The sequence below is a fragment of the Falco biarmicus genome, chromosome 7 (assembly GCF_023638135.1).
Source record: "Falco biarmicus isolate bFalBia1 chromosome 7, bFalBia1.pri, whole genome shotgun sequence".
NCBI classification, from domain to species: domain Eukaryota; kingdom Metazoa; phylum Chordata; class Aves; order Falconiformes; family Falconidae; genus Falco; species Falco biarmicus.
In genome coordinates, this window is record NC_079294.1 from 37,324,411 (window position 1) to 37,437,061 (window position 112,651).

A 112,651-nucleotide genomic window follows, 5' to 3' on the forward strand; every position below is an offset into this window, starting at 1 on the left:
CCCAATATTATATAAGTAAATGCAAGATGCCTGTCTAGGAAATCCGGCTACATAGACAAGCAATATCGTGCTGGTGTACCAGCAGGAGGTCAAAGTTCTTCAGGTAAATAAGGGCACCCAAAGGATGACACCTAAGCTCCATGGTTTTAATTTAAGATGCAATTACAAGTTGCTTCTTGCTCCCCTGTCTGCTGGCAGAATTGCCCCAGCCCCACTGAAGTTAACATACAGTAGCTGTAGACGAGGCCCAGCAACAGATTCTACTATGTGAATCTACTTTGGATCCCGCATAAATCATTCTGTACAGACATTTATCCAAGAAAGGATGCCTGCAGATTTGCAGCTAACACCATCTGAGCATCAGAATTCCTTGGGCTTTCCCACATTTCTTGGTGCAGGAGTCTCCTACAGTCAGGGTCTCCTGTGTTAAGACTTTGGTCTCAAAGAACAGTAGCAGTGCTGCTGAGCCAAATGCAAAGACCCCCTGACCATTTAAAGAGAGATTTCAGTGGGTCTGAGACGTGTCACTGAGCCCCTTCCCACTGCAGATTCACAGCACACCAGGGGCCTGACACCCCTGCACCCTGCAGAGATCACATAACTGAGGACGTGAGACGCAAACCAGCCTCAGGGTACTCCCTGCATCCAGAGCAGCATCCTCTGCTTTCAGCCAGCCATGAACATTGCCTGCCCAGCCATGCCCAGAGCTACGTGTGTGTGCGTGTAACCCCCTGACCACACCGGCCTCACCGGTGCCCTTCAGGAGCTTTGTCCCTTTGTCTCCTGCAAGAAAGGGTCATTGGACACAGCGTCAAGCTCGCCTCCAGCTGCACCGTGCTGCCCTAAAACTGGCTGTAACTGCAGATGGCAAGCCTTGCCTCCTCTCCCCTTCACACTGCCATTGGAGGTGATGAATCACAGAGAAAGCTGCTGCGCTTCAGGGCCAAATCTCGCACCATTTCATGTTTCAAATGATTTTCAGACCGATTTGGCACCCACATTTCTGTCCCATAATGATGGTTGTTTCTGGCCACGGGCTGTCAAGCAGCAAAGGGACCCAATCCCGGGGCAATCCCAGAGGGGGACCCTCCGCCCAGCTCGGCCACAGGCTGGCCTGAGATGAATCAGTGTTTTCCAGAGACCGGACATCATGGGTTTGCCCACTGGGGTGGTCCTTCTGCTTCTGCTTCCTGTTTTGGCAGACATTGTTGGGTGGGAGGGTTTTTTCCCTGTTACCATGGTCTTTTTGGGGAGAGAGTCCCAGGGAGGAAATCATCAGCGCCAGTGGGCAGGATGTCTGCCAAAAGGCACATACTGGGCAAAACATCTGCTCTCCAGTGCCATGCCCACTCAGCTGGGTGCCTCCTTCAAGCACAAATGTTGGCCCCAGACCATGTCTACTGCTGGGGGATGCCCGCACATGGGACCTGCATAGCCCCCTGAAAGTTGTGCAGCCACACAGGTGCTGAGCGTGGGCATGAGCAGCACCATGGAAGCTCACAATTCACACTCAGCTTTAAGTCTTTGGACTTTTTTTTTTTTTTTTTTTTGCGTTTTGCATTTTGCATTAGACCACAGCTATCAGATATAAACCAGAAATCATCCCAGGCACTGGGACCTGCTGCCTGCCCCACTCCCTGCTCCACAGCAGCTTCCCAGGAAAGGAGAGAAGAGCTAGGCTCTGCAGGACCACAATATTTTGACCTTTTTTGTCTCCAGGGCAGCTGCTTCAGCCCAGATCTCACCCAGGTGGGTGCAGAAGATGCTCCACATTGAGGCTATCTAAGCAAGGGACAGCACAGCCCTGGCAGCCTGTACAGACCCTCTGCAATGCCCCTCACCCAGCCACTGCTGTCACCCAGGCATCCTCTGGCTATCCTCCAGCCATCCCTGGCCATGACACATGCTTCTGCAGTGTGACGGGCCCACCACACCCTTGCAGCCAGGGATGCAGGTGCCTAGGAAATCAGGGGCAGAAAGCAGGAAGACAAATGTCCATTCTACGAGTGGAAGATGAAGGTTCCGAGGTTCTGGGGTGAGGAAGGAAGCCCACTCAGTGCACTGTGCTGAAGGTGCTTGATGACACCAGTGCCTCCCGGGAGCGCAGCGAGCCCTGCTCCGGGGAAGGCACATCACCGTGGGCTCGGGGCAGGACCCCAGCGAGCAGGCTGGGCTTTGCGGCACCCACTGCAGAGCCGCAGAGCTTTGGGGGGCACCTGCTCCATCCCTACCGGCGGGGCTCCAAGCACCCAGCACCATCCGTCCAGACCCTCGGGACCCTGCGGACACGCCGCGGGGGGCTCAGCCGCTCCGCAGCGCCCAGCCTGGGGCAGCCCTTCCCGTCGGCGGGGATTTCTCGTTTCCCTTTGGCTCGAACCCCTTTTCGGAGGGGAGGCGCGCCCGGAGTTTCCCAGCCGCCGCCGGGCTCCCTGCGCGCCGGGTCCCGCCTCCGCGCCCTCCCCTTATAGCCGGGCTGCCCGGGGCCGGCCGCCAGCCCGCCCGCCCGCCCGGAGCCGCCCGCCGCCCGCTGCCCGGGGCCGCCCGCCAGGAGCCGCCGCACAGTAAGTTCTTCGCGCCGCCCGTCCGGGCCGCCGGGCTCGGGGCTCTCCCCTTCCCCGCAGCGCTCTCCGGCCCGCTGCCTGCCTCCCGCCTCGCGTGTCGCAGGGGGAGCGAGCGCGAAGGCTCGCCGTTGGGTCTGAGAGAGGGGGGGGGAAATCGGTGAAAGGTGCTAAAGGATGGATTCCCGGATAAAGTGACAGGTTTCAACCCCACCTGGTAATTAGCAGGGTAGAGAATAAATCGGGCTGCTGCGAGAAGGCAGCAGTTCCAGGCGTCATGGGGCTGCGGGACACAAGAATATGTGTCTGGCAATTGCACTGTGGCAGCTGGGTTTGATTTCTGTGTCTGCCCCAGGTTTCAGGGCATGAACACAGGCTGCCAGCGGTGACTCCTCTTACCCGCCAACCCCTTCCCCAAAATCTGGGTGTCGACCTTTGGCACCAAAGCATCCTAAACCTAGATCAGGCACCAGGATCCAGATTCAGCATGGCACTTCCCACCACTCCCTCCTCTTTGTTCAGAATGAAGTGCTTTTCTCCCAAATCGCAGGAAATTAGTGGGGTTGTGATTCACTCAGCCCAGCTGCACTGGAAAAACACCATTTTGGTGCCTGGATCCTGTATGGTCCCCGGCAGCTGCTGTGCCCTGCACCCTGCCAGAGTCACTGTACCGAGCTGGCACACTTCTGTATTGCCACGCTCACTTGTTTTGTGACTTTTTCTTTTTTTTTGTCTTTTTCTAGTCAGGGAAGTCCCACTGCCCCTTTTCCCAGAGCGCTGAAGATGTGTTGAAATTCCCCCACATCCACTGCGTCAGCTCCTCAGGGCCACCATGAAGGTTCATCCTCAGGGTTAGGGTCATTAGCGTGTTCAAGGTAGGATTTCTTCTCGAGACTGCTGCAAAGTAAGGAAGAGACTTTCTGTGACTGGAGCGTATGGCTGATCTAGAAGCCATGGTTCCTCACCATCACACCCAAGTTCAAAGCAGAAAATGAAGAAATGGTCATTCTCCAAAGCATTCAACCACCTGCCCCTACCAAGGGACTTTGAGGCTTGCCAGTTCCGATAGAGCTGATCAAATGGCAGGAGAAAACTTGGGAAAACCGAGATTCAGGTTTGCTTCAGTCACCTTCTCTGTAAAAAGAGGCCCAGAAAGCCAGAGTCTGAAAGTGCCTGTAGAGGTGAGTGTTCCAGGAGCTCTAGGTCTGGCTCCCAGGGAATATGTGTTTCTTCTCAGTCACTGTTAGCTCTAGCAGTGAACTTTGCGAACTCCAGTCCTGAATGCAGGATTTGTCTTTGGGAATAATAATATGAAAGCAAAATCCTAGATCGCAGTTAACTGGTTTCTCTTTCAGCGGTAGCAGTTTAAAATTATACTGCTCAGATTTGAAGAGAGAAGAAAAAGGAGCATATTACACTACATTTTCTCTGCTTTGCCCCAATAACAATATATATGTCTAATTTTCTTTTCTCTTTTGCTGTTTGAAAAATTCTCACTAACAACAGGAGATGCTGGTTTACAGGACCGTTTTCAGTTGTGCTTCAGTAATTTAGGGAAATGAAATTCTTGTTTAAAAATGATTGAGGCACCGTGTAGCTCTCTTTACGTCATTCCCCAGACAGGTGATAACATGGTTTAATGCTGGTTTAAAGCACCTCACACCAGGTGAGATGCCCGAGGATCCTCTGCCTGATCTGCCATTCTCCAAGGTCCCTTGGGTCCCCCACCGTCCCCAGCCCCATGGGGGTGCCTGACAGTGCTAAGGCACGTGGGTTGAACCCCCTGGGGAAGCTCTGCTGCTGCCTTGACTTTTTTACTGGGGTCAGGTTTTGTTTCCCCTCAGGTTTTGAAGCCATTAGGAGCAGAGCTTGGCCACCATCAGGATAGCGCTGAGCCACATGGGCTGGTGGGCGTCCATAGGGGTCCATGAACAGGAGCATGGATTTGAGCAGCACAGTAAAACTTCAAGGTGGGGCTGTTGGTGGCCCAGCTCATCTATGGACTGTGATTTCCCAGGCACAGCCAAGTGGGAGCCCCCAGCTTCATGGTGTCTCCATTCAGTAACCAATCCATCTAAAAAAAATTGGTAGGAAAAACCCCACCTGCTAGGTGGGCTTCCCAGCTTGCAAAGATTGGGGCTGGCATCTCTGTAGACTCGCTGTTTTGATTTATTAGCAGCTTATTTAGGTGTCACCGCATAGCCTGAGGTACACTAAACTCAGACTGTCTACAGTGCTTTACTGCTTCAAAAGATGGTTTGACTCATGTGGGCAGAGGTGACCCCACTTCCAGAGGGAGCGAGTGATGGGAGAAAAGGCTGATGCAAACTAGAGAACAAACTTTGCTAAATAACTTTGGATTTCTGAGAGGCTGTGGGAGAGTGGGGGATTTCCACTAAAACAAGACATAAATCTTCATGACATAGGATGTCAGCAGGCTGGAGAGGATTAAAGATCCAAACAAATGCTTGTTAATACTGGCAGCAGCTCAGGACAAAGAAGTCAAGAAAAAGATCAGCAAAAGCTTTCAGAATAGGGGTAATCGGTAAATCTCTTCCCCTGAGTGCTCTCTGGCACACGATGAGCCGCCGCTCACAGATGAGCTGATTCCTAAGCGTGCAGTGTGAAAGCTGTTTCCTTTGGGGAGGAAAAGGAGAGGATAGGAAGCCACCATGCCCAGAATCTGGATTGTGTCCTGTGTCATGGCTCTGCTCCAGGTGCTTCCCTCACCCTTGCTGCCCACTCCAGAGAAGCTCCAGCCTGGAGGTACAGGCTGTAATCAGCACCATGCTGAGAGCTTGCTGGGTCCTTCTCCGGCCACGCTGGCAGGCAACAGCCCTGCTGTTGTAATTGTGCAGGGCCTCTGTATGGGGTAGCAGAGGATGCTATGCGAGCCGTGCTGCTTTTCTGGTTGGAAGCCCTAAGCCGAATATACTATGTCAAAAGTAATTGGAGCTAAAGACTCCCCTGGCACAAACTACAGTGCCACATAATGATAATCATGATGACGGTAACAGTGAATCAACAGTAAATTAGTAATAATGGTGAGCTGGGATCTGTGTGGAGTCTTGACCTTAAATCATTAATTTTTTACAAGACTTGCATCTGAGCTCTGTGCCTGGGAAATTTTTCAGCATTTCCCAAAATGTTAACTGCTAAAATAATTACGAGCCCGCTGGAGTTCTAACAAGCTTTCATTTGTGAGCAGAACACAGGCATAGAGGAGCAGCCCGTGTGAGCCAGAGCCGAGCTCCTGCATGTCCCGCCTGTCGCAGCAGGCAGGAGCAGATGCTGGTGGGGGCAAAAGGACCAGTGCTGGCACAGCATCACCTGCCCGTGGCCTCCAGCTGTAACTGGTGCCACCTCCTTTTAACTGAGCATTTCCTGTAGAAAGTGTTTTCTGTTCTATAAGAAAGTATCTTATAGATATTTCTTAAGTTCTTGGCCATCTAATGATAAAGGAAAGAGATGGAAGGGGAGGTTTTGGTACCACTTGCCATAAGAGACTGAGGCTACATTTCAAGGTGGAACTGGAAGCTGGGGTTTACTGGTATTTCCTGCCGCAGATACATAGGCAAACCAGCAGTGGCAAACTGATTAACACCAGGTGAGCATCCAAGCTGGCCAAATGTGAGTGAGCATGGTAACTCTTGCATTGACAGCCTTACTCAGATGCTTAACTCCTTTGGTGTTTATTAGTTCCAGATGAAAAAGCACACCCAGACATGCCAATATTGCAAACAGTTCTCATGCTGCTGATGTGCAGCCCCGGGTGGGTGAAAACACTGGACTTGATTTTGTCTTCTAATTCAGTTGTGGGATGTTTTTAGGCAGGTCAGGGCATAGGGACACGCTGCAGACAACAGCTCTGTATGCTCTGCAGAGGGGCTGCAGGGGCTTGCCCAGGCTGCAGCTGGGCAGCTGTGAAAAACTGCCAGCTGTGAAAAACTAAATTTTTTTAATCAGCTTAATTGTCCCCTTTATGGACTCTTTTATGTGTAGTGTCATTTCAGTGGTTTTCAAAGATATATTACATTCATCTTAGTATTGAAGAAGAAGCAAAACAATTGTTGAAATCCATCTTTCTGATCATCATTCATAAAAACAAAAGAATCTGAAAGCCACCTTTAGCTGTAGGAAAAGAAGTACTTTATTTAGAAAGCAAAAAAAAAAAGGAATAATAAATGCTTTGTTTAGAATAAATGGAGAGAGAGAAAGGACTCGTCTGAGTCTGTGCTTGAACAAACAGGAAGGAAGGGATTTGGCAGAATTAATCTAAACACAGCCTTGTATTAGGAAATGCAGGCTAAGAAAACAACCTCACAAAAATTAGGAAAGTCCCAAATACTTATAGAGCACCCCTGTTACAATGATACTGTTTTGTAATGAAAATGCAACAAAAAAGAGCTCTTTTTCCACCGTTTTTAGGATTCTAGTGGAACATCCTGACTAGAGGAGCCAGAGTGGGAAGTTTTCCTCCCTCCCTCCCCCCCTCCCTCCCCCACCCCCTCCTCAGTGAGTGTGCTAGAGGAAGAAGTAGGTGCATGGCTTGAGCCATGACTCTGCTGCTGGGCAGCTCTGGGGTTCAGGCCCCCTTTGCTCGCCCACACAACCAGCCCTGCAGCCCTGGGGCACGAGGGCTCGGCTGAGCAGGACCCCTAGCAGCCCCACACCTCTGGCAGCCCCCACTGTCCCACTCGGCCATAGCATCACCTGAGGTTCACATTTTGCCCCAGGTCACAGATCACCAGTTCAGCATAGAGGCAGCAAGGTCGTGCACACACACACACCCCCCCTTTCTGTCCTTCCCGAATAAGTTTTTGTCTTCATTGTGCTTTAAAAGCAAAAGCGTTACCAAACCTGAACATGGCCTGGCAGCCAAAGCCCGGAGAAGGGAAGCTTTCAGCCATGCCAGGTGCTAACTGCTCGCTCTACCACCCGGCTGCTACCACTAACTTGATGCTTCAAAGCTCTCCAAGCTGCCAGGAGCCAGCAGGAAGAATCATAATTAAAACCAAAAGCCTCAGTCTTCGAACCAGTTTGCCCAGAAATAATTACCACAGTTTGTATCAGCATGATACATATCAACGGTATAAACTTAACAAGGGTATTTGAAAATCACCACATTGTGTCCTGTAACTGAAGCCAAATTCTTCCTTTATTTACAGCCTGATTCCTCTGCCCTTATGCAGTACAAGTAAGCCAAAACTTGCCAGAGAGTTCTTCATACACAAGTGTACTGGTCTCCCAAAAAGTCACTTAAAAAAAATGTGTTGTTAGAGCAAGGATTGGAAACCATGAGTCGCTTTATTTACAATCGTTATATAATTACAATCATTATATAAATGAATGTAATTATGCAAATAAATCTATAGTGATCTATTAGTTTATACATGTACATAAACTATTCTAAATATAAATTCTAAAAAGATGTTGTTACGATAACAAATTTATATCGTTAATTATTTGTAGTGCAGGAGTGCTGGTGGTAGAGCAGGACTCTGATGGCATAACGTCTGTTTAAACAAGGCTGAACCAGGCTGATCCCGGTGCCTTGTCCCCTTTCCCCCTGCGCCAGGCCAGCACTGCTCCAGCCGTGCAGCAGCCCTGGTCATTGGAACCAGTTTCATTCAGCAGCTCTGAGAAAAGTCCAGCCTGGTTAGTTAGTTCCTGCTGTTGGAACCTTCCCCCTACCCACCCCATTTCACTAGCCTTTCTTCCTCCAGGAGCCACGTCCTGTGCTACCGCCCCACGTTTCGACATAAACAGATGGGACAATAATTGCTCCCAGGTATTTGAAAAAACCCAACAAGTCACTCTGCAGTTGCAACAAGCTGCGCTGAAGTTGTCCTATCATGGGATGCCATAGCCACCCCTGGGACCATCTTGAAAATGAGATTACATAGACTGTGAGTGTGTTTGAAGGGTCTGGATGCATCCCTGAGCTTTGGTCTGCCGCTGCAGGGATGCGGGCAGCATGAAGAGCACTGAAGCCATGCTTCTGGCTGGGATTGTTGGGCTGAAGTGATAAGCCTTGTGGTGCTCCTATCAGGAGGTACTGCTGTACTTCCCACACTCCCTTTCTTTCAGCCATGTTTTTCACATCCCTGATGTTTCTGAACTCTCAGACACCTTCTCTGGGAGCTCTCCTCAGTAAAGCTAAGAATTTTATTACTGACTTAAATGGGGACTGTCATGGTTTAACATCAACCAGCAACCAAGCACCACGCAGCTGTTTGCTCAGTCCCCCCGACCTGGAGCAGTGGGCAGGAGAATCAGAAAGGAATGTAAAACTCAAGGGTTGAGATAAGAACGATTTAATAATTTAAACAGAATAAAAAGGTAAGAACAACAATAATAACAATGGAAAGGTAGGGGGAAATGATAAAATCCAAAGGAAAAGGGAGAAAGGAAAACAAGTGATGCACAGTACAACTGCTCACCACCCGCTGACCGATGTCCAGCCAGTCCCCGAGCAACAATCTCCCTGATTTAACCTGCAAGTTTATATACCAAGCATGACGCCCCATGGTATGGAATACCTCTTCAGGTCAGCTGTCCTGGCTGTGTCCCCCACAGTTTCTTGTGCCCCTGCATCCTTCTTACTGGCAGGGCCTGAGAAACCAAAAAATCCTTGACTTAGTACAAACATGACCCAACAACAACTAAAACAGTCAGTGCGTTATCAACATTGTTCTCACATCAGAGCCAAAACACGGCGCTGTACTAGCTACTAAGAAGAAAGGTAACTCCATCCCAGCTGAAACCAGGACAGGGACACAGTTAAACCAGCAGCACTTTTGCTCAGCGAAGACTGGCACATACCTAGCTTGGTAGGCTCATCTCATTTCTATGCTGTACTTGCAAATTCAGTGTGCGATAAGCTATGTGGATGCTTCCACAAACACCTGCAGCCAGATAAGCAGAGATGAGCAAAACCACACCCTGAAGAAGGTGGGAATTGATCCCAATGCCATATAAAAGTATGGGAGTTTTGTGGTTGCTTTGAATAGGCACAGGATGCTTGTCCCACCCACATCATTCATGTGCAGCCTCCATGCACACATTGATACTCCCACAGCATCCCTGTGGGAGAGCCCTGCTCTCCTGTATCTAGATAAGGTTGAGGTCTGAAATCAGGCCATCCAAATCACCCCTAAAATCAGTCATCAATTTTCTCTAAGTTATTTATTAGATCAGAGAGCTGTTTCCATCCTTCAGTTGCCTGGGGTGATGCTGCTCAGGAGCTCTCCCGCAGAGCTGTGCTCATACCAGACGTGTAGTGCTCCCCACGCTGCCCACACAGGAACAATTCCCTCCAGAATTTTTCTTTTTTACTGGAAATACACCTTGACATATTGTGCCATGATAATTTTTATGCAAACTGTTATAATCTGACCAGTTCTTTCTGAAATTTACAGGCTAGAAGGAAAATGATGAAAATGTTACCTTTTTTCCAAAGTGGTCCTATTGGAATACGCAATGGATCAGAGGGTTGCGTTGGTGCCAACAGGCAGCTTGAAAACCCTGCAACATCAGTAGCTGAGCAAATCCCTGCCCGTCCTGAACCTTCTGGAGACGAGATCTGGTCCAGGGACCAGGAGAAGATGAGTGAAAGGCCAGAGGCAGCCTGCAGACCCTCACGAGCATCTTCCATCACGAGCAATGGGAGCTGCACCTCTGCTGGAGACAGCCCTGAAAAAGGCAAGAAAGGAATAAAGGGAATCCTTACAAGTGCACTTAAGAAAATGAAAAAGACCAAGCCACCCAGTGGTAAGTGCTCCTCCATCCTCCTTGCACCACCTCATAGGCCGTAGCTACCTCTAGAGGGGCTGCAAGAGGTGAATTGTCCCCCTGAGAAACAAGGGCACTGACAGATTGGAGTGACTTGGCCAAGGGGCTGTGGGAAACATGGGCTGAGGGAGACATGGCTCAAGTCCTAGTCCTTTGGTACCAAGGGCATACTCCTTGAGGAACTGCCAGTTTGCAGGTTTTCTGTCCAAAGCAAAACTCCTTTTCTACTTCTTATTGGGACTTAGAGATCTGTGGGTGGATGAGAAACCAATGCATACCTCTCTGCTCTGCTCCTCCATGAAACCACCACCCTGTGAAATCTCCTCTTCCCCCAGGGACAGCAGTGAGCAGCACACATTAGTCTCTCCCGGGGCTGATATATGAACATACAGCTCCTCCATGGGCACCATCCCTGCAGGGTGCTTAGAGAGGTAGGAAAATACCTGCTCAGAGAAACCCAGAACTGGAGAGGAAAGTGCCCCTTGGCACTTCCAAGGCTCACCTGCCACCTCAGAGGACACATCTCTGTCCTGGTTCATAAACTTAGCAAGCTGTACCTTAAAATAAGTTCATTTTTCAGTCCTACCTCCTTTACTGGGGGGCTCCTACAAAGGCTCGCTGTTTTAGTAAAATTGTCTTATTTCCAGTTAAGTCTTTCCCCCAGCTACTTGGCATCTCTTTCTCCATGTGTCAAATGGTTTCCCTAAGTGGTGTTTCCTTCTTGGCCTTGAATTTGTTCAGCTAAATGAACCGAGTCTATTGAAAACAGGCCCTTCGTGCCTCTGTTTTTACTGCTGCATTGCCCTGTTCCCAATGTCTTTTTTTGAAATAAAGCAACCAGAATTGCAGAAAATAATCCAGGTGAGATACCACCAATGCCTGGTACAGTATGTTACCGTTTTCCTATCTCAGCTGGACCATTCCTCACTGGATACATCCTGGGGTCGTATCTGATATTTCCACCATCATCTCACAGTAATGACTTACTAATTCTCCAGGCATCTCTCTTCCTCCTCCATCTCAAGCTGATTCACATCCAGCTTGCAGCAGAAAATCCTATTTGTTGCTAAGTAACTTTTGTTCTATTGAATTTGTATCTTATACTTTGTGCTATTAAATTTCAGCCCATTTACTATTCACATTATCCTGTTGTTCCTGTATAATAGACCAAGCCCTCAGTTTCGATAATGTCTCTGAACTTTGTGTAATCAGCAGATGCAATAGGGCACTCCCAGCTTTTGTGCCGCAATCTCTAAGAATATAAAGTAAGATGAGTTTCATGAATAATGAGCTTTCTCCACCCATTTCCCTAGGGTTTTCCATACAAACCTTACATACCTAACAAAACTTATTTCGGGATGTAACTTCTCCAGTTTAACTAATAATTTCCCAGGTTGCACCATATCAAGTAACTGACTGTAGGAAAAGACAGTTCAATTGTATTTATCTTGCCTGCTAATTGTGCCCTCCAAAAAAATTTCGCAGGTCAGAATGTGCTGACCTGTTTCTGGAAAACACATGTGGTATTTCCTTTAGCACCTCTTATTTAGCTACATCTTTTCATCTACATTTTTCCTGAAGCCGTGCTTCTGACTTGAGATCATATTAATGGGAAGAGGGATACTCAATAAATACATAAATAAAACTCCAAAAATCTAGATTTTCCAAAAAATTATGGGTAGCTCATGAATAGCTGCCCATATGCAACAGTGGTGATGTGTATTCCAATGTCCATTGTCCCCATTAGAGGCAAGCTAGAAATAATCTGATCTTTAAATAAACAGAAAAGTTTTCTATATGGTGAAGGAGCTTAAGATCTTGCATTATAGAAATGTAATTTTTTTAAAAAAAAATAATATTCCAGAACCATAATTTTTTATGAAACAGAAATTTAAATCTTTGCTGTTAGGTAAAGAAAGATTGTTCTTTTTTACCAGTCAGACAAGTCTTGGATCTCCTTGAAGAGCAAAAGCTTTGTGATGCTGCTCAGCATCTCATTGTCCTGGAGAAGAGCCGGTCTAGCAAAAGTGAGGAAGGACTGAACACCAGCCAGCAAGACATTGAATCAGTCTATGAAATTCTGAAGCACAAAGTCTTCAGCATCTTGAAAGACTCCGTGCTGCTAGCGAAAACTAACCCAGAACTGCTGCAGCAGGCAGTAGAGGCGCTGAAAGAGCAGGAGAAAGAAGATCAGAACTACATGTCAGAGAATCCACCTGACGAAAACATGCAATTTAGACCTAGAAAATGGAAAGAGCTTTGGATGGCTACAGTAAAGGAGTCAGTAGAGGCTCGAATGAAAGACACAAGCCGTACTCCTAGAACTGAGAACCTCTCTACAGTTGGCCAGAACCTCCTGCACATGGGAAAGACCATGAAAGAAGATTTGACAGTAGTTGTAAAGTATATTAAACAGCTTTATCCTCCCGAGTTTAATGTGTTCAGCATATATGCAGAACTCTACCACAATTATTTTGCCTCCCAGGCGAAGGAAAATGCTGAGTCTCATCTGGAAGACAAGGATATTTACCTTCTCCTCTCATGGGTGCACAACATTTATCCGAAGTAAGTGAGGCTTTTACACGTTTTTATCCCTGGTGATCAGCACAGGTTTGCTGGCTGCAAAACCAGGCATTTGCTTGATTTATGAATCAGTGTCACTGTGGTGCAGTCTGGCACCTCGCTAGATTTTGGTGTCACTGGGGTGCAGTCTGGCACCTCGCTAGATTTTGGTGTCACTGGCATCTGGCTGCTGTACATTAGCTGGTCAGGACAGTTGGAAGGGACACGCTCAGGGCTGCCAGTCTGTAAACCAGGGGCTGACCCCACCATTCAGGTTTCTGAGCAACATACACACACGCAGATGTTTAGGGCTTCGCTTGTGTAGTAAATTGGGCAGGTTCATCGCCCTGATCTCTATTCCAGCTGCAAACCTGAAGTCATTCTTGGAAAATTTGGAAGTTTCAGCCCTCTGGACCAGAAGGCAGCCAATAAATAGAACAACTTGAGATGCAATTATTCTGGGCATGGAGGGTGTTGCTTAGGTGTTACCCACAGTCTATGCTCTCCTCCCGGTTAGGAGACCAAAGGGTGTACCCCTGTGAGAGGACATCATCAGTTAAGGGTCACTCTTCATCCTCACAAGCTCTGTATGTTGCAGAACTGAAAACATTCTTTGTTGTGGCTTATAGTAGTGGGTGGAGAACCGAGGGCTCTCATTTCTTAGATGAAACCCAGTAAATACACTAGCAATGTTTCCTCTGCTGTTATAAAGCCATTCAACCTTCACCTCCACTTTTTTCTTCTTACGTTTCACTGACAGAGTATAATGAGTCAACGTTGATCCTGGAAGTTTTCCAGAGCTGGCGTTGTGCTCTAGGTCAGGATATTCAGGCCTGAACCAGTGTGTGTTTGGAAATCAGTAGCTGCAAGGAGCAGGACTCAGCCAGAGCCACGCAGCTTGGCACCGGGACGGTGCTGGTCAGGGCAGCAGCTGCTTTGTGGGGGGTTCCCAGAGGCCACATCCCAGTGTCTGCTGAGAGACCACCTCTCTCCACAGCCAGCAGCAAAGGGAGCAGCAAGGAGGAGGGTTGTATCACCTGGCTCCAGCTCCCAGTGTCATATCAGAAACAGCCTATGTGCGGGAAGCATGGCGGTGTACCCATACAGAGCTGGGTGATGTGCAAACACTGGAGTCAGGTGATGCTCAGGATTATTCTCTGCAGTTCCAGAAGGAGAGATGGCTTCCAAATCAGCTCCCTCACAAGTGCTGGCCTGACACCCCCACAGCTGGCAGGTCCCTTCCCTCAAGGCTGCTCAGGAGCTCCCAGCTCAGCCAGCATGTGGTGGTGACACGACAGCGGGGTATGAAACAGCCTGCTCCATTCCCAGCTAGCCACAAAATGCCAGTTTTTAATCTGATCGCTTTTCTAAATTGATGGAGAGAGGTCATGCCCTGAGGCTAGATGCTCCTGCTTGCTGCAGGTCCTCCATCCCCACCAGCAGGCAGCGGCCAGTGCTCAGGAGCTCAACAGAACATGACTCTGTCCCCCAGGGTTGCTTGGGGTCCCACCCTCACAGTTCCCACCCCTGGCACAGATTCAGCTCTCCCAAGTCCTGCCTGGACGAAGGACAATGTACATTTCCATCTGTTTTTTCACTGATAGCCTCAAAAAGTTAGCGATTTGCATCAACAGCTGTCTTGAATTACGCTGCCTTTGGAAAATGTGATTGTTTGGCTTTTTCATTCCAGAGATATGAGAAAAGATCATGTTTTAGCTGAGGAGTTGGAAAAAGTTAAGCTTGGAAGCCTTTTGCCATCAAGTCTGAGCAAAGAACTTGAAAAGAAATACCTTGACAGTGAAGAGGTGAGAATTTGTTCAGTCCCTCCTCTTCCCTTTCTGCTCCCTCAGTGGAGCTCTGACTTGTCCTGCACGCACACGTCTCACCCTTGAGCCACACACCCTTCCAGAGAGAAGCAAAAACAAGAAAGCTTTTGTTTGTTATAGGGGAACAGGTCAGCTTTCTGCTAGACGGGACTTGCAGAGCAAACTTCTGCTTAGCCCTGAGAGCCATCAGAAAAGAACTGTTCTGTCCTTGCAAACCTTCCGGTAGCAAGGTGGGGAAAAATCTGACAACAAATTATTATGGGTAACTTTCTGGTTGTCTGTCAGATCCCCAGGGGGCTTTATGCTTCCTCTCGCAGCTGATGGATTCAGAATTCCTTGTGGTCTCTGCAGTGGTGCCAAACCTTGGGTGAGCACAAAGCATACAGGTCTGCTCTTTAAAAGCCTTGCTCTGATGGAGAATTGCCTGGTCTTTAGAAAATAACGGTTGTTTTGTTTTTTCAATGATTCTTGCCTTAATGGAAACAAGAAGCAAGTTTTACAGTACTCTCATAGCTTAGCACTTTTGGCATTTTAGGCTGGAATTCCAAGAAAATGAGTAGACAAGTTCCAGGTTTAGCTGTAGCCCATGATGGTTTGCATATGCGAGAAGTGGGTGCGAGGGCTGCAAAGCACATGAACAAGGCGCTTAGAGATCAGAACTATATGCCAGCCACCGCACAGACCATTTCCAAAGCCTTGCTGCACAATGTGCACGCACGAGAGATCAGAGCAGAGAAAACCTGAGAACGTTTTGTTTCACTCTCCAGCACTCGTAAGACGTCAGAAGGGCTCATGAAAAAGGATTGCAAAACCAAGGCCAGAGGGTAGCACGGAGCATGACACACAGGCAATGCGTGGCTGGGGGAATTTGGGCTCTGGCATGTGTAGCTGCTGGCAACCTTCCTACCCACCGCCCCCTCCCCTGCCCTCCAGGTCACCACTGGTGCGGCAGGGTGGTGGACAGGGATGTAGATCTTGGTCTTTGTTTCTAACCTGAAATACTCAATGGGTGGGTATCATAAGGGGGTTGTCCTTGCTGCTGTGAGCTGGTGGGTAAGGCGTCTCACAACAAAAAGCCTTTATTTCTCAGCCAGGGCTGAGGAAGAAGTCCGCTGAGCCAGGCAAATGGCGGGTGGGCGAGCAAAACCTGCATAAAGCGTGAGCTGCTACATCCACTTTGTGGTAAATGCTGTTGTTCTTCCTTCCCTAAAGGCTGCTGTCAAAAATTCACTGAGCAAATGTTTAGATAAAGAAATCCAAAGATGGAAAGAAGACCAAGAACCAGAGAAACTGAATGGGCACTTTCAGAGTGAACTACTAGCAATATTTGTTATCCAGGTAATACACATATATATTAAAAATAAGCACTTACATCCTGCATGTATTTAAGATTTGAGACCAATTACGGTCAATGCAGGAGAGCAAAAGGCCAAGTCACTTGTGTGGGGTGGTGGTAGAGGTGGGTGGTACAGGGGAGCCCAAACCCATGGTCTGGCTGTGCTGGAGACAAACTCCTCTGTTAGCAAAGCGAGCAGGAAAGCTGCCTTCATTTCTCTCTGTGCAGTCTCTTCTGCACCCCCAGCTGATGCCACGCCATTAGGCGCTGGATAACATAACAGCAGAGAGATGGGAGACAAGGTTTAGCCAAGCAAGGAAGCAGCACAGTGCTGTTGTCCTGTTTGCTCCCGGGGAAGCTGTCACAAGCAGCTGTGGGTGCTTGTGCCCTTTCCCCACACTCAACACTCTCCCTCCTCTGACTGCAGAGGATTAGGAGAGTTTATTTTTGAAAAATAAACCTTTCACACATTGAGGTTAAGCAAAAAAGCCAAGTGTCACTTTCCCTACTTCCTCAGCTATTTTATAACCTTCTCTAATGCTGCTTTCTTCTTCACCTCTCTCCCCATTTGAAAATGGAGTTTGAAGTTGGCTGGAACGCACCAAATAAGTGCAGCTGCTCTGCACAGTCCCTGGCTGTGTCGCAGCAGGGGATGCAGGAGAGCCAGGTGCACTTACCGGCATTACAGATCTCTAGCCTTTTTAATCCGTGAACCTGGTCTTTTTGGAGCAGGTGCATTTAAAATTGGTTTTGTTTGTTAGAGTGTCTACAGCAGCCAGAAGCGAGCCAAGGACATCAGTGTGGCAGTAGGCGAGGAGCTGTCGCATCGCCTGTCGAAGGAGCTGCCTGCCTTCCTGAGAAGGTGCGGTAAGGCAGCGTGGGGCAGCAGGGCTGGCAGAGACGCCTGGGGCACACGCTCATCTGCCTCTCCTCTTCCCATCTCCCCTCCAGCTACAAGGATGCTTTTGAAGACTTTAAGGAGAAAAGCAGGAAGCACAGATACTACAGGCCTATACTGATTGCAAATATTAACAACTGCTGGAATTTTAGGTAAGGGTCCAAAAGGAAAGGCTTTGCTCCTTCCTCTGCAGGCAATGGATAATGGTGTCATAGAGGGGAGGTGCTCCAGAGCGAGCAGAGGAGGGTCCATCTGCCTGCAGAAGGTTTGCAGGCCTCTGACTTTCTCTCTCTCTCTCTTTTGAGTATAGATTGTTCTGACCTCGCTGATTATTTCCTTGCAGAGACTACGCAGAGAAAAACATGGCAGAAAAGGACGACAATAAAGCCAGTATCCTCAGCACTCTCAGTGACATTGAAAACAGCGGCTTTGACGTGCTGCTTCAACAGCTGTTTGCCCAGCTGAAGGTACCATATCCGTGCTCCACACCCTCCTGCCCCATGGCTCAGCCTGTGCTGCTGCTGGGCATGTTCTTCTGCAGTTAGTTGCCCAAATCTCTTATTCAAACACAGCAAAAATCAGAAGGGCTCTGGGCCAGGTCACCTCTCAGCATCAGTCCTAACTCACATTGCTGCCAGAAAACTCAAGACTCACCTCTCCTTGAGCTGGTCCTCAAGCCTGAGTGCAAAACGAGCGCAGCTACATAGGCACAGCTGTGCAGATAAACACAAAACATGCTGATCACACCCAAGCTAACTGCTGCCGGAGGGAGAGTCTCAGCCTGCAAGGGTTTACGCTCCAAGCTGTAGGAAGCAATCACAAATGACACAAACTGCAATTGTGCATCTCTTGGCTGCTTCACAAAAGTGGCCTGAAAGGCACTTTTGGTTTCTTTCTTATTTTTTTCCCCCCTTTTTTTTTTCCAATATATAATACAAGCTTTTTAAGCAGGTGTGGTGAAGGAGAAGGCATAGGATTCAGGAATGTTCAGCCACAATCTTTCCTGATTTCTCTGTAGGGCCTTTTGGAAGACATAACAGAGCAGGGGTGCTTTTTTTATTTTCACATTGATTTATTATAGCCAAGAAAAATTGTCATTGAAAATGTTTCATAATAATTCTTTTTTTCCCCTGACGGTTCCGTAATTCTCTAATCAAACAAAACAGTGTGGACAAAACATTAAAAATGTGGAAATAAAAAAACCCATCTCTGATATGAGCCTTTCAAGCCCTCAGTCTTCTTCATCATGAGGAACCAAGCAGGGGACACAACCCCAGTACAGCCCCCTCTTCCCCTTCCCTGTAAGTCATTGTCACACATGCCTGCACACCACTGTGCAGGACTGCATGCCATGCTGTTGCTGTGTAGGATACTGCATGTATAGAAATGCTAAATATACATGTGCATAGAGTTTGTTTTGAGGGAACTAAGCAGATTTTCATTTTTTCAGCCAATTTATAAGAAGTTTACAGAAAATAAGTGGGACTCCAGCAATGAAATTATGAACGAGATCATTAAAACCACCAGCAAACATATTTCAGACTTCCAGACCCTAAAGGACCCTTTCTACCACGTAAGTTCAAGAGAAATATTAGAGAGTCTGGGATGCTGAGGCTGCACTTTCAGCAATGACCCTCCGCAGCTCGAGTTGCCTTGACCCACATTAAGCTGGTGAGCTGGCCTGTTATTGGAGAACCCTCCTGGGCAGGATTTCCATCAGCATGTAGGTTTATCTAGATTAGTCATATAAATCTTACTCGTCTCCAACAGCAGCAGACTCCTGTAGCTCTACTGCAGTGTTTGCAGATAAAACTACCCTTGCTGTAGAGAAAGTGCTTTAGGGACCACCCAAAATATGGCTTTATTAACGTATGGGTTTGGTTTAGCAACCTTGAAACACAAATGCAATTGCATGGTTCTGTGTCATAGCTCCTTTGACTGCCCTAAGGACTGGAGGAGATGGGTGTAACTGGGACAAATCCTAGATAACTGAGCCACAGCCACATCTTCAGTGGTGCTGCAGTATATATGATACCTCACCACATGAAAAAAAAAAGTAAATTTGATGTCCTGCCTTTGTCTTTTTAATAGCTGAAACAAAATTATGATGTTTTGTATATTAGAGGAACAGGAGGAGCAGCATTAATTCCTGTTTTTCTAAAGTAGTGTTACTTCTCTAACACATGGAGATCTTTTCTACGCTTTAAACTCTTCCCAGAAGGAAACAACATTTGGAAATTCCCACACTTCATTAGTTTGAGTACAAAGAAATTCTTGGCATCTAGGTTGTCGCATAACCAGTCATGGGGAGGTTGGCAGCCAGTGCCGCTCCTGACGTGTGATCAGCAGCAGGCATTTGGTGGGGCATGTCTTACAGCACCCAAGGCATTTTTGTCCTACATCCACACACATGGTTTGTTTTGTCCCCAAGCAAAAGACAGATGGATGATCCTCCCTCTCCTTCCCAACAGGCTATCGTTGAGAAAATCCATGCCCGTTTGGTTAAGGAGTACATCGTGAGGCTGCTGAAGAGGAAAGTCAGCCTGAAATCTCCAGCACAACAGCAAAACCTGGCCCAACACATCTCCAAGAACGCTGCCGACCTGGAAGCCTTCTGCACCAGCAAAGTACGTGAGTGCTCGCCATGAACACAACAGCATGGGGCATGGGCACACTGAAAAACAGGGAAATCAATTTTCTGGGGCTTCTTGCTAGCCTTTCCAACTCAGCTTAATTTCCAGGAAGGCAGGACCTTAGGTAGAAAGAGGTCTCCAAGTGCCTGTGGGCAGGAAGGCTCCCCTGCCACCAGTCTGCCCCTTCCCAGATGGAAAGCCATGATTTCATCCTCCTGGTTCTGTAGGTAGTGGTTTGTCAGAAGATTTAGCTAATCTCTGCTTTCAGTACAACTTGCATGGAGTCCTGGGTTTTAACTCTTCCCCTGCACCCTTGATACCCCTCACTTTGCTGCTTTTAGGTCAGGCAGGGGCTGGAACAGGCAGCGTAGGTTATCTGGTACATAAGGGTTTCCTCCATGAGAGGCATAGCTGAAACACCCCGCTCTGTGCTCTGAGATCACCTCCCACCTTCCATGCCTCTAAACTTGCCTGCAAAAAGGCTGAAAGCCAAGCCAAACCCCATCCTCTGCCACCCCATGCTCATTTGGCTGGAGAAGAAACAAGCATGAGCTTCTCACGGTGTGGGCAGGAGGCCAGGTAGCTGGCACCTTGGGATATCCAGTGGCCAGAAAACAGGTCCTGAGTGGGAAACTCCTGGAGATGCTGAAGGCAGGGCTGTGTGCAGGGCTGGGGGAGAGCAGCACGTGGCAGTGTGTTACCTGGCCCATCAGACCTCGCACACATGCTGGGCAACGTAGAAACCCAAGGAAGGGAAAACATGATGAGAGAGAAGAGAGAGTCTGTCAAGGTAGATGTGGAAACCTCGGTCTTATGGCAAACACTACATCACTTGTGTAAGAGGATTAAAAACCAGCACAAAGCTAATCCAGTTTCTCCAAGGCTGGCTGAGGCAGCTAGAAACATCACGGAAAACAATGAGGCACCTGAAATCGCTGCCGTGTTCTTCCCCCTTGCCGGGAAACAGCCTCAGGAGCTGACTCATCTGCACCCGCCGTGAAACACAGCTCCTGGGCTGAGTGGAGGTTTGCAACCCCACGGTGCCCTGCTGACCACTTTCTTTTCTGGCAGGGGTCTCAAGCCACGTGGCTGAATTCAGCGCTCCCCAAACTGGCTGAAATAATTCGACTTCAGGATTTAGGTGCCATTAAAATTGAAGTTGCAACACTTGCCACGACATACCCAGATATCCGGTAAGAGATGCTGAAACAGATTGCCTAATACTCACGTGGAATTTGAATTGAGCCAGGAAACAGTCAGATATGAGTGTAGGTGAGGTTCATATAGCCCAAGTCTATGGCTGGGGGCTGCCTGCCAGGCTGTGGCAATCCCAGTGCTATCTGACAACGAAAACTATTTTAAAAAGCCTGTTTATATATTGCAAATTCTGGCTTGATTTTCTCCTTTGCCTTGGAGATTACCTACCCTACCCCAAACCTCACGGAATGGTGCTGGGTCCCATGTAGGACTGCCAGATGCAGAGATGGCATCTGCCGGGGACCAGTGCCTGCTGCAGGGTGGGGATCGCATCCTAGTGCAAGACACCCAGCACGCGGAGGTCTGCAGGAGATAACACCTGTCCGTTTCTCTTCCACAGCAAAAGGCACCTGGAAGCGTTCCTGCACATCAAAGCCAATTTGTCACGCAGCGAACTCAAAAGCATCCTGGGCTACTTGGCAGACACCACGGTGTCCACGCTGCCCGGGGCCCTGCTCTTTTCCAACATAAATGTGTCCTAGGCCAAGGCACCCCTTGGCACTCCCTTGTGCTGAACTGTTGGCTAAGCCAAGGATGGAGACCGTCCCCTGGAGTGATGTACAGTGCACACTACGGCCTTTTCCTACAGAAAGTACTTTGTCCCAGTCTGGTGATCAGCATCTCTATGGGAATCACCGTCCTCTGTGCAGGGCTGGGAGGAGGGTGCACCACAGGAGGAGCAGTGCCCACAAGGACCAGGGCTGCTCCTTGCACCAGTCATGGACTACCCCAAGGCCTCCTTGGTGCCACTGCATTCTCTGCCTGAATACTGCCCTGGTGCTCTGACCTCTGTCTACCTCACAGGGTGCTGCGAAGGCCATGTCGCCGATTCCCCAACAAGCCCAGACTGAGCAGACAGCTCCTATAGAGCTTTTTATCTTCTAAGGAAATGGAAACAAAAACTGAAGCCAAAATTTAGAGGTGTTGGAAAAGTCCCGTGCAAGCATGCTTTCACCCCTTCTGCCTTCCTCTAAGCTGAGCCGGGGCAGCTGCGTTCGGCTGGTGGAAGAGGCACGAGGTGTCAGGTCAGGAGGACTGTTGCGCAGCCGTGGCAGGGCTCCTGCTGCAGCACCCCACACCTGGGGCGCAGAGCGGCCCCAGCCGCACACCCTGCCCCACGCAGCAGCATTGCCCAAGGACATCGGGGTTTCCAAGCCAGCCCGCAGCAGCAGCCCGGCCAGGGCAGCATGTGCTTCCTTCACCTCCATGAGGTGGGAGGTCCCAATGCCCCCAGCAGCCCCCAGCCCTCTCCAGGGACCCTACCCAGTGCATCCACGCTGGAGCAGCACCCTGCTAACAGAGGGTTAGGAGCAAGCTGCCTATTGCAATGGATTGCGTGGGCTAAGCCCCAGCACCTAGTAAAGCACTTTGGATATTACTTAGGCCCTCCTTATCGAGGAAAGGACTTTCCCAGACTCCGTTGACATCACAGGCTTTGAATGGGTGGTAGAACTAGTCCCAAATGCCGTTAAAACATATTGAGCACCCTGTATGCGTCACCATTTCCTTGCTCGCTCTTTGCCCTCTTGCTGTGAGGTAGATATGATGTGAAAACACAAATGGGTCTGTTGTGAAACTGTTTTGTTGGTACAGCCCAGTTTTTTGGGAAGAAAATCACTTGCCAAAACAACGTGTTTAGTTGAAGACCTTTCCCTTCTGTTTTTCTCTATTTCAACTTTTCTATCCGTCTGTAGCAAGTCGATCCAGAAGACACATAATGACTGTGCAAACCATATAACGTATTTATATGCATATGCAGTATACCACTGGTGTATTTTTGCATCTAATTTTATTTTTTCTCAGTTAGAGATATTCATTTACAATGTTTATTTTTAAACAGTATTCAAATATGTTAGAAAAGTGACTCATTTATTCTGTCTCTGGCTGTTGTTTACTGTGTTGCCACATGTAGTCCTATGTACTCCTTCCAAGGGCCAACTCTTCCACTATTCCCAGCCTGCTCTGGTCAATGCCATCCACTGGTTCCAGGGAGGGTCTTGCTGGACTACAGACAAGCTGGAAAAGCAGAGGCACCCTCTGTTTGCACTGCGTATGGGTCTCATAGCCCAGCTTTGCTTGCTCTGTGGAGCAAGGACTGCCATGTGCACCGTGCTTATGGTATCTGGTATAACAAGGTCCAGAACACCAGCCTCTTAAGCACTACCACAGTCTGAATGTTGAATAATAAAAACATAAGTATTTGGCATACATATATCTCATCCTTACTGCTCTGGCATCCCCCCTCCTCCACCTCTGTTGCCTCCTGCTGTTCGTACAAGCCTTTAGGAGACTCATCCCACCAGAATTTGTCCCCATCTGGCCCCCTCCTACCCTCCTGACAGTTGCTGTTAACCCTGTGGCATTGCTGCTGACCCTGTGAGATGGATACCGAGTGCCCTGGGCTACTCACTAGGTGGCCAGTGGTGCATACGAGGAGGAGTCCTCTACCAACAGGTTATGTGGCAGAATTTTACCCTGAGTGAAACACAGCCTGCTGCCTGGCCACGGGTAGCACAACTGCCCTCTCCTTCCATAAGCAGAGTCATGCTTGCACAGAACTCATATATACATACACATATACCTACTTCTGACAGCGCCAAGCACTCATGACAACAGTCATACTGTGGAAATGTGCAGCATTTTCTTTCCCAATTAGTGAAAGGTTATTTTATTGCTATAAATAACTGTATTTTGATTTAGAGATCTGTTAGGGGCCTACAGAAGTGTATCATACAAGTGATTGCACCAGTCTTTAAAAAAAAAAAAGATTCCAGCTAAGTAAGCGCTGGAAGGAAAATAATGTATCTATTTATACATCATAATTAGGATTGGTAGAAGAAAATGGTTTTCATACACATTTCATAAGCCATATGGAACTGCATTGTGCAATTCTCTTCATCCTGCTATAAAACCCCAGCTTTCAGCTCTAATGAGCCCAGGAAACTAATTTATTTATCTTCCTGTATGACTCAACATTTGCAATGACATTATTTATATGTGGCATATTACACATAGCCAGGTACTTTCAGGAGGTTGCACAAATGTCTTCTGATAAATGTTAGATGAATACTGATAAATAGCACTCCTATAACTACATGAAATTTTCTGAGATCACTGTAACTGGATTTTCTTTATCACGCAACCTCTGCTGATGTTGATGACTGCCCCTCCTTGGAGGCAGAGCAGATGGCCAACATGAAAAAAACTAAAATCACCTTTACAAAACAGTTAAGAAAGTTGGCTCCTGGGCACAGCTGCCATGACATTGCTAGCTCTCCCCATCAGTTGTCATCCGTGCCACCAGGACATCAGCCTGCAACAAGCACTGCACTGGACATGGACTGAGCTCACACATGCATGCACTCACGCTCCTGGCTCAGCTCCCTACCTATCCATCTCACCAGGCACTTCCATCATTTGGAAGAAAACTTGCAATTTGCAGTGCAAAAGATGCAGGGACACAAACCACAGAATACCAGAGGGTGGACCAAGGCATTACTGCCTCTTCTGCTCCTGCATGCAAAGTCCCCAGCAGCACCTGGGGAACCTCTGTCCTTGCTGCAGGGGAAGCCAAAACCAGAGAGCTCCTGGCCCCCTCCCAAGCGTGAGCATGATGTCAAAAAGCAGAAACCCTCTGTTAAAGCCTGCTGAGAATCTTTGGGGTCTGCAGACCTGGAAATGTAGTGTTAAAAATCCAGAACACCTGCAATTCCCCCCCTTTGAGGCTGGATCTTCTCACCAGGATCCCCCGAGAGATGACAGCACTGGACTAAAGGCCATAGGATTTACTGATGTGCTGATTTTAAGAGAAACACACTAGACCACAGTGTTTTGTTAATTAGGCCTTTCCAAATTCAGCCCCCATCTCCAGGTGAACAGTCCTGGTGTCACTGACACACAGTGACATGCACAGGGGATACAGTTCCTCACCTATTCATCCATGTAAAGTAGGAAGAGTATGTGCAATTACATATTCACAAAGAGCATGGCAGCAATTTGCTGACCTCCATTTGCAAATTTTTCTTTAATTTTGCTGGTATGAACTTTATTAGGAGAAAACCTGGAAACCCCGATCCAGGGGGAAGAGACTGCAAAGCCTGGCAATGCGTGGAGCACCCCAAAGGAAAGGTGCACCAGCAGTGAGTGGGGATGGCAGAGCTTCCTTCCTCAGGGGAATTAGGGCATACAGGCTGTGGGTCCTGCATCTTTCAGCATGGTTTCACATGCTGCACCATCACCTGCCTCCACTTCACACAACTTGAGTCAAAAGCTGGCGCTGGGGACCAAATGGGCAGGAGTCAGCATCACTGAGAGGTGGGGAGGAAGGATATTTCGGGAATGGGCTAGAGGCTGGTAAACTTGGGTGTGACACTAGCAAAATCACACTTCTGGCGCTGTAGATTGAAACCCATAAGAGTAATTGCTGCCTTCCTGCATGACTTAAAAAGAGGATGTGGCCACACCACCCACACTGATATCCTTGAAATGCAGAATAGTTCTTCTGTAGCCACAATAATAGAGCTCACAGCTAATGTGGGGGGATTTCAAAAGTCCCTCATCCGTCCAGCAACCACAAATTTCCCCCTTAGCAAAGGTGCAACTCCACGCTGCTGGGGGACAACCAGAGGAAATGCAATGGGGCAGATGCACACATCAGGCTGTTCAGGTCCGCATTACTGGAGGCATATTAATTGTGGGGGGGTTAAGCAATACAATGTTTTCAAGGTTATTGTGAAGTGAATGTTTGCACCTGCTGGACACCATTTCTCCTTGCTACCCAGGGCTTTCTCTAGAAATCAGGTTAAAAAAAAATCCTTTGAACTGACCAGCTCGGAACCTTCCCTACAAACCTGTCTTTCATCTCTTCCATGTCTTGTCCCATGAGAGGTTTTCAGTTGCTTCTTTCACCTCTCCACCCGTGTTAGATATTCACCCCAGCTCCCCTCCCAACACTACCCAGTAGTGCCCTTGGACTGTGTTCTCCTGATGCTCCCACCCTTCATTCAGCAGATAGGACACACCAGGGCATGGCACGTACCAGCACCCAGAAAAACCATACTTTGAGGATGAGGAATTCATTGCTGTTTATCCAAGTAGGTTTCATCCAAATAGGGCAGAGTACTTGAGCTGTAATAACTCTCCCAATAGACTAATAAAAGAGGAAAACTTGCCATTTAGCAGAAAAGCTGAGCTCTCAAAAGTACTCATTAATGTTGGAACAGCTGTGATGGGGAAAGATTTGCTCTGAGAGGGAGGAGACTATAACAAACTCTCGGGTAGAACAATATTGGTCCTGGAGTCTTCAAGAGCTTTTGAGCCCTATCCTAAAGGCTGGAGCCCTATCCCAAAGGCTGGAAGCCAACCCCCAAGTCCCACTGGCAAAAGCAGTGCAGCCCGAGAGCTGAACCAAGTGTACAGCTTAGAGAAAATATCAGGATAAAGTCAACAGTGCTATGTCCTAGTTAACAGAGGGCTGGTTCTGCTCTTTCGGTTTCTTTACAGTCCCCTCTACCCAAGCTACAAGAAGTGGTGACAGACATCTGAGCTGTGGGGCAGGGAATGCCATCGTCATGCTCCTGCAGAGCAGACCCCTTGTCTTTGGCAAGGTCCCAACCCCAGCTTCACACATTGTGACACAGCTCCTTTGCCACCTGCATGGGCTTACATAGACCCAAAAAGGTTCATTGCAGCTACCCAGTCCCTCTGTTTAACGTGTGGGGAGTGACAGAGGTATTTCCAATGGCCCAAAAGAGGTATTTGATCCAGCAGGATCCTGGCAGCCATGACAAGCTTTTGTGCAGACACTCCTGGACCACACCGGCCTTCATGTCCCTTGTTCAGCAAGCAGGTGTGAAGGGAATGTCACCTGCAGAGGCCACACTTCATTCAGAGCTGTCACTGCTGTCCTGCCTGGGCATGGGTGATTTGCAGAAAGCAGCTCTGAGCAGGCTCGTGTCCCTTCCCCAGGATGCCCCAGGGATATCCATTTCTACCTCCCAGGGATAACAGGGCTTGGAGTAACTCAAGAGAGCAGATAGGACCCACAGACCAGTCCTGTGTTCTCACGGGGCAAAGAGACTGTAAGAGTTACTGAAAAAGGGGGGCAAACTGAACCAGGGTAACTCTTCAACATGCTGGAGGTGTGTGTGTGTGTGGGGGGGGGGGGGGGGGGGGAAGGGGCTAGGCCTGCTCCTGGAGGAACCTTGGCAGCTTGCAGAGATCTCACAGATGGCACTGTTAATCCCAGAGCTGGCAAACACAGCGTGAGCAGTAATTCAGATAACCTTTGCTGTGTACCAGTAAGGGAAACATAGGAGGTGCCCTAGAGAAACAAGGCTGCAGAAGTAAAGACTGGGAAGGTAGGAGAGCAGCCTTCAAGTACCTGCCATGCCTCTGGCTGTGCTCAGAAGTCTTTTGTTGGTCATTTAGCTGTCCAGCTCAGCATCCCCTTCTGATCCATTGTAATATCACAAAGACTAAAGTATTACTGTGGAATGCATGAACTGCTCAAGCTCCCCTTTTTGTTTGATTTGATTTCCCTACAAACTTCTCTCAAGGAGCTCAGATTGCTTTTACTTGGGGAACATTTTGTCAGATCAGCACGTACAGCATGAAATCAATAGCAGCTTTTGAAGAAAGATCAGATTCATCTGTCATTCAGAACAGCCTATTAAGCCAACTTTTCTTGGGTAGAAACCACAGTTAAGAAAAGGAAAAGGTTCCACCTTCCTTCCACCTACCTCAAAACTTCACCCTCCATGTCCTCTGTGGGTGAGAGGAAAAAGCCCCTCTCTCCATATAATGTTATTTCTCTACAAAAACCTATTTCTGTAAAAGATACTACTATTTCTATCCAGGTATCACATTCTCCTTTCCAGTCTAAGTTCCTACTATCTCATATGAACAACTCTATACCACAAGCTTCAGTTTATTATTCAAAATTATACTAATTGCCCATTTTCATACATTTCAATATAGCTTGACTTGAAAAACAAATTTATGCTTTTGGTAGTGCATGAGCAATGCTTCCATGCTAATGTGCAAATTATCATTAGGAGAATCAACAAACAGCAGATTTCTGCAATCTGTTTACCTCTCCCTATACGCAGAAAAAAATCTTCATGGGGTATTTTCAAGATGGAAATAGAGGCAATTAAGTCTATAAGTTTTTGAGAGCTGATAACTGGTGTTGTAACGGATATTTAGATCCTTTCTTACTCTCACTCCTGCATCACTCGTATACACAGCACCCCCACAGATGCTACTACCATAATGACTGCTTTTCCTACAGACACTGTATCAAGCCTTTTGCCCAGTTTCAGCCCTTCAAAGAACACCATTTTCTAGAAATTCAACATTTTTCTCCACAGAAAGTGCCCAAACCAGGTTATTTTGTTTGGCAAACTCCAACTGTGAAGTCTGGGACCTGAGAGCTGGTTGTGCTGATGTGCAAAACCCCCTTCCTCTTCCCACACTCTGCCACAGTGTGGGTTTAAACAAGCCCTAGCATAGGTTTTGGTCATTATTCCTTCTGGTAACTTTCTCTTCAAGGAAAAGATCAGAAAATTCAGGACATGGAAGTTCACAATGTTGTAGAAGCTTTGACATATTATGAAAGAAATACAAATAACGTGCAGATGATGCCTCTATCTTCTCCAGGTTTGTGAGCCATCAAGAACCTCAGTGTCTCAGTCATGCAATTCCTACCTAATGTACAAAATAATAACCAGAAAACATGTTACAATCTTACCTCTACTCCCCATGTTCAGGACCGACAAGTCATGAATCCTGAAGCTTGTGGTAGACAGAGACAAATATATGCAGGGTATGCCTAAAAGGACAAGGGTGGGCATCAGCTCCCAGAAGCTGATGCAACTAGTCTCAGGAACCAGTAATGAGTTACCTCATCGTTCTGTTGAAGTGTTTCACCTGCATGTCATCAGAGCAGCTTGTGAAGTCTGGTGAAGGAGATGTTCCTCTCTAGGTCTGAGAAGTCACCCAGGAGCCAGGGGCAGTATCACCTCTCCCAGCAGCAAAGCTTTGTTGGACAGCTGCTGATGGAGGGAAATCCCTGCCTGCATGTGTAAGGATGGGAAACAACCACTGCTGTAATCTCATGGTTGTCTATCTTCTGGATAAGGAGGGAACAGAAGTTCCTAGGAGGAAGGTGATACCTGCCTGTGTATCCTGGGATGATGTCAGAAGAGAGTCATGCTGTGGAAGAGGAGGGTAACCCAGCACCTGGAAGGAGGACCCAGAGCTGGTCTCTGAGAAAAGCTCTTTAAAAACCAGCTCTGGAAGAGGCACGAGCCAGAGATTAGGAGCAGGCAGAGGCAGGGAGCCTTGCTGGGGTAGCATAAGTGCAAGTGGCAACACCTGCATCTTTCACATCTTAATTTGCAGCTCTCATGCGCATGTGCAATGGTGTTCTCAGGTGGAAGAGCTAATTATGAATGCCTGGCTGTGCTTGTGCTCTTATTTTAACCTGGCTTGTGTGACTGCAGTGTGAGGTGATTGGGTAGTAATAGGTTATCCTGACACACTATGGTACTTCTCCTTTAAAGAGGAGAAAATAAAAATCATAATTAGGGGCTGAAGCACCATAATGCAGTGGCCCAGCTCCCTCAGATAGTTCTAGCCATGGGCACAACATGTGAAGGTAGCAAAGGCATCTCCTTGGGGCCCTCTGGTACATGGCATGGGCTGGGGACAAGCGCCTGGACATGGGTAGAGCTATGGGAGAGATGTCACAGCGGTGACTGAAAGCTGGAGAGACAGTCTTCAAGGCAAGACGATGACCAGTTTAGGACACGTGGTTCTATATTTGGCAGTGATGCAATTAGCTAGCAGCAAATACTCGTTTTCCATTATCTGTAGGCAGGGCAACAGTCACCAAAGGTAACATGAGCACTGTCAGTGACAGATGATACATTTTGGAGGTTCAGACCATCTGACTCGCCTATGTTTCCGTGTGGTCAACAGTTCTTAATGCAGTTTCACTTCTCTTGGCGGGGAGGGGGGAAGTGGAGAACAGTTATTTCCCTCTGGCTATATAGTACCAAGCATGCCAAGAAATGGTGTGGTATTTCCACAACCTGAGGCAGAGGTTTCCTTTTCTAACCAGGATTTCTTTGTCGATCTGCAAAGCTTCAGTGCTGTCAGCCACAGCTGTGCTGTGCACAGGAGTCAGTCAGAGACCAAAATGCTTCCGAGGGTGAAGTTTCAGGCAGCAGCGTGTGCCAAGCCAAACTTTAGCTAAAAAGCAGAAGGAACCTGGAGAAGGGGGTACCCTACCCTGTGATCTGCTGCCCCTCAGCTGCAGGAGCCGTGGCCCTGCAGATACACCTTCACCAGTCTGTGAGCCAACAGTCCCACAAACAGCATCTTCTAAACTCAACCCTGCTTTCAGCCACAGCATCCAGAACACAGAGGCCCTTCCTGAGCTGCTTGGCCAGAGCTCTTTCCTAGCCTCAATTTTAGCTGCCATCTGCCCAGATCAAGGAATTTTCTTTATGAGAGTGTGTTGCTCAGCACGTGTCTGCTCTCCCATTGTTGTCTGTCCTTCATCCAGCTGAATTCAAGTAATGCCATTAATAAAGGTATCAAACATCACTCATCATCTCTTATAGCCAGACCAAAATGTCTAAGTGCTGCACATCATGCAGATCAGTTGAGGGGGGGAGCAGGAAGGAGGGGGAGATGACGCACTGCACAACCCTGGAGCCATGGGACAGACTTGCCCCTGACTCACACCAAACCAGAAATATGCTGAGCTGTGCCTGCTGGCACCCTGAGGGTGCCACTCCCTGTGGCCATCGATCCTGCTCCAGCAGCTCTGCTGGCCACCAGGCATATGTAGCACCAGCTGGTGGAGTGGTGATCAGTCACCTCCATCTCCATTTAGCTCTGATGGGTGCTGTTATCTCACTTACCTCTGACAACAACACACCTAAGCCGGGAGGGAAAGGAAACCTAGGGATGAGAAGTGTTTGTGCAGCGTGGGGAGCTGGCCACGGGGGAGCTCAGAGTGCGTCCTTCTGGGATCAGGGGTGAAGATGCACGGGTTTGCTGCAAGAAGCAGCAGTGTGCACTGAGCTGCTTCCAGAAGCCAGGTGTCAGGGACACACCGTGTCAGACACAGAGGGGACCTGGTAGGTCTGGAAAGCAGATTGGTCTTTCTCACTTATCATTATTCATCAGTAGCATGTGAAGTTTTCAAGTCCCTGATGCAGCTGCTCAGCTCTGGAGGAAGAAATTGCTGCAGCCTTAGCCTAGGTAGTAATTGCACCTTTGGCTAAAAACTGCTCCTCCCAAGAGCTACCTAGAGAGATCATCGTGGATAAATGGAGCAGAGAGGTGTGTGGGGAGCCCATGGTGTCTGAGAATCCATCAGACCAGCAGCTGGGCAAGTGTGGTCCTCAGCCTCTCTCCAGCTTCCACCATGGGACCGTGGGTGTTGTGTTTACCCTGCACAGAAAAAAGGCAGATGGTGATTTCATCAGCCCAGGAATGCACATGCCCTGTGAGTCCTCAGTCTTATGTTTCCTCTGCCCTCTACTCTCTCACTTTTCTATTCTGTACAACACACGCTTTAGCCTGTAGCTCTTTGGGGAAGATGCTATCGTGTGTGAGGCTGGCTTGGTGCCTAACCAAACCCACTTTTCAAATATAAGTGGAGCTGTCAAATGTCTCCAGCAGAGCAGTATGCACAGATTTCACCGTGCCCCAGTCCAGCTGACACAGCCACAATGTGTGTCCACCAGGTCAGCCCACATCAAGGAAAAATGAGGACATCAGGCATTATTTTTGTTGGCTTTCCTCCAAGCAGTTGAATTGTGTTTGCTTCACTTGGGTTTGTTTGCTTTAATTTATCCCTTATTACAGGAAAGCATTGGCAAGCAAACTTGGAGCAATCTCCAGTCTCATTAACAATGGCTGGGAGAAATCAATCCCAAACAGCCTGCATAGTTCAGTCAAAAACCTGCAAGCTGAGTTAATATAATACAGTCCGTATTGCTACACCTATACTTAGCTTCAACCACACAAGTGATTCTGAGTCATTTTTTTCTGCATAGATCTGAGCATACAGGTAAGCTGGACAGGACTGGCCTTAACAGCTTTTGCTACAGCATGCTGACTGCATGCTCTGTATGACCAGTGCAAAGCACTTGCCTGCTACCACTGAAACATACTTCACAATGTAAATGGAATCAAGCCAAGCCAAAAAATTCTTCAAGAAGTGGACTACACTTTTTTTCAGACCAGATGCATAGCAATAGCCCTGCAGAAACCACATTATGCTCCGACTGGTTCAAACCACACTGCTGTTTCACTGGGGGAAGAGGTATTTGACCTAGTTCCTCCTTGGAACATCCGTCTATTTAGATGGCCCCTTGTGCCTAGGATCACAGCTCAGTGCCGAGTATTTATTCTCTCTGTGCACCAGGGGCAAGAGCTGCGCTGCATTTTACAGACCAGGAGATGAAACATAGATGAGACCAGCCCTTGGACACATGTCATGTGCTTGTAGCAAGACACAGACTTGAGCCCAGGCCCAAAGGTCCCTACGCACTCTTTGGCCACCAGACCAGCTTAGATTTTCCGTCAAGCTAAGGCAGGGTGTTTGGAAATGGAGAAGAGCCTCCTGCCATCCTCCCTTCTGACATCTGTTATACAGTACTTACAGCACTGCAACGCAAAAGGTGCCAGTGAGCAGATGCAAGCTGTGGCTCAGGAAGTCCCTGTGTTGCACACTGCTGGGTGCTAGACAGGGCAGAGAGCATCGCTGCAAGCATGCCCAGGCCTCAAATTCCTTCCCTGGCCATCACTAATGTCTTTTTTCTCTTTGCAGTGGTGGTTTGCTTTTTTCTTTAACTGTCGCAAAACTTCTGTGGCAAGGGTAGCAGCGTACATGAGGACTGGACACCTTATGAATAAACCAGTTTAATCACACACTACATGGATGGTTTCATTTGTATTGGACCATAGTCATTCCAGGACTTCAACCAGATGATGCTGTTACCATATATTGCCACTGTCCCTGTTCATCTCCTGTCCTCCCTCTATCGTCACCTGTGACCAGATGCACGATGGAATCTGTGTACATAATGGAGAGTCAACCTGAAAGAGCCATTCCTGCTCCAGCACAGCCAACCACACCCCACCACCCCTGCAGAAGGACCTAGATATATTTCCATCCTGCACTTGCTGCCCTACATCCCCCTGCTGCATGCCTGAGGCCTCCCAGAGAGCCAGTCTTCACCCTTAAAAACAGTCATATCCAGGGAATAACTGAAATGACAAACACAGGAATCAGAGACTGTGTAAAGGTCTTTCAATATCTTGTTATTGCAACGAGCCCGTAGGTCTGCCACAGCAGCTGAACCTCCCCTGTACTTCCCTGCGCCGCTGTCACTGACTGCTCGGTGGATAACCCTGAAGTTCCCTGTTTGTCACCTCGACTCAATCCACTTTTTCCACTTCTTCTTTTTCTAAAAGTCTCCAACCTCGAGCAAAGCCAGTGAACTATTATCACAGGATTTAACAGCACGCTTCCCATTTTCCCTGACCATTTTTGTTCACGTTGTGCAAAGCTGTCCGCAGCGTTCCTGGCACCGTGCTGCCGCACGCAAGCTGAACCTGCAATGCAATCAACACGGGTTTATTGGCCACACGGGCTGGGAAACACGCTCCGGTTGCCTGTGCTGGGAAAGGACCAGGATGTGGAAGGCCATTAGGTCTTGAAACACTGTGTTTTTCCTCAAAAGGTTAGCTCCAGCCATTAATGTATTTTGGGATAGTGTTTTCTTCCTGGAGCACTTTGGTGTATTCCAGCAAGGGGCTGGTTTGGCTGAGGGTTAGGGTCACAGCCTTACAGGTTTTACTTCATTTGTAAATTATCTTTTGCAGACTGAAACATGCAAGTTTTTAACTACCCCACGGAAAGGAAGGGACAGAGAAAAATCACTGTGTCCTTGGCCAAGGACAGCACATCAGCCAAGCCAGGCTAGGCAATATACGGAGGGAATAACCCAAACTGCATCCATGCCCCAGGGCAGCTGCCCACCTCCACACGTGCCTGGGACCCTGGGACCCACCTGAAGAAATTTACGGCTTTGGGGCAGTCTTGTTTCTGGGGCTCCTGAAAATCTGACAATTTAAATCACTTTCCTGGGTCCAAAGTTGTCTGCACCTTGTTCTAGAGTGTGTCTCTTGAACCCATGGGTTTTGCACTGCTGTAAGCCAGCAGCAGTCAGAGGCTAGTCCCATGTAGGGCACACTGGGAGAGGGTGACTGTCACATGAATGACATCGCCAAACATGTGCACTCCCTCCCACTCACAATTGGGTCATTTCTCCATTGCAATGAAAATGACTGGTTTTACCATTAAGCAACCCCAGAGAAACAGCTGAGTGTTCTTCTTAGTTGCCATCTATGTGCCTTTTCCACAGACACCCTTCCTGTCTGCTACGTGTCCCTTACATATAGATTTCCCAATTAAAAAAAAAAAATTAAAATCTCCCAACAGAATGGACAGCTGGGGCCCCCTCTCTGTGCTTCCAGCTTCAGCTTCAAATCCTGTTTGAACAACCTCCAGGGCAATCAGAAGGAAGGAGGAAGGCCATCATCATGGGTGCAGCAGACTCTTCCCATGAGCTGTCCTCCAGACCGCAGTTAGAACATCCCTGGTGTAAGGCAACATCCTCACCATCATGGCCCCATCTGCCTCTCTGCAGTTCTTATGAAACAAAACTTAAAAACTTGGGGACGACAAGGAGAGGTCCCTGTGCCCTGAGGTACAACACTCAAACGTAATGTGGGGATGGAGGAAGGACAGGTGTGTGATATGCTTGGACAGACCCTTGTAAACCCTAGGAAACCTGGCAGATCTGTCTCTTTTTGCAGCCAATTCAAGTGGGAAGGGTGCAAAACTGTTGGGTGAGCCTTGGAGAAGCACAAAGCAGCTGTACCCCCTTTGCACTGCGGCCCCATGCCCAGGAAGGGCTCCTCACCAGGGCAGGGATGGGCAGGCTCCCTCCAGCATGGGGCCTGCGTGGCAGCAGACACGGACCCTGTGGCAAGGGCAGCCCTTGGATGTTTCTAAGTAACCTGGAAGGCACCCACAGAGCCTGGCCCCCTCCTGTCAGGTGGCACCAGCAGCTGGCAGGCACCTTCCTCACCTCTCTCACAGTGATGCACTGGGGAAGAGCCAGCCCTCCTCGGCCAGGAGAAATGGCACCTCACAAACCCACTGGTGTTCTTGGAGGGGGTGAGCAAGGGAGCAGAAAGGAGATGCAGATTCTGTAGCCTAGTGAGGTTTCTAAAAGGCAAAGGCTCTGAGAGAAACTGGGAAGCAATAGGATTAATCAGAAGGTCTCACAGGGACAAGTAACAGAGCAAAGATGGGAAATAAGGAGCAATGTTTATATTGGAGGGGTGTCCTTCCATGCAGGGTTGTGCTGGGGTCTCTGCAGGAACCTGGGCAGGGGTGACAGTCAGGTGACAGCTTTTTCAGATGATATCAAATGACTCATGGCAGTAAAAGTGACCTTATGATGCTGAGCAAGCAAGTGTTCAAGTGGCAGAGGAGGTCTATGCAAAGGGATGCAAAATTCTTGTTTTACATACAAAACGGGGGAGTCAAATGAGACCCTGGGCAGATAGCTCTGTGGAAATGTTACTTAATGTGAGGAAGAAAGAAGAAATCTCAAATTAAATGTGAGGACTTAATAAGATGGGAAAAAGGGAACAGATCAGGAACAAGAAATCATGCCATAACAGACTCACGGCAGCCTCAGCTCGAGGACTGTGAGTTTGGGTCCCTCCATCTTAAAGAGGTGCTACCTAGATGAGCAGTAGGTCTAGAGCAGAGGCTTGGAACAGCTTCTCGGTGAGCAGGACAGGACTCTCCCAGCTGGAAATGGGACAACTGAGGATGGGGGTCTGCAGAATAATGGAGGAGTACAGAGGGTGGAAAGAAGAAAACGGTCTCTTCCTACACAAGAGGTATCAGAGGAAGGTAGTAGGTGCATGACCCAAAGCCAGAAAACTGAAGCTTTTTTCACACAAGGTGTAATTAGGCTGCAGCAGCTCCTGCTACAGGATGCTGTGGTTGTTAAGAGCTAAGCTGTATGCAGAAAGCAGCCAGCTCAAGGATGGAGAGGGGGCAAGAGAAACAAAACAACACTGAAGGTTCTTAAATACAGACACTGCTCTGGCTCAGGAATTGCATAAGCTGCAAATTATTGGTGTCTGGGAGAGTATGTGGGGGCGGATCATGCTTCTCCCATCCCTTCTGCCTTCCCTGGACATCTATTCTGGTCACTGTCTCAGGTAGGACACTGGGCACTTGACCCACGCAGCTATCCTGCTGCCAGACTACCCAGCTATTTGAGGCTTGTGGCTTGTGTCACTTGGCTCCATACAATCTGAATTTTGTGTTTATTTTAACAATTTTGATGTAGTGCCAGAAGTTCAGGAGAAGCAGTGAGTGCCTCTGTGAAAGGTCACCCTTAGACTCTGCCAAACCTCCGTTGTGCTCATTTTCAATCCCAAAAGCAGTATGGGAAGTCAGATTGCTAAATCAGTCTTCTTGTAGTTCTTCCCCCAAAATATCTTCTGTGCTCTTTCTTCTTGTCACCCAGCAGAAAAACAGAAGAAGGCTGATACTACATTAAAGAGAGGGAAAGTCTTCAGAAGAGAGGAACTGCACTTACAAATCTAAGTCAGCTTTAGCTCACCAAGAACTCCCAAATGTTTTCACTGTGGAATTCTGGTTTCATGGGAGCCTGGAGCTCTGCCTCACATCCTTGTGTGCAGCTAGGACATGTGTTTATACTCCAGTCATGTCAACAAGAACAAACTTCCCAAGCAAGCACCACTTCTTGGTTCCATGCCTTGATAAAGCAGGGCCTCGCAGGAAATTCCACCCATGCCACAGGCTCTTGGGAGGCCTGGCTTCCCAGGAAGCAATACAAAAATATAGGTACTCAATGCTGACAAGCTTCAGACTGGGAAGGACCATCCAGTGGCACAAGGAAATTCCTGTCCTTCCACTCTACCCTTTTCTGGTCACCAGCAGGGACTTCATCTGTCCCATCTGGTCCTATCCCAGTGTGGTGTGTGGTGAAGAAAACAGACTCCTGACACTGAGGAGATGCAAACCCCTCTAGTCCACTTACTTAATGAAGTTTTCCCTCTCTTTGTTTGCCCTTTCTTTTAGTACAGTAGGCCAATGTTTAAAAATTAGAGAATGGTAAGTGTTCTTCACTCCAGCTTTCTGCTCCATCATACTCCCTCTCACCCTATGATTGGGAATAAACTCCTCAGACAGAGTCCCCAGAGCCTTCTCCTCCCACTTCTTTTCAGGTGGGTGAGAATGATGATCCATCATACATAAGCACTCGGACAAGCTGTAAGTAAAGCTTGGCCTGGCCACAGGGCTCCCAGGGTGACAGCACCGCTGAAAGGGAGATCTGGGGGCCTCCACTCCACCTTCCCATTCAAAGCAGGTCCATTGCCAGTACTAACTCAGGTCATCCCATGGTTTTGCCTAGCAAAGTCTTGAAAAATCTCCAACTGGAGAATCCTCTACCTCTCTGAGCTGCACCACCTTCTAGGGCAGAAGTTTTTCCCTGACATTGAACCTGAACTTTCCAAACCACAGTCTGGCCCATTTCCCCTTGGTGCATCACCTGCTGCTACTGAGAAGACTTTGACTCTGTCACTACTGTAACCACCACTCACGTAGGTTGATGTCACATCTTCTTTTATCTTCCTCTTTGCCAGGTTAAGCAAGCCCAGCTTCTGCAACCGCTGTTCATTGGCCGTGTGGTCCAGACCCACCTGCTGGACCCTCTCACTGACAACACATCCATTACTGGGGCAACTCTCTTCTGCTTGTGTTTTTAGACATGAAGGACTTCAGTGGAGATCCTTCTGGCCAACAACTTGGCTTTCCAAAACTAGTGACTATCAGAGGACAGGCTTGTCCCCAAGCCCCCTGATGCTGGTTCCTACAGCCCTGGGGGAGATGCTGGAAGCATCAGCCCAGGCTAGAGGACAGCCTTTGCTCTCAATGTCTTTACAGTGTCAGCACCTCAGTGGTGCAGCAGTGCTGCCCTGCCTATGCCGGCAGAGCCCGGCAGCCCCAGGAGAACCTGCTCAGCAGAGGAACTCGTACACAGCCCTCCCTTATGGCCAAGGGAGAGGTACCCAGCTGCATCCTATCTGAGGTGAAAGGGGAGTGTCATCAGTGCTGAAACCATAGGAGTCCAGCATTGTGCAAAAGGTTTGAAGGCTACCATAAGCATCTCTGCGTTTATGAAAATGGAAATCAGATGGTGTCTAAATGAACCCAGAGTGTTGTTCCTTCGGAGCAGCTCTCTGTCATTTCTCCACAGATAGAGGGGCTGCCTCTTTGGGAAGAATACATATTTTCCAACCAAATGGCTCAAATCACACTCTGCCTTCATTGGTAGCTACAGCCTTGCTTTGACACAGTCCTCGAAGCATGCAGAAATATGAGCTTGCATCATGCCTGGCAGCCTCCACTGTTTCCAAGGCTTGGGGAGACATGTGACTTCCCACAAGTGCTCCCTTTCCCGTATCCTTCCAGCCATGCCAGCCCTTAAATATAACCCCAGCATTCTGCTGGGATAGCAGAGGGAAAACCCTAAACACAGGCCATAACCTCAGGACATTTGGCAGCTCCACCTCTGCTGAAGACCAGGACAGACACAAGCCAGACACCACGGATTTGATGCATGGCCTTGCAGCGAGACAGGACAAACTCCCTGCACCTTCCTGCAGCTGGGACATGCATGGCAAAATGCAGCACGGCACAGAGCAGCAGGGCTGCAGCTTTAACATGGAAACTGAGGCACAGTGTTGCTGTCTGACAGCTCTTCCCAGGGCCATGTGCCAAGGTCTCCCCTGGCATCCTAAAGCCTTTTCAGCCCAAAGCTCAGCTGCAGAAGTGGTTTATCTGGAGCGCACCCACTCAGGGCAGTACCCGTTCCCAAAACGGCCCTGCGCTGCCCCAGAGGCTGGCAGCACTGAAGGCTCCCATGTGTGTGAGGCAGCCTGGCTGTCCTCAGCCTCTGGGCTGTGCTCCTTCCCAGATCTCTTATACCCCCTAGTCTGCTATTTTGGAGAGATCCCCTTTTCCTTCCAGGTCTCCCAGCTCTGATGCATCCTTCCCACCTTCCCGACAGGCTCAACCTAGCCATACCTGTAGGTTGCCCTGCTTTGATGCCACGGATGCCTCTTGTGAGCCTGAGCCTCCACAGATGCCTTGGGAAATGCTCCTCACCCCTGCACTGAGTATGCAGGGCTCAGTGCTGCTTTCCTGACCCCCTTCTTCATGGGGTAGGAGAAGGAATCTGGCCCTGGGCAGAGGAAGGTAGGCACCAGGGACGGGGAGACCAGAGAGACACTGATTCTCAGGACAGGAGGAGCTGGGAAAATTAAGTCGGTGCAGGCAGGTTGCAGCAGGCACAGATGTGACAGGAGAGACCCTGCGGCAGGTCAGTCTAGGGAGAAAGTGGCATTTAGAGGAGCAGGCAGCTCCTCAGGAAATAATATTGAAGGCATGAAGAAATCTCCCGGTGCAGAAGGAGGATGTGCAGCATGATGGGAATTCAGCTGAATCATAAATTCCTTAATCCTCTGAACTTTGAGAAGGCATTACAGAAAGAAAACAAGTTATTGAAATTCCAGGAGATTCATATAAAACTGTGGCACAAGCATCTGGGGAGCAACTGGCAAACTGAAGCGCAGATGCTGGTACTGAAGGATGAGGATCACCAGGGGAACACAACTGTAAGTGCTCAGAGATGCATCTGCTCCAGCAGCAGCACAGGCTTAAGCATTAGCCTGTCACCCATCACAGCTGCCCCCTCCCCAGCCCCCAACAGCAGCACTAGCACCAGGGGTGGGGACATGTGGTGGGAGCTGCTCACACCAACAACGCTGCCAAAAAATAAATGAAATAAGATAATGTTAACAAACTGTGCATCCAACTGCAGCCTAAATAAATCAGAGGCTTCCAGAGGCAGATTTCATCCACCCAACTTGTCCCAGCACAGCATGTTTGGAAAATTGCTTGAAACTATCTCACAGCCATCCACCGCAATGGCCGAGAAAGAGGGGGCTCCCTGGGCAAGAGCAAGCAGTGCTGATCTTAAAAGAGGGAGAGGAATAAGCCCTGGGGCTATTTCCTGGAAAAATACTGGTAGAATTAAAAAGGTTTAAGTACGAGAATGATACCAAGACAATACACCAAGACTGTTTTAATCAAATTTGCTCTGCATAAATCCATTTCCTTTCCCTCCATGGAAGGAGTTTCTCCTCCCTGAGAGCAGAGCAGCTGCAGATGTTGGGACTACTGACTTCAGTAAGGTTTTTGACACCGTCTCAAGTACCATTCATGCAAATAGCAACCATGGTCCCTGCCAGTGCCAAGCACTGCAGGGACAAGGCAGCAGAACAGAAGGGGTGTTACTGCTGGCCATGGCTTGGTGCAGGTCTCGGGAGCATCGCACATCTCTCTGGGCCTACAGACCTCAGGCTGAGGGTCTGCTCTTGCAAAGCTGCTGGGAGGCAGTCACAGAACTGGATGGAGGTTCATGATCAGAGCAATTGAGTGTGAGTCCACAGGAGTCTGGACTGAGCCAGGTTCATTAATAATTTGGATGCTGAAACCCAGAAGATGCCCATGAGAGATTCAGGGACTGTATATGTGGTGACCAGGGATAAGGAACAGAATCTGAATTTATCTAGTAAAACAAAAAAATCAATAGAATGCAATTCAACCAGAACAAGAACAGCTTATGGCAATGATACAGAAGTAAACAACTGCACAAATACAGGGAGGAAATTGTCCATTCAGTAATAACTGCAAAAACCCAAACACTCTGCAGTAATGATGGGTCATGAACGGGTTGTGTCAACACACTGCTGTGAAAGAGGAAACCTCTAGCTGGGGCTTGCAAAAAGGAGTGACACCTGGACAACATGGAAACAAACTCCCCTGCTCCAGCTGTCATCATCGGATCTTGGCTACTGTACAGCATCCACTCTTGGCACTCTAGAGTCCAAAAGAAAAGAGAGAGAATGACTGACAGTCCAGAAAATTGATGTCCAAGTAAGCACTGAAGAAACCAACATAGTCTACTTTATGAAGGACGGCAGGGCTAGGCAAGATGTTGGTCCTCAAACCGGTAAAAAATGCTTCAGAAAGAAACACAGTAAGGGGAAAGCAAGGCAAGGCAAGGCCGTCTTCAGCTCCATGGTGTCTTTGATACCAAACCCTGGTTGCGTGATGGCAGCTCTTCCCTGATCATTCCTAGGAAACCACTCGCTCAAGGCTTGCTCATACGTTGTGAATGCACGAGGTTTGCCGGCAGCTCTGCGCTCCTCCACGGCCCTGGTGTTGGAGCAGGCAGCAAGGGAAAAGGTGCCAGAGCTCTGCCTCTGGAGCCTGTCTGTCCCACCAGCACACCTCGTTTCTCATGGCATTCCTCCCCTCGCAGCGCTGCTGCAGGACCCCCCAGGACCGAGGCACCGGCACCTGGACAGCCAGGGCAGCCGCAGCCCGGGGATGGGCAGGTCCCCTGTGCCAGGACAGCTGCCAGCAGGGCGAGAGCTGGCAGCAGGGCTTTCCTCAGGGCACGGGAGGAGCCGGCTGCAGCTGGGGAGCCGCTGGGCAGGGTGAGGGCTGGCCAGGGTGGGGACAGACCTGTCACAGAAAGCCGAGCCAGCTGGCAGGGTGCTAGCGGGACGAAAAGCGCAAGCAGGATGGGAGAAGGGGGCTCGTCTGTGGGCCCTTCGCCAGGGCACAGAGCCGGTCCCCCGGCCCCACCGCATCACCCTGGCGGGAGAGCGGGGTGAGCCTGCCGGCGAGGGGCTCTGCAGCCCCCCGGGGCCGGGACCCCCAGGGCCCGCACTGGGTGGCAGGGCAGGACACGGGTACGTGTCGGTGCCCCCAGGAGGCAGCAGATTTGCCGCTGGTTGTGCCACGAGGGTGGCAGCCGGCGGGACGGGGCCCTCGGGTGTCACACAGCGGCTGGCCGCGGGTGTCACACAGCGGCTGGCCGGGGGTGTCACACAGCGGCTGGCCGCGGGTGTCACGCAGCGGCTGGCCACGGGCCAGCGCCGGCCCGGCACTGGGCACGGGTTTGGCCGGAGGGATCCCCCGCGTCCCGCAGCGCCGCCGCGCCCCCGCCCCGCCGGGGTGCCGGGCAGCCCCCCCGCAGCCCCGCAGCCCCGCAGCCCCGCAGCCCCGCAGCCCCCCCGCAGCCCCGCAGCCCCGCAGCCCCGCAGCCCCGCAGCCCCCCCTGCCCCACGCGCGGGCCGTGCCCCGCAGCCGGTCTCGGGCGCTCCGGCGGGTTTTACCGCCACCTAGCGGCGGCCCGGCAACACGGGGCGGGGGGCGCGGCTGAGGCTGCAGGCGGGGGCGATCGGACCTCCTCGCTTGGGGGGGAAGAGACCGACGCCCACCTGCCCACAGCCTCCGAACGTTTACCTCTTCCCGCAGACAGCAAGTGATGGGACAAGAGGACACGGCCTCAAGTTCTGCCAGGGGAGGTTTAGTTTTGATACTGGGAAAATTTCTTCACCGAAAGGGTGGCCAAGCACTGGCACCGGCTGCCCAGGGAGGTGGTGGAATCACCATCCCTGGAGGTGTTTAAAAAATGTGCAGATGCGGTGCTTAGCGGATGGGCTCGGCAGTGCTGGGTTAACGGTTGGACTTAATCTCAAAGGTTTTATCCAGCCTGAGTGATTCTGAGGTGACCACACGCAGGGCTGTGTTTGGGGTCTGCCCTGAGAGCAGGCAGCAGAGGCAGCCCCCCTGCCAGGGGACCTGCTGGCACAGGGCTGAGGGGTAACACCAGACCTCACTAACAGCTGCAATGAGTTACATGGGAGGGGGTGCTGCAGCAGCCCCAGCCCAGGGCTGCACCCTGGCAGGCAGATGCCTCGCTCTTTGCAATTTGCTCCGTGCTGCTGCTTTACAGGAGAGCTGGCAAAGCCCATCACCAATGTGTCCTGGCAGCCAGCCCAGGGCCGCATCCCAGGCACCTGGGCAACCTGCAAAAGATTCTTCATCATGAAAGGTCATGAAACATGATTACAGCAAGGCCCCTGAGGCCATCACCATGTGGGTTATTGGCTGAGTCAGCCCCCACAGAGGCTCTGCATCACCAGTGCCCACGCTGGGGGCACACACTGTCAGGGATGTCCAGCCACTCCAGCAGCAACTGCCCGAGTCATCTCTCAAGACAGGCAGGTCGCAGCACAGAGAGGAGGGGTCGGTGCTTTCCCTTCTGCTGCCGTGCACGGGACCAAGGTGCAGTTGTGGCTGTGTCCTGCCCATTGCAGCCTGTCCTTCAGCCTCGTGCCCAGGCACCATCACCACTGCCTCTCCACAGCAGCCCCGGGGGCAGCCAGCAGCCCCCGAACTCCCCAGCTCCACTGACAGAATCACAGAACAGTCAGGGTTGGAAGGGACCTCCAGAGATCACCTAGTCCAATACCCTACTAAAATAGGTTCTCCTAAAGCAGGCTGAACAGAACCGCATCCAGGCAGGTTTTGAATGTCTCCAGAGAAGGAGACTCCACAACTTCTCTGGGCAGCTGGCAGAGCAGCCCCACACCAGCCCCTGGCTGCCCTGGCCGAACAGCCTTGCCTGGAGCTGAAGCAGGGAGACCCGCAGGTGTGAGGAGCAGCTCCAGCCTGAGGGGATGAGGTTGCCCTTGAGTGGCCCCAGCCCAGAGCTGCATGCACAGACAGGTGCTGCCACCCACACCAGGACACTCCTGGTATGTTGTCACCCATGCAGCAAGGGTGTGAGGCCACTGACATGTGGCAGGATTGCCAAATGCAGTCTTGTGCAGTGCCAAGGCTTCTTCCATGCTGGTCTTTACAGGGGTGCTTCACACCAGGCAGAGCACAGCCCTCAGCCTGCACACAAAAGTGCTCTCCCCCTTCTGCAGAGCTTTTAACAAAGAGCTGGTGTTTAGCAGCTACCCCAGCTCCTTTCTGGGCTGCAGCACCTCGGCATGGGCTCATCCTTCCCCTTGCCTGACCCAGCTCTCCCTCCCAGGTTTAGTTCATGCTGGATGAGACGCCAGCAGACACAGAATGATAGAATCTTAGAATAATTTGGTTGGAAAAGACCCTTAAGATCATTGAGTCCAACTGTAAACCTAACGATGCTAAGTCCACCACCAAACCATGTCCCTATGCACCATGTCATGAGTGAAATGGGCCATGGACCATGTGGCAGCACCAGCAGGAGCCACAGCTGGTGTCTGGGAATGGAGATTCAGGTCTTTCTCAGCACTGGGCAGTCTGGAGGGGAAAAAAATGAGATCATTCAGCATAGTACTTGTATTAAGCACAGAAGACCAGTGTAGAGAAGTCCGGAGGGTATAATCCAGTGAAGGAAAAATCCTGATACTCATCTGTGAACCAAATTTGCTTTGCATTTTTTTCCAAAACCCTGAAAGGATATATGATATAACAAACCACTCCAGACAGTCTGCTCTTGTAAAAGTCCTTGCAAATACTTTGTCCCAGCCCTGAAACACGGGGGGTTTCCCAGCAGCTGTTTTAAACCCAGCCCATTTATTTCAGCTGCTGGCAGACTGGCACCCCTTTGAGAGCAGCCCCTCTGAGCAGTGCACAGTGGCCCCTGCAGAGGCTGGGTGAGCCAGGGTGGGCAGGCACAGCAGCCCCACTGCCCCACGCGCTCTGCCAAGCTGCAGGTAGCAGCAAGCAAACTCCCAGTAAGGGAACATCCCAGTCTGGTGCGGGCAAGAGGGCGGCTTGGGAGGGTGGCTGGGAGGAGTCTGAAAACCACAACCCTGGGGATGGTGATAGGAAAGTTAGCAGGTGCGGAGCTGTCAGCTAGAGCTCAGAGAGAGGTAACTGCCCCTCTGTGCTTTTATAGGTGTGTTTGTATGTGTGTCTAAATCTGTGCAGATAAAGGTGCCGCTGTGGGGAGAGAAGGAGGGAGGCAAACCCATGCAGAACTATTTATTTCAGCTGTTCATTTGCTATCGCAGAAGTGGAGCTGACCTCCAACACGATGCAGGTGGTGGACAGGCATCCAGAGGTGAGGGCAGAAACCTGTCTTCTGGTGCCAATATGGCCTTAGGTCAGATTAAGCCAACCTTACCCTAAAGCCCTTCACTGCAGCAGGAACTCCAGCTGCTGTGGAGAGGGAAGAAAACAGTTCCTCGGGTCCTGGCTCTCAGCCTCTGCGTGCACTCGCGTGCTCCGGCTGTTTTTATAAAGTGCAGGACACAACCTGACAATTCTGCTCATCACTTTATTTCGCCATCTTCCCACAAAACTGCCTGTTACTTGGCTGGCAGAAATATCTACACGCTCTGTGCATCCTACTTTACACCAGAATCCCCAGCACCCCAGTAAGGGGCCACTTACAGCCCACACAAGTGATATGCCACGCAGGCGTATACCCCTGTAATACCCCATAATAATAATACAAACAAGAAAGATAAAAGAGCCAGGGCCTTTTCTGTGTCCCAGTGCCACTAGATGGCACCAGGTGTGTACCCTTCCCAGCCCGGGGTGCCGGCAGGGGGACACTGGGGGGACCGAGCCCAGCCCTCCGGCCAGAGCAAGAGGCTTCAGCACATGCTGGTGGTGCCTCCATCCCGCACGAAGCGGGGGGGTGCTGGGGTAAAGGCTGACATTTCAGCCTTAAAATGAAGCCTTCAGCCATGTGCTGCAGTGTTTCCCTGCAGGGAAATTACCTGCCGTGGCTTTTGTGGTGCCACCGACCCTGCACGTGCACCCATCCCACCCGTGGGTCGAGCATCGCTCCCAGCTGGGAGCTGGTAGAGCCTGAGCCTGGAGAGCCTCAAAAGCGGGTGCAAGTTATTCCAGTTAATACAGGGACCAGTGTACTAGTTTCCCAGCATTGACAGGCTCCTCTTGTGAGAGGAGAAGAAAGGGAATAAAACACAATTTACTGTATAATTTTGCAATCCACTAGTGGCTTGCCTTCTCTAAGGTCTCACAGTTTTAGGGATTGATTCTCCTCGTGCACATTTGCTATCCAACACAGCTCAGCATGTCCAAAACCCTCAGCAATACCTGTTTTTCCATCACTGAGCCCTCCGTTCACTGTCACACATCCTTGGCAAAGCCACCAAATCAACCGGGGAAGCACAGCTGGCACCTCAGCAAATGTCAGGTCTTTCCTCAGACCCTGCAGCATAATTAAGGAGCATCTGTTTTCCACTGTCTTCAGCACTGAGCACTGAAGGTGACTGAAGGTGACCCTGGGAGATGAGAGCTCAAATGACAGGGATGGCTGGCGAGGCTGTGCCACACACACCACCTCAAAAAGACCAGCCAAACCCCAGCCCCGAGCAGTGTGGGGGACATGGGTGACAAATCATCGCTCACCACACAAACCGTCGGCCTGGTGCAGAGCCAGAGAGATCATGGACAGAGAGCAGCTTCCAAAAAAGCCAGGGCATCAAACCACCAGGAGCAGCATGTCACTTCTCGCTGCCCATGTCCCCGGGGCTGGCACGTCTGGGTTGTGGGTGAGCATGGCAGTGGCATGACCCTGGCACCAAGGGGATCCCAGTGAGCAGAGGGAGTGGGAAAGGGTCTTTGTGCCGGGACCCTCTAGGTGCTGAGCTCCAAGCAGTCCTGGCCTGCACGTGGCAATGGTACCACTGGACATGAAGGCAAGTGGGAGATGCTCAGCACGGTTCTGTGGTGGCCCTCGCAGGCTGATGGAAATGGCAGTACTGCCCCTGCCCACATCCTGAGGCCACAAGATAATCCTGCAGAAGGATTCTGAGCGTGACCCTGCTTCCCAGCCCTCCACAGAGAGCAACACAAATCCCACACAAGCGCTTTAACCCCAGCCTAGCGTGAAGGCTCGAGACGAGGAGGCTGGGTCATTCAGGAAGGTCAGGGCACACAGCAGAGTGGGTTACAATTCCCCCAGATAAGGGAAATGCCTGATCCCCCTTCCCCACAGCCTCCCTCCCTTCCTTGATCACCCCAGATAGTCCCTGGAGTGACCCAGCATCCCCTCTCTGCTGCCTCCCTTCCTGGGGAGGCACCAGGAGCCTCCCCACACAACATCTGCTCTCCCCAGGAGACTCGTAGGTGGCTGAGGACAACCCGCTCACACCATCTGTCTCCACACCAGGTGGCCTCTCCCCATGACCCCCCCATGCCCACCTCAGCCAACATCCCTGAGCCCTCCGCTCTGGAAAACCTCAGGTGTGCTGCCAGCAACTAAACCTCATGGACAGATTCAAGTCTTTATTTGCCCTCTCCAAGACTGGATGCTACACGTAGGGTGCAGAAACTCACCGCTACGAAACCTCATTGGAAGCGGTGCTCCTCTGCACAAGCAGAGAGCAGAAGATGCTGCCCAGCCCCTGCCCACGCTGCAGAGACAGGCACAGCCGTGATGGCGCGTGGCTTGTCCTCAGCCATCTCATCCAAAGGGTCAGTAGCAGCAAGCCCAGCCTCCCCCATGGCTCCCAGCCACTGCCTGCAAGCAGGACATACCCTCAGCTTACTGCGAATGTCAAACGGCAGACGTACATAGGCATCGACATGTACATGGCAGGAGCCATCCGCATGCTGTGGGATTATTTTTAGCCTGACCGTGATCGAAATGTCAGAGGGGGGTTTATTTATTTTCTCTGGAAGGCTCATTGCTTGAAATACCCATCGGCAGAGGCTGACCTGACCCTGCTGTCACAGTCGGGTCCGTCATCCCTTCCCGCCCTTGAAAATAATGTGCAATTAGGCAGGAGGGGAGGGTGATGGGCCCAGTGTGCCCAGCAGGGCTGAAACCCTTCAGAGGGCAGGTGTCCATCCAGCCCCACAGCCTGACCCACACCTACCTGGCCAAGCTACAGCTCCCCCAGCTCCCACAACGTCCCCACATCCTGGGAAAGGTCTCACCAAAGCTGCAATGAACAGCTATAAAATGCAAGAGATGCAGGAGCTGGGCTTTTGAAGCAGACACGCAGTCAGGAAGGGCAGGCGGGCCACGGGCTGCTCTCACTGCCCTTTAATGATATGAGGGAGGGAGTGTAATGATGCTGAGCTCTGCTGGTGCCCCAAAAGCTCACAGAGGACTCTCCCTGGCCACGGAGCAGCCTGCTGCTTTCCTCTTCTCTGCCACTCGCCATGCTCTCAGCGCTATGTCCGGAACAAAGCTCATGACAATTATAAACCTGCCCCAACTCCTGTCAACCTCACAGGACCCTGCCTGCATGAAGGGCTCTGGGTAGACAAGTCCCCTGGGCCAGGACCCCCATGTCCCTGGGGGGATGGCACAGCACTGCAGAGTACAGCAGCACCCACCCGAGCCTGCGCTGCACAGATTTGCCCCTTTTTTGTTAGGGAAGCAGATCTGAGGGGGAATGGCTGCTCCGAAAAGCACTGGTATGTCTGAGGTGGCAGAGCTTTTTCGCTTGTTTACACAGCCAGAGAGGAGCTGTAATGGCCTATCTTAACACAATAGCAAAGGAGGGCCTTGAACTAAATCCAGCTGGAGGTCGTGACCAGTCCATAGATAACTGGGAAGAAAAGTCAGTGTTTTCCCTGCGGAACTACCTATTTACATCTGAAAACAGCACAGAACTTGCCCAGAAGCTGGGACAAACAGCTCCTTTCACTGCCTGCTTCCCATGAGGCTTTCCCCTCCGTCTCCAAGAGGAAATTTCCAGTAACTGAGGTACAAAAATGAATGCAAGATTCTGCTCCAGAGCCAGCTGTAAAACTCATATGGGAAGAGCCCCCCACCCCACAGCCAGCACCACAGCAGGCTGCCCCCAAAGCAGGTCACAGCCTTCGTGTGTGGGGAGCGAGGAAAAAAAGCAGCTCTGCCTGCACCCCTCCTGGAGCTGGTCAGGCTTCAGGGGGGTGGATCCAGGTGCCCAAAGCTGCACGCACCACCAGCACCGCAGGCTAGGCAGGATTCCCTAACGGAGGGTCCTGGGTCCCTGGGGGAGGTTGTGATGTCATGTCATCTGCTAGGACACTGTGTGGTACAGCAGTCACGCTTTGTGTAAGATTGCATGAAACAAGGGATGGAAACAGAGAGGAATTTGGTGAGGAGGAACCTTCCTCCTCCTCCTCCCCATACCACCATGTCACGTCCTGGGAATAATCACTGGGACTCAGCTGAGTGGCAATATCTAGGAAATTTTGAAGGAATGTCTTTCTGCCATATCCCTCACATTCATCTTCTGCTTGGACTATGCATAGAAGATTAGGATTTGGGCCATATGGTTTTCCTGCAAAAGTACAGGAATTGTGTCTTCCATAAGTGCCAGGCTTCTCCGCTGATCCAGCTGCAAGGGTCCCTGAAGCTTTCAGGGATCTGTGATTGCAGATGCTGCCATGTGGGAGCAAGGCCTCACGTTTCTCACAGCAGGCCTGAGGGGAAAGCAAGAAAAAAGCTGGGTAATTAAACAGCACTCATCAGAACATGTGCAACAGCCAAAGAGCAAAAACACCGTTCCTACACCCAGGCTCTTGCACAAAGCTGTATCAACATTTACCTGCTGAAAATCTCTGGTTCCTGGGCTACTCTGGCTAAAGCAATCCATGGGCTCACAGCTGTGGGCAGCATCCCTGCTGCTTCCTGCCTACTCCAGCCAAACCTGCTCAATCCTTTTCCCAGAGGTCATTTCATGCTAAAGCCAAACAACCAAAGATAACTCTTTTCCAAAGTCCTCACACTTCCACACACAGAAGGGACAAGTATGTGCAATGTTGTGTTTCTCGCTGGGAGAAAGCAGCCGATTCCCAGCGTACCTGCAGGTCACACCCCAAAGCATGGCAGCAAAATCCAGGGCTGGGATGGAAGGAGGAAGGTGACCTTCCTTTCAGCACATCCCATAATTTATTTCACCATTACTGCTAGCCCTGAGCTTGGGTGAGGCTACCAACCTGTGCTACACATGTGCTTCCACCGCCCTGCAGACTCAGCCAGGTCTTCTGGGGTTTGGGAGCCTATTTACCCAGGGGATTTCAGCAAACAGGAGATTAAGTGACTTATGGTGTTTTAAAAAACATGTTCCTGAATATCTCTCCTAAAGCAAAGGTGATCCCATGGGTAATTCCTTTAAAAGAGGGTATAAAAGTGTGTGGCTGATAGCCAGTTCATTATATCAGAATTAGTTTTCATTAGGAAGGGAAAACTTGTGTGCTTATTAATTGTTTCTCTAATTGCTTTCCCTCCCTGCTACCAGGGTAGCCCACTGTCTGCTTATGCCTTGAGGCCCCAGGTCAGAACCCTGCATAACTCATCCCGGATCTGCTAACGCAGGAGCTATAAATACACGGTGACACCGGAGAGCAAAGGAGGCGGCAGAGAGGGACTGTGCTTCCCAACCTGAGATACTCCGTCTATCAGCTTATCCAACAGCAGGTGACTGGTGACAATCTGTAAATATTAACTGAGGGGGACTGTTTCTGATAGCCGAGGGCTCTGGCTTGGCAAAGATAAAACAAAATTCTCTGGTTCCCAGCTGGAGCTGGACAAATATGGACGAAAAAGAAGTTGCAGATTATTTAAGGTGAAGCAAACAGCTGCATGTTCTCCACTGAGTACTTTTAAACCATGAGGACCTACTTAGTTTCAAGATCTGCTGCAGCTTACCCACCCCCACAAAAAAAAAAATAAATGCCTGATTGGTGACTGCAAAGGAATCCCTTGGGAAACTGAAAGGGGATTGCAAGTGCTCCGGATGAGCCCTGTCAATTCACAGCAGGGGATTTAAGACCTGACAGTGACAGTCATCCCCCTGACTTCTATCCCTCCTCCCTTCTGCCACCGGCTGCTGCTGCCAGCACGGAGGGGGCACGCTCACCTCTGGTGCTCCCAGCAGGGCACAGTCACCCGAACGGGACCAAGCCCGGGTTAATCAATACAGCTCTCATGGAGGGGGCAGCGGCGGGGCTCACACATCCCTCCCCTCGGCACCAGGGAAGCAGGAGGACCACTGAGGAGAAAATCCCGCAGCATGCCCTGCCAGGAGGCAGCAGCCCTTGCCTGGGAGACCCTGCCCGAGCACACATGGTAAGAGCTGGGAGGGAGGGGATGCTGCGGAGAGCCCTTGCTGCAGGGACACACGGATGGGAGAGAAGGGCGGGGAGGAAGAGCTCCATCTCCTCCTTTATCGCTGTTGTAACCTGAATCATGCACCTGAGCATTCGGCACCCTGCACTGCCTACAACATGATGCTTCATGACGTGGAAATTTGCAGGCAGAGAGAGTGAAGTAGAATCTGCATATGCAGCAACGAGGACCTCAGGAAGGTGACTACAGCCATAGTCGTTCCACCTCCCTGTAAGCAGGAATGCCTGTGCCTGTACACGTGTTACACACAAGCATGCTCAACAGACACACACCTACCTTTGCTAACAGCAGAGGCAGCCACAGAGTCCATATTTTCTAGGTTTTACTTCTATATCTGCAAAAAGCAAGTTTGCTTCTGTTTCTGATTCCCTGGAATTATCATGAAATGCCTTCAAGAGAGCAGCTCTGTCTTCTCGGCTCAGTGAGCCTCTGATGTCCAGCACTGCACTCAGATGTTCCTTCCTTTCCAAAAGAATAAGAGGGCAGGTCAGTGAAAGAGCCAATAAAAAAAAGCTGGCTTCCTAGCACTCAGTTTTGCTGGACCAGACCGAAGATTGGAAGCTGCTGAGCTGTTTTTTGACACTCTCTGGCCACCTAACAAGGAGGTGGCTGTATGACAAGGGCTGTGTGCGATATGACTGAGCTCATGGATCCTGAGCCCAGCGCACACAGCATCCCTGTGAAATTGTGGAAAACTTCACCTCAGGTTTTTCCTAGGAAAAAAATCTGTATCTGCCACAGTAAGTTTTGGGTAACTCCTTATCTGACCATTTGGAAGCTTTTTTGGTATCTTTTCTCCCCTCAGTGGAGCCATTTACTGTTCATCTGGAAAGCTACAGGATTTTTCTTCTACATAGCATTGCTTCACTGAGCAGGCCCACACCGTATTAGTCTGATTAACAAAAAGGGCAAATGTATCCAAGCCAAACAGTTTTAAACATAGGGGAATCTGCTGAAATCAGGAACAGTGCATCTACTCACACCAGGGTGACCTCCTCTGAGACCTGGATCAAAATAATATTCTTCTGAGTACTTCCTGTGCCCGCTTCCTATACTGTACATTTCTATATAAATATATAGTGGGTATTATATGTATATTACTATTTATGTATGTGTGTGTATATATATAGTAAAAGAATAAGAATTGTTACGCTGTATCAGATAAGCAGCTTTTTAGCTCAATAGAATCTTCAATAGTAGTAAGTGCTTAGGGAAATAATATAGAAACCAGGCAAAGTATATGTCTGTCTTGGCTTTTTGCTTCTGGCAGTCTGCAGTTTAGGACTTCCTTCGCTGGGGGTTATAGCATGACTGTCATGTTGAATAGGCACTGAAATAATTATCTACCACACATTGTCTGCTCCCCTTTTCAAGCTATTCACACTTTTGGCCTTCACAGCATCCTGTGACAGAGCACTCTACACTGTAATCGTGTTAACTTGGAAAAATACAGTCACTAGCACAAGACATCAGAACAAAAGATAGATGTAACAAACCACAGACTTTGGAACACATGCAGTTAGCTAAGATCTCACCTTCCTAATAGAAGTTGGGTTTCATTTCTGTTAACAGCTTCTTGTGAGAAATGGAAGTGTATATTCTTGCTGAAAACACTAGAATTTTGTGGAAATAGTTATACCCACAAAAGGATTGATGAAGTGTTAAATCCAAAAGCCAAGTGCTTGCAAGTTATGAAATGCCTGAGTTAAGGATGTTCTTGAAACCTACATTTGGCACACATGCCTGTAAATTGTCCACTCAGGTGGTATTTTTCCACAGCATTCCTGCTTTGTTGACAGCCATTTCATCCATCCTTTACCTTTACGGATGGACACCTCAACTCCACTGGTTACCATCTGGTGAAGTTATAAACCATATTAATCAACATCTGCAAATAGGCAGCACAGAGTGTATTCAAAGGGAAACATTGTACCTGACCCAGCACACTGCAAAAAGTACCACAGGACTGATGTTGCTGTAGGTCTCCTGGTGGCAAGTAATCATTTGAAAAACAACAGAAGTTAAATCAAGAAGACCCTACCTTAAATCAGGAAATTCTTTGAGAATGGGCAGAAGGGCTATTTTCATCCCCTCAACATCAGAAGTTTGAATAAGTTCTAAAATTGGCTTTATAGGATCCTTGAGGGGACCAGCTGCTGGACCCTGGGGAGAGAAGCAAAGTGTGTTCAGGGCAAGGGTAACGGCACACAGCATAAAGAGCTGGACTCATATCAGACTGGGGATCTCACTGCGTGGGTCAGGAGCTTTGCAGGACTGCCTGTGCATGTATAGAAGCCTGTTTTCCCCCCAAGGTAGGAGAAAATAAACGGGTGTAGCCACAGGCTGCTTCCAGGGTGGCTGGGTGACTACCTTCAGCAGCGTGCAGACTCCCCTCCTGCATTGCCTTTGGCAAAGTGGGAAAATGCACCTCATTTTTCCCCACATGTGCTGTGCTCTGAAGGCTGTCAGAAGCCTTTGGCAAGTGGTTTGCTTCCAAAGGTAAGCATAGCCCTGTAGCTGTGTGAAAACAAGCTCTGTTGGTCAGAATGATGATATTTCTGCTGCCCTGGAGCAAGCCCAGGGACAGAAAAGCGACCCTGAGGAGAGGGCGAAGGGACACAGATCCTGTAGCAGAAAAACAGAAAAAATGGGAAGCAGGGCTGGACACTGTAAAGGATATGACATGGCTGGTAGATGCTGCATATGGTCGGCTCCCTCAAAACTGGAGCACGCAGAAGAAGAAAACCACATCAAGAAACACACAGCATTTTTAGCAAAGCCGGAGGAAGCAGAATGCGGATGAACTGCCAGGAGACAGCTTCAGGTCTTGCTCACATTTTTCATTGGTGCAGTAATGCGATGAAACTGCTTCCCTGAATTATTGATGCCATCACGTCAACAGAGACTCGGTGACAAAGCAAACCTGGAGAACAGGCTGCCAAACCGGGGCAGGAGAAACCCAGGTTCCTCTGATCTCCACGGGGCATTAGAAAGAGCAGGCTGCATTCTCGGTGCAGCTCACCTCCGCATTGAACATAAATTAAAAATAATAGTAATATTTGAAGACAGCCTTCTCTCCCTTTCTCTGCACTGCAGTCACACAGCACGTCTAGCTCTGCACAGTGCACGAGCTGTACTCAGCTCCTAAGTCACCTATACGGTACAGCTGCACACTGGGCAAGCTCACTATTACAAAATGCTAATTAATTCAAAGGTGTCAGACTTAGTTAAGTGCTATATAGACAGGCAAGGTCAGAGGTAAACAGCCTGCAATCTAAAAGGCCAAAGAAGAGGTGGTTGTCAGCAGTGCCCAAGTGCCTTTTACATGTACTGCTTTTGGGGGAGAAGCAAGGTATTTCCTAACGTTTTTTGAGGATGGAGGGGAAGGAAGAGCCTGAGGAGAGGGCAGAGAGCAGGTGCAGCCTGTGCAGCAACTGCACGATAAATTCAGTCTGCAGCAGAGTACATATTTTGCATGCATAACCATGTACCTCATTTGACTGAGGATCAGGCTGTCCCCTGCAAATTGCTTATGCATTTCCTCCCTGGGGTTTTTGGTGCTCCCACACAAAGTAAGAAAGTGAACAGACTGGGGATGCAAGGGAAACAGTGCTAACTAGATGCAGACTTTTTTCACTGGAGCTGAACGTAGGGCTTTAGTAGATAATTAGATTTCCTGTATCTCCTTTACACTATAAAACTAGCTTGCACATTACAACCAAAGCTGCTGCTGAGCACAGCATTACTGGTAAACTTAAGAGTTAAGATTAGAGGATCCTCCTGCTATTCCCAATGGCTCAATTGCTCCAAGCATTGACTCATCTGTGACTGATCACTCCAGGAGAGGTGCGTCTTCAACTAAAAGCACCCGAAGCTTCCAGCTTTCCACCATGAAACTAATGCATTACTTGTAATGGGTCTGAGAGCTTTTTAGAGAAGCCTAAAGAAGGCCGTTTTGATTTTATTTTATTTTTTGGACAAAGTAAGAATTGCTGACAAATGACTTGCAGGGGGACTCCTGTGGGAGAACATATATTTCCAGTCCCTAGCACTTAAATTCACAAGTCATAAGAATGACTCAGAACTTGTGAAATTATTAAAACCAGTAAAGCTGAGGTGATATCTGAGTTCTGTTACCCAACTGACTTTGCAACCATTAATGTGCTGCTCAGTCCAACCTCTTACAAAGTGCTATGCCCGAGCACTCTCAGCCCGCGTTTGCAAAAGAGCTGTGCCAGGGGACATTGCACGGCAGTGATTCTCTGGCTGCAGCAGCTGCAGGAGGGGATGCTGCTGGCATTGCAGTCCTTCCCTTGGGTAATCAAGGGACCCATGTGACAGCCTGGTGGCATCTGCAGATGCCCTGTGCAGCAGTGCCAATTACATGGGATTATAAATTAAACAGAGAGGCTTTTTTAAGCTTCTGGTGTTGCTTCTGCAAACCAGACCTAGCATTTTTCCACAAGTTTTCTTCGAAGGTGTGGCTCTGCTTTTACACCTAATCTATCCCTTCTGCAATGTATCCTTACCTCCTAATGGGGTGAGGTGTCCACCCCTGCAGGAAGAGTCACTCCTCCCTGCAACCATCACCAACCACAACAGCATCAACATGTTTCCGCCTGTGAGGGAATGCTGCAGCACAGGGAAATGGCTCACGCAGCCGTCAGCCCAGCTCCAAGGGACTGGGAAGGGCCTGCGGGGAGGGAAGAGACCGGATGGAGGGGTAACACACATACCCCATGTTCAGGGAAAAGCAGCCATACAGGGCAATGCACTGCAGAGGTGAAGATGTGGAACAGCTGATCTGGTCCATCGCTCCAGAAGCTCAAGGGAAAGCACTGGAGAACACAGCTGTCCCTCACCTGCACCCTACGCCATGTACCAAAGGCTTGCCTAGGGGAGCTGACAGCTTCGGAGCTGTCTCACCAGCTCAGAGGCACACGCCTCATTCTTATTTCAGTGGCAGGAGTGCGAAACTTGCCTCCTCTGGTCACGCATTTCAAAACTAAAAACTAACAGCTTCTGGCAGATCAGAAGGCTGTCAGCACATCTGATTGTCATTTCTATGAAGCTGGATACCACCGTGGTAAGACCTCTTAAGCTTTTCTGTTGCTTTCAGAGCCTGTTCCTCTGCTGGTACTGTTCTCGATGATGGAGAGCAAAACTGTAACCATACCAAAGACTTACTAAACACTCTTCAAAGACAGTTTGCAGCATCCTGTGATCTTCTTCCATCTTGCTGGCAATCCTCCTTCTCTGCACAGAGGATGCTTTCCTGGAAGTGGTCAGGAGGGCCTGCACATATTCTGTAATAACGATGGTGTTGACAGCCTTGACGAGGGCCTGTTCCAGAGCAAAGGTGCCCAGATTAACTTCCCTGTACCAAGCAAGGACCAGACTATGCCTGTAGGACTCTGACCAGCATAGACAGTGGCTATAGAGTCCATGCAGATGGCTGTCCCATTTGTTTAAGTATCCCTTTAAAATGCCTGATCTAGCATATAAAGTACCTCCAAGCTGTATGTGGATGACATAAACATCAATGATAAGCGTGGAGACATCCAACCAAAAGCAATGGGACCAGTTAGCTGAGCCAGAGGTCACACACTCCAGAGCAGCAGTGACACTTGGCTTAGCTAACCAACACATCACTTGGGGACAGCTTGGACTACAAAGCCAGATCCATCCTCCCTGGAACACCCCCACTAGACATATCCCAGGGCCAGACCCTTGGGCACACAGTTGTGGTTGAGCACCAAGAAGTCACCTGGGCATCTCTCAGCCACCCATTACCTGCTGAGAAACCCTAGTGCTGAGACTGTGCTATGCCTGAGAGGCAGAGTGAGCATTTCTAGGGAGAGATGGGCCGCTGCACAGAAACCACATTTCATTAGCAATTGAAATCAGAGCAGTTTTCGGCTGCAGCCCAAAGGAACAGGAAATCCCAGCCCTGTCCAAAACAGACAAAGCAAGAGACAGACAGTTCTGGCACAGCACTCCACCACCGAGCTGCTGCTTGCCCCAGCACTAATGTGACATAATGTCCAGTGACAGGCTCTGAACAATATCAGAATCGCTCCTAATTTTTTCTGTCCCATTACTTTTTTCCACATTTCAGAATAAATTAAATTCAGCACTGACAAAAAGCCTGCTGACCTGGGAGCCCAGTGCTTCAGGGGACATGTGTGGCACAGGTAACAGCAGCAAATTCGATCTGCACGCAAAAGAGGGTACCCCAGGTACCAATCTCATTGCCAAAGAGGCAGACTCAAGGGTGTTGTGAGACCCTAGACAAATTGTTTAGGCTACTGTAAAGGTGAGAAAAAGGTACTCTGTGAGGTTGCTCTTGGACAACCCTCTGCCTGAGAGACTATATCCTTTGGGGATCTGGACCTTTCACCTTGCCATCCATGTGTCCACTCTCCACCACAGGGATAAATATTCCTTACAACTAAGGCTGAAGCACATTAGAGACTGAGAAGATTTCCAGTATAATGGTACTGGGGGAATGGTAGGATCAGAGATGGCCCAGTGCTCCCTTTCTGTATATAGGAGGTACACTCAGTTTCCACATTCCTCCACTTGTTGATTTCTCTGCTGAGATTACAGAAAGGTCCTAGCTGTCACAGTGAAGATGTCCAACTCTGTTGGAGAGAGGAACTGGACTGAGGCCAATAGATCTTTAAAAGCCCTTTTAACAACACACAATATCATAGTTTGGATTAATGTTCAAATACTGTGCCATCCAGAGGTTCAAGGATTAGTTTTAGTGATTTCTTGTTCTTACTTTCTTACTTATTTCTTACCTCATATTTGTCTATTTTTTCCTTTCCAAATGCCAAAAAGCTTTGCTTTAAGAATTCGAGGATGTGGTTAAAACCACTGTCACACTTTTTGAAGTGCTCCTTCAGTGTTCCCTGAGGAAAAGGGACAGACGGAGTCAAAGGGTGCATACGTAGAGACACCACACAGACAACAGACACATATTATTGTGCTTTTGCTCTTTCTGCTCTCAGACTCCTCCATGAGCTGCAGCATCCTGTGCCTTCATTTCAAAGACAAGCAAAGCACGAAAGAAAGAAAAAACTCAAACTCATGAAGGATGTATCAAGTTCTTAAGACCAAACCTGGAAGACCAACACCTATGAAAAACGGGTGGCAATAGCTCTAATCCAAGGACTATTTAAAACATGCTCCTGCAGATGGGGAGTGGAGGAAGAGCGAGCCGTTGTGCGCCCTTCTGCTCTGGCATCCTGCTCCCAATGTGGCCGTTTTGCCTCTTATTCAATGGGAAAGTATAAGGCAAGGGATAAGCTCTGTCTTTCATGATTTGAAGCCCATGTCGACACAGCCAGAGAAGGACTGAAAACCTGAGCCCTAGGTCTCCTGTTTCTCCCCAGGGTTGTCTGCACTCCCTTGTCAGAACCACCCCCAGCTCCCATCTCAATGTGTGGACCCATGGGACAGGCTGGCAATGAGCTCTGGAGACCAAAACGGCACAGTGTGGCCAGGGATTCTTCTGTCATTTTCCTCTTGCTGCCTTCAGCATGCTCAAGGGAGCCTGTGCAATGAGCCTGAAGATGCTCGGGGGAACTTCCCAAGGAAACATACAACACCACACGCTATTAGGAGCCTGCAACTGTGTGTTATCCAGACATGGAGCCCAGGATATGAAGGTGAATAGTCTAATATTAGAAAGTGTGGAAGGAGGAGAACTTATCCCAAGGGAGGTATACATTTCTGATCAGCCTTCTCTACACTGACTAACCACCACAGCCTTGGGCTCCGTGAATTATCACTGCCCCAGGAAGATACCCAGCTGCTGCAGATGAGTAGGTACCAGGTGAGGTTCAACCATTGGGGTCTGGATGCCCCTTTGTAGCACAACAGCAAATACTGCAAACAGTGGAACTGGGATCACAAAAACTGGAAGAGATGAAGCTGTCAATATACAGCTTCAGACAAGGCAGAGGAGGGTACTGGGCCTGAAGATGTTTTTTGGAAAACTATGGTTTTACCCTTTCCAAATCAGGACATGAGAGTGAAGTGAGTGCCTGCCCTACAGTCTGAAAATATTTAGTGTTAACATGGGTCTTCCATACCTTGACTTTAGAAGTGACTGTCTGCAGAAAATGCTCCGTAACCTCATCCTCCATCCTGTCTAGTAATCCATTTACCTTAACATCCTGACCAGTGCTGGCACTGCAAATGTATGTTAGCTTACACCAGACAGTCCTGATAAAAAAAAAAAAAAAAGAGGTGGGATATGGAAAGTATTGATCAGATCAAATCGGGTTATTCTCTCAGATCAAAACTTTTCCTACAGTAACCAATATGACTGCCTGGGTAATTGCATGGACACATGCTCAGGTTCAGGGCTAGTTCAGTGACCCGCATATGTGCACCCATCTTTTGGATGGCTCTCATTAAGATACTGCCACAAGGACACAAAAGCTCAATGTACATAAATGCCACTTGTACCTATCAGTAGTGACATCAGATAAGTAACAATTCTAGTATTTTCAAAAATGAGTAGGCACAAAGTGGCCTTGACAAATGCAGTAGGGGTGAGAATCCTGTGTGCCTCTGACACCCCACAAATACAAGACAAACAATTATCTTCCATCAGAACAGTCTTCAAGTCAGCAAATCCTGGTTAAAATGATCACCAGCTTGAAACCAGACATTTTACTTTCTGGAAAAACTCAGAGTATCCAGCATCAGCAACATACGAATAAAACAAACAAAAAACCAAGCTACCTAGGCTCAACACAAGGCTCTGATGTCAAGTAAGCACTAGGCATATGCTGGATTTGGGCATTTTGCTGACTCCAGAGATCCCCGGATAGTTTTATACAGGAAGAAGAGAGGCAACCTTGTTTTCTCCATCGCTGCAAGCACTTCTGAAATTAGCTTGTAGGTGCAAACATCCTCCCCCACCCTTCTGTGCTTTATTGCTTCCCTCCTTCCTAGCAACCCCAGGGAAAACCTGGCATGTTCGACTGGATTTCATTCAGCAGAGCACTTAAGCTTGGGCTTACCTTGAAGTGCGCTAGCACACACATCTCAGTGTGACATTTATGAGGCTTTGCTAATGAAGGAGAATCAGGCCAGGGAAAGGAACCACAGAAGTGTTTGCCGGGATAATGTCCCTACATGCAACACAGCATTGCTGCCTGCCTCCTGCTCAGCAGGATGGGCACCAGGCGGAGGGCGATGGTGGACCACAGGCACCTGCAGGGGCTAGGAGAAGGCAAGAAGCAGCAGTACAGCGCTGCCAACACAGGCACGGGCATAGCCCCCACCCGAGTCTCCTTCTTGCTGTGGCAGCCAGGGCAGCTCTGAAGGGGTCTTGCTGGCCGCAGCTGGCTCCCTCTATGCTTAAGGGTTGGCATGCATGGGGTTGGATCACCAGATACAACTGGAGGCAAGGCAGACCCCATAGCAGAGTTAGAAGAAGATCAGACAGCAGAAAAGTAATTTTGCTTCCCATGCCACAGGGTCTGGTTTCTAACCTGAAAATGCAGCAGTTCTGCAGGATTCGTAAACTGCTGCAGATCTCTGGGCAGCCATCAAGCTGGAGAAAGCTTCTTACTTCATTTTCATAGCTAAATTAAAACAGGAAGACATATCTTTAAGCTGGCATGCTCCATAATGCATCTTACAGCATTAGCCCAGCAGCAAATGGGAGAAATATTCTGTGATTATTTGTCTTTTCAGAGTGTACGGTTTCACTCCCCAAGGTGGGGTCTACAGCAGGACAAAGACGGTCTCTGTCCTGCCCAGATGGTGAGGAGGGAGGGCACAGGAACAGCACAGGGAGAGCCCTCGAGCTGCCTGGGAGCCGCTGCTCCCTCAATCGACAGGCAGGAGGTTCATTTTACCGTTGCTGTTGTTGCAACGCTTCTTTGAGGCAGCTCAGGCTTTGCTGTTAAAGTGCAGAATAAAGCCTCAGCTTGCAGGAATAACCCACAAAGTCTATTGACTGCTTCACCACAGTTTCTGTCTCACAAACGGCTCCTGGACAATTCCGTTTCATAGGAATTTTCTTTTTTCTTATAATGTGAAGGGTCAGGAATCTTAAATCAAACCTGCTTCTGAAATATTCACCTACAATCAGCAGTACAGGCATTTTCTGCTGCGGGGGATACACAGGGAGAGAGATGCCTAAGAACAAGTAGACAAAGGAAGCCACAAGAAGTGGTGAGAGGGCAGAAGATGAGAAGACATTGGTCCTCCTCTGCGGAACAGGACAGAGCAGAGCTCCTCACCCTCCCAGAGAGCTGGCAAAAAGCACTGGGCCTGGGAAGCACAGCCAGGGTAGGAAGGGCCAAGTCTGGGCACTGGCTATGTAGCTGCCCCTCCTTCTGATTGTTTTTAAGGTCTGACCCTCTCCAGAAAGTTCCCTAAGGCTTTAACCTGTCCGGGCAAGTCCAGGTGCACTTTGTTCTCTCAGCTTCGGTCCAACAGCAAATGCTGAGCACATAAACAGCAGTGACGCACTGTGTCTCCAGTAACAACTTGATGATGGGAAACAAACGGGCAATGGCAGATCCAGGGGAAAACAGCATCAGCAGTCACTTCATCAGGATTTCTTTCTTTTGAGCACTGAGTACATCGTCAAGGAGGAAAACAGCATGTTTCCTACCTCTCCAGGAACCTCAGGCACTCCTCCAGGCACACAGCTTCCACCCTCTCGCTCAGGCTCTCACTGACATGCCAGGCAGCCTCTGTCTTCTCTGTTAGTATCTGTAGATTACAAGGTGTGAAAGAGCAGGTCAAAGCCATTTGTTCCCTATGCAGTGAACAGGAATGCATCCCATCCCTCGCCCTGCTGCAAATCCCTCTGTCTTCCAGGCAACAACTTCCACTTTGGTTTTGAGAGCCCTTGGGGAAATAAAAGTACTTTTTAGGAGCTGATTTTAATGCCTGATCTTACACCTTTGCTACTGCTGCCTTCATCGTGGGCAACAGGCCGGAGTCAAGCCCTGTGCTCAGCAGAAAGCCTGTCCCTGCAGATGTTTTCTGCTACCGATGCCCAGCCTGGCAGCCCAGCTTGTACACAGACCTGCCGTCTGCGGGAGCACCTGCACTTCTGGCTCACCCTCGCAGATAAATTTGGGTGCAGCTGCTAAAAATAGATTAGGCAGCTCTGTGTGCCCTGCACCTCTGCCAGGGTCTCTACCAGGGGTGTCTGAAGAAGGCACGTGTCATCTTCCTGGCCACCACCGCTATCACCTGCCACAGCAATGTGTGTTAAACCCTACGGCGCCTGTCTCACCCCACTGACCCCAGTTGGATGCCCCAGGTGCCTGCAGGAGGTGGGCTGTGCCAGACAGCTAAACATCCACCCCATACTGGGCAGGCTTGAGCAGGTGGCAACTTAATGCTGCCTGTTAGTCGCTCGGTGGAAACAAAAGCTTGTAAGGGGAGGAGAGCCAGATGGATAAAGGGAGACAGATGGACTCATATGCTGTGCTCTCCCAGTGCTCTGGGAAGCATCAGCCAAAGACAAAGGGTGACTCGCATCATGAATGGGTTTTTCCACTGTTCACAACAGATGTAAAAGTTCGCCCAAAAGAACTGGATAAAATATGCCAACCTAAAGTGTCAGGAAATCATGGCTGATGAGTTTCCATGACACCATGATCATTTTCTATCCTATCATTAAGTGTCAGTCTGAAAAACCTGAGGAGCTGGTAATTTCATCATTTCATTAAATTTCATTCAAAGGCTTGCCTATTTATCCAGGATTCTCCATCACCTACTGCAGAGCATTCAAACCTGTCAGTTACATTCACAACAGAGCAAAACTACTCGTGCTGAAGCACGGCCAGATGTTGCAAATATGAGGACCACAGCATTCAAACCAGGCTTTGACCTGGTCCCCATTAGAAACCTTTGCTCTGTTGGCCAGAAGCAGGAGGAAAACACAAAAAAATAAGCCAGCTCAGTAGCTAAAATCCACCCTAGCACATGTACATCACTGCTTCATGGCTCCATCAGGCATAGGGACAAGACAAGGAGGTAGCAGTCCCCTCCACGAGCTCTGCACTTGGTGCCTGGGTCTGGGCTGGGCCAGAAAAGCCAGGTTTTGCCAGCTAAAGCTGTATCCTCACAAGGAAGGCCAGGGGCAGTTACTCTGCAATGCCTACCGCCAGCCTCCAACAGCCACCTGCCACCCCGAAGGACCAAGGGGCTTCTTCCCTCTCTCATGACCTGAATCAGGGCTGCCACTGGGGTGGTGGCAGTGGAGAAGAAAGCTGCAATCACAACCTGCCCCTGATCTCTAGCATCACTTGATGTCCACGCGTAAACTCCAGGATTTATTTTAAGCCTTCTGCGGGTCTTGATCCAAACACCCTCTGGCCACGGTACGTACTGCTTCTAAATCAGCAGAGCGTGCTCCTGCCATGCCCTTCAAGCACATGCCTTGGCTGTGCTCTGCAGTAGCCCCTTGCACTGCCTGACCCATCAGGGCAGCAACCGCAGCCATACCCAGCACATAAGCAGGGAGCAAGCTGCCTGCATCGGCACAGCCAGATGAGGGGACCTGCCGTGGCTTGGCAACTCTCGCTGCTCTTACAAAAGTGCTCCACAGAACTCACGCAAAGCAGACTGGTTAACATACACACCGAGCTTAGCCCAAGACATGCGAAATTGGGTTTTGCCAAATACCTGCATTCTTGTGTGCAAAAACACGACTGCCCCAAAGTATGAGAGCTTTACGGTTCCCCCTAGTTTACCTGAATGACTGCAGCATCTGCACAAGGGGGTTTCCCAATATCAAAGGCTTCTTTCAGGGCCTTCCCTACTTCCGTCTAAATATTAAAGAGAAGAAAAAATAACAGTTGAGATACAATGGCATTCATAACAAGTTAGGTTTCCTAGCCTCTCATGCATTTAGACTAGATGAATTTCTGCCTCTATTTTTTTGGCCATCGCATTTAACCCAAAGCCTGGCTATTTTCCAGCTGACCTAATAACATTGTTCTGTTTTGTTCTACATTGTTTGTTTGAGTTTAAATGATTTGCAGCTTTCTTTCATCCCAGTGTCAGCTCAGGTTAACTACAGTCTTCTTTAGTTAGCTTAGCCCAAATGAAGGTGTCCACGCAGCAAAACAACTTTTTATACACAACTCTGTGCTGCCAGCATCTGTAGCTGAGATTTTCCACCCTTCCTCACTCCAACCAGCACCCGCATAAACCAGCCAGCATTAATTAAAAGCATTCCCTCACTTGAGCCAGGGACTTGTGAGTGCACAGAGGAGTTGGGTTAGTGTTTAGAGCTACTGTCATGGTGAGATGAGCCCCATGAGGCTGCACGATGGGAAATTTCCCAAGACTTGGCTGGCTTATGTTACTTTGAATGGGCTGTAAAAACAAAACTAACACTGCAGAGAAAGGGCTCATTGCTTAAAACATGATCTGACCTTTATAAAAGCTTTAAACTCAAAAGCCTGGCTTGCTTATTTATTCTTTCATTTCTGCATTTTCCTCCAAGGAAACAGAAAGAATGTACAAGGCCTTCCATTTTTGTCTTTGTTCTTTTCTGGCTGATGAATTAGGAAATACGTGGTTGTCACTGGAGAATTTCACCAGAAGTATATTCAAAACAACTGCTCTACCATACTTATTGAAAAGTGTTAATCAGAGACAAACAAGCAGTTGTAAATAACCCACGAAAAACTCCTTTCCTCCTGAGTTTCATCACCTGACCGAGCAACTGTGTGAACACTATGTGCTGAGATAACACATCCCAGCCGAGCTGCACAAACACATCTAGCCTGCCCCAGCTGCACAGTAAAATGTGTTGGCTTAAACCAACACGAAAGTCCTGCTCCCCAGTGGGACAAAGCATGCATCTAGTTAGCAACTGCAAAGCAATAAGTTGTTGAGCCATGGTAGTTATTTGCTTTGGATCAGACAACGTGTTTGAATTAGCACAAGCTTACTTGTTTGTAGCTCTTGTGGTGACACCAGCACCTCAGGCACCAAAGCTCCAACACTGAGAGGACCAGAATTTCTGCTGTAACAAACAGGCCCAGTTTCCTCCTTGTTCCTCCCTGTCTGACCAAGACATGGCACCCCATCTTGTAAAGCTTCAGTTCCATGGATGGCCAGCCCACCTGTGCTGACTGCCCAACCAACTGCTTCCTCTTGGAAAACGCAGGGTGCTGAGTTATAACTTGGGTGCCTCATCTGTCCAGCTGCTCTTTTAAAACATGCAAGAATTTAACATCCTTGAGACCTCTACATCATCATCAAGTGTGGTCAAAACTGGCAAACACACTCAACACTGGTGGGAGCGCACTGCTGACACACCAGCAGGCAGGGAGGCAGAAGAGCCTCATTTACTTGGGCAGCAGCAGGTTGTCAGTCCAAATTCTCCAAAGCACATGAACTTGTCAGTCTTTTTGTCTACTTGAAGAAACAAAGGGAGGAAGGTAAGACAACAGAGATCCAAGTGATCCTTTGCATGTCAGCGTACGCCCTCCTCGAGCTTTTGTCCAGGTGTGCATGTCTGGTCCTGCCTTCTCTGGTTTTGGGCAAAGAGTCAGTTTTGAGCTGAGGCTGAAGAAGCAGGGGATGAAAAGTTCATTTTCCACTGCTTAGTATCAGAATGAACCCTGGTGTCATGCTGGGAGGTTTGCCTTGCACTCATGTCAAATTCCCCAGCAAGGGCAGGGGTGATGGATCAACAAGCCAGTCGATGGCACCATCATTTCAAGTTCACCAACCTTGCAACCTCAAAAGGCACAAAGCCCCCTTTTCCCCAGACATGCCTGGGCTGAGGGAACGCCGCCTGCATGTAGATCTGGCAAAGTTTCCTGCAGTGGTTTTGGGCCCCTCGTGGTGCCTAAGTTCTCAGCACCTTCAGATGTGGTCACAGTTCTCATCACTCATTTCTGTTTAAAGTGCTTTTAGTTTGCACAGATATCAGGCTGACATTCCCAGCAACAAGCTGGGTATTCATAGGCAAAACAGACCATGGCTTATTCTGGTCAGTCTGTTTTCATTTAGAAAAATTTCGTCATCCATTGAAGTGGCAAAAACCACACCATCTGATTTACAGTCACAGTTACATATTAAAATCACTCAGAGATAACTGACAGGATATTTGCTCAATAGCACTTCCTGCATATTTGGAATAATTAAGTGGTGGGATATCCTGGAGAAAGAAATAGAGGGATAAAGCAGGTTTTATAAGCTATACCACTGAGCTTAGTGAAGAGACATCCATAATTTTTCCAAATGGAGTCAGCTCAGGTCCACTTAAACTCATTAACTTGAACCTAGAGCTGGTCCTAAGCTGGTCAGGTTTGAAGCGAGCTGGGATGCTGTCATGCTACACTCCCCAGCAATTCCAGCCTGGTTCTTTATGTAGAGTGTGGCATCGTATAGAGCTGTGATGCTTCCAGATCCAAAGTGGCATGAAAAAATGCAGCCAGCTCAGGGCAGCATGACACAAGTACTTGTAACCACTGCCAGATAGGTGAGACTGCTCACCACATCATATGTCAGGAAAGCAGAAAGCCCACAATTAAACAAAAGCATTCTCCAGCTATTTACATTAGAAGGAACCAAGAAAAAAAAAGGGGAAAAAAAAAAGCTAAAATCTCCATCACTGTTAGTCAGCATCTTTGAGGGCTTGCAAATGACTCAGTGACACGCTTTAAGATAACGACACCAGCACCACCCTGAGCAAAGTCATTTCCTTCATTGAAATACGTGCTAAAAGCAGACCTTAAGAACATGTGGTCTTCCCCAGAGTAATCATCGGAAACAGCCCATAAAGATGCTTAGTATTAAACACTGAAATCAGTAGGTTTTAAGCATATTGTCACCAGCTGGCACCTCTACTCCCATGTTTGTGACTGCCTTTGTGTTCTCCTTCAGGGAATAGGTCTTGAGGAAAATCTCCGCAATTTAGAGTACTTTCCCTGGGATGATTCAGCAGTTTGTCATGGAATTTCCCCTGCTCTGCTCACCATGGGCTAGTGGAAAGGGAAAGCAAGAGAGATGAGTGTGGCAAATCCTGCTGTTGCATTTCAGCTTTAGCTGAATCTAAAAGGCTCCATCCACTGGGTATTCCAAATAGCATGGTTTCCTCTGGAGCTCCCCATCACTACAACACATCTGCCCTGCTTCCTTTGTATTCCACACACCTCAACAGCGTTCTTCAAAGGGGGAGCTTTGCTGAGAAAAGAAAGAGATCCTGCAGCCCTGTAGCTGAGGCCACCTGTGGGATCGCAAGGCAGGGTGCCCAGCTCTGACCCTACAGGAGGGCTGTGCTGGGTGTGCTCCAGCTGCATTTCTTGTGCTGGGCTCTGGAAATAATCCTTGCTGTAACCTCAGCAGCGTCAGTCCAGCAGGCTGGAGAGGGCTGTGAGGGGTCAACATACAGACAAACCCAGCAGCCTCAGTCTTCTGCGCAGCTGAGGCAAAAAGGCTATAAAAAAACCCAACTGTTGCACACCATGGGCTTATTAACAGTTGGAGAGAAGATGAACAGCATCTTGAAATGGCCTTTGATAAGGAAGTGGATTTCACCCAAAGCCTTCCTCCTTTCCTCCAGATGCATTGGCTTCTGAGCAGAACAGATGGCAGCACCATGAAGGTGCAGCAACAGGACGAACAGAGATTTGCAAACGTCCCAGCATCTCTTTGCTAAGGAACAAGTACAGGGCACCATTCCTTTGGCAGAAGACAGTCATGGATCTTCACACCTGCGCTCTGCAACCAAACTTGGCCAAGATGGAGACCTTGGAGCTCACGGCTACCTGAGCAGAGCTGGCTCAGCTAGCAAGGGAACAGCGAATTCAACAAAGCCATTCCTTATTTTACAACTGTGGGAATAAAACAGGCAGATTAGGGTAAACTCCTGAGTCCTTACCCGGGCGAATGCAAGTAACTTTTCCTCAGTCTTCAAAATAATCCACATGAGACACTGCACACCAAGGGAAAGGCTGTGCTGGGAGATCTGCCTGGGTCTCAGACACGTCTCGCTGCCACTGCATTCAGAAAGAAGAGCTCAGCCAGAGGGGCAGCCTCCCACTGGTCCGCAGCCTGTCGCCCACCTGGCACCCCCTGCTCGGCACCACAGCTTCGTGCCAAGCCAGCGGGGCGCCCTGCAAGCACCCAGCGGCATTTGCAGTGTCAGCACAGCCACAACACAGTAGATGATCATCGTGCACCTTTGCCAGCTATTCTTTTGTGCTCTTTCTTTTCCTTCTTCCTGTATTTGCTGCCCAAATTACACTTTTTGCTAGTCGTTTCCCTCTCCCCTTCCCTCACCGCTGCTGCTGAATTCCTTCTTGAGCTCGGGCAGTCACCTGAGCACGCTTTCATGGATGCACAATTTTGCAAGCATCAGGTATTGTCTCTGAATGGAATAAAAAGCAGCTATATACCAGGACAACTGCATCTATACATGAGCTTTCATTAAGGCTGTAACCGTATTCAGAGAGGAAAATCCAAATAGTTAAGTCTGGCATCTCTGGTTTTCTCATCTCCACTTTCTTCACTACCTTCTGTCACTAATACAGTCACAGGCTGTTCTTGCTTCTTGTTTTGTTTTGTTGGGTTTTTTTTTTTTTTCTTGAAGGAATTCAGCAGTTGCATAACATATTTCACTATCTTTGAGCTTTTCTTTATATATTTAAATGATGTAACTATTCACCTCTGATTTCATGGTAAATTTTCAATATTTCATCAATCCATTACTCTAAGGTCTTACCATTTTAAAGGCAGCAATAGAAGTAATGCATCCTGGCCAGATGTCTCCCATGTGTCTGAGGACAGCATGTACCCACCACCCTGCCTCCCTCTTTTGGGAGCTGATGAGGGTAAAAGCCCACCTGATGAACTGCTTATGACCTAATCAAGAGTTTATGAATGTAATTAACACAAGGAACAGAGAAGTTATAGGCTTGGATGGAAGCAATCACATAACCCAAAAGGGCTGAAAACTATTAGGACATAATGAGATTGGAGCTGTCAAGCAGCAAAATAACCATGGACACAGAGAATCAAACACTTCAGCTACCATTGTCATACAAAAATAAATCACAAGAAAACTTCAGGTTTTGATGGCACCCACAGGCATTAAATTCACATTGGACCAAAAGATCCCAGATGTGCCGTTCTTCAGATCATGGAGAAAGCCACATCCATTTTCCCAAACTTGTGCAGGAATTTAATGATCTGCTATATGTTTTTCCTGTGATCTGAACACTAATGCAGGAAATATGGAAACAACTGGTCAAACTACAAGCCAGATAAAGCAGCAAGAGAACAAAGACAACAATAGAAATACACAGAGCACTATGCTGACATAAAGGCAAAAGAAAATTATTCTGGAGTAATCGGAGTATTATGGACCTTGCTAAAAAAGGCTTAATGTCAGAAAAGAAATTGTTCAAGAAAGCAGGACACTGTGCATGTCCAACAGGAGTCCAGTAGAGAAATACCCGCGCACCTCAGGTAAGCCTCAGAGCCTGATACCAAGGATTTAGAAAGAGGCAGCACTGCAATGAAAACAGGCTTTGATTCTGAGAGCACAGAATGTAAAACAGGCAGTGGGCAAGCCTAAACTCAGCAAGAGTCCTGAGCAGCACTGCATTAATAGGAAGCAGGGATTGTGCTCAGAACTGAAGGACAGAGACATAAAAAAAAATGTAGAGAAAAAGGAGTCCTTTAAACATACCTTTTGTACATTTTAAGGCTCCATTCATAAACTGAAAGACATTGGCTGAAGCTGAAATGGTTACTGTCAGTAAGCGTGGAAAGGTGAGAAGACAAAGAGGCATGACAGCAGCAGGTGTAGGTGACGAGCAGTCCTGCTTCCTTGAAGACATCGTTTCTTTGCTCCAGGCTGGGGAGAAACGTTGTTTCCAGCTGACTCAGATGCTGTTTTAGTGCATCCTCGTCTGTGTTATCAGAAGAACAAAACAGGGGAATCTGGGCTGTCAGGTACTGTATTAGTTTTTCCTCCAGATCTTTCCTCCAGAAGTTTGGACTCCAGGTGGAAACAGACTTTGTCTCTTGGCTGCTGCCAAGCAACTCCACTTCCTTCTGCTTCTCCCACTTCAGTGATTCCCCTACTGACTGCAATGGCTCCAGGAACATCCTACCATTTCCACTGAGTGCTTCTCCCACCACAGTCCACATTCGTTCAGCCAGTAGCATATAAAGTGATTCAGACTTTTCCATGCCATCTTTACCAGAATGCTCCAGATCATAAATATAATCACAAGCTTCAAAAAATTTTCCTTGCTCAATGAATCCACAGATGGTTTCCTCTGCAACAGAGTAACAAGACAACTTGATGTTTGTTTGCTCCTCTGTAGAAACCATCACTTTAATATCTGAGTACTGAAGTATGTATTTTATATGTATCCCAGAATTCCTCAGGATCTACTCAAGATCATCTCACTTAAGGTCTAGCACTAGCACCTCTCTGTTTCCTCAGGACAAGCACTTTCTTTCTTTTGTCCTTTCTCCACCAGGCTAACTAAGCCTGCACACTAGTCTTCTGCAGCTTTCTGTCATCATCCCAGTAGACCTCCTCACATGGGCAATGCAGGTTCATTAATAACAATCTTTCCTTAAGGAATGTACCTTTTGTCCAGAAGAAAAGCATTAGAGAAAGGATATCTTCTGGAAGAGCCAAGAGCTGCAAGTCAAGCCCAGAAGGAATCCTTTGTCTTCTCTGCAGAAACCCTGGCAGGACCAAAGTGCTGCAAACCCTCCTGTAAGGTCCCTCCCACCTGTTCACAGGTTCTGCGTGGCTACAGAGGCTGTCACTCCTGCCAGCGAGCTCTTGTCTTGGGCTGAGGCTGTGCAGTGCAGTCCAGGGCCCTCTCTTTGCTGGGGCTTTTTAGCTAGCCTGAATGACTACATGCGCTATATATTTTGCTCAAAGGTGACAATCAGAAGGTGGGCTACTTATATGCACTGTCTCAGCAATGGGCATTTGTGTAACCCCCGTGACTTCCACATCTGCAAAAAGCTGTGGTGACTGTGCCACTGCCCAGATCACCAGACGTCCTGTCAAGGCAGCTACAAAATCTTCAAAGTTCGGAAGCTGGAAGGAGTTTTTCACCGCTGCTTGCTTCCAAAGTATCTTACTCGTCACACCCAGCCCATCACTAGGAGTTAAATGTAATGTCACAATAGCTGCACAGAGCTACCATTTTTTTTCTGTGCATTTTACAGATGACAAAATTGAGCAACAAATGGTTGAGAGTATTTGCCCAAAGGTATCTGGAACGGAGCTCAGAGGAAAAATCAAGTTTGATGAGAACCCAGGGAATGTTAAGCAAGGCCAGAAGCAGTGGGATGCTGAAAACAGTTCAGGACACAGCTCTGGGTGTAGAGTGAAGAATGAAAGAGTATGAGCTTCCATTATCTTTCGCCTGTATCCTAACTTTCCTCTATGGAAACACCTTGTCTGTGTAGAAAGAATTAAATCAAACGGGACTGGAGGGAGGAACGCGACACAAAATGGAGAAAGGTTGATGCAAGGATCTTCAGCAAAGCAACGGGCAAGCTCTTCAGGAGGGGTCTAGCAAGCTGCAATCATCCTGCCTCGATATGCCCAACATATAAGTAATGGTCACTTGGTACAATTAGCCCACATATAACCTACCTGTCCATCCCCATCAGTGGAAGAACAGCAGTCACACCCAACAGGGTGTCAGTCACACTTATATCATCTTTCTCAAAGACACATCAGGAGTCTTTGCAGGGATAAAAATAAGAACAGCAAAAAGAAATACTTGTGAGGCAAAGGGAAAGTGAAATACATTAGTTTCCAGATAAGTAAGTGCACCATTCAGAAAGGACAAGAACTCAGGTGGAGGAAAGTGCAAAGCACCTGTCCCAGAAGCTAATGAAAAGGAGAGCTTGCAGGCCTGGGAGTGGCAGGGAAAGTCAAGAACTGGACCCAGAGATAACTTTGAGGTTACCTGCAGGCATCTCTCCCCCCGCTCTCTTCCTACTGGTTTCCATCTTCAGCAAACTCCTTGCCACATCCTCACCGCCAGCCTTCTCCTCCACTATCTCTTTCCCACTAGCCACAGCCTTTAGCAATTTGCCTGCCATGGTTTTCAGTTTCCCTCTCCTCTTCAATTCCTGCTTCTTTCTCTCCTCGTGCGTGGCCTTGGGCAGCATCCTTGCATTTTCCCCGGCCATTTGCTCCCACTTGCTGCCTCTTCCTGCGAAGGGTCCCCAGGAATACATTGTCTTCCTCATCATCCAAGCAGGTTCAGGTGCTTTCTGTCCAGCTGGGAATACTATCAGAAAGAAAACATCAGAAATACTTCTATGAGAGTTGGTCTCAGGGGCTGTCTCCCAGAGAAGTAATTTTTCCTCAAATTTTTTCTTTTTTCTGTGCAGCTATAGGATTCAGCTGCCTTCAGAGAAGTCTAACCTGGTCCCTGCCTGTGCTGACTGAGGACATCTTTATAGGCTGCCAGCCCGCTTACGCAATATCTCTCTCTTCTAGGAAAATAATGTCAAAAACCTCATACACCACCTAACCACAAGCACTGGGGGAAAGCCAGCGGGATTTTCAGCATTTTCTAAATGACTAAAACACCCCTGCATGCTGCCAGGTGATTCGATGACAATCCTATCAGTTTAAGGGGGTTGATTATTAATAGTTTCTGTGAAGGTTCTATGAATAGGATAGCTTTCAATAGATTCTATTAATAGTTTCACTTTCCACCCACCCCACGTGTCCCGGCTGCACCTGAGCTCTTCTTTGGCAATGAGATCACACTTGGCTTTGGAGCCAGTTTTTTCCTTACCTCCCAGCAAGCCTAGTGTTAGCCAACAGGGAAGTAAAGCCCCAGAGAACAGGCATTGGTTTTGATGTTTTAGCAGCACCATTCAGAGGAGATAAGAGTGATCTCAGCCTTCTGGATTGTGCAATTTCCCAGCAACTATAGACGCTATTATGTATTATTTTATATTTATATGCACACACATATTTAAATAGCATAACACTGCAGCAATCCACCATAAATGTGTGTGTGTGTAGGTGTGCCCATATGTGGATGCACACGTATAGGCCTATTCACCAATCCAGTGAAAAGAAAGGAGATGTATGCCTGCTTAGCGCAAGGGCCATCCCGGTGAGTCCAGAGCTTCTAAACGTTCTGGCCATAAGCCTCAGAGCAAATTCTTGCACAGAAAGCATCATTTAAATCCAGGAGCTTGTATTTAAAATGGATTTTTTAGAAGTCCCTGCAATGTTGTGAGAAAGACACTACATGAGATAAGTTGAAATGCTGTGCTTACCATCCTCTCTTTGCTGGATAGTTACAACTGGGGTTTATTTCTCCATTCCATTATTACAAAAATGAAATCAAGAACTTGAGGATTCTCATCAGCTGAGGACAGAGGAGTCTTGTATTAGCCATGACAAGCTGTACTGATTCAACACCACACGTTATTCAAGAATGATTTTGGGGGGTATTAATTTAATTGGCAATTTTTCCACACAGCATCTAGATTGTTCCAAATATGTGCATTCATCTTTCTGGGTTTAACGTCTGCAGTTTCTTCCAAGATTTTCTACATTTTCATAACAGTAAAATTCCACCAGTTCCCTACTTGGAAACCAAGTAAATGTTATGTTGTTCTGGCTCTTTTACTCAGTGATTAATTCCACCAGCATGTTATCATGGAGCCGTTTGATTCATTACTAACAATAGGGAGGAGGAAATAAATACATTTCATTTGGAAGGACAAACAGAAATGACAGCAGTGGTCACACATTTGATCTGTTGCCAGTAGGAAACACTGAGGTTGCAAAATCCAGTGTTTTCCCAAGTTGTGAAAAAAGTTGAAAATTGAGAGGCTTTATGTACATTCCATTTTGACCTTAATTTTTAATCTGCTGAAGTTAAAATGTTTCCTTTGGAATACTATAGTTGCGGTGTATATGAATACAAGATGGAGTGAGAGGGTTGGTACTGCAAAGATGCATTCCAGGCATGCTGAAACCCTTCAGCAATATTTTCCCATGAAAATTCCAGCGCAATGTGTTTATGTTTCACTTCATCAGCATTTTTCCAACAAGCCTGGCTCTAACAAAAAACATTTCCCTTGACTTCTCTGTGGAGGGAAATTGGATGTCAAATTGCCAGTCCTGCAGGCAAGATTCTCTGCAGTATACTGATTTTGAACACACTACAACTGCAGATCATGCCCTAAACTGGGGCAACGTGATATATGGGAATTGCTGTATTTTCCCAGAAAGCTTCTTTCAAGGGAACACAATATGAGCCTGTGGAAAGCGGAGAGTGACTAAGCCTTCCTGAGGCTAGAGCCATCTCTTACTCCATGGCCCGCTCAATCAAAGCCATGGTAGACACTCCCCAAGACGAAAGTGCCCTCAGGGCATACCCCATCAGAGCACCACAGCACCAACAACCCAGCTGGCTCGTCTGTTCTACCTTCACCTTGTTCACAAACCGGGGGCAATGTGTGCGTACAGGCAAAGCAAGCAGCTGCCCAGGGGAGCAGGCAGCTATGAGCACCCTGTGAAGGGACAGCAAGTAGGGGTGACCTTTCTGACTGTGGGCACTGAGCCTAGCAGGAGCATGAGCTCAATTCCTTCTGCTGCGGCGGGAGCAGCAGTCCATCGTCACCTGCTCGGCACACCTCTGCCTGCAACTCTTTCCCAAAGGCAAGGGTTGAAGGGTGGCATCGCTGAGGGGGAATGTGCTGTACCAGGAGAGGACATGCCACACAGGAGCTGCCAAAAGGCCACCTGCAGTCTGCTTTTCTGACTGAGTCTTGACAGAACATGCAGGGTGCACAGGTCTCTCCCCTCTGTCTCGCATGCTGGCTTACTGCTCAGGGTAAAGTTCTGCAGCTAAAATATGGGGGTGATGTGAATCTCTAGGAACATCCTCTACCTCAGTGCTTCCATGAATGGTTTTATGCCTAGACAAGCAGAGTCCCAGGGGAAGCTACACCTTTACAGCAGAGGAGCTGCAAAGTGTCAAGATCAAACCAGAACAAAGGTGTTTCACGAAGTGTTAACATAATGCAAAGGGATTGTTCACTGTCCAAAGCCATCATTTTGGGCAGGGGAATCAGGGCACTGCTACATTTCACTTGTCCCTTCCATGGGCTCCTGAGCTGCCCATCCAAGGGGAGTCCTTCCAAGCAGAAAGAAGGGCAGTCCGAAACCACAAGGACACAGCACCATAACAAGCACAGTCCTGCTTCTGAACAACCTCCTTTGTCAGGTGTACCAAATGACCTTCTTCCTCAAAAGCCACTTCTTGGAAGCCCGCCCCCTCCTTCTTCCTGGTGTTTCAATGCCTCTATTTATCCACAGCGTGACGTTCTCTAGGGGGTCATTCTCCTTCCTGCCCTGACCCTTGCTACGCTCACTGCGAAAGAGGAGCAATTTGTCTTCTGGGAACATCCCCAGTGCTCAGGAGTTTCCCCCGTTGCCTGGAGCTCCTGGAAAAGCCCACAACCTCCCCACATCACTGAGACTCTGTCTTTCTATCTCTGGTAAAACTGTAACTCCTTTGTCTTTGGGATCTTTCACTAAGCAAGTGAATCTCTCAGATAAATTTTTATATTGTTTCTCTGTTGACTTAACTCTCTTGCTACTTCCCATTTCTTTTGCCTATATAGATAAAAATCTCTTCATAATAAGCAGATTGTGTGCCTGACTTAAACAATAGCTGCTTGGTCTGGATGCTAATCGGATGAAGTCAGACTATTAGCACTTCAAATTAAATTACTTTGCAAGAGTCCAATTACATTAATATTCCAATCCCACCAAGACAGTGATGTCCCTGCTTGCTTCGCAAGGACTCCACATGAATGTGGTCAGGCATATACAACGACAACTTTGTGCTCAGTAGCATCTGTCATATGAAATACACTTGGTCCTCACAGGCGGGCTGGATCTGCAATATCTGAAAAGAAAAATCTGGAGGGTTTTTTTGCCTCCTTCTCTGTTTCCAGAACATGCTGCTACCCTCCACCACTTTGAACCAAAGGCATGAAAGATGGCAGAAAGGAATATTTATTACGATGATAAAACATGCAGAGCAGGACACAGAAACATGGTTGTTCCCTAGGATATAAATCCAAGCAAAACCGCTTTGTGAAGCTATGCTGTAGTCTGACAATGTGTTCCTCCACCCACACGCAGCATCTTTGATTTCATCGGCAATCAAAAAGCAGCCGGTCTGCGTTATAAGCAAGGTAGGCTTTTTGGAGAGAAAGAAAACAAATAAATAAACAAAACAAAAATACCTTTCCCCCTCCAGTTTGACACTGCAGCCGGCATTGCTATAATGGTCATACGCACGAGGTGCCTTTGTTAATTGTGCAAAATCAGCTGTTTATTGTTCTGTGGACAGCATATAGTTATATGCTAAGGATAACCCCATTTCCTAAAGAAATGAGACAATGCGGCCACAGGTTGCACGCATGTCTATGTTCACCTGATGCCCTGCCCTTCAGTGGGTTTTAAGTCAATTTTAAGCAATTCTAAAGCTAGTTTTAACCAAACTGACTGAGAGTGGCTGGCACAAAACAGTACATCCTCACATACTTCATGAAAATATGTGGCTGAGGGGACAGGGTAGACCTTCACTGCTCCTGCTGAGGAACAGCAGAACATGGCATGAACTCAGCTCTTATTAGACACAAGAGACTCCACCCAGCAGCTCAATCTGAAGGTACACAGACACGGTCTCCTTGTCTCCTCACCAAATCCCCTGTTTACTCTCCAGCTAACCTGTGTGTGTGCAGCACAAATATTTAATACAAGCAACCTTCCCCACAGCAGCAGCTGAAACAAAGCTGCTGCCCTGCGGTGCCTCCTCACCCCAGGCTGCACCCCCCGCACCTCCCCGAGACCTGCGTTACCACAAACGGGCCAAAGAGCTGTGAGTTTGGAGCTAATTTGGAGCTGCCGCGGCTGCCCGATGGACATCGTTGGAGCAAAAGCAAAAGAAGGGGGTTCTGCCTTTCTCTTACTAGGCGTGTCTTACTAGACATTACTGGAGTCGCTCTTCTCTGCTCAGCCACTGATCTTAATCCCATTTTGCAAAAGTTAGTCTGAGACTGCTGTCATCCTCTGGACTTGTCTGAAATTGGAGGAATTCAGTTTGTGTGAAGGGGACAGAGAGATGGATTGACATACAGGCTGCATGGTCCCAGCAGTTTCAGAAACCACACTGAAGTCCTAAGAATAAGTTCCCCCAAGAACTGAATATTGCCCCTTCCCCTGCCCTGAATACTGAAACAAAACACATTTGGGTATGAGGTACAATTTGTGCTGCCTCTGTTTGACTCCTGATTGTGAGGACCCTGTTTCAAACTGACCTCAATTTTCACTTAATTAGTAACCTATTTTGCCATTCCTTTGGAACATTTTTAGCTAATTCCTGGGGATTTTGCCTAATTCTGGGTTTGGAGGTGGGGTTTTTTTGGTTTTCCCTTTTCAGAATGAAACAAGCATTGCTTTAAGGAAGATGTTTACCCTTTTGACAACGACAACAATAGTAGTAATAACAAATAAATCACACAACCTTCAAAATTTTAAAGATTAACTGTGGGAAGCCAAGCAATAGGAATGTTTGAATATCCTAAAAATCCCTGCATTCAGAATATCCTGTTGACACAGTAAGAGCAGAATAAAGCAATACTTCCTGAAGCAGCAGCTTAGTCTTCAGTAAAGAAACTGGGTCAAAGCTGGAAATTCCCACTCCCTGATTTTGCCCCACAGGCCTCCAGCAAGGTCTGAGGATACTGTAGTAATTGCAACTTCCTTCTGTTTTCTTTCAGCATCAGTGGAAGAGGGAGAAAAATTTATCCACCAGATAGACTACATAGCACAATACAGATTGGTTAAAAAGTAGTTTCTCCAGACCACAAAAATGGGCAGCTAGGTTCAATGAAATGCTGGGCTAATAAAATATTCCAAAGCAAAGGTGTTAACTTTCACATATTTAATAGACCTGAGGCTGTGTTTGGAGTTAGGTTATATTTAACTGTGGGGAGGGCACAGGACAAAGCTTCCAGTTTCCGTGCCCCCTCTGGCTCTGTTGGGAGGCCAGTGGCTGGCTTTGCATTACTGGTGTGGAGGGACAGGGGCTGCAGCCCTCGGTGTGGCACTGGCGTCTGCAGGGGATGTGGGGAGCAGAGGGGGCCTGCAGACCCAGGTCAAAGAGGGGATGGAGCTGAGGGGCTCCATCCCCTTGCCCCATGAAGGACAGTTTGGTAAAAGCCCCCCACTGCTTTCTACAGCATGGGCTGGGCAGGACATGAAGTTTCCGTAAAGGTTTGAGGGCTATTTTCCAGTTTCTCCACAGACAGCAAGTTGCCAGGGAAAGCAGCTGGCATAGAAAACATATGGGCTGAAAAGTGAGGCAGGCTGATGAAATCTGTGTTTTTCCAGGGCATCCAGAGTTCTGCATAGGCAGCAGCTGTAGAAGAGATACTGTCTGACCTCATTCTCCTACCATATATACTTCTATATAAACAACATAGGCAATATATACCCCATGCCAAATTGCAAAGTATATATACTCTCCCAAGGAGGGGTTTGAAGGACAGGAGGCCTGGCCTCTCTGACTCAAAAAATATCAGGAAAATTTATCTCCTGTTATTCAGGGTCCCGCTTGTCTCTTCAGTGCTCAGAAAGCCCAAGTCCTGGAGAGCAGCTGTGGGAAGTTTCTGCAACAGAAACCACCGCAGTGCTACAGGCTGTCAGTCTGGTCACAGCCCTAGAGGAGCAGCGACCCAACAGCTTGGTGTCTAATCCTGCAAGTTATCTGAAGAGTTATCCAAGGAAGGCTCCAGGGGCAGGTATGCCAGAGGGAAACTACAAATTAAATGATGCTTGCTATCCTTGGGATGGAAAGAGCTTTCTTAAAAAAGAAATTATGGATATTGTTTGCTAATGTGGTAATGAATGCGTTACCTCAACCACCACCATGTGTCTTTTCAGGATGATCCATGATTTCATGGATTTTGGGGTGGGGGGGGGTGGGGGGGTGTTGAAACCTTGTATTATGAATATTCCATCTCCATTTGGACAGACAAGCCTAAAATTATTTTATTTGAGTCTTTTCATTTGGCTTAGATTGACAAGATTCCTCTGTGCATTTTTACATAGATTCTTTCCAGCAGTAAAAACTTTTATGTTCAACTTTACAGGAAACTTCCTACACACGTCTGTACTCACAGCTCTACACGGAGCAGCATATGCAGAGATTTGGGACTGAAAATCTACATTACATCATTTGCATGTTTTTCCTGCTGCCACAAGAGGCCAGTGATTGTGTAATTTCCAGTTTGCCATGTTTCACCCCCACCACCCTGACAATGGCTCCACAGGCACATCTGCCAGACACCATCTGGAGGGTAAAAATCTTAACTACCGACTGGCTTCCAGGACATCCTGAGACCTCTCAGATAGGAGCTGGGCACATTTAAATATTACTGCAAGATCAAAATTCAACCACTTTTCCACTCAACATTCACGGCAGGTATCTCTGGCTACAAACTAAGGCAGGAAGGCCCCACACACCTGCGCTGCCAAAGGAGTCGGTGTATGGGATGGGTACCTTAACATTGCTGAACATTTTGACACAGCAGATGGGTTGTTTAGGAGAGGAGGTGAGGGAAAAGAGCTTTCATACAGACACCTAAATAAATCACATTTTCAGAAACACTCAGCACGTAGCATCTCCCATCGTTGCTTCTGGACAGTCTGAGTAACAACTCCATTCCCACCCCACAGTGAGCAGGGAGATGGTTTAGCCACTAGCCCTGGTAAAGCTCAGGATATCCGAGAAGATGCCATATCACACTGTAAGAAGGCCAGTTTTAAAAGATTTCTGCAACCTATAAACACTGGAGTGAGCTAGCTACAGTGAGGGGTTTGCTACAGCAAGAGGAATCCAAAAGGGTCCTAGGAGAGAGCTAATCACCTCTGAAATGGTTTCAGAAAAATACCCTGAGGAGGACCTCTGCATAAGCACAAAGAAAAGTATTAAATTTTTATCAACAGGAGTTCAGGCTGAAAAAAGCAGGCCTCCCAAATACATGGTGGTAAAACATTTACACTGCACCACCATGTTTTCTTCCAAAACTAGAAACACATTTAGAGGAGATGTGGCAGTGAGCGTCGGTCTCTTCTCCCAGATAAGCAACAGGACAAGAGGAAATGGCCTCAAGTTGCACCAGGGCAGGTTTAGATTGGATATTAGGAAAAATGCCTTCACTGAAAGGGTTGTCAAGCACTGGCACAGGCTGCCCAGGAAAGTGGTGGAATCACCATCCCTGGAGGTGTTTAAAAGATGTGTAGATGTGGCACTTAGGGACATGGTTTAGTGGTGGGCTCAGCAGTGCTGGGTTAACGGTTGGACTCAATGATCTTACGGGTCTTTTTTCTATGATTCTGTGATGTCTGAGAGTCTTCACCATTTACTGACCCACTCTTTCTCACCCGTTCTACACGAATGAAAGAAATGCCGACAAAGCAAGAGATGAGCACAAGTTGGAGGGGGAGGCATCAGGTGCAAGCAAGATAAAGGAAAGGGAAGAGTATTTGTCATGTATTCATCTGCTGCCAGGATCAGGATGTATCTCATCCTTCCGTTGCTTCCCACTTCTCTGATCACTGAGATACTCTCTGCAAAGTGGAGGGAGCGCTAAATAAAGATTCAGAGACACTAACCCAGCTCCCGAGAGCTGCACAGCACTGACTGCCAGCGCATTGGCAGCGTTCCTCTGCCGCCTTCGTTGCAACCACTCTGCTGACGTTCATCACTTAATGCAATTTTTTTCTCTGCAAAGAAGATGTGGTCCTCAAGGAACCAAAATTCTGTAACTTGTGAGGATGTTTCTAAATTATAAAGCAAATTTTAAAAGGAACCACTATTTGTTCCCACCCTGAACAAGCATGTTATCTGTACTGTTGTGACCTTAGATCTCCAGCATGTGTTATTTACTGGCTGTCAAAAGCCAAGATTCTTGAAACTCAATTAATAAGAGCATTAAGGCCACATTCCAACAAAGGATTTAAGTAATTGACTATTTCAAAGATAATATTCAGCCTTTTAGCTGTACAGATCTGTTTAGTGAGCAGGAAACAGTGGTGTGGAGTGGTGTTTGTACACTCCATGGCTACATGACAACAAATGGCTTGGAGTCAACATCTTCAAATTGCACAAACTGCAAACCAATTTAATATAGCTGATCTTGATACAGCACAGAATCGTTGGATTTTAAGGCAGCTGCCTTGGAGCTTGTTTGTTTGAATGAATGAGTTTTTCATGGTATTTTCTGCACAAGGTTTTAATGGGGAGCTTCTAAGCCCAATAATGGTTATATATTCACTGAGGTCTCTTCGGCTGTTACCGCACTCTTCCCAGTTAAATATAACTTCAGTGGGCAAAATGGGTTAAATGGCAGCAAAATAGAAGCTTTCATGCTCAAAAGCTGTTTTGCATCAGGGAAGAGAAGACTGCACTGATTTTGTCAATGAGGACAAGAAGCTGAACTGGGCACTCTAGCCCTGATTCCTACTAACCTTACCCTGGGTAACCATTTAGGTCTATGCAAAAGGAAAGCCAAAGAACTGTAAAATATCTTCTAGATCACAGTGGTTACAGATGCCACTTTGTACAAGTGGGATGTGAGTCCTTCGTGTCTGCAGTTGCCTTCCCCCACCCTTTGCACATGTAAATACAACTGAGAAAAAGCTTATTAACATTTTCTTTCCTCTTGCTTCCCAGTCCTGGGGGGCCATCACACACAGATAATCAGGAACTCCAAACTGGACTGCAGTCTTACATAAAATATTAACACAATGGATCTGCAGTGGTACAACTAGTTGCAAGAAGCGGCAGCTACTGATTTATTCTAACATTTTATTTATTCTAACATGTGATATTCATTTATTCTAACATTTTTTGAAGGGAAGAGATGGGGAGAGATATTGGTATGTATGGCAGGTACTGACTGATATTTAAACCCTTTGGCATTACTGTATGTGCCTGCAAATAACTGCCAGTGCTATTAGTGGCTGTCATTGACAACAGCATGTAAATTACTATCTAATCTGCATATGCAATCAAATAATTAGATGCCATATGTAAGAACAGTTATTTATAGGTGCAGAATCAGAGAAAAAATTTAAGTCCTATCTTCATAATGTATCATCTCATGAATCAGGTCCTCTTGAACATAGGTACAGGTCTTCATTACTGAGTTAGTTCCCCATCTTAGGTTAAAAAATATTTTAAAATCACAATTAATATTTCATATTATTGATTTTCCCCTATGATGCACTGAATCAGTAACGCCTGCATCTAGCCTGCTGGCAGGAAGCTATAGTTGCCATCCAGAAAACGCCTGTCAACTTTTGGAGCTCGTTATGAACAAAACAAGCCAGGAAAAAAGCCCGTCCTGCTGAAGGCCCATCCACTGCATTCAATGAAGGCTTGATCTATTCTTACAAACAGCTGACCTAGATTCTCTGCCTGAATGAGAGCATTTCCCAGCATCAAGGCTGTTCGGAGAGTCAGAAATTCATGTATCGCTTATTATGAGAGAGGGGTTAAAAAAAGAAAAAGGATATAATCTTAAGGGAAAGCTATGCCATCAGTTTGTCGTAAAAGAGTTTTACCCGTATCAACACAAAGCGCTCCCTGACACACTTCTGCTTTCATTTCAGAGTCAGGAAAGGACTGCAGCCTTCATTTCAGCACACGCAGCAGCATCCCAGGCAGCCACAGCTCCATGGAGAGGCTGAGATGTGCCAAAGCCGTGGAGGACACGACCGCACAGTGGGGTGACCAGCTTGCCACCCGCGGCTTTCCGGCAGCTTGGAGGCAGCTCCTGCCCCCGGAGCTGCCAGCAGTGAGGCTGTGCTGGATCAAGGAGTGCTGGCTCACATTGTGCCAAGAGGAAATGAGCAAGTGAGGTCTGCTGAGCCCCATGCTGCCAGGTCGTGATGGGATCCAGCTGCAGGCACAGCACACATCCATCACCTCTGGGAAGCTAGGAAGGCCAGGACAAGGCAATGCCATGTCCTACTGCTGAACCACACAGGACGCTTCTCCATGTGCCAGTTCTCCAAGAGATTGGAATTGCATTCTGTGGCACTCATGTAATGGTGGTGGTATGTGGCTCAGAGGGACAGAAAGGCTGGTCAGCCCTGGAGTAAGGACCTCCAAGTCCTTTTCTTCCTGCCTCTGTCACCAATCCATTTTGTCTACAATCATACTCCCCATCCCCCCAGGATCCTCCTGGGCCCCTCCATAAGCCAGGCCAGTAACCTTTCATATTAACCAGTAATACTCACCAGTGATCGGGGGACACTGAGGATGTCCATCACTGTGAGGGACACCAGCTTGATGCTAGCCCTTGATGGCTGCTGTCACTGTTGTCACTGATGCTGAGCTGCCCACAAAGAGCAGCTCCAGGTCCAGGCCAGCACCTGAGCAGCATCTCCCTCAGGGGGATAAGGAGCTGGCAGGCAGGGGCTAGTGCAAGACACCTGCATATCCCCCAAAGTACAGCTCCCACCCCAGGGCTACACTGCAGTGCTGGCTGTAGGGACAAGGACAGGAGCACAGACCAAGTCCTTGGGGTGGGCAGGAGCTGAGCAGTCAAAGGAAGTTTCCTTCAATACCAAAATGTTTTGATGTGCCTCACAGATGGAGACAGAAAGCTAAATTAACATACATAAATGCAGGTCCTCTGATCACAGAGATATTCTGCCCTTTGTCAAGACATGAACATCCCAGACCGAGTCTACAGAAGAGGACTTCTGCTCATGCGGACCCTCACTGCTGCACCACACAGGCACAACCCACACATCCAGCCCACCTGCTGCGGGCTGTGCTGCCAGGGAGCATCCCCCCTTCCCTCCTTCTCTGAAGCCTCCAGAGGGGCTGCTGAGGGGAGAATGTAAGATCTAATTAACCACCTCTCAATTCAGATCTGGTTCAGCAAATGCAAATACTGCATTGGGCAATTGGGTTTTCCTCACCAACTTACTTTTTGCATGTGGGCAATATGCAAACTAGGTCAGTATTATTCCTACTGAACCGCTTGCTATGGGTATTATTTTTAGAAAACCATGTGATTGTCTGCCTTTTATTTATGAGAGCACAGAAAGATCCACTGTATATTTTCCTGTCTGTCCTGTTTGGGGTGGTTTGTTTTTTCAGTTCTTTGGGTGGGTTACTGAGATCTCAGGCCTCTTCTTAAAAGGCAAAGTCAGACTCAATCAAGAGATCTCGCAGGCTGCATACCTTGGCAGTCAATGAAACCAAGCACACGCAGCAGTGAGCAAAGCAAACCAGACAAGAGCACGGAGAGGCTATGAAAAGGCAAGACAGTGATGCAGGTAACAAGGGACAAGGACATGGAGCAAAAAATATGCAGGGGGTTATGGGAGGTGGGGAATTGGGCAGAGTTTGAAGGATGACAGAAAACATCGCACTTAGATCTTCACAACTCCTGAAAGGCTAAACCCAAGATCTCAGCAGCTAGACCAAAGTCAGCAGGAGAGCCAAGTTCAGCAACAGAAAACTTGTCCAGAGGTTCAAGTTCATTTTTTGAGACCTCTTCGTAACTCCTTGTCACAAACAAAACAACTTGAGGCAATGAAATCCTGTACCGGCTTTTCATTCAGCAAGTTAGAGGTCACAACCCAGACAGATATCCATCAGACAACCAAGCCAGGGTGGATCCCCTCGAGGGGGAGAGGGCCCCTATGGTCAGGACCTAGCAGCAACCCTCTGTGTCCAGGTCTCTCACTGCCTGGTTTTCATCTGGCCTTGTCTGGGGAATCCAGAGTCTTTGCCCAGGGCGTGAGTTAACAGGTGATTCAAGTTCTGGGGATGTGGATCCTTTTGCTAACCTTGCATGGCCAGCGTGAAGAACTCTACATCTCTGCCGATAATCCAGACTGCTTTTATAAGCAGAAAAAAGGCATGGGCATGGGCAGTGCCCTTCCTCTCAAGAGAATACAGATGTCCAAAACAGGCCAGCCAAGCAGCACACCAGCACTGCCTAAATCTCCCCACCAACAACAGAAGGAATCAGAATGAGTAGCTAAGACTTTGATGCATGTATTTCACAGCAGAAGAACCACAGCCTAAATTTCCAGAAATTAGCTGTCACCAAGTGTCAGAAACTAGTCTCCAGGCCCACAGGTCTTCTGACTTTCCACTCACATGAAAAAAATCAGATGTATATGACCTGTGAGGGCACAGGGTCAACTCTATGGCCAATGAGTCACGCGCCTTTACAGGCTGCATATCAGGCAATGGCCCTGGCAAAAGCTGCTTGCTAGGGCAAGTCATCTCGGCAGGAGGGGAGCCCTGCATGGGCGTCTTGCTTGCCCACCTGCGCAGGACACCACCACTAGTCCAGGGCTTCTGCACAGCTGGGAGACACTGCTGGCTCTTGGCTTCAAGACTGTGCAAGCAACATAGTATTTTGCTGCTGAGAGGATGAAAACATGAGGACAGGCTTCTCCGGCCACCGGGGAAGGGGCTGAGCTGGCTGGGAGGGCCTGGTGCTTGCTGACACCTTTTCTGCCTGTGCCTCTGCCCAGGAATCGCTGCCCCAGGAACTAGGGCCCTTTTGGGGTCCCGATTGCCTCTTCGGCAATCCACCAACGCAGTGCATACACTCAAATTCAGAAAAGCTGTTTTCATCTGTCCTTTGTAATTGATCTCAAGCCCTGAAGTTCCCATTCCAGGCAGCCTGGCTCCTGGAGCTAACTGCTGGTACTGTCTAGGTGATTGCCCCTAAAAAAAGAAACAAGAACTTCAAAAGAAACAACATAGGCAGAGACAAAGACAACTGGACCGCATCCAATTCAACTTGCAAACTAGAAATAACATCTCTTTCTCCAGCGAAGACCATGCTGCCACAGAATATCAAGTAAGCACTGTAAAGAAAGCTACACAAGCTACGTCCTTCACACTGGGCAGGCAACTGTAGATTTTCCTGCAAACAGAAACAGCACAAATGAATGGTGAAAGGCTAGGCTCTCTTAAATGTGGCACAGCATGGGAACTCAGCTCTGTGTTTCAGGGGGGGAGTGAGAATCATATGCAGAGATGCTTAGTTTTAAGAATATAGGACATACCCTTCAAATTTGCTGGAATAGCCTGGGCGATACAAGCTGGCTGGAGGATTAGCCATGCGTCACTGTGTCATCATCTAACACTTCTATGCCACATGATTCTAACATTGCTCCCAGGAAAACCAGTGGTCTGGGATAAATATTATGAAGACAGCTTCTTATAGCCCAAACTTTCAATTTTTTTTCCATCCCTCACATAAGACTCACACATGGGTCACTTCTGCTACCTATCACCTGCAATACATCACATCTGATGTTGCACTGCATTTTGTGTAACTATGCTTTTTCGGAATCAATTCATACAAAAATAAAATGTACTTTATCAGTCACTGACACATGCATTCTCTATCTTATTGTTAAAATCATCAAACTAATACTGCCTTGAAAAAGAACTGAAGGCAGCAACTATTCTCTGCAGTCATTAGTAGCAAAAACTGCTTTCCAGCCATTCCAGTCTCTCCTGAAATTACGCAGTTACTTGTTGGTGCCAGATTCCCATTTATCTCAACAGCCTTTTGTAAAAACAACAAACAATAGCTTCTTCTTCAATTATCAGCCTTCCCATAAGAGGAAGAACTCATGTTACAAAGGAAGGGCCACATAATCATGCCTTACTAGCTCAAGGTACTTTCACAATTTCGTTAGAAATTTCAGTATACACCCCTAGGACAGTTACGAGCAGCCCAAGGAAAACAGTCTGATGTCAGTAACAGAAGAAGTACTAATGAATGCAGGACAACAGGCATAGGGGAGCTGGCAAACAAAAAGCAGAAGAAGAGGTGTAACGGGAGCCAGGTTATCAGCTGTCTGGTAAGAAGACAGCTGGTGCAGGTCTGCTCTGTTGCCCACCAGCACCATGCACTATGTCACTGAAGTTCATGGAGCCACCCCAGAATCTGAAACTGTTGCAGAGGTGAAAAATGCAAGTGAAAAATTTGCTTCTGCTAATCAGAAAGCATGAGTCCTCCCCTCTAACCAAAGTGATGTTCCCCTCACTGCTGTGTTTCCTTATGTACAACATGCATGCATCATTCCAGTGCAAACCTGCTGTGAGAGCAGATTCAGGGTCACATCAGACTGGCACACACAAAACAGTCCTGAATTCCCTCATTCTTTAAACATCCTCTTTTTTTTTTTTTTTTTTTTTTTTTTTTAGGAAAAAGCATGAGATGAAAATGAAGACTTTGTGTCTTTTTCAGGGAGGGTAATGTTTTATTTAAGATGGCCTGCTAGCACCATGAATTTTACATGGGAGAAGCTCCATCCCACAACATCCTTAAACCTCTCCTCATTAGTCAGCAGGGCTCTAATCCTTCAGGCAGGAGATGTGGCACCTCCCACCAGGAGCTGTGGTATGGGGGCTGACTCATATTGTTTACAAGCGTATCCCTTCTCTGTACCGACCACCACTGAAACACAGCCTGTCCTGAAGCATTGCCTTAGAGACCTTCCTGGGAGACAGATCCGCTGCATCAGCTCCCCCTCACAACTCTTCCCACAGAAATCCCCCCCATGCAGGCTGTTTGGACATACAGGGATGTGAGCAGAGGGCGGGCAGGTCTAGCTGAGCAACCTATCTGCTGCAAGGCATCTGGAGGTCGCAGATAAGTAAACACCGGCAAGGGCAATACTAAGGACACAGATATATAAGCAGAACAAGACAGGCAGCAGATTAGACATACCTTCCCACGATTTTGGGTCCGGTGCAGGACTTTGTTGATGTCTGATGAGCTATGCCTGGTTGTAAGTGTTCAGAAAGGCCAGCTTTTACTGTAAACCAACCATATTCAACCCCCAATTAGCCACGGAAGATTAGCTGGGTTGGGGATTAACTGGATACTTCCTCCCCATAGCAACCATGGCTACACCACCATGCCACCACACACATACCACAGGACACACGAGCCTCTGGGCTGTGCCCCACTGGCACCCCAGCAGGTGGAAGCTGTACCCGCTCAGCACAGAAAGCAGCAGGCTTGTTACAAGCCTTTCCCAGGTAGAAGACCTAAGTATGTTCTTATACCCTAACTAACATATAGCCTGCACTAGCCAGGATCTGGCTTTACCTAGGTTACTCCATCCCACATTGTCTTCAGCGGCTGAAAGCTGACAATACCTAAGTGATCAGCCAACGCTAAAACAAGAACAAGCTGCATAGCCTGCAAAAGCTGTCCCAAGCGTTAGGCAGCTGGTGCACTGACACCGTTGCCTATGTGCTGAGTAATGATGCCTCGCTCTCTCTTTGTGCTCCCTTCCCCATCTCTTTCCATCTGTTGCTCCTTGTCTTCCACTTGGATTGTATGCTACTCCAAGCAGGGCTCACACCTAGGACATAATCTGTGACAGGGCACCACAAAAATCGGTCTGATCAATTCACGTGAGTAATTAGTGAATTGGAGTCAACGTTGTACGGGAATGTGTGTATGAATGGGTTAAGCACAGTGTGTGTGCATGGAAAACATGACTCATAAGTGTTACTAACATTTTTCTTTCTCATGTCCATAAACCCAAGCAAGAAATGGAAGAAATGGTAGTAGTGGGTAGAAAAAGACAGAAAGGCAAAGAGACAGCAGGCTGGCAGGCCTCAAATACAAATGCACTAAATTACAGGTACACAAACGCTGCGAAGAGCTGAGCATTTGCAGCTCCTACACATATTCTCACTTCTTCTTTTATAGCTATTAACTTTGCATGCTTCTCTATTTTGTTTTTGCTTCATCTTCCACATACATAGACCAAGACTTGGATCTTATCTTTGTGTATCCCAGTGACTTACTGGCATATCATGTGCATGCACAGCTGCACCCACAGGTCAAGACATCTTTTTCACTGCCTTCTGTACACGATGATAGTGCAACTATGCTGGTCACCAGGACAACAGTCACAGCCTGTCAAACTGATAAGAAGTTGGTTGGCTGGGTTCATGCTCTGAGAGAGAGCAAGACGGAGGTAATAAATGTCATAGGCAGCAGTGAACTGCAAATGGCATTTGGTTTTCCCCTCAGGGAGTTGGAATGAGAATGAACATGAGAGCAGTGAAGAAAGAAGAGGGTCTGAAGGGAAGAGGCTTGCTGTTTAACTTTTAAAGCTCCACAGTTAATGGGAAATAGGAAAGATTTAAGTAAGACACAGGGCGGGAGCTCAGCCGTGGGGCTTATCTCAACCTGCCCCATGCAAAGGGAGCGGGTTTGAGCCCACATAGTCCCAAACCTCCAAAAGGGGCAAACACTACTGTCGTGCCAATGGGCTTCGAGGTCGTCCCTGCTGGACACCAAAGCAGAGGGCAATTAAAAGAAATAAACATCACATTCCAGGCATTCCTGTTGCTATAATTGCCCCTTGCTAACAGCAGCCAGGACCGCTTAAAGGACTGCACTACCTCATGACAACACCCACGGTGTCTCCTGACTGGACCTGAACCCACTGCAGAACGAGGAAGCCTCCCCTTCCCACAAAACAGCCCCACCAAACAGCACCGAGCTGAATCCGGAATTGGGCATGCCATTCAAGAAAACTGTATTGCCAAACAGGCATTTGGTAGATAGAGAGGTCAACCTGTAAATCCAATCTTTTGAATACTGCCAAAGTTCAGGGAAACACAGAACTGGTACCTCTCATGTTCAGCAGTGTGCGCTCATGCTCAGCTTCAAGGCCCACAGTCTGACAATTTTGCCAGTGCAGAAATAGATGTGAAAGATGGTCTGAAAAGAGAACCAGTTGCAACTGGAATTCAGTCATGTTATCTATAGCCTATGGGCAGGGGGTGTGTGATGTTATAGACAGAATTTATCAAAGTGGTAAAGCCTTGTCAGAACAAGAAGGAATTGTGTGTATCCAAGCGAAGTCCAAGAACTCTCATAAGAACATTCCTCATAAAACTGCTAAGAAACAGGGTCCTGTCTCTTTGAGGGATACTCATGGGCACAGCAGGGCTTCTGCCAGAGCAAGGCTTGCATTAGCTATGTTCAAAATAAGGTCTGAAAATGCAGGTCACGCTGGTCACGCTCTGATCTAAATGGGAACAGGGGAGCAATACAAATATTGCCATGCTCTATGACTTAGGATCAGGCAGACACACCAGCCAGTGCTAAAGAAGTAGGTGATGGTTAAAGGTCTCCTCCTCCCTTCTCCTCCCCGGTCCTTCCTAGACACAGAGGAAGAACTTCAGACTCTTTCTCCTGTCTCCCAGCTGTGAGTCAGCAGCATAACAAGATTCTCTTGTTAGAAAGGTGACCCAGCATTCAGACACCCTCTTTATCCCCTAGCCTGCACATTAGGGAGAGGGGAACTGCAAAGCCAGCTGCACAAATATCTCTCCCTGGCTGGGGCTGAGATATACACAATGGTCCAACACATTCAAGGCCTTTCTGAGCACAATAAAGCAATGCCAAGAAATAGGAAAACATCATCAAGGCCACATAGGTGGGTTTCTTGCATTTGTTCTGTATCTCAGTCAAAACAGGCAGGCATAATGCACGGAGACAAAGAGGCCTTTCTCAGCAAGCAGTGTGGCATGCACTCCTGGGTCACCTCAGGTGGCTGTCTGTCTGCCCAGTCCCCTTTCCCCTGTTTTGATTGTAGCTGCATCCTTTCTGTATCAAGATGTGGATACTTAATGCATGCTCACCTTTGCCCTCAGCTACAAGCTGTTTCTGCTTAGCTAATGCTTTTCTTGGCAGGCTTAGGCGGGCAAGCCAGAGTTCAGTTTACTGCACCCTGATCAGCTGAAGCACAGATGACTGGCTCTGGGAAATGCTGCAGAGATATGGCCAAAATGAACTGAAGTCACTTACATGGAGCTGCAAATTGCTCTGTGTTGGTACTTGGCCAATTTGATTCTGGCCCATGACTGGGCATCCAGCCACAGCTAGAGGACAAATCAAAATAAACAAACCAGGAGTTTCTTCTAGGGACATATTATGAAGAGATTTTCAAACCAGGATTTAAGAACAGAATCCTCTCTGTCATTAATGCCTTAGCATGGACTGTGCGCAAAGACAGACCCTCTAAAAAGCTTTAAACACAGTGGAAAATGGGCAAGATACAAGACACAGGACAAGAGTTAAGACATATAGTGCTTTTCACAGCTCTGGCACAGTTCTCCCATGCAAGGGATGCATGCCAAGCTTTCAAAAGTGGTCAGAGCAAATGGCTGAATCTTAGCTGGTCCTGAGTAAAAGCTTAAGAATTTGACTTCATTTTATCTGATATTTTTTTGTTGATATTTATTTGTTGAGAAGCAGTCATTAGTAAGCACTCCATGAAAGAGACTGCTGTGGGAAACCCATGACTAATAACTCCCCTTTGATTCAGTTGTTCTCATTAGCAGGTTTTTTAGAAGACTACATTGCACAGCCTCTTGTGCAATAGCCCTGTGCAGAGTCCACAGATGCAGGGAGACAGACCTCCCCAACATTGATCACATCTCTCAGCAGAAATATGTAGGTTGGAATCACTACGGCAAACACAACCCTGTTTGCAGCTCCAGATCACAGTAAGTAAACAGGCAAAAATCAGGCAATTCTGCCACAACCCAAAGTAAGCTACAGAGCTGCTCATTTAAGACTTTTGCTAGGGTAAGAGAAGACATTACTGAGCAGTTTTCTCCATAGCAGGAGATAAGGAGGTTTGTGCTGACTCTCAAGCAACCTAGCTAGCAGGCTGTGACTTGGCAGCCCACTGCTACTTTGCTCGCTTCCCTGTTGCTCAAGGACTTGCATAAGCTGTGAGCGATCTGCCCGCACACGTCACAGCATATGCCTCCCCATGCACCAGAATTAGCATGCTGCCAGACAAGGTGCAAGGGCCAAGCCATTCACCCTCCTGCCCACCCTGACATTTTGCAGGGTGCAGAATGCAGTAGCCTGGGGCTTTCTGCAGAGGAAGTGGTGGGACGCCCTCACATCTGCAAGGGGAGACATTTCAGGCTTCATCTGTACGACTCAGCAAGTCTCTGTGGAGGCAGCAGTGGCACTGAGATTCTCAATTTGTTATCTATAAAATGAAAAGAAGTTTTATCAAACATGTACTAGTAAACATCCTCCAGAGCACATAGACTCGCATAGAGACTTGCCCTCGCAGCAGATAGACTGAACTGTAAAAGCCCCTTGTCACAGCACTCCGTGTCTCAGTGCACCAGGAAAAAAAGCAAGCAGGGAAAATAAGGGCCTTCTTTAGCCACAGTAGGTATAACTAATCAAAAGAACCGGATATCTACAAACTAAAAATAACCACTTATAAGTATACATCTTTGAAGACGTAAGTATTATATCTGTAATGGAATCATCAGGGATAAGTGCACAAAGCCACTACCAGGAAAGACACCCCAAAAGTAAAGTCTCTGAGTCAAACGGTATGTTATCCATTGGTATAAAATGGTGTGTCTCCATGGACCTGAATAAGTTCACAAGCATTTACATATGACCTTCAAGATCCCACCTGCACCCACACACCCTCCCCAACTTCATCTCGAACAGAGGAATTCACCCCATCACCTAGTCGCCCATTAATCTGTCAACTGTGCAAGCAATCAGAAATGAGAGAAGCTGTGTATTTATTACACATTTCTGAATAAGTCATGCCCAATATCTAGGACAAACAATACATTAAACCCTAAAGAACCCTTTGAAAGCTTTTTGCCTGCTGGGAAACAACAATGAAAAAGTAACATGATAGAAAGGGAACAGTAAATCATTTATGAGAATGATTAAAAACAAACTGTGGGTGAGGTGCAGCAAAACAACACTGAAAACAGCCAGTGTATTCTTCTTGAGTATCTCATGTTTTAGAAGGTAGGGTGGTTGCAGGCAACTTTAAGAAGTCCTACTTTGTGTTCTTAGTACAGAAAAAAACATACCAGATACAAAATCCATAGAGACCTGCACAGCCGCAATGTACAGCTTATTCTGATGCCCCATGACTACATCAGGCACTGAAGCAAAAATGCTACTGTGCTTAAAATTACTTTTGCAACTAAAGCTTAACCTAAAGAAAAGGCATGTTAAGAACACTAGTGAAATAAGTATAAAATTAGACTCCTAAGGGCTGAATAATGTTTATAGCAGTGATCTCACTGAGATCCACATAATCATTTTGGAATACTAAAATCAAGTTCTGAAAGAGTTATGGTGCCAAAGTGTTCACAGCTACCACCTAATGCAATCCGATTGTTGGTACCATAGTTTCCCAGATGAGTGTGGTAGCCACAAATCACGTTATCAGCATTTATTTCAGATCCTTTCCACTCTACGTGAAAATGCCTGTTTCAGGAAAGCTTGTTTCCTAAAACTAGCATCCCAAGTAAAAAGCTCAAAAACAATCAATACAGACAGGATTTGTTTCTTAAAGTCTTAAAAAACATCCTTGAGCTTCAAGGCAAGGTTCAGCCTCCATTAAGCATTTGAGCATTCACTGACCCAACTGTGTGTCTTAAAACCTTTCAAAACGTGATTTTGAAAAGAGTCCAAGGTAGTAATATCCTTGTAAAGAAAGTGTGTCTCCTAGGTTGTTCTCAAAAAGAAAAATCTACATTAGGTCAATAAAATCACACTAGACTTTACAGTCAACACCATGTTTGACCTGGATTCATATTCAAGGGTATTTTTAGCCTCATTTCTTAAACAAGCAAGATTTATGCAATGGTGGTGTGTGTATCTATGTGTGTGTTATGCACCTGCCTGTCTCATCAGCCCCATCTACCTGTTCCTGAACCCCCTGGATAATTCCAAATACGCTGACATTCAGGTACATGAGGCATGGATAGATGGGTAGAATGAAACATTAGTGCTTCAGGTCAGCTTTTGTAAGACATCACAGAATCCCCATAGGCCAAAACCAGACTTAATTCATTACACTGCTCTTGGAAACCATGTGTGTTTGCAGCTATTGTAATATTGCTACTAGTCTATATATTATCCTAAACATGTGTAACACATGGCTTGTGCAAACCATAGAACAAAGTTTCTGCCTCCAGTTTCTTATTTTCACTCCTTCCCCCCCCCCCCCCCCCCATGTTTGGCAAATCATTTACTTCAGTAATACAAGTATTTGAGCTGCAAACCACCAGAGCAGTCAAAGACTTTGGCACTGTATTGCAGTCGTGTATTATTTGCTTCATTACAAAAGGTAATCCCTGGGTTTTTATTAAGAGGCCCACAACAGCTCTACTCAAGCTCAAGGCAAAACATACCAAACCAGCACCAAATTCTGAATTACAACCTACAAAGTCAACATTACCCAGTACAAAACTTGTAATGCCCTGAAAAATACCTTCAATGGTGCCAGAGAGGCAACTCTGTAAGGGATATAAAATCAGACATCGGAGACAAAACCTTCTGCTATGAGACAAAACCTTCTGCTATATGGCTAGCTGTCTGTTCCCAAATGCACAGCTCTGCCCTCCCAGCCAAGCAGCACCTTCAAAGGTTTAGTTCTGAAGAATATGGAGATTTTCCTTTGCCTTCAAAACAGATTTTTCCTTGCTTTCAGCACAAGCATCAGGGATACCTCCTTCTCTACTAGATCTGCCAGCAGAAGCACAAACGTAACCCCTAGCTGGGCCTCAGTACTGCCTCCAGACCCCAGCTCTTCCAGCAATGTCCTTGTGTTATTCTAAAGCAAATAAACTCCTCTATGCTCAAATGAGCAGAACAGAAGGGTAAAACATGCTCTTGTACTCTCAACAGCAGTGCACACACCTCTAGGAACTAGCTCAGCAGCCACATGTTTCTGTCACCAGGAGAAGGGCTTTGAGAGCACTTAAGCTCTCCAAGGTCTCCCCAGACTGGGAGAAGGCTCTGGAGATAGGCTTTCAAAACCAGGGGCTACCACACCTTCCTTTTAGGAAAAGCAGAAAGCCAATAGGTAACTGTAAGCGCTCATTACTCTTTTTTGCTACTTGGACTTAACATCTGCTGGGAAGTCAATATTGATAATCACAGCATTGGTTGCCAGACCATCAGAGGTCAAAGAAAAAAGGATGAGAGAGGATGTATATCTGGAGATGCTGGCAAAGCACAGGACAGCTGCAGAGGACCTGAGCAATTTCTTTAATGAAATGGAAATGAATGTGTAAATTGCTAAAACAATACTGGAAGAGAGATTTAACTTAATGCACAAGCAGATAGATTTTGATGTCTGAAGCCTGGCTATGAGAAGTTGCAGGGAAATGGAAATGCAGTGGTTGCTAACGAGCATAATGAACAGGCAGGCAGCTTTGACAGCACGTTCTCAGCTGGAAGCCACATTCCCCAGGGGCTCCTTATCTCCCACATCCACTTCTTTCAGCAGTCATATAAATGCAGCAGGCACATTTGCCAACCACAAGCATGCAAGTGCTAGATAATGTTAGTGGTTGCCAGTTAGGCCCGTAGCCAAAGCTGCTACCTGGACAAACTGAGAAAACCTGGCTTCTCTGATTCCTGTCACCAACACTTAAACCTACTGTTGAGACACATACAGAAAACACAGCTCTCCAAGCTGGGGGCCTCTCTCTTTCACAGACCTCCAAACTGTGCTGTGCAGAACTGACCTCCTGATGGAACTTCCACCCCATCTGCACTCTTCATTCATTTCTGTGAGCTTGCCTTTGTTTATTTTCCTCTTTAAACAGAGACAACCTGGTTTTATGTGCTCAAATGGATACTTTTATTTTGCCCTTTCACCCAAACAGCTACTGCCTGCAAAATTCCAGACTCCTCCCGCAGACAAAGAACCAGCCAACTGCAATGCCAAATGTAAGGATACACTGTTGAAAAATCACCAACACAGAAAAAAACATGCAAAGCATATCAGTGTGTTCCTGTTAAAAAATAACTACCATGATGAAAATCCATGGTACCCTAGCAAACACAGTGAGACCCCTCAAATGGCCATAGAGTACAGGCAGCCCGACTGCCCATTCACTTTTTTAATGCATTGCTGAAGAGACGCACCGCTTAAAACTCAGCGATGCATATGATAGTCTGTAGCCCTTCTCTCAGCACACATGGACAGGTATTACTCAGCTGTTCAGGAAGCTTGCTAGTTCTTCCAAGTGTAGCAGGTGGTCTGAGAAAAGGTACGTTTCTACTATTATTTTGGAAAGCGTATTCCAGCAAACATACATCCAAATGGAGCCAGGATGCACTCTGCCTACTTTAGCCTCATTCGTGAAAGCCAAAGTGACAGCAGGCCCGTTAAATTTGATGCTGCTCTGGGAAGCCACCCCTACTCTGTTTAACACAACATGGTGAATGTACTAGGTGTTGGACAGTGTTGGCACAGGCAGGCAGTGCTGCCTCAGCAGATGACCCAGTGTGTGGGTTTCACACTGCGTAGCGCTAACCAGAGTCAGGCCCAGCAACCCCTTAGCACTGCTCCCCTATCCAGCCAGCCTCTACTCACCCCCACACTGCATCCTGATAGGAAACTCTGGAATATGGAAAAAGCATCCTTTGCCCTGATAGGAAACTCTGGAATACGGAAAAAGCATCCTTTCCCCTCAGCATTTACAGCTATGAAACACTAGTTCATATTCTGCAGAGAAAGCTGATTGCTTCTCCTTGCTGAGGTGCCTACCTTACATAGGCAGACACATACTGGAAGAGGAAGGGCAAGAGGGAGTCTCACTCTGTCTATTGAGACAATAACAACAGATTTGAGGCAGAGCCTGCCTCACACTGTCAGCTGAATACTGAGCCCTTTCAGGGCACTCAGACCAAACACTAGCTGGGAGATTTTAGCATTTCTGCGTAGTAATAGAAGCAACAAAAATAACTACCATAAATAACATATATATATATATATATATAACTACCATCATACACTTGCTCTCCATTTTTTTCTCTGTTTACTCATTCCTGAACTACTAATAGCTGCTAACAAGAATGATACTGTTACAGAGCATGGAAAGGATGTCCTTTCACAGAGTCTCCCCAAGACAAACAGTGAGCCGCTGGACAGCAAAGAGTGTGAAGCTCCCAGACAGTAAAACCAGAATTAACATCTGCCCTTGCTACTGATCAGTGTCCAGTGTCAAACCCAAAGGATTTTGGACTCATGCTTCCCCAAAGGTTGCATTTTCAAACCTGGCATGTAAATAATTAAACTTTCTCTACACATTGCCAAGAAAGGAAGAAAAAAGGCTATTGTCATTCAGGGTTCAGTGTAGCTATACATAATCTTGACCCTCCTTCCATCTTCTGAAATTACTGAAATTACAGCCAAAGCCGTGAAGATGGCATGACGAGGAATCACTTACTCAGCTGCTAAGGGTTCCTGCCCACACTGGACCAAACAACAGCTCTGAAACAGCCACTGGGAGATAGCACATACAGATTTCAGCAGAGAAAAAACACTCTTCAAGGCCAAGGTTACCAAGTGGGTATTGAAATGGGATTACGTGTATAGCCAACCACCTCACTGATAGATGAAAAACTTGCTGAAGAACAAACTGCAGACGGGACACAAAACTACGAGAGAATACATACACACATGATTACAACGCCCCTTTTTGAAGATTTACATTTTAAATATAGACCTATATTAAGATTTTCAATAGAATTTTGATTTTGCTGCATTATCACAGGCATTGACTCTTTGTTGTTTTTAATAAAAACTGGCTAAGGCAACATAGACCAAACGTGAGTTGTTCAAGGCTGAACTGAATGATAACAAAATTCCTGTGATAAGGAAACACAGCCTAAGGTCCGCTGCAGAAAACTTCCTATTCTCAGACACCAGGCACAAAATCACTTCCAAAACCTGAATTATTAATGCCATTTAAAATGTCTTAACTACAAAAGTATATATAAAACCTGTTTACTTTCTACCAATGAAATGCAAAGTACACAAGTGGTTTGTATTTTGAAGGTCACATAAGCGATGTGAACTATGAACTGCAGGATTCATGAAACCATGACATTTTAAAGTGGGAGGACATAAAATATTTTTTCTGCCTTGTCCAAGTGACAAAGCACTAAAATGAAAAAACTTATAAAGATTCAGTAAAAATGTTTGGGATCCAACATTTAATATTAATGAATTGTTCTGGTGAGAAAAAAAAATCAACAGCTAGGCACCAAGAAGACAACAATCCACAATTTCACTCTCTTTTGTATAATCTGAAAGAATATCATAAGACTTCATCTAGATAGGACTTGCTTTTTGCAGAAGGAGCACTATCTTAAAAGGTAACTTAATGATGTTGATTTATATACTATGTATTAAAAAAAATAATCCTCCCTTATGCTACTTACTAATCATACTTGTTCAGAGTTATTCATTAAGACAAATAGCACCAAATCCAAGGTCCCGTTTCCCTTTTGCTGCTCAATAAAGTGGTGTTGGCAGCAGTATGCTTTAACACTCGTAATTTATTAACCTCATAGGTGTTGTAGCATGGAACTAAAGCCACAGACAGGAGGCATTTAGCAAGTTATACATGCTCCATATTTTCACAGCAAAGGAGTTCCTGCTGTGCTTTTCTTGCCTCCCACATTTTTTATGATTTTTTCCCCTCATGGTAACTGCCAAACCTCACGTATTTCAAGGATGCTTCCTTATTTTGCCCTAACCCTCTTTCTCATGTTTTAAAAAGCGTTGCTGTGTATTTATCAAGGAGACAGTTAACATATCCTGAAGAATTTTTAATTTTTTCAAATGCAGATAGTGAAGTCCAAGACAGACTCACATGATGCTTTACAGGACGGCACCATGGCTACACTTGCTACTCCATAGGCTGAAATGTATAACCAGGGCACCACAGCCATCATGTAGGAGGGTCTTATTAGAAAGCACTGAGATGAGCACATTTATCTCTGATTGCTCCATTTGAGGGAAAAGATTTTTATTATTGTGTGTCACTGGAAGTGATCATAACAATAGCTCAGCTTTTATGATTTGTAAGAAAACCTCATTTATTGGTCACCTCCATATTTGAAAGCAGATCTTTTGCACATCACACTAAAACTTTTCAAGATGTACTTGACGGTTCACAGGAGGGGTATTTCCTTTGACTACATCAACATGGTATCAAAGTCAGCCCAGGAAACCTACATTTCAAAACTAACTTCAGGCAGGAAGAGATTTAGAGTATATGATGTTAAACAGTGTCACTACTAACATATCTTTGTTCCCTCTATACACCCACAGAGCCATCAAGAAGCTTTACAACGTTATTCAGAAAGACACAGTGACGGGAACTGAGGAGCATTTTTCTGCTGGGGAGCATTTATATGGGTAAGAGAGTTGGTTCATCACTCAACTTATGAAGTAAAAAAAAAGTTCTTTGTCACTTGAACATTATTCTCATTCTAAAATGTCCAAAATACGTAAACTGTTGTGACACTGGACTTGTGAAGATGGAAGATGGAAAACAAAGCACAGGAATAAAAAGGATCAATGTTTTCTGCTTTTTAGGTGAATGTACATCCAAGCATATATTCCACCCCGGGTCCCCAATTCAACAAAAGAGGGCTGACGACATTTTACATTAACAATAGAGGATATACAATGACAATCATGTCATCTTTTGTAAGGCTGCCCAAGCACGCAGAGCCACCCAAAGCTGAGTCTTTATGACACTGGTTAAATAATAGGCTCTTTCCTGCACCCTGAAAGCAGGCTGCACAGGAAAAACACAACTTATCCATCCACTTAATTGTTTTAAATTATTTGTAATATAGTTGCTGTGACGTCAAGCATTCGGTCTACTACGAGTCAAAACCCACCCAAATTTTCTTTCCTACAGGGCGGCGGGGCGCGGGGCAGGGGCCCTCTTCGAAAAGCCCAGCACCGCCGGCCTGCGCGGGCCCGGCCCGAACGCGAGGGACCCTGCTAGGCCGCGGGCGTCCCGCTCGCCCCCGGCAGGACGGCAGCCCTCGGGAGAAGCCGAGGGGCCTCTCCCTGCGGCAGGGCGAGAGGCGGCGCTGCCCGCAGCGGGGGGGGACGCTCTCACACACCCCGCGGGGGGGGACGGGAGGCCGTGAGGCGGCCGGGCCCCGCAGCACTGACTCAGCCCTCACCAGGTCCCGCACCTCCCCCCGCCCCCTACCGCGCGCCTCTCGCGAGACTCGGTCGATGTAGACGCGATGTCCTTTGGGGCACTGGCGGGGGGAGGGCAGACGGGGAGGGAGGCGAAACCAGGGGTGCCTTGATTGATAGCGGTTGCCACCAGTGGGTGGGGGGGACGGCGAGGTCTCAGCCAATAGACTCGCCCCAAGTCGAGAGGCGAGCCAATGGTGGGGCTGGGGGGCGGGGCGCGCCGCTGGCTGATTGATCCCAGCTTTGGCGTTGTTCAGTTAGAGCGAGAACATTCTAGAGGTGAGTACGGGGCAGCCATTGCCGGGGTCCCATCAACCGCCCCTTTCTGCCTGAGCTGCGCGCCGGCCGCCGCCTCTCCCTCCCCCCTTCCCTTTTCTCCCCCCTCCTCCTCCCTCTCCTCACAGGTGTCGCCGCTAACGATGCCCCTTATTGTGTCTTGCCCGCAGTTTGCCCGGCACTGCTGTCCCTGCTGATACCGCCCGCCCCAGGACGCCGGGACCCGGAGGCTGCGGCGTCCGCCTCCGCCTCCCTCTCCGCCTGGATATAAGCGCCCCCACGGCCCTATTCTCCTCGCACACTCGGCTTCGTCGCAGCCCGGGGCGAGCAGCGTTGGGTTTATGTCTTTATTGGACGAAAACGGTGAGTATTAATACTGGGCTTAGGGCGGGTGAGGGCAGCTGGGATCGAGAGGAGGTTTTGGTTCTTGGGGAGGTGCGGGGAGCGGGCGGGTGCCTTAGGATGGGCTGAGGCGGCGGGTTGTCGTTAAACGGGAGAGTGGGAGAGGTTTTCTGTAACGGAGCGTCCGGGACCTTGACGGGAGGAGGAAAAGAAACGAGGGGAAAAAAAGAAACGCCTAAAAGCTTCAAAACTTTAGTTACGGTTGTCTCCTGTTCCTATGGTTTGGGGGTTTGTATCTTTTTTTCTTTTAATTCCCTACCGCTGCCATGCGACGAGACAAGATGGCGGCGGCCGGGGCCGCGCCTCCCCGGGCGGGGAGGGGTCGGGCGGCGGGGGGAGCTGTGGCGCAGTTCGGAACCCGCCGCCGGGGGGGCAGGGGGCCGTGCCTCGGGGGTTAGCCACGGGGGGGGGTGGGGGGGTGGACACGACAAGGAGGGGGGGCAACAACCGCGGAGCGTCCCCTTTTCGCGGCTGGAGAGCGCATGCCTGGCTGGAGGTGACTTATCCCCCCCCCCCCCCCCCCCCCCCCCCCCCCTCTTTTCCAGGGCTGACTCAATGCTTAATTGCTGCATTTATGACTCATCACAGGGCTGAGTGGGGCGGGGAAACGGTGCTTTGAAGCAGAAAGTCTTGTCTGCCTTCCCGCTTTTTCCTTCCTCTGTGCAAGCATATGGGGGGGTGGTGCTTGGGAGGAGGTGTCCTAGGGACCAGGAGAGGGAGCTTTAGTCTACAGCAGACAAAAGCTGTAATCAGGAAGCAGGGGGAACGGCCCCCTTTTTTTTTTTTTTTTGAGAGTTCATGCTCAGTCACCGAAATACCTGCTTCCTCATTGCTTCTGCAAGCACGTGGTCAGGTTACATGGTGGCTCTTTCTAGACATCTTGAAGAAAGAAACCTCGTGCTTGAAACAAAGTCAGCTGTGTACTTTTTGTTAAGGAAGGGCAAAACTGTATCTGGGCTCATGTAGAACACAAGGCACGTACAAATCTGTTTGCTTCTTGTGTATAGAGGTTGTAAAGCTGACCAGAGGGGGAGGGACTGGGACCATGTGGCACCGATAGGCATGCTCTTATTTATAAATACTCAGAAGGCGATTTTAATGTGTCAACGCTTCTGTCATTAACGATAACAACATGATGACGTGTCAGCACAGCCATGCTGTAGTCAGGGTCCAGTTGTGGCTTAAGTACGCTTAGATCTGATTATAGAGACACATGGTAATTTAAATATGTAAATACTGCTTAAGGCAACTTCAGTAATAGGATTCATCCTCCTTCTTCCTTCCCCTCCTCCCTTCCCCTGAGAAAAAAATCGACTGGAAAAGCTGCTGCACTGCTCTGTACCTCTGCATTGCTAGGCTTTCTACAGTGAAGCGTCAACTTATGTCAGACTTTATCGGGCTTATTGTTAAGTCAAAACTCAACAGAACTGCTATGAGAATCCTTATGTGAGAGGGAGAATTACTAATTTTCAACTTTTTTTCCACTCCGATCAAAAAAAACACTGGTAAGCCATGTAAAAACTATGTTGGGCTACAGATTGCTGCTGATTCATCTTACTGGTATTTATCAACATTCTGACAGAGTTCAGTTTATGATATGTTCATGCTATGATATGGAATTCAAAACTCTTTTCAGCATCTTTCTCCTGGTTTCCTCTGTCCTGCAGCCTGAAACATATCAGATGACCATCTCGATGCAGGAACCATTGGTCTCCATAATAAATCAAGCAGTGTTATTTTCCCATCCTTATTGATCACAGCATTCCTGCAGAAGTTAATTGTACAGAAAATAGTCTTAAGCTGTTCAGTGGCTTTTGGGTAGTAAGAAGAATGAGGGTGGAAAGCTCTGTCATGTAGCTGAGGAAAAGGTCCTTAGCAGTACAATTCCTGGTGGCTATTTTCACTTCCACAAGCTGAAGAAAGCCATAGTGTAAAGAATGTACTAGTTCATAAATTTTTTTTGTTCTTTTCAATGTAAATACAGTCCCTCATATAGCTCTCTAGCAAGATCTGATTCATGTACATTAAGATAAACTTAATTTCTTCTCTGTTTATAACACTTGCAGAGCTGTTGCGCAGCCACTGGTACCTGTATTGGGGAAACATAGCATACAAGCAAGAACCTTACAGCCTCAGTGGCGAAAATTTTTTCATGTCAGAGACCGAGAACTCTTGCAGTCGTTTATGTCATCCCGTCTTCTCCAGACAGAAGATACCAAAAAACTGCAATCAAAGATCTCTTCATCTTATTGATAAAGCTACTAATAAGGCAAAATGTCTGTCAACGTCAACCGCAGTGTTTCAGATCAGTTCTATCGCTACAAAATGCCCCGTCTGATTGCCAAGGTAACTTAATAGCCATTGGTGTGAAACACTACCTACTTACCACTACTTGCTCTCTTCATAGAGGAAGAAGAGGGGTATGAAGCATTGATAATGTTCAGCCAGTTAAGAGGGCGATGAGGATGTCTGCTTCTTTCTGTCCACACTAAGTGCATATTAGCTCATCTAAGATGTGCTTCAAAGCAGAACTTTGTAGTGAGATGAGGAATACATGTTGGATTTGGCTGTTGAAGTCACTGAACTATGATTTTTTTTTTTTTTTAATTTTTTTAGGTGGAGGGCAAAGGAAATGGAATAAAGACGGTTATAGTCAACATGGTTGACGTTGCAAAGGCGCTTAATCGGCCTCCAACGTGTAAGTAGTCTGGAGAGGTACAGCATTCTTTTCCTGCTTTTGTGTATGAAGTGGTAGTGTTAAGTAGCTAATAAAGCATTAATACCATTCTTTGAGGATCTGTAAGAAATAAATGGGATCATATCGGGCTGAAGTAACAGAAGCAATGGCTTTTTAATTGCAGTATAAAAATCACAGTGATGATATGACAGCAGTGGTGGTTATTACACTTTCTTTACAGATCCTACCAAATTTTTTGGTTGTGAGCTGGGAGCACAGACCCAGTTTGATGTTAAGAATGACCGTTACATTGTCAATGGATCTCATGAGGCGAATAAGCTGCAAGACATGTTGGATGGATTCATTAAAAAATTTGTTCTCTGTCCTGAGTGTGAGAATCCTGAAACTGATCTGGTGAGTGCTCTCTCTCTGTATCAATGGTAGCAGTACAGAAACACTTGGATTAGACGTTTCTGGAAGTGGTGTGATGTTAATACCTAACTTGAATATCTATGAAGAGAAAATCCATTACACACACCCCTTCAGGAAAGTTACACATTTATAACTGTTCAGAAGTTCCAAGCTAAATTACTGCTTCTAAACTTGCTCTGTTGGGGCTTATGATACAAGATATTGGACTCTCTGGCTTCGTTCTGTGGAGATAATAATGTGAATGTTGGGTTTAGGTTTTAACACATAATTTTTCTGTAAATGGTATATTAACTGGAGGTTGTTTTCTTACACAGCATGTCAATCCTAAGAAACAAACTATAGGTAACTCTTGCAAAGCCTGCGGCTATCGAGGCATGCTTGACACAAACCATAAACTCTGCACGTTCATTCTCAAAAACCCACCTGGTAAGTCTTTCCTTATTTGGTGGGGGTAAAGGGAACCTCTTCAGTGTGAGTGCTGTCAACAAAGTAGGGAAACTTATCACTCACATGTAATTAATATGTTAAAAAAAATAAGCTCCAGCATACTCCTAGAGCATGTTTATGGGTCAGGGTATAGTACTGTACTCAGTTCCAATACAAGTAGTCTCTTGCCTTGTGATCCTGTATCCTTCCCAAGTAGAACTATCTGTTAGACTTGGATTTGCTTCTGTGGGACAAAACTTGGAAGGAGGAGAACTAGCCAGCAGTTTGCTGTTTTGCCTTTAAGTCAGTGTGAAGTAGAAGAGTAGGAAGTAAAAGTATACTAAATGCTACTTGCAATGTACTTGTTCTGTGCAAGCAACACTCTGTAGTAAGCATATAGTTGCCTGCTGCAATTTAAGCTTGCTAGAATAGAAAAGTCTAACCTATTCCAGGGGTCTCTGCTTTGTGAGGTCACCTGTTATATAGACTTGGACAGGCTTAGGTCTTGATGAGAGAAGACATTCACTGGAACCAGGGATTTCCCCAGCAGATGTGCATCAGCCCTGGATATGTCTGGGGGTGGGTACCATAGGGGATTTAGCAGAGGTACAGTACTGCAGGGGCTTTTTAGCTTTCTATTTCATAGAATAAAACATAAAATTCACTTGCAGAAAGTGGTGACACTGGTACAGGAAAGAAAGAAAAGGAGAAGAAGAACAGAAAAGGCAAGGACAAAGAGAATGGTTCTGTGTCCAGCAATGAGACACTTCCACCCCCACCACCGGAGGAGATAACTCCTCCACAGGTTGTGGTAAGTTGAAGGGAAAGTGGGGAGATAGGGGTGTGTGGTGGCTTGCTGCGATTTAAAGCTTAAAAATTGCTGGTATTCCCTGCTAGTCAGCATTGCACCAGAAGTTCTTGCTGTATCCAGAGTTCACTGCTGCAATAGAAGGATCTGTGTCTCCTCTGTAGCAGTTAGCAACTCTTTGGTAACGGCACTTATGCTCCTTGCTGAGTGAAAGCTGCATATCCTTTAACAGTCCAGGTTTCTGAAAAAGGAGTATACCATGAGTATACTAGATGGAGGGGTATGACTGCACTTCAAGTAATGCTGCAGACTGCTGAAAACTGGTGTCTAGCTTTCATTAGTATTTTACTGTATCTGCCCTCTCTCCATCTTTTGGCTTACAAATCGCAGAGTAACAAATTCTTCAGGGAAAAATAAAAAATACTTCTAAAAATGCTCTCAAGTCTGTGTCTAGAAACAACACTAATTACTAAGCTTGTAGTAACATCATGTGAATCTCCTGGTTTGGTTTTGTTGTTCAGGAGGAGGAGGATGATGATGACTGGGGTGAAGACACGACAGAAGAAGCCCAGCGGCGTAGAATGGATGAAATCAGTGACCATGCAAAGAACCTCACACTTAGTGAAGACCTGGAAAGAACAGTGGAGGAGAGGGTCAACATACTGTTTGATTTTGTGAAGGTGAATAGAGTAGCCACTCTGCTGTAGTGTTACAAGATGTTATTAAGGAGACTTAATAGCAAGCAGCTTAAGTCTCTACCAGAGTACTGGTTTCACCAGCATTGGGGAAGGAAGCCGCGCAATAGAGCATTGATGCAGACCTCAGTAGGTTTAAAATGTTTCTATCTCTTCCCATCTTGTAGAAAAAGAAGGAAGAAGGTGTCATTGATACTTCTGACAAAGACATTGTAGCAGAAGCAGAGAGACTGGATGTAAAGGCTATGGGCCCACTAGTTCTCACTGAAGTACTCTTTGACGAAAAGATTCGTGAACAGATAAGGAAATACAGACGTCACTTCCTTCGTGTAAGCAGTCTCCTCTTCTGTACCCAGTGTAACGAGAACTGTTGTGTTGTTTTTTTGTACCAACTGCTTGACACTTCTGGATTGCTTGGTACTGTGGGGAAGACTTTCTGTAGTTCATGGTTTTTGGACCACTTAGCTGGGGAGAACTGCTCGCAGGGATAGTATGAGCTGCTGTAGATTTTGCTGCATCATTGAGTTAAGAGCAGAAGCAGCAGTTTGCTCTGGAGAGGAAAAGGCTAGTTCAATTGGTTTTATCATGCTTTTTAATTTCACTGTCCTTTTATTACAATTCTAGTTCTGCCACAACAACAAGAAAGCTCAGCGGTACCTTCTCCATGGCTTCGAGTGTGTGGTAGCCATGCATCAGTCTCAGCTTATTTCTAAAATACCACATATTCTGAAGGAAATGTATGATGCAGATCTTCTGGAAGAAGAAGTCATCCTTGGCTGGGCAGAAAAGGTAAGGGGTAGTATTTCACATACTGTACCAGCTAAGTACCTGAATGTAGCATATTGCATCTGGTTTCTCTGTTCTGGTGTAATAGCTTGTGCAGATGTCTTTAAACAACTAATCTGAGTGAAGTTACTGTCTGGGAGAAACTTTCCTTTTTCAAAATGGGCTGTTAAGGCAGTGGAGTGAGGCTGGAGTTCTCAGTTGGGCTCTTGCTGTATCTGGGTATGATCTGACATATACTGCTTCAGTGTTTTCAGAAGGTCTGTACTTCTGCCTTTCAGGCCTCAAAGAAATACGTCTCAAAGGAGCTTGCCAAAGAAATCCGTGTCAAAGCAGAACCATTTATTAAATGGCTGAAGGAAGCTGAAGAAGAATCTTCCGGTAATGAAGAAGAGGATGAAGACGAAAACATAGAGGTAGGAAAGGTTCTTTTACTATAAAGGACTCGAGCCTGCATGCTTAAGTCCTTTAACTTTTCTCTTTGCATTATAAAATAGCTTAATTCATGGGTTACTGTGCATGTTGGGAACTGGAGGAACATCTGGTTTCTAATGCTTTGTCAGAGCATTTTTGCTACACTGTCACTTGTCTACCCAAGGTCATTTTTTTGTAACACTATAGATTCATCTTATTAAGCCAGAGACTGTCATTGTGGAATGGTACAGTCTCCCCTACAGTAGTTCATACAGTGGGAAGACTGACAAGGTATTGGGCATAAAGCCTCGTGTTCTAAAGAGTTAGTGGTGGGGTGTGAGTTAGAAAAACTGATTAAAGAACAAATCACTGTTTTCCTCAGAGTTCAGACCGAAGTAAAATCTCTTGCCTACACTCCAGCAGAGTGTGGCTGGGCTTCCTTTCAGGTGGGTTTGTTTTCCTCCCAGTAATACCTGCTCCTGTTGCTGAACATGAGATCCTGCTTCCTACTGCCACAGATGCATGCCTCTTCCCTCTAAAGACTGATGTTAAGGTGTTACTGTAATGTCAACATCCCTTAACTCGGGTGTCCTATACAGTATTAACTCCTGCAGTGGCAGATGCTGTGCAGTGCGTTTCAGAACATGGAGCAGTGTGTAGCAGTTCATGGCAATAGAAGGGCTGTTGAGCAGGCGGGTGGTGCAACTACTGACGTTTAAAGCTGTTCTCATGCTTAATGGCAGTAGGTGTAATAAAGTGACTTGTCTCCACAGGTGGTGTACTCTACAACTGCCAGTGTACCTAAAGTTGAAACTGTGAAGCCTGCAAACAATAAAGACGATGATATCGATATTGATGCCATTTAAAGTGATGCAACATAGCTTCCAGCATAGTAATACAAATTTCTCTGCGTTTTCTGCCAGAAGTGTGACTTGTATGTGCACAAGCTGAAATGGCTTAACATCCTGCTACTTTGTACTCTAAAATGTATCTTTTTACTGTGACTGGTCTTGTGTAACTAAGCCTAATACCAAGGAGTCAGCACGTTGGTGAACTGATCTAGTTTGCAACTGGCATGTTCTATCTTGTTTTTCTAACTTGTGTTGGACGCCATACTTGGAGCGCATTTATACAGTTGTGGAAATAAAGGATTTGGTTTTGGTCAGTCTTCATTTGTGACTCTGAACTCCCTTTTTCAAGTAAGTACACAACTTGGTGAAACATGCAAAGTCTGAGGCAAAATAACAAGAACTTTGGAATGAGACGAAAAAAAATAGCCTTAGCTTAGAGGCTGTTGGAACAGTGGAGATGTGAAACTTGGGCAAGAAGCAGGTGTTGGGTAATCTACGGCATATGGATGCCAGCTTTTTAAAACAAAAGGCAACAGTGGATTCTGAGCCTTGCCGGCTTTTTTAGTTGTTTTTTTAACAGAAACTTCCATGTGTAGTGAATACCTTGGGTCTGTGTTTTTTCTGAAGATTATAACAGCTCTGTTAAATACAGGTGTTGGGTGCTTTGACTAGAGCTGAGGGAACTGGTGCCTCTAGTTGGCATGCACTGTTGGCTGTGGCTGTCCTGTTCCAGTCTGATGGGGGGGTAGATGCAGCAAGAGGGTGCCATCCATTGCCTTGGAGCACAGGAGCCCCCGAAGCTGACCTGTGTAGCTCTGGAAGGAGTGTTGTAGACCCTGTAACGCCAATGCTGAGCTATCTGAAGGAGAAATAATTCATCTAAATCAGAAAACTGGTGTGACATGGTGGGTGACGAGGTTGTGGTGTAAGAGCATGGGTCAGTGCAGGGGGGTTGGGAGGGAAGTTTTTGCTGGCCTTCACAGCCTTCCACTGGGGGGGGTGGGGCGATGTGCGAGAGAGTGGGGGATTTTCATTGTGAGATTCAGTATTACAAGTTTTGAGAGATCAAGGCTTTTGGGGCATGGTGAGCTGCTTTGCCTAGTCACACTGTTTTTAGCAGAACTGAGAACTGGCTGAAGGGGAAGATCTTGTTTGCTGCTTACATCGGTGGTGACTTGAGCTGCAGGTTTTCCTGTTTCACAGTGGGTGGATGTCTGTGAACTCACTATGGCATTGGAGGTGGCCCTGATGTCAAATTAGCACTGGCAGCTGTACAAACTGTTGGAAAGATGGGTGAAGCCACAAAGCATTTGGAAGTGTTCTCATTATAGATGGGTGTTTATGGCTGTAGTGCAAAACTGAATTTTAGTGTAAACAGCAGGTTTATCTCTGGTTTCTCTAAAAGAAAAATCATTCTTTCAGTTTAAACGAGGCTTGTATTTCAAAAGAACTGACAATTTTCATGCTTGGGAAACGGGAAGATTAATTGCTAATCTTGTGTGGCATCTCTGAAAGATGTCTCTCTTCCTTGTGGTGCAGGCACATGCCTCTCTTTGTGTGGCAGTTGTGAGCACATTGTTACAGGCCTTTGCCTGGAAGGCTGAAATCCTCTGAAAAAATCCGTGCTGAATACAGTGTAGCAGTTACAGAACTGATGTTTGCCTCATACTGCCTTGGAAAAGGGCATGGGCTGAGTCTGCTCCATGTGGGTAGAAGTTAAGAGGCTAGAATCTGTGGAACTTTTTTTGAAGCAAAAGGGTAGAACTTGAGGGGTGGTGGCAAAAGCTTGAGAGGGAAGGGTTAAATATGTCCTGGTGGAGGCAAGGTTTCAGCCCTGGGCTTCCTGCTGGCTTGCACCAGAAGGCTGGGTATTAGCAATGCTGGTGAACAGTTCCACTTTCTGGGGATCTCCCAGTCACTTCTCAGGCTGTGCCTCCCTGGTAGCTGCTTACCTGTTGCAGTGAGGGGTGGGTGCCTGTACATTGGGCAAGCTCTCTGGGGGTAGCAGTTTGAGTCAGCATTGCCTTTATGAGCAGAATTCCTGCTAGCGGAGGGAATAATGAGAAGCCACGTTCTTTCCCAGGAGTGTCGCAGCTGTGGTGTTGAGAAATGCTGTGGGCCTGTAACTGCGCGGGAGAGTTCTCTGCAGCACAGGCAGTACCCTCTTCCTGATCCTCCGAGCCTGATTCTTAGCGTGGTTGCTCTGTGCTGGTGGTCTGCAGATGTGGCTTTGCAGATCTGGGTTGATGCCATCTCTAGGATGTGACCAGAAGGGTTCTGTGAAGTATGTGTTGTGTGGTGGTGGCACCTGCTATGAGCTGTGATGTGATGAAGTTTCAGTTTAGAGCAAACTTGATTGTAATTGCAGTCACCGAAGGGATAATTTTTTTATTTTGTTTTATTTCCTACCCCAAGACCTAGCGACTAGCAAAACAGACCCATTTCTTCCAGTAGGGAAACTAGGAAATAAATCCACCAAAAAACAGTTCTCCGTAAGATCAGTCAACTGGTGACTTCATAGCAAAGCTATATGGTGGTAGATTTGGGGGTAAACATGGGAGTGTGCAAGGAGTGAAAGTGTTCTTGTCTGTGGAAGCCCACAGGTGGATCAGATTAAGTGTATTATGAAGTGGTACTCTTAATATTCAGACATAGGGGAGGCTTCTAGAAGCACTGAGGCCACTGCTAACTATGAAATGCCTAGCACTGAGTTCAAACATTTCTCATTCCTTACCCTATTTTCATATACATATTGCTGTTTCCGTCTCAAATCTTAACTGAGGATTTATCAGCTAATGAAAATGAGTGTTCATTTTGTGAGTACTTAAGGGAAGGAAGAAGTCTGACTTGAAAGTTTAATGAGTCTTTGAATTTATTGCTGCTGCTATCTGATTAAAAATAACAAGTACATCTTCAAAAGGCAGCTTGGTGTTTAGATACAATCTGCTCTGAGCTTCAAAGAGATTCCTGGCACCTGGGGAGGAAGCGGTAAGTGTCGGTGATTTCCCTCGCTTCATACCGTACAGTCTGTTTAAAAACCTCAGTGTGAATGCCGCCGTTTGGCAGGCGGAAGGTCTGGTGGCAGGTCCGTTAGCCTTGGCTTTACAAACCTTCATCTCCCTCCAGCAGCCTGCCATCGGGAGCTTTGCTGCAGCTCAGCAGCCTTCCTCAGCCGCTTCTCTTCGTCCAGCACAACAGGCAGCTTTGCATCTGATGGTTTCGCTTGGGGCAGTGCCACAAGCAGATGAAGGGAGCTCAGTGGCTTCAGCCAGGGTTTGGAACCCTATTGCTGTTGTGCATGTAAGGAGTAAAATTGCCTGGTTTTATGTACGTCAATGAGAGCATAAAAATTGTCATTAGAGGCCAGGGCCTTACTCAGCTGGCTAAGTTAGACATGTATTATGTAAAAAGATGTTCTGTGCTCCTGGGAGTGTACAGCTTGAGCCTGTAGTGAGGTGATGACTAAAGATGATGTGATTTGAAAGGATTGCAGTAGGCACGGTAATCTGAGTGCTTTTGATTTCCCCTTGCTGTGGTAGCAGCTGCCCCAGTCAGTGTAACCATGATGCAGCGCTCTGAAAGAGGTCAGCTTTTAAGCAGGGCACAGTTTGCTCTGCGGGGTCACTTACGTGAGGCTTTGCTACAAGGCTGTCGTTCCTCACCACTAAGACCTTTTTCTTGGGTTGAGCCACTTGCTGTCCTAGCTTCCACCCAGGTCAAAAAGCTTGGTTGATTTGTTGCTGGCCAGGCATACTATAGAGTTAAAAGAGTTGATTTGTAACACTAATAAATAATGCTTGGTATGTTGGGTGTATTCCAGTTGTGCAACTTTTGAACCTTGATCTTTGAAAAGAAGAGGTATCACTGAAAAGTAGTTAACGTAGTGAGCTGTAATGAAGCCAGCCTTTTCATTTGAGGGCTGCTACAGGGTAGTAGTAAAGATGACAGCAAGTCTGGGCTCCCAGGGAAAGCAGTGAATGGAAATGGCAAGGAGAGATGGAACAAAAGTAGCTGACCCGCTAATTAGTCTTCAGAACTGCGGTAGCTATTTTCTTCTCAAAGTAATTACTCCCAAAGAGCCTTGGAGGGCTCTTGCTGAGGGTTGACTTCTTGGCATTCAGTAACACCACTGAACCGTGAAGACGTGAAACAGCAAACCCCGAAGTAAAGACAACAAAAAGCAGTTTGAAAACAATGCTCTGTAAAGCCTTACCTGTGAAATACTGTGAAATTTCAGCTGAAGTCATTAAAAGTTGCTGGATGCATTTGGATTACGTATATGCTTAACAGGCTGCTGGTGTTGTCTATGCTCTTCACTCTGAAGACTCTCATCTTGCAGCCATGGAGATGTCAAAGCCTGCCTCCAGAGCTGGAATCAGGGAGGAGTTATTCTGGGGCCGCTGACCAGCTTTCCTAGGACATCATGTTGCCTAGTGTGGACCAGCACCAGCGTATCTCCCCACCTTCCTTACAGCTGTTTCAGCGGACATCCATCAAGGACACAACCCCAGCGCTCAGGTGATGCTCCTTTTAATTCAGTAAAGTGTTGTAACTCCTTAATGTTTTTCAGAGGAAAAAGAAAAAAAAAACACCTTCAATTTTTTTGGATTAGGAACCCAAGAAACAGGGGTTCACCTACTTACTGTCAGTAAAACAGAGGGAAC

General features: G+C 47.6%; 3 protein-coding genes and 1 non-coding gene across 4 annotated transcripts; 3 read left to right on the forward strand and 1 right to left on the reverse strand.

Moving 5' to 3' along the window:
• Positions 1-2,503: 2,503 nt before the first annotated feature.
• On the forward strand, positions 2,504-23,072 carry TNFAIP2 (TNF alpha induced protein 2). The gene is made up of 12 exons (XM_056347266.1): positions 2,504-2,561; positions 9,980-10,331; positions 12,290-12,917; positions 14,605-14,719; positions 15,953-16,078; positions 16,838-16,938; positions 17,028-17,126; positions 17,318-17,441; positions 18,425-18,547; positions 19,446-19,601; positions 20,679-20,800; positions 21,205-23,072. Exons 2-12 carry the CDS (start codon positions 9,992-9,994, stop codon positions 21,344-21,346), a joined length of 2,076 nt encoding a protein of 691 aa, XP_056203241.1. The 5' UTR covers positions 2,504-2,561; positions 9,980-9,991; the 3' UTR covers positions 21,347-23,072.
• Positions 23,073-44,823: 21,751 nt separating this feature from the next.
• LOC130152343 (exocyst complex component 3-like protein) lies at positions 44,824-100,475 on the reverse strand. Its single transcript, XM_056345757.1, has 13 exons — positions 100,234-100,475; positions 72,004-72,330; positions 69,741-70,335; positions 67,929-68,046; positions 63,778-63,852; positions 61,680-61,780; positions 60,547-60,639; positions 59,134-59,266; positions 57,838-57,948; positions 56,219-56,374; positions 53,073-53,194; positions 51,308-51,493; positions 44,824-49,323 (listed from the first exon to the last, which is right to left on the reverse strand). Exons 2-12 carry the CDS (start codon positions 72,290-72,292, stop codon positions 51,313-51,315), a joined length of 1,974 nt encoding a protein of 657 aa, XP_056201732.1. The 5' UTR covers positions 72,293-72,330; positions 100,234-100,475; the 3' UTR covers positions 44,824-49,323; positions 51,308-51,312.
• EIF5 (eukaryotic translation initiation factor 5) lies at positions 100,370-108,308 on the forward strand. The gene is made up of 12 exons (XM_056345758.1): positions 100,370-100,502; positions 100,670-100,862; positions 102,968-103,247; positions 103,518-103,599; positions 103,820-103,992; positions 104,325-104,436; positions 105,108-105,247; positions 105,766-105,924; positions 106,107-106,268; positions 106,564-106,728; positions 107,004-107,138; positions 107,910-108,308. Exons 3-12 carry the CDS (start codon positions 103,176-103,178, stop codon positions 108,000-108,002), a joined length of 1,293 nt encoding a protein of 430 aa, XP_056201733.1. The 5' UTR covers positions 100,370-100,502; positions 100,670-100,862; positions 102,968-103,175; the 3' UTR covers positions 108,003-108,308.
• On the forward strand, positions 104,810-104,933 carry LOC130153319 (small nucleolar RNA SNORA28). The gene has a single exon (XR_008823323.1). It is a non-coding gene; the product is annotated as a small nucleolar RNA SNORA28 (small nucleolar RNA).
• Positions 108,309-112,651: the final 4,343 nt, after the last annotated feature.

Bases quoted from the DNA above. Each gene is read 5' to 3' on its own strand.
- TNFAIP2 (XM_056347266.1), top strand. From the start codon at position 9,992: ATGATGAAAATGTTACCTTTTTTCCAAAGTGGTCCTATTGGAATACGC. The intron at 10,332-12,289 runs GTAAGTGCTCCT...CTTTTTTACCAG, and splicing joins AAAGACCAAGCCACCCAGTG to TCAGACAAGTCTTGGATCTC. The intron at 18,548-19,445 runs GTAAGTTCAAGA...CCTTCCCAACAG, and splicing joins TAAAGGACCCTTTCTACCAC to GCTATCGTTGAGAAAATCCA.
- LOC130152343 (XM_056345757.1), bottom strand. From the start codon at position 72,292: ATGATGAGGAAGACAATGTATTCCTGGGGACCCTTCGCAGGAAGAGGC. The intron at 60,640-61,679 runs GTAGGAAACATG...GTTTTAATTTAG, and splicing joins TGCCTGAGGTTCCTGGAGAG to CTATGAAAATGAAGTAAGAA. The intron at 53,195-56,218 runs GTAAGTCTTTGG...TTCTCTCCCCAG, and splicing joins CTGTCTTTGAAGAGTGTTTA to GGTCCAGCAGCTGGTCCCCT.
- EIF5 (XM_056345758.1), top strand. From the start codon at position 103,176: ATGTCTGTCAACGTCAACCGCAGTGTTTCAGATCAGTTCTATCGCTAC. The intron at 103,993-104,324 runs GTGAGTGCTCTC...TTTCTTACACAG, and splicing joins AGAATCCTGAAACTGATCTG to CATGTCAATCCTAAGAAACA. The intron at 106,269-106,563 runs GTAAGCAGTCTC...TTACAATTCTAG, and splicing joins ACAGACGTCACTTCCTTCGT to TTCTGCCACAACAACAAGAA.